Below are 144,179 nucleotides of genomic sequence, written 5' to 3' on the forward strand. Positions count from 1 at the left end.
TGCCCCTTTTCCCTTTCAGGAATTTGCTATCAGTTCAGGAATGGAGTAGAACAGGTATTCAAAAGGGAAGTGGAAGAGAAGATTCATTGAATTCTCTCCACCTCTTGCCGAACCATGCCAGACTAGACCAAAAAATATATATATAAAAAAAAATCTAGCCATATTTATTACTCACTAAGTGGAGACAGCACTTTTCACTTTCAAAGAGTTGTACAAATATCAAGCAATCCGCTTCTGACCCATGTGAGATATATGGATACTGTATTATCCTGATTTTACTGATAGAGATAAACCAGTGATAAAACTCACATTGACTTTAGTGTTGAATTTGCAAATGAATTTTAGTTCTGACTTTAGTGTAAGCAGGAACAGAGTTTAGGAGCTTCTCTCCCACTCACCCAGAGGTCAGACAGTTAAAAATAAGCTGACACTCCACTCATGATGATAAAATGAATTGACACTCACAGCAGACTGCATATTATCACAATATGATTATCCCTCTTCTTTCTCTATAGCTTTGGTTAACAATGATGACATTTGCATTCTCATGAGGCTCGGGAGTCAAACCACCTTCAAATGACTAGAGGATGTTCACACTATTCTTATTGCTATTGTATTAGCCTGCCTGCAGATCCAGGCAGATGTGGCTTCATCAGTTGACTTTTGAAGATTTTTTCTCAGCAACCAGAAGGGGTAGGCATTGAATATTGTTTTCCCTTCCCCACAACAAAAGCTTAGATTCTAGAGTACAAGATGGAAAAATGACCTAGATAAATAATTGGTAGATTATCTCATGGAAAATTTCAGCTTTTTGTCATAAAATTGTATATCTTTCTGTTCAGGAAGCCAAAACCACAACATTTTCAATTGAAAAATGTGTGTGTGTATATGTGGGATGGAGACGCTTTCTGTAAAATTTTAAAAAATGGAATTTTTTTGACCAGACCCACTGATTGAGCCTCCATTTGCCCAATGCCACAAAGTGAATCAATGGTGGAAATTGAGGTAGAACTCAGCAGTTTCTGGCATATTCTCAGGCCATTAGATCATGTTGACACTATGTAAAATTTATCTAGCCCATTTTATATTTAAACAAAGTGATTTAAAACCCTGGTCTCAGACCATGTAAAAGATCATCAGAATTTTGCAACCAAATTAGCAGATTGAGAGCTCAATTCTCCTGACATGCCAGTTTTTAAATGATTTTGTTTTACTGATTTACATCAGCATGAGACAAATTTAGCGCATAAGTTTCCCTATAGAGATAAACGGATCCTCTGTAAGTCACTCAGATTTCATACGTGTCCCCTGATTTCTTATATACTATCTTGTAGACATACCTAAGTGTTTCGATTTGCTAAATCGTTGGGGGAAGATTGTGAAGTAGTTGCTTACATGGACAGGCCCAATGGAGTCAATGGGATACTCAGGTGAGTAATGGGTTTGCAATCTGGCCCTTAGACTTCTACTCCTACACATCCGATATTTATGATAGATGTATAAAATGACATATTGAGCTGGCATGAGCAGACTCACATCAATTACAAAAGCTAGATTGTGTACTCTGCTAGACACCAAGAAGCCCTACATGCCAAGCAGCGTCACAGCTATTGCTCTCCAGATGTTGAATTCAATCATTACACTCGTTTGTATTTTACTAATTATTTTCAAATGATATTTAATGAAAATAATTTATTTGCATGTCTATTTGTGTCTCATTAGCAACATGTGTACAGTCAATTAGGTTAATTGACTGTTCTGCCAACCAAACAGCTTCTCACTCAATGATTTCATGCAGAATTTATTTCTTGCATTTTGACCACTTGAAGGTGTGACAGATATGGGAATTTCATGCAATATATTTTAAAGACTTTATTGTATTACATTTAGGTATCGTTGTGGGCCAGGATTGTATATAACCTCTCTATGGGGGAGATGTGACACTGGGAGTTCAAAAGATTATATTAAAAAATGTCCCAAAAGACCATACTTTTCTAATACAATCAGCATTACGGATTCCCCAGGAAATCCATTTAGGCAGAAGTTAATGCAAATCCCTCAACTTTGTGTCAAGATCCTGACCAGGGCAGTCAAGGACCGAGGGTCAGAGCAGGGTCAAACTTGAAGCTGAGAGTAGCAGAGCAGTTTGTAGTCAAGTTCCAGGCAGGGATCGATACCAAAGATCAGAGTCTAAGTCAGATTTCAGTGTCCGTTTCAGGAGACAAGGTCCAAAGCAAGCAGAGGTTGAAGCAGGAGTTCAATGACAGGGAACAACAATAGTCATGGTAGCTACAGGAGATCCATGCTGTTGCCTGAACACTTCCTGAAATGCCCCTTGAGTTTATTTAGGGCAGGGAGCCAATCAGAAGCAATCAGGCTGCTGCCTGGCAAACCTTTTGAGGTGGCACTTGCCGTGGCTTGTGAGTAGTGGAGTATGAGCCAGTTATAGCTGCGTTGGTAGTAGCTAGGCAGACTTGAATTTGAGATCCTCTGGGCATTACACTCTGGATATGCATAAATGCAGCCTTTTAAAGATCTGCCAAGAGGAGAGGGTTATCATCTTCCAATTATCTGTTACAGAAGCCCTAAATCAAAGACCCAAGCTATACAAAGAAACTGCCCAGCCTTTGTTCTGGAACTAAGACTTATGAACTTGTAACCATAGGGAAAACCCAGTTGTGGGTTTTTAAGAACTAAAACCTACCAGGGCCCTAGATTGGTAAGCTGTTTAGTATGAATGTAGGCACTTTTATTGTTTTGATGTCTTCTTTGTAATGCTTTTACCTTAAAAATAAATATGCTTACTTAGAAGGAGCTCTATGATAACTTATAACTGAGCAAAATACTGGTCATAGCCCGTGAAAGAAAGAAAGAAAGAAAGAAACAAAGAAACAAAGAGAAAAGCACAGACACTGGCCTTTTAGGTAGTCTGGCTTGCGATCACAATAGAGGCAGGAAGCTGTGCATCCTTAAAAATCTCCAGGCAGAAAGGAGCGAGATGTGGGTCTCTGCCCAAGAAAGTCAATGGGTGGGGAGCTGGAAACTTAAAAGTAGGTGCACTGGATGGACCATACTAGGGGGAATACAGGAGCAGTTGCCATGAAACTGTGACAGAAGTCCATGTGTGCGCGTATGTTAACATGGTGATTTGCTAAACCCTGATGTCAGCTCAGTCCGCCAGTTATCAGATTGTAAAAAAAGATGCCGTTGAGAGCAAGGAGAAGTGAAAAGTTGTCATGAAGTGTGAATAGAAAAACCACAGGGGAAGAAACAATAAAAAGAACTCACCAATAAGAGAAAATTTGATTGTGGTGGTCTCACTGTGTGAAGCCTGCTGTTTCCCAGATAAGCTGCAAAATAAAGTTTAGCGGAAATTTTTTTTAACAGGTAAATAGAGACGAGTGTGTAACTTTTAGAATAAACAATATTTTATCTTTGACTCCAAATCTTTTATTTGCTACTTTCTCTTTGCATAACAAACTGTTCCTGGCAGGTAGTGGGGTTTGGTTCCAGACTTTGCTAACCAAAGTACTACTTATTGTTGGTAAAAACAATTTAATATATCTGTGCAGACACCACAGATCAGAGGAAAAAACTTTGGTTATGTTGCTGTTTTATCAGCAAGTTTGTAATCTCAACTCAAAGATTCAACTGAAGTGTAAATATTTGTTTCTCCTTCTCATGCTGTTGTGTAGCCCAATGTTTCTTTATAGACATGTGTTAGTAATACATACACAAAAGTCAATAGTTTTCTCAAAACATCAGTAACACAGAACATATCTACAGTGCTGAGTTAGCAATTAGATACTGTGCAGATGCTTTTTTGAACCAAAACCTGGTGTTGATGGGATATAGGGTATATTTTCGCTGAACCAAAGTTCAGGCTGGGAAGGATCTGATGTTGGTTTCATTCTCTTCAGTAAAGTGGCAGACAGGGACAGTTTTTGTTTTGCAAAGCCTTGTCAATCACACTTTGGCAAAACTAATTTTTTCCAGGTTTGATTTTCATCAGAACCAACAAAAATTAGATAAAAAGTTCTGGTTTTGGTCCATCTCTAGCTACAATAGAATGTCTAACAGAAAATGACGTGTATATGAGCATCACAGGACTGACAAGCAATCATTATTATAGTCCTTGCTGTAATTAAAATTGATTGTACTAGCAATTTATATATTCCGTGGGCTTAGGGGTTTTTTTTTTTTTTTTTTTGTGGGGGGAGGGGGAAGGAGAGGATAGGTGAAAAGACAGAAAGGCAAAACCTAGTTCTATTGAAGTCAATGGGAGTTGAGTTTAGTGGGATCCAGATTTCACCCGAAGACTGCAGAAAGACCTGGCAATAGTGCATGAAGGTATCAAAATCTGTAACTCTTTGGCTATAACAACAGGAACATGGTCTCTCTCACACATTCAGGGGGTTGCAGGAGCAAACCCCTCTGTTGCGTCTGATGAAGTGGGTATTCACCCACGAAAACTTATGCTCCAATACATAAGTTAGTCTATAAGGTGCCACAGGACTCTTTGTTCCCCTCTGTTGCATACCTTTGGTAAAATGCATCCCTGTGCATTGGACCAGCAAAAGGACTACACAGAGGAGTAAATTTTAACATAAGTAACTGCTGAGCTCCTCTGACAAATCAGAGTACAGTTGCCTTCTATGAACCTTACAAAGCACTCAGCAGCCTTTCCAAATCTTTTCATATTTAAAGTCCAGAGGTGCCTGAGCCAAGGGGCAGTGCATTGTCCATTCACACCCTTGGTTCACTACACAGCTATATAGAGTTAAGGGACACCCTTCCTTAGCTATGTCTTTTCTTAGTTTAGCGAAAACAGTGGAAAATATTACTTCCTTGTATAGAAGGAAGGGTCAGATAACCAAATTTCATCTGAATTCTTAAAGACCACTCTTGGAGTGTGCTATTCCATGGCAAATTCATACTTGCTACTCCAGCTGACAGCTGTTCAAAAAAGGTCACGTGAATTGTTTTATAATTGGGAAACATGTATTTGTTTCATTCTCATTATACTCAAACACGGTGGAACAATTTTTGCTCAAAAAACCCAATTCATGTTTAGGCAGAGATCAAGCCTGGAATACATCAGCCCTGAGGGAGAAAACAACTGTCAGAAAGTGACATGAGTGTGAAAGCAGGGGGTTGGAATAGAAACTTTCATGAAAGCCTTAAACCACAGCAGTCATGCTCTACCCAGTTCTTTGTGAAAAGCAGTGTCAACATTTTTAAACTACACAAAAGTTCAGGACAGGAAGCTAAAAATAGCCTTATGGTACTATGGACCATAAAGGAACTCATTTTTTTCCCCAACAGAACAATGTTCATTTGATGTATGGACAGGTAAATCGCGCCCCATCTCCCCCTCGCCCCCAGAAAAAAAATGTATTGCGTTCATCAGCATCTTAGGACCACTGAAGTGGGTGCCACTTGCAATACAGCCATCTACATCTAGCCCTAAACAAGTTTCCTGACATACCTGAGTGTTTCTACACCAGAGATTGCTATACTGATAGACGAATGTTCATTTCATTAATCTCTATCACCTATTCTAAACATCCACTTATTCAGGATGTACAATTTTCCTTAGAAATTAATCAGCAGCAGCATTGGCATGTTGCTAAGAGGGCAGCTAATATCTGCTCTAAATACTTTCTGAAGATGTTAGCTTTATGCCTTCTTGAACGTTGTTAAATACTGCTTTTTGTACAGAAAATGACATGGGTCAAATTTCCATGCTAAGCAGGTAAATCTATGTAACCCCCCCAAACTGTACATGTTCTATACCTGAGTCCCACTGAAGCCAACAGAAAAACTCTCATTGACTGCACTAAGACCAGGGTTTGGCCCTTGTTCATTGCAGTTTTCACCGAGCTCTTACTGGACTCCCACTGAAGACAATGTTTATATGAGAAACTAGACCATTTGGTATGATCACAGTGAGCCATGTCCTATCCTTTCAGATCCCAAGGCACTTCTGAAATTAGTAATCAAAGATTCACATGATCCAGCATTGAAATGTCATAATAGGTACAATTATTGCATTAGCCAGGAGGTTAGCTTCATTATTGTAACTTTTTTAAATGGGAGATGGGGGAGGGGAGTGGTTGGTAATTCAAGTTAGAGAACTCCATTGGATGATTCAGACTTTCAGTGATGTGCCACTCAAAATTATGAAACAACAGAACATGTTAAGTTTCTTTTTGGTGTGGGGGATATTACTGCAGTCCCCCTCAAGCACTCCAATCACTCCCCGGGTGTTTAAAGAGGTGGATAGTAATACAGAATCCTTTGTTTGGGATCCATTCCAAATTCACAACATCATATCATTCAAATCAGTGCAAAGTTGTGCTTTCAGGATTACCTCGAGATATGATTGGAATTCTCCTTATAGCAGCCTTCTGAGTTGCAACAGTCTGACAGTTAAATACTGGTAGGCTCTATTTTATTTTAATTCATTTTACAAGGTTTTATGGTCAACGTCTTTCACCTTGGTTTCTTTCCATACATGTAATCACCTTGCATTAAGTAGTCTCTGCAGAGCAGCATCAGTAACCTTTTCCTATTATCTTTAATTTTGTGATGTCTTTGGCGTAGCTTTGAGGGCTGTATAATGCCCTTTTTGATGCCATTGTGCCTTCGTCAAGCTTTCCCTAGCACTATAATATAGTGTTCCAGCACATCTGTTAAAGCCATTGAGTGAGTTCCAGGGCTTTCCATTCCTTTTGTGCTGTTCACAATATTTTATTCCCCCCTTCCCCCATTCATTATTAGTGCATAAAATATTATTATACACGGAAATGGCTGTGATATGCTGCAATTAATTAACTAATTAACTGAGTTATGCTTTATCTCAGCAAATGCAGACCAGTAATTTTAAACAAACAAATTACATGCTACATCCCACTATAACACAATCTCATGTAGTTGTTATAAAATATGGTAACTACTATAAAATAATTTGAACAGAGTGAGTTTGGAGTCATTTTCTCTGAACATGCTGAAAGAACTGACAATGTCTCCCCTTAAAAGAATTAAGCAAAAATATAGGGGCCAGAAAGTGGCGAACCTCTGCACAGGTGAGCACTGCACATGAGGTTATCTAGCGGCTGTGGGAGACTTTAGGGGTGTGAATACTTCTGTCTCCCACCTCAGGACCCCCCTGCTATAGAGGATGTTCTAAAGCCCACTGAAGTTAATGGAAATGCACCCATTGTCTTCAGATCAGCCCCATAAGGGGTAACCATAATCTTCGCACTGGCCCAAACACAAATAACGTTAACAACAAGGAGTCTGGTGGCATCTTAAAGACTCACAGATTTATTTGGGTATAAGCTTTAATGGGTAAAAAAACCTAACTTCTTCAGAAGCATGGAATGAAAATTACAGATGCAGGCATTATATAATGACACATGAAGAGAAGGGAGTTACCTCACAAGTGGAGAACCAGTGCTGACAGGGCTAATTCAATCAGGGTGGATGTAGTCCACTCCCAATAATAGATGAGGAAGTGTCAATTCCAGGAGAGGCAAAGATGCTTTTGTACTGAGCCAGCCACTCAGACATCAGGAATGGTAACATACAAAAGCCAGTAGGTGAACACTTCAATCTCCCTGGACATTCTATAACAGATTTAAAAATAAACTATTCTTGAACAAAAAAACATCAAAAACAGACTTCAAAGAGAAACAGCAGAACTAAAATTCATTTGCAAATTTAACACCATTAATTTGGGCTTGAATAGGAACTGGGAGTGGCTGGCTCATTACAAAAGCAGCTTTGCCTCTCCTGGAATTGACACCTCCTCATCTATTATTGGGAGCAGACTACATCCACCCTGATTGAATTGGCCCTGTCAACACTGGTTCTCCACTTGTGAAGTAACTCTTTTCTCTTCATGCGTCATTATATAATGCCTGCATCTGTAATTTTCACTCCATGCATCTGAAGAAGTGAGGTTATTTTACCCATGAAAGCTTATGCCCAAATAAATCTGTTAGGCTTTAAAGTGCCACCAGACTCCTTGTTGTTTTTGTGGATACAGACTAACACGGCTCCCTCCTGATACTTGACACAAATAACATTAGTGACACTGGACACCCAAAATAGGTGAAAGAACAAAACATTGCCATGAAACCCTCCCTCCCCCAAAGCATGCACTAGCCACCCATGGAAAACATTACAGGTGTTCTAAAGGGCTCAATCTATTTAGCTTATTGAGGAGAAAGTTAAGAAGCAACTTGATCACTGGGTATAATTATTACCCACACAGGGAGAAGATCTTTGAACATAAGAGAGCTCTTTAAATCCAACATATAAAGGCATAACAAATAGAGCTGGTTGGGAATTTTTTGGCAAAATATCCAAAAATGCAACATGTCAAAAATGAAACTTTTTGTGGGCATGTACCAGTTTTGACAAAACTGTGGCTCTTTGATTACCTTTCCCAACCAGATAGCAGCCACTAGCCTGGTTATAATGCTCATGTGGGATGTGGAAGATCCAGGTTCAAAACCCTGGTCTGAATCAGGCAGAGCAGTCATTTTGAATCTGGGTGTCCTCCATCTTTGGTGAGTGCTCTAACCATTGCAATATTTGGGGGAGGGGGGGAGAGGGGAGAAGGGCTGTTGGTCTGCTTTGTGAAAAAAATTGTAAAGGTCTAGGTTTAGTGTCAATGCGGAACAGGAAAACTTCTGAAATCTCAAACACTTTCATGGGACAGGAAAACCTTTTCCCATCCAGCTCTAACAACAAGATCCAATGGCTGGAAGTAGAAGTCAGCAAAGTTGAAATTGGAAATAAAAATGCATATTTTTAACAGTGAGGTTAACTAAATATTGGAACGGATTATCAAGTGACATGGCCATCATTTTCCACATCACATGGAGTCTTTAAATAGAAATCCTATCTTTCTAAAATATATACTGTAGTTCAAGCACAAGTTGTTGGGCTACATGGAGGTATCACTGGATGGAATTCTATGCCCTGTGTTATACAGGAGGCTAGACTAGATCATCATAATGGCCCTTCCGGCCTTAAAAATCTATGGATCTATGCTACTCTTTAAGTGTAGTACAGCAGCTGCATTATGCCTCCTGAAAAAGTCTGAATCTGTAGCAACCCCCAATGCAGAGCAATAGCTTTCTCTCCCTTTAGTTTTTACCTGCATTTCCCTTTGCTTCTGGTTATTGTTATACATGAATGCAAAGTATATTAAAAACTATGCCCTACTCAGAATATTACAATATATTTTCTTAAAGTGATTTTTGAAAGCCTCTTTATCTTAAACTCAGCCTAGCTGAGTTGGGTCTAAACATTCACATTTGCCCAAATTTAATGGATTTTGATTTCCTGAAACCAACACTATGTATTCCAATGAAAGCCTAGTTTTAGTGGCTTTGAATTACCTTTCAAAAGAGGCAAAAAAACCTCTAACCTTGTTGGAAAGTAACCGACGTGCACATAGGTAAAAAGAGAAGGGGATGCAAGACAGAGAGAGCTTACCTCTATATCTTCAACTCAAGAATCCTCAGGACTTCCCCCACCCCCTTTTTTCTCCTCCTCATAAAATCCTCCACAGACTTGCACCTGCCCATGTGGCGGACCTTAACTTTCTACTGCCCTACCGCTACCTCCATTCATCTGTCTCTGGCCTTGTTATAACTATAAAGGGAAGGGTGTAACAGCTGTCCTGTGTACAGTACTATAAAATCCCTCCTGGCCAGAGACTCCAAAATTCTTTTCCCTGTAAAGGGTTAAGAAGCTCAGGTAACCTGGCTGGCATCTGACCCAAAGGACCAATAAGGGGACAAGATACTTTCAAATCTGGGGGGGGGGAGGCTTTTGTTTGTGCTCTTTGTTTGGGAGTTCGTTCGCTCTTGGGACTGAGAGGGACCAGACATCAATCCAGGTTCTCCACATCTTTCTAAACAAGTCTCTCCTATTTCAAACTTGTAAGTAAATAACCAGGCAAGGCATCTTAGTTTTACTTTGTTTTCTCAACTTGTAAATGTACCTTTTACTAGAGTGTTTATCTTTGTTTACTGTACTTTGAACCTGAGACTGGGGGGGTGGGGTCCTCTGAGGTCTTTAAGTTTGATTACCCTGTAAAGTTATTTTCCATACTGATTTTACAGAGATGATTTTTACCTTTTTCTTTAATTAAAAAAGTCTTCTTTTTAAGAACTTAATTAATTTTTCCTTGTTTTAAAATCCAAGGGGTTTGAATCTGTATTCACCAGGAAATTGGTGAAGGTTTCTCAAGGCTTCCCAGGGAAGGGAATTAGTTTTTAAAAATGGTGGCAGCGGACCAAAATCTAAGCTGGTAGTTAAGCTTAAAAGTTTTCATGCAGGCCCCCACATTTGTACCCTATAGTTCAGAGTGGGGATACAGCCTTAACAGGCCTCTTCACTGTTCCTCCACAAAACCTCATACCCGGTAGGTGCTAGTGCCAGTGTCATTTTTACAGCTCCTGATATATGAAATTATCTTCCTCTCTCTATCTTGTTGATTCCACATCACTTTTCAAGTCTACATCTAAAAAACTGACCCACCTTTGTTAAGTACTTTGAGATCTACAGGTGAAAATGTCTAAATAGTAAATATTTCCAAAGCAGTCATTCTAAGGACTAATAGATTGTTCCTTCAGTTTGAGCTTGGTTAATATCAAGACAAGAAATACATTTATCACAGTTCTCTTTTAAGCTGCCTTGAAGTGTTTTGATTAATTCAAGATTGCTTTCAGATAGAAATCATTTAGCAGGATTCTTCATATGATAAGAACTTTAATTATTGTAATTATAATTTTATTTTCAGTCAAACAGCATCCAAACTAAGCAGTTTTGAGTTTGCTATACGATTATGTCATCAAGATCCAAAACTTGCCCTTTAACTAGAGAGCCTATTCTAAACTTCTGAAAAAATGCTAAACGACTATAACATCTCTCTCACCAACCGAAATTGGTCCAGGAAAAGATATGACCTTACCTACCTTGTCTCGCTAATGGCAAATAAATGCATTTCACAAATATATACACAAAAGCAGTATTTTTCAGTCCTAACTTTGTGTGGTAGAAACACCATACTCCTCTCCAACATTTTAAGAGCTCATTGAAATAATAAAGTGGCTACAGTTATTTCCATTAGAAGGTTTATAAATAATATGTTTGGTACATTAGAGAGCTATTTTGTAGCTACTGGAATGTCAATACATCTTCCCTGCTAAGTTTTAAATTTAATGCAGAAGCATGTCTTACTGTAGGAAGTCTGTACAATGCCGCCCACTTCTTTAGTCTGAGTATTGGCAATTTCATTTGAACCAGGGGTCAAATCCTGCTTACTTTCCCCATACAATTAGTCCCAATAAATTCAACAGAACCTGCAATGCTGGCTCATGTTGATTTAGGTTTCATATGTAATATAAAAACCTGGAGATAAAGATAAAGTAATTCTTAATTTTATCTCTGTTGTGAGGCCAAATCCGTAGCTCAGCCCTTAGTAACAGTATTATGAGCTGGGGTTTTCTATGTGTGGGGTGAGGGTGAAAGGAAGAGTGTCCTTCCCTCAAAACTGACACCCTCCCACCCACAGCTACTTCAGTCACAGGGCTACAGATGCCCATGCATCCACCCTGAAAGGAAGAAGGCTAATGCACACTGTTAGTGCTGGACCTACCAACCCCATCCCAGCTCCTTTGCTACCCATCCTGAAAACCCTGCTGTGCAGGGGTGCAGTAGGCACCCACAGAGCACATAGGATGAAGGTCCCCTGTATCCTTCCCAACTTTTCCATAGCAAACCCAGTCCGAGAAGGTGAGGGAGAGATAGTAGGATTTGCCCCTATGCATGGCAAGTCTAGAGGAGACTCTGCTTTGCTCTCTCAGGCTCTATTGAATGATTAAATAATCAGGTCCATAAAATGGAAGTCAGAGAAATGTGGCTTATGCATATCAGCATGTTATATTTCTGTTTATCTGAGACTATCACAGTCAAGTGATCATGATCATCTCCCTAATTTATTGTCATGGGTTACTCATATTTGTGGTCTGTCACAGAGGTAAAGAAAGGAGGCGTGGCAACTGGTGGTTTTTTTTATTATTTATTTTGTTTTATTTTGTTTAGGGCAGGACCCACAATGGGGACTTAGGGTACATCTACACTACAGCGGGGAGTCGATTTAAGATACGCAAATTCAGCTACGTGAATAGCGTAGCTGAATTCGACGTATTGCAGCCAACTTACCCCGTTGTGAGGACGGCGGCAAAATCGACTTCTGCCGCTTTTTGTCGGCGGCGCTTACTACCACCTCCGCTGGTGGAGTTAGAGCGCCGATTCGGGGATCGATTGTCGCGTCCCGACGGGACGCGATAAATCGATCCCCGAGAGGTCGATTTCTACCCGCCGATTCAGGCGGGTAGTATAGACCAGACCCCATTAGACTCAGCATTGCAATACCTAAGGTTTGGGCACTCTGCCATTAAGCCGAATCCACAACCCTGAGTTAGAGGCTCAGCTCCCTATGCAATGCCTGGGGGAGTTAGATGCCTAAAAAGCCAGCATGCTAAGCAAGGAGCCACTTAAGCTAGCCAAAAGGAAATGCCAAGGAGAGGGATGTGGCCTAATCCTCACCCCTCAAAGAAATTTAGGGACCTAAACAAGGACCAGAGGAATGCACCGTCCTCTGCCTGGGATTCACAGCCATGAAGCCTCTCTTGGAATTAGATGCCAAATATTTCTTGAAAGGAAAAAGAACCACACACACACACACACACCCCGTCATAAATGAGGAGGAGGAGGAGGAGGAGAAGGCAAAGTGGTGGTGGCAGTATCCCTCTTATGATCTTTAGCCCAGAGGTTAGAGCACTCTCCCAGGATTTCCCAGGATTGCTGTGACTGGTGCTGTTCCACTAGCGGTAGGGAAGGTGTGAACACAAGCATAGACTGGTTGCTGATGCTTTAATCATTGTCTTGTGATCTTGGTCAGAACTGCTCTAGACAACGTAGTGTTTAAAATGCTGGGGATTGGTGGTATCTTGTTTACAATGGCCCTCCCACCAATGTGGAGCAAGCATGGAAAATATTGTGGACAAACAAGCAGACACATCAGAACCACATCAGTGGTATTGGGGGGTTGTTGTTGATTTGGTAACATATCGACCCTTCGTCTAATCAGAGTCCTGTTCGGAGAGTGTCATCCTTCTGCCAAGCAGTAGCAGATGTTCATGGCTTTGCAGGTGACTTGCCAGTGGAGGAGACATGAAGTCTGGATATATTCTAACTGTAACTTGATTTTATTTTATTTAATATACACCAGTCCTGGAACAGAGGTGGTCAACTAGCATGTTAGCAATTTCTTCTTTCTAGAATCTCAGCCCAAATCCAATGCCAGGTTCCCAGAGAGCAACTCTGCCTCAAGAATTGAATCCAATCCAATCAGAAACCAAGGCAAAAGTGAAAACTCTCTTGCTGTTTACATAGTTTATCTCTACCAAGGACCTCTGTCTCTACACAGAAACTTGGCTAACAAAACCTTATAATTACACAACATGTCTTCCTGAGACTGAAAACTTCCAGGTTGTATGCTCTTATTTTGCAAGCAAGTTTATGTGAAACAGTAACATCTGGGCATCCCTCCCACATCATATTTACAGAATGTTTGTTATGCACTTAGTCTGCTGGATAAAAATTAATACTAGTCATGAGGTCAGATATCTAGGGACCTTTCAGAGAAAGTAAAAGCATCAGTAGAAATGGGCAATGTTGGGACAGTGCCAAATTATTATGAATTACTATGACTGATATGAATGAATGTGGTAAGCATGAGTTTGGTGTGGCTTGGGATGTTAATTTGCTAGAGGATGCTGGGAGCAGGGTTCTCTTAGCATTAGATAGATGGAAATTTACTGGAAGTTCTAAAATGGTTCTATTTGTGTGTATGTTTCGACATCGAACTTTGGAATACATCCACTGGGGACCAGCTCACAAAATAAAGAAAACGTAAAAACATGCGATCAGTGAGCTTGGTACAGGCTGACCTGGGCTGGTACAGACTGACCCCTATGGATGGCATTACGCTAAGAGCTCAAGTGAATGATTGATGAGAGGGTAAATGTTGACTGAGCTTTGGTCTGTCTGTTTTGCAGCCCCCTTCTAAAATATTAATTTGAAAAACCAGTAATGAAACGCCCACATGGCATATTTCTGGGACATGTGACTCCTTGAGAACAAAAAGGTATGAATGCTAAGCAGAGTAATTTAGTTAGTAAGTTAGTTCCCCAATTAACATCTGAAGGGGTCCGTGACATCGTGAGACAGAAGGCCTCGGGTAACCAAGACCCAGCTTCAGAGGACATTTGACAGACCAAGTATCTGAGAGGGGGAAAGAAGAGAAGAAAACGAAGTCTCCATCTAGAATTGGTAGCTATACCTGCTTTGTTTGCTAATCAGGATATTGTGTAAGGCCAACATAATTACAGAGGGTTTATGCTTGGGGAATTGAGGTTTATTAGGGGGATGTGTATTATATAATGTTTACTGCCTGTGTGATTCTTTCTCAAATAAATTACTATGAATTAAGCATATTTGTTTTCCAAATTTTCACTGGTACCAATAACGATCTGCCCAGCTATGGGCCATTAAAGATCCGTTTCAACAAGGCACAGAAAAGGAAGGGACAGATTATCCAAGATGCAGAGAGAATGAGGAATATTATGCAAAAATGTGAAATGGTATGTGGTAGCAATAATATTGGTTTTGTTATGAAGTACTTCCACATTAACAGTATCTGTTAAATCAATAGGCTGGCAGGGGCCACCGCTGCCTGAAAAAGGAATTGATAATACCTATAACTATGATAGTTATAAAACAAATGTCAAATCACACAGCACCTTAAATAAAGGTGCATTTCAGAACTCCATTGGTGGCAAATCACCTATTTGCTGCTTTTTCCTTGCAGTCTTTCAAGAGAGACCACTTATTTTGTTGGCGCTGAGCCACGTTGTCATGTAGTTTCTTGGACTTTATTCTGTGCAAAATCTATTTCACAGTTTTATAAAATTGTACAGACAGGAGTCATGCATAAACTGAACAGAACCAAGGGGGATTCACAGACATTACCTAGGCTATTTTGAACTGCTGGTTAAATATGCCTGCCAGAATCAGGTCTCTTACCAGTGTGACATCTCCATTATGATCATCTCCAAACACATGGTTTAATAATACTAGCAGCAAGCTGCATTTAAAGAACTGAAAACTTACCAACTGGAAATTGCAGAAAGCGGTTCATGCTGATGCAGACAAGTAATAATTAGACAAGGTAGATGCTGCTCTGACCTCAGCTCACTGGAATCCTATTGCCAGTTAACTTTGCTCACACTTATTGTATGTAGAACTTTTATCTCTTACATCACAAATACTGCATATAGCATGCATGGACTCAAGTTTGAAACCAAAGGTGACACCATTGCTATGACACATGCAGGATATTTTTAGGAGTGCAGAATAAGTAATATGTTGCCAATATTGCTTGACCCATGATGCAAGGATGAAACTAATCCTCTTTATGCATACAGTACATGTACAGATTGATAGAAGTATGTTCTTGTACTGCAGCATATGCCATTAAAAAATAAGAACACCGCCCATGGCTTAAATCCATAATCCCTACTGTTCTGCTTCTGTCAGATCTTACCAACTTAGCAAATTGGGGCTACATCCATAATTGGATGGGAACCCTTGTCTGCAGATACTCATGCTACAAGAACTGGCATTGGAGAAGAAGTGGCACTCTTCTGAGTCATTATAGTGAGAAAGTCCCAGCCTGATTGTAGGGGGTTCTTTCAGAGCCATCTTTCATAAGAGATATAAAACCAAGGCCCTGGCCAATCATCATTAAAAATCCTTGGAACTTTTTATAAGAGTAAGCATGTTATGGACTTCAATTTCAGGTAATTAGATTCTGTTAACCTAAATTCCTCCTGCAATTTTATTGATAGCCTTCACTTCCTGCTGTAAACTATTGTGTAATTTACTGTGCAGTGTTCATCAGCTTCCAATTTACCCAGAGGTAGCTGCACTATAAATTATTAGTGTTGAAGCTCAGTTCAAAAAAGTGTTTGTAGTGGGTGTAACAGGTCGATAGGAATCTTCAGTAGATCTATCTTGTTAGCAGAGACTGGAACACTGCAGGAAGGGGTTGATGGATTCATGATGCACCAAAGTAGCAGATGGTATGTACTAACCCCATGCTGGCTCTCTGAGCGGGGACCGAATAAGATCTCAGTCCTCAGGAAGGAACCCTAGGAGCAGTCAAGTATGCATGAAAGACTTGGGCTAAAATTTGTGTACAATATGTTTATTTTATCAAGCCAAACCTTAGGAAAGGATAGTTGTTTCCCCTTTTCTGATCCACATAGTGAATGTAGAGTCTTTTTAGAGAAGATTGGGTCTGACACCTGTTCAGAATGAGTTTATGCATTTTAGATAAAGGTAACGGAGACATAATGTGGTCAATAGTTGCCAAAGGTGACATCCATGACCAAATCCTACTTATTGTACTCATGTCAGTATTCCCATTAAGTATATACTGAAATTATGTGAATAAGATGAGCAAGAATTTGCTTAGGGGGAGAGAAGTTCAATATTTTTCGAACCGCTAGACCATATGGCCTCCATAACCTATTCTTCTGTCACTTCCCTTCATCTTCTTAAGAATACTTCCTTTAGCATTATTTACACAGTTCCATCAGAATACACTTTACAAATATAGAAGACAGATCTCCCTAAAGAATCTTACAATTGCAAGTCTATAATCTCAGATAAAGGAAGGTTGATCTTACCTGGTGGTTAACACTTCAGACAGCATGAAACCAAAGTCAAGATAGAGAAAGTATTCACTTTTGACAAGTGTATAGTAGGTATAATCAGAGGAGAATATTTTGGTTCACTAAGAATTTTTTGCTACTTTGTTTGCTTCACAAGGAGTGTGGGAAAACTTTTTATTCAATATATATATAAAAAAGATATTGCCTACAATTTTCTGCATTGTTATTTACTGACAATATTTGATCACGCATGCCATTAACCTTGATAAAAGTTATGCAGAAAATTATATTCAAACAAATACCAATCCAACCTAAGTCTATGCACACACCTCCTCCTCCCACAATATTATTTTATCAAAACAATTGTTATTAATAGGAGTACTTTTAAAAGTGTCCATTCCTGTCTAGTCTATTATTGTACATTTCCCCCCCAAATAGGGAAGTAGGGTGGTCCTAGTTTTTGACAGAGATGTCTACAAAATGTGTTTCTAGTTTTGTTTGTTTTTAGTCTAAACCCTGCCCTGCATGTTCCATTTTTATCCCACATCTTTCTGCAATGACCAAATACTAGGATATTAAGTCATTGTGACAGATCCTCAGTTGCTGTAAATTGTCATATGAGAACTTATAGCAGCTGAAAATATGTCCCAAAAATCTCACTAAGGCCCCTACCCTGCATTGCTTCCCCCCAAGACCATTTGTAAAAGTTGATACGATCAAGATATAAGATAACAATTCATAAATTCATCAGGAAATCACAGAATACTGACTATCCAGGCATATGTTGCCTCTTTTATAGTTAATTTGTGTAGAGAACAAATATGAACTTTTGTGGTTAATTAATTGGTTAAGTTACTTAGAAGAAATAAACAGCATTTAAATAGCAAGTGTAGAAATGATGACTATTTCTAGTCTGGTATATCACTAGTTAATGTGCTACAGAGTACTTAACTATTGGGAGTGACATGAAGGAAGGTGAATCAATCAGATTTACCACCTAAGGCAGGCTGTGAGGCAGTGCCAGTTATCTGAACAGAAACAATGAAACTTTGTGACTAGAATATTACTGATTAAGCTCTGGTAGGTTTCTGTCTTTTCTTAATCCAACAGAAATTCTACTGTCTCATTCCTGCCAATTAGAAACAACTTCACTTTAAAAATGTATTGAATGCTGATGAAAAACAATGCCAATTCTCATTAAGTGCAGCATTAATTAGATGTCAGGGAGACAGAGTAAACTTAGATATACATAAATGAGAGCAAAATATTCAAGTTTCCCATAAACTTCATTATGGCATCACTCTAACAACACACTAATTAAAGTTGAGGAAGCACTTTCATTTTAATCCACTGTTACAGAACTCATCTTTCTGGGGGGAAAAAAAACTATTCTGTGATGAAATGGTGGATGTCTTATGGAACTGGTAATTGGATAAAAAGAAACCCTTCACTATTAAAAAGTAATCTCTAATGAAAACCAGATCAACAGTGACACTGTTAGAAATAGAGATGTGAGGAATTTTTTTAGCTTAAACTTTTTTGGTGACACATATTTTGCAAATTTGGTTTTCAGATAACCAAAATGGGATTTTTCTGGTTTGCACCTAGAAGACTCTGTCAACTTATCCTTCCACCCAGCTGCCAGAGAAGCAGAAATCCCAGCTGTCCAGTCTTCCATGACAACTCTGGGAGATGCAGAGCACCGAGGCTGTCTGCCTCTCCTTCTCCTTGAGCATAGGGATTGGAGCAGGAATGGGGAAGGGGAGTGGGAAGATCAATCTCCAGAGCCCAACATGAAAGTTTGTCAGTTTCACTGTTAAACTGTCAGCCATCCAGGCAGTCAGCTGTCATTTTTAATTTTTCCCAGGAGACGGTGAGTGTGGGGTGGGGAAAATCAATATTTTTAGTCAAAACCAAAATTTTATTGTAGAAAAAATTGGTTTTGTGAAAAGGGCATTTTTCATTTAAAAAAAAATCACTCAAATGAAAAAATTTCAACCATCTCTAGTCAATAGATGTTTTCTGTCCAGGTGCTAGTAACCCATTCCACAAAACCACCAATGCAGCTGGTACTAACCAGAACCCTCATTAACAGGAGCAATAATACAGAGGTCACAGACTGAACAGACCTGGAGAATAAACTTCCCTGTTGGCATCAGAAAGCTCTCACTCACCATTGTTTGTGCTGTACCTGCTCCATAGATAAAATAAAGGATATCTGTTGGACTCCAAAAGCATAAGCTTAAACAAGCATCAATTTATTATTTTAAAGATTTTTCTCTCTATTAGCTAAGATTTCTTATGCAGATGAATTTCTCATGCACAAAAAGGTGAATTTTTGTGGACAGTTTGATAAAATTATTCTTGGACATGACTGAGTGTGCTTTTAACACAGTTCATGCTTTCAGGAGGCTTGCTACCACTCATATTTCAAAACTAGCTTTAAAAAAAAAAAAAAAAAAAAAAAAGAGACCTTGAAATGGACTTAAGGACAAATTCTGCCCTCTATTCTATCCTTCCAACTGCACAGGTTTCACCATGATAATGTTTAATCGTTCAATGCTTTTATTCTATCCCTTAAAAAAGGAAACTCAGTAGAAAAGGTTATATTCTTATGACTGAGAATTCAAATATACAACCCCCCAAAAAATCAGTAACACAGATGACAGCCACTGCAAATCAGCCAAGTTGAACATGTAATAGAGACATTTAAAAAGTGTGTAGATTAATATAGACTACAACAAGAAGTCAGTTTTATTTACACAGGGAACCGTAATTTTCAATATCCTGACTTTAGTGTGTTAAAATTCTCAACCATAACATGCTTTTTAAACTGAACTACAGAAAATGCTCCCAGCAAATTATACTGGATTTGATTAGAGTCTGCATTGCCTTGTAACAGTCAAAGTTCACAGGATAATTGCTGGTCAACTGAATGACCCACAATTATTTTATTTCTCAATATTTTCAGTTTTAAGTTGTTCAACCAACATGTTTCAAAATATAAATGCTAATTCTTTGCTCTGGACTATGGCACAGCACCATGAAATGTCCTTGAGTTTATCTCCTCCTTCCTCTCCTCCTCTCACCCCCCCCCACACCTTCAGTACTCATGCTATATTAAGCTAAAATAATTATTGCTGGTAGAGCATTCTTTTAAAGAGAAATGCTTACTGAATAGAAATGCTTAATGGATGCAGATAACAGGACAGTGTGTATATCTTTATCTTTGGCCTATATGTAAAACAGTATTTTTTTCTTTTTCTATGGAAATATTGAGCAGTAAGTAAATTGCATTGTTTCTGCACTGCAGTAGGACTATTGCACTATTCTTGGAAATCTGGCTTACCATTTAACGGTGATGTGGGCTTTTATTCAAAAATAGAAGATGTGATTCTGCAAACCCTTATACAAGTAGTCTTTACTCACAAGAGTAATCCCAGTGAGGTTAATGAGCAGAGACTACTCATATGAGTAAGCATTTGCAGGATCAGAGCCATAGACTATTTTGTGGTAATAAACATCTTTCCTCTCTCACAAAGCCATGCTCTGAATATTAGTGACAAGCAATAAAAAAAAAAAGTTTTCTTGCTACTATGTTAAAGTGTTTTTTGGAGGCAGAGGAATTTATAACAACATTAAGCAGAGTTTTAGAGTAAATGGAGTGCAAATGCAAATGGTGATCTTTCTAAAAGTAGCATATTTCAGTTTGCAACATCCTCATGAATTTGCCACATAATGCAAATACTGTGTGTTGATAAAAATGAGATAGCCGAAGCTCATACGTCTCCTATTTGTATTATATTCTCAAGCTGAGTAGCCACATTTGTAAAGCAACATAACTATTAAGATGTATTTATTATGGAGTGATGCTAGCTGCTCCATAATTTGATGTTGAAACTAGTTTCCTGTGGTATGCCCAATTTTCAAGGGGCTTCCTCCCATCCCCAACTTCCCCCAAAATAAATCAATTGCCCTGAAGTTTAACATGGCATCACACCCCAGGACATAGTTTTGCTTGAAGTTTGTAGAAAAATCAGAAAAAAAGACCTTAAAATGAGGTTGTTTAGACATGCCCCTTATACCTCCTGCATATACAAGGCTGCAATCTTGCAAATGACTGAGCAGGGATCTGCCCTGGTGGAGGCATTTGTAAGAATGTAGCCTCAGAGTGGAGGAGGTCAAAAAAGGGACTCATTAGAGATGGGATATAAAGGGGAGGCAGTGGAAGTGGCCTAAGGGAAGCCCCATCTGGGGAGCTGGACAGGGTGGTAGTGAGCAATGAAGAATTATATGGCAATAGAGAACTGACTAGTTACCTTAAGGTTCATTTCAGATTCTTAAAAAAATTCTCCACTTAAAAATGCAAGTTAAGTGCAATTTCTCAGGTGTGTGATTTCTGAGGGGTAGGAGTACTCAGGACTCTTTTGAAAATGCACTTTCAATGCATAACCTTAACTTTTAAAAGGAAATAGGTTTTTGTTTGGGAACATTCCAGGTTGTAGGGTTTGCAGAAGCAGGCAGGCATTCACAGGTCTCTCACAGTGCTATAAAATCCAATTGTGCCTTCAGATACGCCTAAGGTACTTGCATTACCTTCAGGAGGATTGCACAGGGAGTAAAAGCGAGGGTAGAATTTTGCCCACACTAGCTAAATTTTAACTCTAGAATTTTTCATATATACTTAGCCAAATTCTGCCTCACTTTGCCCCATGCAAAACCAGTGAAGTCAGGGTTGTGCTATAGAGTCCAGTTGTGCAGTCTCCATGCAGGCAAGCCTCATGTGGGATTCAATAAGAATTTGTCTGTGTAACAAATTACAGGATCTAGCCCACAGTGAACATTTTTTTTCCCCAGCATTTGTGGCATCATAAATGTTTCCATGGAAGCAGACTATCAAACACAAGATTATGGCCTCTGTGGAGGATCAAGGATAAAGGAAAGCTTACTTATAAAGAAAACTCACACCCAGCCCCAAATATGTTCAACAAATATGGTACCACTAGCAAAGAGAGCAGACTTTTTTTGGGGGGGGAGGGGGAGTGTAGAGTAAATTATATTTTGTGCAGATGATTTTTTAAAGTCTCTCTTTTTTGTGTGAAAGTTCCTTTATTATGAAGGAGTTATTGTATTTGGCATGAAGACAAATGAGACAGCCTCATCACGAAGCTACATAAGCCCTATATAACTCCATTTTACCTAAATATCTGATAGTCTCTTGTCATATCACCCTCTTTGTACTGTCAGTGATTCCAACCTCTATATTCCTTTCATCTAGCTCTCCTACAATGTTGTCCATGCCTTTTGCCATGACAACCTCTACACATGGAAGGTGAAAGCCTGATCCCATTGAAGTCAATGGGAATTTTACCATTAACTTCAACAGGATTGTGATTTCACCTAGTATGCCCCTTGTGATGCTAATCCAGGGGTCGGCAACGTTTGGCACTCAGCTCGCCAGGGTAAGCACCCTGGCGGGCCGGGCCAGTTTATTTACCTGCTGATGTGGCAGGTTCAGCAAATCGCGGCTCCCACTCACTGTGGTTCACCGTCCTGGGCCAATGGGGACGGCGAGAAGCGGCGCGGGTGAGGGATGTGCTGGCCGCGGCTTCCCGCCACTCCCATTGGCCCGGGACGGCGAATCCCGGCCAGTGGGGGCCGCGATCGGCCGAACCTGCCACGTCAGCAGGTAAATAAACTGGCCTGGCCCGCCAGGGTGCTTATCCTGGCGAGCCGCGTGCCGAACGTTGCCAACCCCTGTGCTAATCAATCAAACCACTACACTTTCCTATTTCCATTTTTAAGATAATTTCCTCCACAGAGATTTCCTTCTCTAAGAAATGTACATGCCTTAAACTGAGTGCAGTCTCATTGGAAGGAGGAAGGACAAGGATTTCAGCAGTTTGGTAGCCCCATTTATGGCTTCATGTCTAAAAGTAGATTATAAGCAAGGACTAAGTCAAATTCTCTGTTGGTGAAAATTATTGCATTGCCATTGGTGTCAGTGGAGCTTCACCAGTTTACACCAAAGATTTGGCACCAGCTCATTCTACAAGTGGTGTCAAACACCTCACCTACTTTTGGATCTGTAAAAATATACTATCCTTACTCAGGGAAAAATTCAAAATATGGACTTCAGGATCAGATGTACAGTGCATGTCGTCCCAGACAGTATACAAAACATGGCACTAGTTAAATCATTTAAAATCAATAAAGCTTACTAGTCTCAAGAAACCTGTAGTTTACACACACACACACACACACACATACACACACAAAATATCCTGAACTAGCTACACAGTAATGTGTGTCTATATTTAAATCACCAGAAGCATTATAATTATAGACCTAAGATGGAAGTATGTGAGTATATGTAGCTAATTGGAAATATATGACTACAGTTGCCTTGGCTTAAGCTATTAATTTTGGATCTGGAAATTTGTACATGTTCAAAATTATAAGAAGTGTTTGGTTCTGCAGTTCTGGCCCCATCTAGATTTAAATGTAATGGGTCTGATCCTCCATTGCTCTACATCTTGTGTATATCAGTTACACCAGTGCAAAGTGAATGCAAAATGCTAATAAAATCAGCACAGTGGTGTTCTATATTCACTTGAGTGACTATGCAAGGTACCGGGTGATGAAAAAAATCAGACTCCAAGTGAAGATCTGATTCTCATCTCACTTATACCAGTTTAAATCAAGAGTAACTCCATCGAAGCCCGTCAGCTACATCAGTATAAGTGAGAGGAGAATGAAGTCCTGACTGCCAACTGATTGTTAAAGCATACTGTTAATTAAGGTGTTATCACAGATCATTTATACATTTTGTCTGGTATTCTGTTACTGCTATCCATGACATTTCACAAAGTTGTATCTGGTGCTGGTGAAAAATTCCTCTCTGATCCATAGACCGATCAGCTTGATATCTCCAGTGTGAGCTTTGATTACCCATCTCTTAACAGGGTAACCAATTTTAATTTTAGGGGAGTTATGCATATTTTCACAAAGATGTGACAATTTTAGAATGACTCATTGCCAGTCATGTTAATTTTATCTTGGGATTCTAAAAAGCAAGCCCTTCCCATTGTCAGGAAATTCTATTGCAGATTCCAATATTATATTTCTGTGAATCGATTCAATTAAGAGGACTTAAAAGGTTACTGTTCAAGTTACTGCAAATACTGGGCAAGAAATTCAACGTCTCTTTAGTAGCAAAATTAGGAACTCAAATTGGACTAACTGAAAGACTCCTGAAGCATAAAAGCCCTCTGTTCTCTTCCCAAAAGAAATCTGAATCCATCATAGTATTATGGTTGCATTTGATTACTCTACTGCTGACCTGGCCAACTTGGCAAAAAAAATTCATAATAAAAAAGAGTCATCCACAATAAAATGATGCTATATATGAAGGGTTTTAAGTATTGAGTGTAATTTAGAAGAATATATTAGGATTTTTTTCCCTCTTCATCTTCTCTTGTGGTGTAATTGAAGGATAAACAATTTAATGAAAATTTAATATATGCAAGCCAAGTTTTCCCCACCCCCACCCCTCTGGCTCTTTGAAGCGCCTACACATCTAGCTGTGTGTGTTTTCTGATATTTATCATTGGGAATTATAAGAGTGACCAAGATTTAGGCCAAATACATACATGGATTTCTGATCTTGTTCTAGAGTGCTATACTTATTCAATATGTAATGTAACATTCAATCTTAATGGTCAGTGAAACTGTATCTTACTTTTAAACAGCAGCTTTCTGCAAGAGTAATCAATATATATGACATTTCTGAAATACTGGGTACCATTTTTTTTCCTTCATGCATGTGCATTTGTTTAAAGTCCTGAACTGGCATATAAATGTATGATTTGGCTAAATTCAATACCTGCCTTTGTATCCAAACGTTATATAGTTTAAATATGTCTCTTTAAATACAGAGTTTACAGTACAATTAAAACGTACACATTAGAGGCACAATTCAGACCTGCTTCAAGTAGGGGCAGCTCCAGTTTAGGGTGAGATCAGTCAGGTTTCATCAAGAATGAAGATGGTTTTAATGCATTCATGACTCTTGAATTGAGACCAAGTCAGGGGATGTAAAATGTTTAGTTTATGGGCCTTTTTATAGCAAGTACAAATGTTAAGGACAAATACTTTTTTTAGCTGCCACACCCCATTTCCCCATTCTCCTGTAACTGAAAGGGAGAAAGTCTGTACTGTGCTTCTGAAGGTTGTTGGTTCAAACACTGCAGAGAGAAATTATTTCCATTCCTTCATGAGTTATTTTTTTTCTTTTCTCACTTATTTTGGGGAGTGGAGGGGAATAATCAATAACATACATACATGCACACAAAGTTAATATAGGACCTTGGACTGATTGTCAGTAACTTGTTTCCTTTTGCTGTTTACCACAGAGGGAACAAAAAAGACTGCACTGAATAGCTGACAAAAAATGTGGCATTTTTAATAGGCTATGAGTTAGTCTGGCTGGGGGAAGGGAAGTTATATTTATTCCTCAATGAGCTGTAGATTTTACAAATAGCTTTGTGTAGGCTCCATTCTCTAGTCCAGTCTGCTTCCTAGTGGCTGTGTGAAAAAAGTCTCACCAAATGCCTTGTGACAGACCCAGTCATTCTGTTTTAAAAAGCAGAAGAGAAGATGACCGTGATGCTCCCCAGATGATAAAGGTCTCCAGGCTTGCAGTTTAGTGCACCCTTCTGCTTCCTCATGAAGCTGTAATGTCCAATGAAGGGCCTGGCGAGATCTTTCACCAGCTCACTCCTCCACAGGAAGGAGAGTAGCCTAAAGAACATCAACAGGGAGCCATGAGAGCTGAGTCAGTTAGCAATACTGCCCTGCTCTAGACTGCACCAGGCCAAAGCAGCTCACAGCACTTCACTGAGGGTGCTGGGTCAGAATTATTTGTTTTCCTCATCTGTAAATGGGGCTAACAAGGAGGAAAAGGTATTTGTTCAAGACTGCACAGTGAACAGTAGCAGAAGCTGGAATAGAATCTGAGAGCATCAATTCCCAGGCCCCTTCTCTAACAATTAGACTACCCTCTCTACCACAATCAACAACATGTGATGAGAGCTGGGACACTAAAGGGAATAACTGAAACAAGCTGGAGCCCTTCATGTCCCACATAACCCCATAAAAGGAGACGATGCACCACTGCTGGTATGTAAGCATCTCTTGCTCAGCTGGTGCCTAGCAGTCCTGTAACTTTCTGGCCTCAGGAAGCAGACAATCTAGATGAGTGTTAAGGGCTCACTGTAGAGCAGAGAGGGATGAGACAGGATCAATGAGAGATCACCAAGGGAATTGTGATGGGGAGCAGTGAGGGAATTGTAGAGAAGAACAGCGACCTGGAGGATGAAAGCATTGTTGTGGGATGCTCAGAGGATTGATGAGGGAAGAGAGGAGCAGCAAAAGGGTTACTAAGGTGGCAATAAAGCTTGCTTGTGGTTATATGAGAGCTGTCTCCTGTGATCTGGGAGCTACATGGGTGAACTTCTTTGCTTAAACAGACTCCCAGCTTCAGCTCGGCTCTGTGTGCAACATGTTAGAGCTCAGTGGGAAGTCACCAGAGGGTCTCAGTATCTGACCTTTCCACCAAAATTTTGATTCAATTTTCTGCCAAAAGTTGGAAAACTTCTACTGGCTCCAGCATTCACATCAGAAGAGAAACTTCAGTTGTCTCTTTACCATCAATGTCTCTGTGTCCCTAGGCTAGGGTGACCAGACAGCAAGTGTGAAAAATCAGAACGGGGGTAGGGGGGTAATAGGCACCTATATAAGACAAAGCCCCAAATATCAGGACTGTCCCTATAAAATCGGGACATCTGGTCACTCTGCCCTAGGCCCTAGACTCCAGCATGCACAGAACTATTTGTATGATAGGGGCATTAGTCATCGATAGGACACCAAGGAATAAATATAAACCTCCCCTCCCCCAGCAACACTAATTTGTAGCCTTTTAAAAATGAGACATTTGATCAATTATTCAGTGCAGCATATAATATATTTGGGAAAGAACAGGTAAGAAGCAAAATTACTGACAATAACTTGAGGGCCCCATCACTAACTTCTACACCTATTTTTCCCCTACACTCACATGGGTCATTAACAGTGGGTGACCCCACAGCCTTTAGACCCCTTCCACATTAGCTGTAGGAGAAAATGGTAGGTGTCAATGGGGAAAGTTTGCTGCTATTCTCTATGTCCCATAGCGCATGTGGGGAGACAATACATACAAGGCTAGTGCGGTTATACAAGTATTTGTAAGACAGCAGTAGGAAAGTGGGCACTTTGTTTCTGTTCCTAGCTTTTGGAGCAGATTGTCATTTAACTATATGGGTGGAACTCATATTGAAGGCAATGGTTCACTACAACTGAGAGCCCAAGTGCTACCCTGTTTCATTCGTTACATGTAAAAAAAGAAAAATTAGACCACTGAGTCTTTTCAAAGGAAGATACTGCTGCTGAATTTTTATGAACAAATTGAGTTAATTCTCCATATAGCAGAACTCTCCCCACCCCGAGACACTGCACCTTTTATAAGAGAAGCTAATTGCTATCACTATCTTCTAAGACTTTAAATTATAAGAGAAACCTCTTTCCCTTCAAAGTTTTTAACAAATACATATTATACTCTGAACGAAACACTTTTTTTTTTTAAATAGCATCCCTTCACATTTATTGTCCAATGCACGATGGCATTAGGCTTAAAAGCTAGACAACAGTGCTGTTCCAAAGGCAGTGTACCAAACAAGAATAACAATTAAATTCTGTATGTTTACAAGTGAAAGTCTGCTGTAAATAACCATGTCAAGTAGACCTTGCTGTGGGAAGTTGGGATCAGAATATCGATAGCAACTGACTGCAAAGAGGAGGGAATAGAAGATCAGCAACAACAGACCCAGGGCCGGCTTCAGGGTTTTGGCCGCCCCAAGCAGCCAAAAAAAAAAAGCCGCGATCGCGATCTGCAGCGGCAATTCGGCGGGAGGTCCTTTGCTCCCAGCGGGAGTGAGAGATCGTCCGCCGAATTGCCGCCAAATACCTGGATGTGCCGCCCCTCTCTGGAGAGGCCGCCCCAAGCACCTGCTTGCCAGGCTGGTGCCTGGAGCCGGCCCTGAACACACCACAGAAGGCAGAGCTGAGACAACAAGAGAGAAACCTAGGTAAAGTTGAGGTTTGGAATAAAGATTGAGGGACAGGAGAAGAAGAATTCTAGTAGTCTGGGAGGAGAGAGATGATGGGGGTAAGGAATGGATCACGCAAATGACATTTACTTCTGTTATTCTAAATCTCCTCTAAGATTTTGGTTTCATCCTTTTTAAAGTGTGATGTTTCCCTTTATATTTCCTCATTCAAAGTGATTGCTTAGTTTTGCAAGGACCAAATCTGGAATACCCAAACAAAATGAAACAATTTGCAATGCAGGCAGGCCCTTCATCCTGAAAAGAGGGGGAAAAAAATAAGTTACCCTAAATGGTAACCTGCAGGGATATCTATGGTGCAATTAAACAGTCGCAGCTGGCCTATGTCAGTAACTTGGACTTGCAGGACTTGGGCTAAGAGGCTGTATAGTTGCGGTGTAGACATTCGGGCTCAGGCTGGAACCCAAACTGTAGGGCCCTCTCCCCTTCCATGGTTCCAGAGCCAGGCTCCAGCCGAGCCCAAACATCTACAGAGCAGCTAAACAGCCCCTTAGCCCAAGGCCTGCAAGCCTGAGGCAGCTGACACAGGCCAGCCTCAGCTGTTTAGCTGTGCTGTAGATATACCCTTGAAAGGCTTAAAAGAACCTCAAGGTCCTGTCTGCTCTTGTTGTATTCACCTTAAAGATAACATATCCTCTTTCTACTTTTTTTTTTTTCCTCTTGCTACTCTACCAGTGTTGTGAAGCATGCTGGGTGCTGGCTAGCTGCTATCCTCCGCCCAAGAAATAATGGTGGTATATATAGTGTGTGAAGCCCTGAGGTCTTTGGGGATGAAAAGTAATATTCCTGTAAAAATAGCATCCCCTTCCGTATCATCCCAAGCCTGTCATGCTCTTTTCTCTCTTTCAAGAGTCCTCCATCTGTTTTCCCTTCCACCAGTATCATTCTTTGGATAGTTAACGGAACAGCCCCTCAGTGATGGATGATAGCCTACAGTTAATAAACAAACTATGAAGTAAAAGAAGATAAATAGTGCCAAGAATTTCAGTTTCCCTTTTGTTAGACAAATCTGACATTTAGAAATATTATAATAAATAAAAAAAATAATATATATTACTATTAACTATTATATATTTGGTCAGTGGTGCCATTTATTATAATGAAATTATACTCTTATTTATGCTTGTAAAAGCTGCAATTCTATTCAGATTCTTATACAAGCAGATAAAAAGGTCTCATCATGTGAAAGAGCTGACCATAACTTATTCCCTTGTCAGGGGCCTGGCATTAGGAGTTGAGAGAAATCAATTATAGTCACCATCAAACAATCCTACAAGGTCTCTTATCCATTGTCCTGCTGCAACCTTGACATATTAGTGTGTTAAAACAGCAATCACTAACTATAATTTCATCGGTACATCTTTCTTTTGATCTGTATGAAGCGTGGAAGTTAGCTGAACCAGAAGAAATCACAACAAATCTTGCAACAGTACCAATACATCACTGAATGAAAGTTATTAGCTTTAGTTAGCAAATGACAGGACTGGAGTATTGAGGATATCCTCAGAAGAGAGCAAGGAAAAAAGATGGGACGCTAATTGATCATTCCCATAAATATTTGAGACAAGATTTAAGAGGAACTTGTGATTTTGGGTGCCCAACATGAGATACCAAATTAGGGACCAGCTTTCCAGTGTGGGTGCTCAGCACTTTCTGGATGTCAGGCCTCTTTAAGATGTTTCTCGTCATTTATGAAAATCTTGGCTTTCATGTGATAGTAACTAGGATTCCTGGCCAACAAGAGTAAATTTTTATTAAACATTTGGTTGCTTGGAACCAGATATTGCTAGCAAATGAGAGGACTGATTATGTATTAAATTAGAGTGGTGATGAAGAGACATACAATAGCAGGAATCAGTGTTATTCCTCTTCCTCTCCTCCTCCTCAATCTGTTTATTCTCTCTCATTTTTCTTGTTATTTTGATATTTTCATAGAAATTTGCACCAGGTTTACACCCTTTGCAACCCTGTGCACTGCAAGAATTCATCCCATTACACTTGCAAGTTCAGTTGCAGACTGTCCTCTTGTGTTGTTGCACATAATAATACTTCCATTCATCTGGTGCCTTTATGTGCAAATTAGAACCCTCTTGTCCTCATTTTAGTACACACTCATTATCAGGGACACTGCTTGCCATGAAGATTTATAATCTGATGAGTGTTCTGTATGTTCATAAAGAACATTCCAGTGTATGGGTATGGTATGAGCCAACAATGTCCTTATTAATAAAAATTGATTTTTGTTTTAGCACAAATAATTTAAGAAGCCAGTGGCATTTCAAACACCACATTCAACTATAAATATCAGCCCTTGTAAATAGTTTGAGGTCAATACCACAGAACACATCTTCCAAAGAAGACAAGATGCTGAAAGAACAAGGGACTCAGGAGAAAAGAGAGGTCATTCCTCCACTGTAAATATTTAATTTTTGTTCACACCGTTCTAAATGGGAATTCCTGGGTGCTGATAACTTTGGAAGATCTGGCCACAAGTCTAGCTGGAAAGCGAACATTCTCTTTTGGGAAAAAAATTGAGGTTCCAACATTCTTTTTCATGCCACATTGGAACAAAAACTAGATCTTTCCAATATACACATGCAAGCACACACACAACTAGCTAATTGCGCAGTACTTAGGCTCTCACTTGAGATGAGAGAGACCAAGGTTCAAATCCCTGCTCTTCTTGATTCGGAGCAGGAACTTAAATCAGACATCCCATGTGAGTAACCTAACTACTCAGCTGTGGGTCTACATCAATCTCTCTCTCACCAGACATTCCATCCTGGACTTGTTGAAAGTTTCACAGAAACCACAAAAAGTCTCAGTTTTGACCAATGGGGATTTTCCAATAAGGAAATATTTTGTCAGAAGTCTGGACTACCGCTATTGGCCACTTCAGTCAGGTGACTAAGGTGAAGCTGGCAATGTGCAAAATTGGCCCCCAATTGTGAGTGCTGAAGTCTTTTTCCCAAAAAAATATAAAATAAAATAAAATCTGGCCCAATATTGAATACTCATTTGGTCAATAGATAATGTTGGAAAAGCTAGATAACTATCAGATTCTTTCATAATTCCTTCTTCTGCTACAAGACCACTACATATGATATTGTCTTCATGATCAATGTGATCACTTACATTTACATAACACACATTATTTCATCCTATTAAATATTCATCCATCACTTCCCCTCAAAAATAGTTCTTTGCAACATACCACTCAGAGTTCATGGTAAGTTCATAAATTCATTATTCCCTCAGACTTGTAAATTATAAGTGCCTAGTGGGGGGAATGACCTCTGATGTGATGTTCCCCAGATCTCCCGTTTTTCCTTTATGTTGCCTTCTTGAAGAAGTGTGTTCTGTAGAAAAGACTTCAAACAAAAAACAAAAACCAAAACAAAAAACCGCCTATGTTATTGCAAACATGAGTACTTGTAGCATTGGACACCTTATAAAAGCGTCAGATGAGCCACTTGTTAAGACTCTGGCCCTTGAATTACTGCAATTCAGATGATTAAAGGTGTTTCTTTGTTTCACAAGTTACAGACAGTAACTCTGTGAGGCCACAACATTGGGCAAGAAGTGTTTCCTGGGGTGGGATGTCATTTCTGGATACACAGAGTTAGGAGGAAATAATGACAGCCAAGAAGGTGACTCCAACCTGTGCAGAGGTCAATCAAAACTCCCAGCCTATTGGTTCTGAATAACCCAAGCGGTATGTGTGTGTTGTGCAATATACAATTATCTTAACTAAGTCCATACTACACAATGAACTTAGTCTGGATAAGCCTTCCCAAAATATCCAGGACACCTATAAACTCATGTCACATTAATGGGCTGTTTCTGTGCTTCTTTGAATTCCAAACTAATGTGTGCATGTATATATTTAGTATGGTTTTATTCTGAAACTGTTATTAATATGTCTGTTAATGTTTGACTATCTTATTTTACATGGAAATTAGCAGTTCATATTCTGTGCAATGACATATACCCTGGACTCAAACTTTGGAGTGGAAGGATACAAAAAGAACAGCAGTAAGATGCAATGATAATAGGACCTCCAGCACTTTGTTTATTTGAACTTCCTTCCAGACATCTGTGTCTTGTCTTCTTGGAGTGGAAATTGTCTATAGCTCGTGAAGGGTGAAAAAAGACTATGTTCTCTTTTACAAATATTCCATAGATTCTCGATTCAGAGAGTCACTTTAGAACCAGTCCCCTGAATGAAATATTAGCACGCAGTGCATTTTAAGTACTCTTGAAATGACGTTTTGTATAACTTTAATAGCATGGCATAATGACGTGCACAATCGCTAGTGTCAACTGGCTTGTTTTTAAAACTTGAATCAGAATTTCCTTGATGCAAATATCTTTTCTTTGTGATATGTAATCTTGTCTCCCACTCCCCTAAAAAATAAACAGAAACCTGCAAACATTTTTCACCCCCATCAGAGATTCACCTCCCTTCTTCCACACATAAAACAGCACTGATTCAGTAACTAGACATACAAACTGTTTTCTCCCTAAATAAGCATACAAGGTTCAATTTCTAGTGTGCCTTGCAAAGGCTGCATTGCTTTTAGTTTGTCTAACAGAATGACAAACAGCAAAGTAAAAATGAAGCTTTTATGTAAATACTTTTTATTAAGATTAAGAGTCTTCTGTTTAGAAACCCATCAGGATGCCTGTTTAATGATAACAAATCATTATAGCATCTTTTTATTTCTATGTGCTTAGTTTGTGACCTTGAGATGTCTAATGTCTAACACAGTCTCATTGTTAGGACTTCAATTTTCATGAGCATGTAACCACGTGTGTAATTTAACTGAACCAGCATTGTGTTGACAATCTTTTTTTTTTTTCTTAAATGATATAGGGATTTTATGTTCTCGGTGCAAAACTGGTCTGTTAAAGTACTCCATTAATAGTCACAGCGTCACTATGGAAGAAGAGAGAATCACGCTCATATTTTTAGACCAAGCTCTTTTTCTTTGGAATGTCATGGAAAAACTCCTGCTGGCATGAGTTAAATCTCCGTTTCTACTGATATATGAACCCCGGTTAGAAGCAATTTTATTTTCGCATTTTGTAGAATTATAAGCTATAATTACTTAACAATCTTCAATAAATAGGCTTAATTTCAGAGAGTAAGAAGAAATCAAGAGCATATTATTTACCAAGCAGTTCAGCAATAAATGTAGATAACAGGGGATTCTGCTAATACTCATGATAATGAGTCTGCATTATAAAAGAGAATGCTCTTTTAAAGTTGGCACTTTCACTGTGTTGCTGTGCCTATTTTCCATAAGTAGTGGGCATGCTACAGAGAAAGTGGTGCTGAACAAAGAATATTTCTTGGTTTGGGTTTTATCCTATTTGACTGATTAAAAAGAACTCATACTTCTCAGAAGAGGTGAAGCTTTGGCTGGTAGGCATATGCATCAGGAGAGCACAGAAGCAGTTGCATCTAATCAGAGATAGGAGGTGGTATTTCTTATCAAATCAAGGTGACTGATATCTGAAAGTTTAATTTAGGGGGTCTTAGGCCTCACTCAACTGGACTAGAGAGAGATGGCTCAGGTATTGGAGAGAAAGGAGATTTTGTGTTTAAGGTACAAGACAGGAAGCAGATGATGTGTGCTAGCTTCCCAGCTGTGCCACAGAATGTATGTGTGCACTTGAACATGTTGGTCAAGACCTGGCATTTCATGGAATATTTAAATTTCAAAACAGGGTTAGCCCCAAACTTTCAGTCAGTAACAAAGCTGTGTTTCAAAACAGCCTTACAAGGTTCAGCTTGGAATCTCTATCAGACAAACATGTAAAGTAAATCTGTGGGACTACCCATGACCTCGATCCAAAGCTCACTCAAGTCAATGCAAAGACTCCCATTGACTCCAGTGGGAGCTGACTCAGCCCCCATGTAGACAGAATTGTTCATGTGTGATTTCAGGATCAGGCCCATACAACATAAATTATAAACAAAGATATATTTTGTGTTTTATGGTGTGGCTCTGTTCCTGTGGATCTGTTTGCACCCATTTTCAAAACACTGGTAATGGAGGCAAATTCAGTTTTACGTAATCTTGTTTCCCACTCCCCTTTTGTACTTGGGCTTAAAAGGAGACTTTAAAATATGGAGTTCCCTGACATAATATGCAGTTTTAGACATTATTAGTTTGCACCTTTTTAAACACTTCAGATAACAATATCAGGTTGGATTGTAAAGCTGCAGTAGTATATAAAGGTATTCAAAATTAAAATACAAATACACTGGCACCATGAAAAGTACAGAAAAAAAAGCATACAGTAGGTGGAAAACTTTATGCAGAACTTGATTCATGAACTTGGCCCACTTTGGAGAACATTATGAATAGTCAACCAAAGATATTTTACATGCAGGCCTATTTGGTCTTATCCTGGATGTTAGAATCTGTCTTCCCAGCCACCCCTTCAGATAAACGCTAAACACAAACCCATGCCTAGAATGCGTAAAAACAACATACTTTATACATGCCTGTGGGGAAATCAAATAGACCTTTCTTCTTTAATGCTACCATTCTCAATCCTACATGCTAGAGTCTGACAGTTATTCCACAGAAATTAAGCGGGGCATCATACACAGTGAAGGACCAGTTTTGTTTGCTACAGGTTTCAATGTGTAGTTCTTTGCTTTTTCTATTCTGTTTTTATTATTTTGCTGTGGCTAAAACTCAGTTTTCATCTTTGTAATTTGAGTCCAGATGGATTGCAGGCTCAGATAACATAAAACTGGTTAATCGACTTTCATACCATATTTATACTGCAACAGGGAAATTTTACTGTTGTCTGCAGTTTAGTAGTGCATGCTATGGAATACGGCCAGTGTTTTATGTACCCTTAAAATTGCAAACTGTAGCCCCTGTGTTGACAGTGACCCTAAATCTGTCTCACTAACAAAAATCTCTTGCCTGTTCTGAAACAGCAATATTCAGTAAAATTTAATTCAAAAACATAATACCGCTCCAGCAAGTGGCATTATATTTCACTCATGAAATTTAGATGTTTTTTCTCCCTCTTGCAGTATTTGATACACAGTATCACAGAGAAACGGTAAAAGTCAAGCATTAAACCAAATATTTGTAATTAATTTGCAATAGCATTACTATCACAGTTCTGAATACAAGTTGTTGGCTGTATAAGGTGCCACAAGATATTTCTGCTACAGAAAGTACAATATAACTGTTGCTCTAATTAGAATCCTTTGGTAGTAGTCCCGCTCTGATTTTTATGCCTTTCTTTCCCCCAGAGCATTGAAGAGATTGTATGGAAAAATCCTGCTGAAAGTGGTCTCAGTTGGTGTGGTTTATAAATCATTTATTGTCATTCATGGCAGCAACTGACTTAGTAATTAAAACCAAATTCAATGGCTTTTCAGAAATGCCCAGATTTTGAGATGGCATACAACAATAAGCAGATATTTGAGCCACACTAATTACATTTAGCTTGCAATCGACATGTTTGCTAGCTCATTATTATAGATAATAGATGTTTGGCCTAGCATAGGGCCAGGATGCAGGAGATTGGAGCTCTATCCTGGGCTATGCAACTGCCTTGGTGTGTCACTTTGGGAAAGTCACTCAAACCATTCGGTGCCTGGTTCTGCTCTAAGTTAAACTGGTGTAAAATCAAGAGTAATTGTGTCAAATTCAATGGAGTCACACCAGCACACATGAGGATAGAATTATATCCTCTGAGCCTCATTTCCCTTGTATGTGGAATATGGATAACACTGTCTCATAACAGTTTTGTATGACATTTTTTGCAAAGCATTTCAGGTCCTTTAAACTGTGTCATATGGTATAATTTACATGTGTATATTTTTTTTAAATAATAAGGAAAGGATTTGAAGGCTTGCTGCAAACAATCAACCATGCTTTGTTTTCCAAATAAAGTCATGCCACACCTCTTATGTAGGGTAGTTCAACAATTGGTTTCCTGCACTAAGAATTACCACTAGGAGACCTAAGTGATTTACCATGCAATCACAGTACTCCTCCCATAATTTATATCAGTTATAAATATGTTCATAGGCAAAGATATGCCACAGTTTAAAAAATTGGGTGCCTAAAATTACAGATTTAGGAGCCTAACTGAATGAAGCTAAATTTTAACATTTATCCACAGATACACATATTGCCTACTGAGAAGCAGTCAGACTATGAGTTATGCAGTTCCTCCTAAACAATTGCTTATATACACCTTTATACCACACTACCATGTGTTCTCCATATGCCCCATATGTAGCACATATAAACATTTGAGAGTTTTTAAACAAAACTTTTTGTATCCTTTTACCACCATGTGTTCAACTTGATTGAGGCCTCAGAGAGCCAGAAAAATTAAACAATGTCAAGTCCACAATATTTCTATATATTACAATTGTGACATTTTAAAGTCAGAGAACTTGGGTTTTTTCCAAGGACAGAAGTGCTGCATCTCTCATTAGAAAGGGGAGAATCTCCACTTCTCAGTGATGTAAAGGATTTCTTTGTGGCTGGGGATAGTCAGGGTAGGTCAAATCTGAAATTTATCACTAGTGCAGGATTTAGTATTGCCCCACTCCTGGGGCCCGGCCCAGTGTGATTTTAGGGAGGGGGGAAAAAAGCAACAACAACAATGAATACAAACCCCCTCTCTCCCGCACAGACACTTGTTGAGAAAGAAGAAACAGTATATCAGCTTTTTCAAAAATAGTGTTTGTTTGAATCTGCTCAGAGATTTGGAGTTTAGAGTAAATCCTCAGGGAGATGAATTAGCATGCAGAGTGCAAATGAGGTGATTATAAGTGCATAATATATGCTGTTTATCACATGGCTCTGCAACTCATCATAGGGATATCGCCACCACCAATTTATCTTGCTCCTTTCTCTTACTGTAAATGCTGTTCCTGCTATCCATCCTCTACTTCTTCTTCCTTGGCACATGCAGGTTGCACTCTGGCATACTGACTCAATGCCAGACTAGTGCAGGTTATCCTCTTTTACTAGATACATCCCAACTGCAATTTACAACACTTCATATCAGCTAAATTAGGCCTACCAGCCTCCCTGGGAGTTGCATCCACTTAAATCAGGGATGAATTTGATATTTTCCTAACCCCTGCCATTTTTTATTAGATCATGTTTCAGCTTAATTACATTGCATTTCTTTAAAATGCAAAAGTTCTCCTAAAAAAAAAAAAAAAAAAAAAAAAATCAATCTTATTGGAAAAAAATATTCACTCATGGGACAAGCTGCTCTCTAAGTGGCAGAAATAAAAAGCTACTTCAAAATTTAGTTTTATTTATTATCATAAGCCAAATAGCTAGAAACATATAATGTAATTCTCTAGAATGGTAACGCATTACTGACCTCTTAAAGCCTTTCCCTAATGTATTTTCATTCTCCATACAACAATGCCCTCAAATGCACAGTAGCAATGAATAAAAACCCATCTGGGACTTAGTAGCATGATCATCTCTCTCAGTTAAGGCTAAATCTTCTGACCTAACCCAGGGCTACAGAAAGCCTCAAGAGGAACAGAACCAGTGCCAAGCCTCTGGGCTGGAGTGGCCCATTTTGCAGATGGGTGAACTGGGGCACAGAAAGGTTAAGTGGTTTGTACAAAGCCACATGGCCAGCATAGGAATTTGCATAAGAAATCAGACCAGTGGCACACTGAGGAGTGTCCCATCTCTAGGTGACCCAATACTTTGGAGAAGGAGCAAGAAATGCTATATGAGTTTACATATAATAAATAGTTATGGAATAACCCTCCCATATGAAAAGTTTCTTGCATTTTGTTTATGGCCTGAAACATTAGGATTTGTACCCATGAAAGTCTTACTTAATACTTTAAATTTCAAATATTTCTTTCTCCCCCTGCCTTTTTCTGTATCTTTGATGGAAGAGAACAGTGGTTGTTACAATGGTAGTAAGCCAGTGATAACTTGACATAAAACTCCAGACTGCACTTGACTGTTTAACGTGGTAACAGTAGACAAGGGTTCAATCCACACCTTCTCTCTTGTTGGGGCCGAAACTCCCCATTTTCAACACAGCAGGCCAGTGGCAGGGAGCACAATGGAAAAACACAATAAAAAATGTAACCCTCAATAATAAGTTCAGACAGTGATTATCATTGATGAATTGACATCAATGAGCATTTTTAACTCTGAGTCATAGCTGAGTGTTTGTGGGGGGGGAGGGGGAGAGGGAGACACAGTAGAATATATCAATGGTGCCATGTAATTTAAGAGTTGGTGCCATGTAATTTGGTTCCATGGTTCCAAAGAATCAGTACCTGTAATATCTCCTTACCTCATACATCTTTCCTACAAGATTTAAAACTAGGGTCAGAAGATCTTACAATCTCACTTTTTTTAGACTACCGCCAACTTGGAAACTCATTATCCACTTAGCCCTACTTTGAGGGGGGAAAATGCCTTTGTTCTGTGCATCCAGGAACTTGTGACTGCCATCAGTACAGCATCTGAGTGCCTGAGTTTGAGTTAAGGTTTCTAATTTATTAGTGACTCTAGTTCATAGGTGATGTGGTTAAACATTGTAATGTTATAATATTCATTCTTCCTTTTACTAAATGAAGAGCTTTTCAGCAGCACACATGATATATAAAGCTCTGTACATCTTCCTTGCCATCCAGGTACATACAGTGTATTGTGCTATTCTGCCTTAATACACAGAAATCTCAGCATTGAGAGAAACTAAAAACAGAAGTCAATGGTGGGGATGCAGGAACGCTATCTGGAAGGAAAACAAATATGACAACATAAGTTATAAATGTGGTGTATTTATTCTAGAAGAATGCCTAAAAACCTCTTAAATCATTAGAGACGCAAGGTGGGTGAGATAATATCTTTTATTGGATCAACTTCTGTCAGCGAGAGAAACATTAATCTTAAGTCATTAGGCAGACAACGCCTCTCGATCTCACCCTGGTTTGCAGCGGTACCCTACTGAAACTGGCATGCCACTTTTTTGGTTAAGCACAGCGCCATGATAGCACATATGCATGAGTGTCAGCAGCAGCAGGAGCTGTGGTATGCCCAAAGGTCGAGATTTCCATCCACAACTTTAAATACAAGGTTCCATAATCTGCTTCAACATCTATAGTGAGGGGGATTTGCCATTCCTACTCAAGGATGGATGAAGTCTGGAAATTGAATAATATTTTCCATTACCAGTTAATGCGGGAGAAAAATTCACCAGGGAGTAGAGACCTCTTCAGTCCCTCTCTCTGTCGTCTTGTTGCAGGAGAATTTATATAGAACGTGGTGTGAAATGGTTCATTGAGATAATTACTTATACATAATGAAGCTGATAGGGTGTAAAGAAAACAAACGCAGTGTTCCTGCAGCGCAGGGGCCATAGTGATATGATTTTGGTTTTGTTTTTTTGTGAGCTTATAAACAGGTAGAAAATAATGACTGAAAAAAAGAGGTGCATATTAGTCATCCAGTTCAAGGTATTGTGTGTATTCCACACCACACACATTACTCCTGGCTTACAAACAGTGTTGGTCAGCCTTTGAAATGCGCTCAAAATATTCTTCAAATTGTAGAGCATTCTGAGGGGAAATTATTTTTTTCCATTTGGGATTGACTAACCTAGAAAGGCTGACCTTGTAGACTCTCTCAAATGAGGGGGAAATACTTCCAGTACTCGGGTTTAAAAGCTAATGGAGAAACCTTACTGAATCAAAATTGCATTATTTTATTATTCACTATGTTATAGTAGTATCTGGGGACCAACTCAGATTGGTGCCTCATTGTGCTAGGTACTGTACAAACACAAAGCAAGAGACAGTTCCTGTCCTGAGGAGCTTGCAATCTAAACTGACAAAACAGGGAAAGAGGTATAACACACAAGCAAAGTGATGGTTTGCAAATGCCATGCTATTTCCATGGGTTTCATTTTTTTGGTCAGGTTTTCTGGGAGGGGATTAATGGAGACTCAGGAAGGGAGAGGGGGAAAGGGGACAAGATGCAGGGGGAGGATGAAGAGGAGGGAGTGGCTGAAGGAGAAAGGTGTGGACTGAGACCAAAATGAAGAGAGCAAGAGAGGAACAAAAAGAGAATTTGACAGGCCTCTCCCTTTCAGGAATTGGCTAATGCTCTATGGTCAGGTACTGATTCTTCAAATGTCACTCGGGGGATTAAGTGTCAAATCCTGTTCCCAATGAAGCTCAGGGGAATTTTGCCACGGATTTCAATGGACTCAGATCTGATCTTTATGACTAACAATTTATTAATTATAAAGATATTTTCTAAAGTAGCCTCTAAATCTGGGCTACCCAATTGTCTAAAGTGGGACATCCCAACACAGAGGCACTCAAAATTAAAGGCTACTTTTAAAACACGGGGTTTAAATGAGCTAAGCACTTTGCAGGGTAATAAAGAGACAAAGTAAAACTCAAATAAAATTAAAGGAAGTTCAAATACTTTTTTCTCTACTGACTGAATAAAGAGCTATTGAAAATTGCTGTGAACATTTGCAGGCAACAGAAATAAAATTAAAGGAAGTCTCTCAAGGTGCTCATCAAGTTACTTTATATTCTCACTGCAAGATCTTTTCAGGCATCAGAGAAGATGAAAGAAGAACCAGATGGACAAGTGTCATTTACAAGGCCTAACCATCCTGAATGCAGTGGCTTTCTAATATGATAAACCCATTCACCTCTCAGAAGCGCTCCCACAGAAACAAGAAGTGAAAGCTAGCTTCTTTGACAATTTTGGCCCTTCCAACATGCCACTTTGTAGACTGTGCATGTATAGAAAACTGTGTCTCTTCATAAAGTCGAGACACAAGAATTGCAAAGACTACAACAGCTTGAAAATGCAGCTCGCCTAAAACCACAGCCTGGATGTCACACACGGACGCTCAGCACCCTATGGCCTGCCTTGACACACACACTTTGCAGAGTGCTCAGCTGGCCATGACGCATTTTCCTGCTTTCAGCTTACAGGACATTTTGCTATGCAAATTACTCATAAGAATGCTGCTAGCATAGCATCTCTCAGAGAACATGCACAGATGTTTTTGTGACTGTCATTCACACACGTTTTGGGAAAGTCACAGATATGCTCACAAAAAAGCCACTCTGCCCTTGGCCTTCACTTCTTCCTGCACTAGGTCACTGATCTCAAACGGTTTTTGATTTAATCAAACCTCCTTTTATGACTCTAATTACACAAACCCAAATTAAAGTTCTGATCACTTACTAAGCTTTTTCCCCCCACAAAAAAAACTTTGTCCCTATTTCTGCTTTTATCAGTTCTTCATCTTGACCAAATGGATTAAAAATTCATTATAAAGTCACTTTCAAATACTGTAACCACATAACCATTCACGATGATGCTGATTATGGTTCTACTGCTCTTCTAGCCCCTCCATTTTCTCCTTTCTAGTTTCATCCAAAGCCTACCTGGCTTTCTCCACTAAGTCCGTATCAACAGTTGTTGCATCACAATAATGAGCCTGTGTCGATTTATTCTACTGAAAATAACAGTGCCAATCATTATTCCCTACCCTAAAAAATAGAAAGGAGGTTCCCTCATTGCCCCTTGTGAGCAGGTAGAGTCACAAAGAACCCCACAGACATTGTCTTTCAAGCTAGCCACATTCCTTTTTATGTCCAGAGGACAATATTTACACGAGAGGCAACAAACCAAACTGATCGCAAATGGTTAGAAAATAAGAGCAAACACTCACCCTGGGCTTCTTACTTTCCCCCATAGCAACTCCTCCTTCAAAGCAAGCACCTTCACTTTCCCAAACAGCCACTATTGTTGAGTACTACTTTCTTCCTAAGAACCTGCTTGAGCAGCAGTCTCCAGCCCTGCCTCATTATCCTCTCCTGAGCACCTGTGCAAAAAAAGTGGGTTTGCGTTAACCATTTGCCTGCCAGTGAACAGAAACAGAGCTCCTGCATCCAATCAGATCCTCAAACCTACTGCACCCTTTACCCATATTTGAAATCCCTCACGGCACCAAAAACCTTTCAGACAATTTTCAGTGCACCGTCTCCCATTCTTTTCTGAACAATGGCATCTTCTCTTTTCTTTTTTGTTCACAGTAACCCAGTTCACATTTACCATTTTACACCTGTTCCCCCCACTCTCCTGCTTTTGGCATGGTCACCTTTCTAAACAACTCCTCTCCAAAGCTTTCATTTCCCAATACATTATGTAGTGCAACAAGCTGGTTCTTGCGATAAGCTATCTTATTCTTAAAGAGCTAAAGAATCCAACACTGTATGCACATGCTTTTCTCCTAAATATCTGAACACAGAAAGCATGAAACCCTGAATTGCTTACAGTTTATAGGGATCCTCTCCATGTTAGTGGCCTGATTCACTATTGCCTTGCACCTTGTGTACTCATTTATCTTTGCAAAGTGAGTAAAAAGTTTTCAATGCAATAGATTTGTGATATGGTACCATGTTGCACCTGCTTTGCATAGGTGTAAATAACTACCGAAGGTACAAGCCAAGGGAGGTCAGTGTCTGAACCTAGGAGCTGCTTGCAGTAGAGGACTGAAGGTGGGCGGGAAAGAGGCACTTTCAAGTTCAAAGACAAATATTTGTAGATTTTCAAATTTAGTTTCATTTCTTCATTCTAAAATGCAATATACATTTTCAAAGGAATCATTTTTTATGTTTCTCTATTATACATATATAAGCACATGTGCATTGAATCAAGAGAAGACTTTCTATTGACTCCAACAGGACCTTGATTATCACTAAGAACAGTATCTTGACTACACTCAAATGATGCATAGGAAAATGACAACTTTATAACTGTTGGTTTCAGTGGTCTATCACAAACAGAGAAAAGAAGCCAAAGAAAGTAGCAATTTAGGATCAATGTGTATAGTATATTAGCGTTTGCATTGTGGAAATATCCTATATCCTTATTTCTCCACACTGTATTAAATAAAGAAAACACTGTAGTTTTCATTTATTTTAATGATGTTCCTGCTAAACAAATGTTTGGATTCTTTTTACATCTGAAGCTCCAGCTTATTGGATTTATTTATATGTCCTACAGTTTTATTTAAAAAAAAAAAAAAAAAAAAAAAAAAAAAGGCCCTCCCTAGAAAGACAGGGTTGTGCCATCTGGAGTTTTACCAGATGAGTTTTCATTGGTCTTCAGTCAGTGTTTGTTTAGTTAACACCTGATATTCTGGACTCTTGTGAGGAATAGGGGTAGAGGTCTGAAAGTTGGTTTGTTTATAGAGCTCTCATAATGGAAAAGTCTCAGAGGATTCCAATGTAAGAGATTGTTTTCAGTGAGGAGAAGAAAACAGCTAGACTGTCTCCAGACATCTCTTCTACAGGACTGGAAGAAATTTTCACTTTTCATGTTGATTCTCCAAGCACATCTTTCTTCTGCAGATTATTTCCATTTAACTAACAGAACATAAGCAATCATAAGTATTTATTTTGTGATGTTACACCCCATATTCTTAATAGAAATATGGTTATGATATGAATATGGCATAACTAAGATATACTTTATGCAAGATGGCTCATGTAAGGTATCATTGGGAAGGTTATGATTTACTGAATGTGATTATCCTGTTTGTAGGCATGTATCATTTCTGTATCTAAAGTTAGGAATAATGACTATGTAACAATTACAACTGTGTGTGTATTTGCGAGACACCCACCAGACAACTGGCCATCACAGCTTGGATGGGCCATTCGGAAGAAACAATAAGACTGAAGATACTAATCTCTCTCCTTCCTGAGAGGCATCCCAGGATGTAGCTGTGACACTACCAGGTCAAGTGATAAGATCACCTGATACAAAATACCACCTTGGACACTGCTGGTACTTTTCCTCTATAGGGGGATGGTGATCAAACAAAGGTTTCATGCCTTAGGTAAATCCTTTTTAAGGCTGGGCAGGGGGTTAATCTGGACTCTCCTCCATTGCCTACCCAAGAAGAAAAACTGCTGAAAGTACTTGAGGGAAAAGGCAAGAGTGAGTCCAGACTGAGACAGGGGTCCAGTCTATAAGAAGAGATAACTGGATCCTACAGAAACTGCATCCTGCCTAATTCAATATTTAGGGTGAGAAATTACATTTTGTAACCTGTTTCTTTAGTGAATCAAGCTTAGTTTGCGTGTTTTGTTTTATTTGCTTAGTAATCTGCTTTGTTCTGTTTGCTTTCTCTTATAATCACTTAAAATCTGTCTTTTGTAGTTAAACTTATTTCTTGTTTACCGGTATAACATAACTCAGTTTGTGCAATCCATATCTGAGGGGACAAGAAGCTGTGCATATCTCTCTTCACATTCAGGGAGAGGGCGAATTTTTATGAGCTTGTGCTGTGCAGATTTTCTATACAGCACAAGACAATATACCTTTGGGTCTGCACTCCAAGGGAGGTGGGCACCTGAGTGCTGGAGCAAGTCCCTTAAACTGAGTCTTCCCAGAGCTGATCTCAGTGTCTCCATCTTTCTGCAGCTGGGTGTGGCCCTCCTTGTGTGTGTGCTAGAAGAGCCTCGCTCAACAAGACAGGGTAAAAGGGGCCCAGGATGGCAGAACAGGTGGGCTCAGTGATATCCCAGTACATCAGGGGATACCTTAAGGGGGGGGGGGGGCAATCCATCACAAACCTTTGATGAAAAAAAAAAAAAAAAAATTCTCAAATTCATTATGTTCATATTCACATGAGAAATCTTACAGTCAGAGTATCCCTGCTGCTATTAGATTAAGCCCAAATAGCAATGACATTTTGAATATCTCATTATGTTAGGATGCCCCAAAACATACAAATACAGCTGATACTTAGACTGTAAGCTCTGTGGGGTAGGGACCATCATTTTGTTCTGTTTGTACAGCACCTTTTGCACTGGGGTCCTGACACATGACTGGATCAATACACAATACAATACAAATACACCTCTACCTTGATAGAACGCTGTCCTCAGGAGCCAAAAAATCTTACCATGTAATCGGTGAAACCGCCTTATATCGAACTTGCTTTGATCCACCGGAGTGCGCAGCCTCCCCCCCCCCCCCCCCCCCCCCGAGCACTGCTTTACTGCGTTATATCCAAATTTGTGTTATATCGGGTCGCGTTACATCGGGGTACAGGTGTAATAATAATACCTATATTAAAAAGTCCATGAAGACTACTTTTAAATGGGACTTGTGCCATTTTTTTCCTTCCTTATAATTTTTAAAGAAGTCTTTAAAGCTTTTGTTCTCCCACATTTTTTTATTTCTAATTTTTTATATTATAAATATCAGGAATGCCACATCTTTTCTTCTCTGATTTTGCTAGAAGTCTTCTTGGGTGTCTCACGGCATGTGTCTGGTATTCTTGTGCACCGTAACTGAAGGAGTAAAGGAATTCAGTCTTTAACAAAGATGCCACTTATCAAATTGTTTATTAATCACTGAAGTTTTGAACAGCCTGACTAAAAATCTCTCCATCCCTCTCTCATCTGCTCAGCTTTCAATCTCTTGATTTGTGTAATACCATTATTTTATTCCTTCCGCTCGTTATAAAGCTTTTTAGCTTGAATTTCTAATGCCAAAAAAACGGCAGGGGATGGGGGGACACCTTTCTTTTAAAATGAACTTTCAGGCTACCTTTCTACAGGATAAAAAGGCATAAAGGGACAACTTTTTTTCTTTGTAGAACATCTTTTTTAAAATCAAACACAAATAAATGACATGAATGATCCCATTACATTAAATAGGGGAAATTAACATCATGCAAGGCACTTCTCAATGTTCTGGTGAAGATTATCACCATCATATAGGTATCACTTTACTGCTGCACATACAGCATAAACTCCTTTCAGATGAATTCCAGAATATCTAATCAAATGCAAATGCTTGTTAAAAATATTCTGTATGGGTTTAAATTACAAATCACTCTGTGCAAAGGGATACAGGACCATAAGAGAGAGCATGCTAACAAAAAGAGTATTGTAAGAGAGGTAAAGCCTCATGTTTCAAAGTTTAAGCCAATCTCTAAATATTAGGGATTAGGATGGGACTTTCATGGGGGATAGATTTTCCCACATCTGCCAACAGCAGGATTTCTTGTACTTTCATCTGAAGTATTTAGTGCTGGCCAGTGTCAGAGACCAAATACTCACTCAGATGGAATGTGGGTATGGTCCAATGAGACAAGTTCTACATTCCTATATGGCCTAAATTCTGTCAGAAGTAGCCAGTGATGTGGCATTCCCTTTCCCCCTTCAACCTCCAAACTCATGGAAGCCTGGCCAAGTGAACACTACACAGTAAGATTCTGTAGATTTAAGGTGCATGGTTTAGAGTGAGAAGGCAGAATTTCTGGGGTCCAGTGCTACTTCACAGCACTGTTATTGGGGAGCCCAGCAGGGAAATACCTTAAGGGGAAAGTGCTGACCTTACAAATATTAATCCTCATTAGTTCTTGTCTGGGGAGGAGGCACTGGCAGCATGGCTGTTGGGAAGAGGGCCTCAAGAAATAACATAGGTGGGATTTACATGTGGATGTACCAGCCCTTCCAGCTGTCACCAGAGATCTTGCAATACTTGTGGGGTTGGAAGACATGACCCTCTTTCCAGATAGGCCAACCCCATTCCCCATCAACCTGATTCCTTGCAAATTCCACAAGTGGAAAGTCATAAAACAAAATTCATGTGTTTTTAGACTCTTCATGGCAGGGACCCTGTATATTTTTTTTGTGTTCAGACAGTGCTGTACTTGTTTTGGGCCTCCGGGTACTACCACAGTACAAATAATAAACAATAATAAATGATACTAAGGGTGATGATCCTGGGATTAATCAGGTCTATGGAAATTCCCATGTCACTAGCTCTCCTGTGTGGGTTTTCTGCTGCAGGCTATTATGTAGCCTAATAAAAATACCTGTTCTCCTGTTTCAGCAATGGTGGGAAGAACCTTGCACTCCCTTTTCATCATTGATTCTCAGGGCTTGCGCTTCCTTTTAGGCAACCTAGGCGGTTGCCTAGGGCACCAGGATTTGGGGGAGGCGGCAATTCGGCGGCGGGGGGTCCTTCTGCGCTCCAGGCCTTCGGCGGCAATTCTGTGGCGGGTCCTTCACTCACTCCGGGACCCGCTGCCAAAGTGCCCCGAAGACCGGGTACACGGAAGGACCCCCCCGCTGCCGCAGAATTGCCAACAACGACTGGGAGCGCGGAAGGACCCCCGCCTAGGGCGCCAAAAACCCTGGCACCGCCCCTGTTGAGTCTACAGAGATTTTCTAACAGAAAGTGCTGCAAGAAACTCTGCTAAAAACTGATACCTATGACTATTGTAATACTCACTAATAGAATAATAAGGATTTATTGGAACGCTTAATTTCCTGCTAGTCCTACCTCCCAGGTCAGAACCACAACAATATAACAGCATAACAGTAAGATAAAGATTTAGCACCATCTGCTGGTGGAGGTGCTGTCTACACTAATCATTACAGTATCTTCCTTTCATGACCTCATTTGAGAACATTGAGACAAGTTTGTGACTGTGCATGGGGTGAATGAAATGAGATGCAGGCAGGGGCAGAGGCAGAGCCTTAATGTGTCTTCATACATCAACTTCAGAAAGCCAGGAAAGGGGCTTGAGAGGGGAACGAAAGGATATAATAAAACTAGAACAGAATGCAATTGCTTGCCAGGCAGTGCCACATTACACCAGTTTATCAATGACTGTAGTGGTTCACCACCTGCTTCTGGATACAGTTTGGGATGTTGACTTTGGTCTCCTAAACTGTGTGTGTGTCTGAGATTTTGCCTTTTCTTCCTGTGATCCACCATGACAAATGAATTTAATACAGCCCCATATGACAATCTCATAAGAGAACTAGGGAAGTTACTATAAAGTGGGTGCACAATTGATTGTGAGACTGTACTCTAAAAGTACTTGCATCTGAAGAAGTGAGGTTCTTACCCACGAAAGCTTATGCTCCCAATACTTCTGTTAGTCTCAAAGGTGCCACAGGACTCTCTATTACTTTTTACAGATTCAGACTAACACGGCTATCCGTCTGATACTCTAAAAGTAGTTATCAATGGTTTGCTGTTAAACTTGGAGGGCATTTCATGTAGTGTCCTCTAGGGGTCCATCTGGGGTCCAGTGCCATTCAATATTTTCATTAATGATTTGGATAATGGAGTGGAGAGTATGTTTATGAAATGTGTGGATGACACCAAGCTGGGAGGCAAGCATTTTGGAAGACAGGATTAGAATTCAAAAGGACCTTTGGAATTGGAAATTGATCTGAAATAAACAAGATGAAATTAAATACAAATTAAATGCAAAGTACTACACTTAGGAAGGAAAAATCAAATGCACAACTACAAATTGGGAATAATTCACTAGGTGATAGTACTGCTGAAACAGATTTGGGGGTTATAGTAGAGCACAAATTGAGTGAATCAACAGTGTGATGCAGTTGTGAAAAAGGCAAATATTCTAGGGTGTATTAATGGAAGTGTCACATGCAAGACACAGGAGGTAACTATCCCACTCTACATGGCACTGGTGAGGCCTCGGCTGGAGTACTGTGTCCACTGGGTGCCATACTTTAGGGAAGATGTAGACCTATTGGAGAGAGGCCAGAGGTGAACAATAAAAATAATAAAAAGTTTAGAAAACCTGACCTTTGAAAGAAAGGTAAAAAAACTTGAGCATGTTTAGTCTTGGGAGAAAAAGTCTTACAGAGGACCTGATAATCTTCAAACAGACTAAGGGGTTCTATAAAGAGGACAGGGATCAATTGTTTTCCATGTCCACTGAAGGTAAGACGAGAAGTAACCTGCAGCAAGGGAGATTTAGGTTACATATTTGGAAAAACTTTCTAACTATAAAAGATTGTTAAACACTGGCATAGGCTTCCAAGGGAGGTTGTGGAATCCCCATCATTGGAGATTTCTAAGAACAGGTTGGACAAACACCTGTCAGGGATGGTCTAGCTTTGCTTGGCTCTACCTCAGCAGAGGGGGCTAGGCCTGATGGCCTTTCAAGGCCCTCTCATTCCTACATTTCCATGGTTCTTTGAATTGATGTGGGGAATTTGTGCTAGTGGTCCTAAACTGATCTAAATGAGGCTGAGTTGCTTGACATTTAGTGCAAGACTCATCTCTTTTGTCAAGCATTAGCCTGGGATAGAACAGGGATTGTTTGTTTTGGTGGGGAAAAATTTGCCTCATATAACAGGCAGAAATGTGTCTAGATGATATGGCTATCATCATCATAGTAAATGAACACCTCACAAACATGTAGACTACTAATTAGAGCTGTATGTAGGATTTTTCCAATTCAGTGACCAACCTGGAAAAAAAATTGTTTCAGGTTTACCCAAAGCAGGTTTTTCAGTAAGGTATGCTTTCATTTGAAGTTTATTTAATTTTACATAAGTTTTAAAGTCATTTTGAATTGAAAAGTCAAAATGCTTCATTTCAAAGATGGCACAACAAAGATTCATTTGTTTTTAGCCAGAAATTTTGATGACTTTGTGAAATTATTTGGGCCTCCCCACCTAGGCAGTTTTCGAGAAAACATGTTCCATCTGAAAAATTTTACCCAGCTCTACTACTAATATACTTAACGTTCGGCTTGTGCTTAGATATCTTGTTGAACTAAAGACATAATCAGTCCTGAAGCATCTCAAATCGAGGTCTTGCTATTTTGCATGTTAGTTCATTTCTCTTTATCGTCTACTTCAAGTTACAAATTGACCCACGTTTAAAATACAATGACCTTGTGTTGACTTGAAATGTCGGCCATAGACCTAGCTTTGATCTGTTGTCACGCTTTCTGGGTGACAGCCAGTATCTGAGTATTTTTTTAAGCCAGGGAAAAGCAAAAAATATAGTTTGCTAGTTTTATAGGGAAAGTTTTTAAAAACTTCAGCTAATGTCATGTGAACTAATTGGTTAGAACAAATTTGCCAAGAACTTGCTGCCTTGGGTAAGTGACTTCAGAATTTGGAGGAAGATATTTTTAAAGTCCTACAGGGGCATAATTCATTCACTCCTGCCCCTCCCCCCCCCCAAAAAAAACAAGATTAAAGCTGTAAGTACAAGTGTTGGTGTTATTTTTCTGTTCAGATATTCATGGAGCTGTGAAAGAACTAGTGAGACAACATCTTTTGCTGACAATTCAGCCTACAGATGCTACCCAACTCCATATCTTGCTTACACCAAAGAAAAACAGCACCAACTACCAGCTTCCTTAATGCTTAGCACCCCTATGAAAAGCACCTGGCTAAAACGGAATTCAGGCAAGACTGACTGAGGTCTTCTTCCGAAGAAGTGGGCTGTAGCCCACGAAAGCTTATGCTCTAATAAATTTGTTAGTCTCTAAGGTGCCACAAGTACTCCTCTTCTTTTTGAGGTAGGTAAAAGAAGGGAAGCCTGATGACCTCCAGGGTTGATTACCTCACCAAATTGGATGAGATCCTCATGTCAGTACAGTCATTTTGTGCCACCCTGTGGGTGCCAGGGAACCATAAAACTTCCATGATCAGATGGGAGGCAGGGAGGGGGAATTCTCCAGACATGGGGGGCAACATGACTAAAGCAAGGCCAAAAATCTGACTGTAGGGGAATGTTTTCTGGGGATTGGCACAAGATGTTCTTCTCAATGGAAAGTGAACATTTTTGTATGTGGCACACTGTTAGAGGCATTGCTGTGCTTTACATTTTGTAAAAATCAACTTTTATATAAGAATTAAAATTGTATGTCTATGAAAAAAGAACCTTGCATAACCGTGATAATGCATCCTTTCTACAAGAAACTGAAATGTAAGATATCTGGAGTACACTGCAAAAATGTACACACACTCTCACTTCTGAATATCTTGTGCACTTCTGTGAATTAGTCTGAGACAAAAGGATACTGTGTACTTTCACAGTGCAGTGCCTCCCAGAAAGGAACCTAGTGGAACAGATACAAGGCCTAGATTTTTAAACAACATTCCATCACAAATTCTTTCCATACCCCACAGGAAGTTATTTCTAATCTGTTTTAAGCATAGGACTGGAGCTGCAGTCTCTCCAGTGCAGCGCATTCTCTCTATTATGTCTCCAGTGTGTTCAGACATAACTGATGGACTGATTTTTATTTTACCGAACTATTTAGGAAATGTGTAATGTGTAATTTACTTTCAAACCATCACTGGTTTCAGAGCATCCTTGAATAAAGCCATTTCTAGAGTAAGAGCTCCACACTTATACTGCACTTACACTTTCATGTGAATTTGTTCATCTAAACCCTTGAAACAATATGAAATATGTCGCTGATTCTCTCAGTTCCGTTAAAAAGGGAAATAGTGTTATCTATAGCTTCTAAACAGTGTTTTCTTTAACTTTCATTGTACCATGGGGACAGCCATCTGCATCTTTATAATGGACTAACAACATACTTTTCAGAACATGCAAAGCCCCACTTAATCATATTTTTCCCCTAGCTGAAGAGTTTTTAACAAGACATCTTAAACTAGGTACTTAGAGTATAAACATGTGGGTGAGGCTGATAGTTCTGTAACTGGCCACAATTTCCCCTTCTTCTGATTTGTAGGATGTTGGGGATACTAAACACACTTTACAAATAGGTGTGACATTTAATGGAGGTGTCCAGGGTGAATTACTACCACCTGCTTACAGTGGTAGAAAGCCTTGCCTATGCCGATGAGGGGAAACCCTCCCCAACAACGCACTCTCTCAATGCAGGCTAGCAATTTACACATCCCACTTTTTTACTCTTGAGCAGGGCCAGCTCCAGGGTTTTTGCCACCCCAAGCAGCTCAAAAAAAAAAAAAAAAAAAAAAAAAAAAAAACTGTGATAGAGATCTGCGGCACTTCGGGACCCTCCGCCGAATTGCCGCCGAATAGCTCGACGTGCTGCCCCACTCCAGAGTGGCCGCCCCAAGCACCCGCTTGCTAAGCTGGTGCCTGGAGCCGGCCCTGCTCTTGAGTGCACAGGTCCTTAACTTCTGGACATGTGCAATACACACCAATCCACTGCCTGCAGAAGCAGTGCACCCCAGTTCACTGGCTTCACCTCAGTTCAACACCCCCCTTAGCACGAGGCACTTAGATGTGTCTTTGGTAAAACCAAATTGAAGTTTATTTAAGAGCTTGAGATAGAGATTCAAATAAGCAAGTCTAAGGGTTTGGAAACAAAGCTACAGGTAAAAACAAAATGTGATCTATAGCTATACTTACTAACAAGTTACTTTCCTCATCCAATGGTTAGGTCTTATAGTGCTTGTTCAATCCAGAAAGCTGGGATCCGTCTTTTATAAGACAACCCCACTGGAAGAATGTATCCTCCATAATGGATAAAATCTTGTGTTCTTTCTTCATTTCTTATACAGACTATTGTCTTTTACCCCAGGTGGTCCCCAATTCAGAAATTTGTCTGGGGGTCCTTTTTCCTTTGTAAATCATCAAGCCTGTGCTGTCAAGACAGTAAACATACAGCTTGGCTCCACAGATGGTCCATCATTCTCAATGTTAATTGAGTTAGCCTGGAGACCCACCTTGCCTCAGGTGACAAGTTTCACTTGAACAGTTTTGAAACCCATATCCTACATATCACATACTCTAAAATGATTTCCCATACAAATATCACTCAATACAAAAATCCCATATAAACATCATGACAATGAGACAGTGGTAGAGACCACGCACTATCCCTTTTGTGAAATATTGAGAAGATCAGTATGTCTCTGTCATAGTAGGTTAGAAGTTGTGGACTCCGCTACAGAAAATCAAGTTTGGCCTTCAAAGGGCAGAACTCTATTAACTATTGTGTGTGCTCTACTCCCAGAGTGCATTGGGAATTTGATACCTTATGTTCCTGCCCTGATAGTTTAATAACTGGACTTGGTTTTCAGTGACCATATCATTAGCAGATATGCTTTTCTGGACTTAGATAACCTTTAAAAGAAGTTTCTGCCCTTTTTTTTTTTTTAAATATGGTGATCTACTGTATGTAAATGTTTCTTGAAATCTTAGGGACTCATCCTGACTGTGCTCTGCATGTGGACTCTGCTGCTGAGCTTACGGGGAACTTTTCCATTAAAAAATGATCACTAGATTTTAGATATGACAATGTGTGAAGTTGTTAGTGATGAAAAAAATAGTTGGCCCATTTGTTCAAAGTTGAAAAGAACAGTCCTAATTCCCTCTTTTCTGAAACCTATTGGAATTAGCATTCTGGAAACTTTGCAAAAAAAAGTCAGTAGAAAAGGCTGATCCTTTAAAGAACACAATTCTAGACAGAGCTTTTTTTCAGTAAAAGATTTTCACTATAATGCTGAAGGGAAGAATCTCTCTAGGAACCGATGTCAGATAAAAGGGTGAAGGGCTTCCAGCAAGTTCATATCTCAGCCACAAATATCCTGTAGTTCCTGTATTAAGCAGGTCTATGCATGTTGCTTTTCTGACACAAATTACGGTGATCTTTCTTGAGATGAGAATAATAATTCAGGCTGGCTTTCACACCACCATTTTAATGGACTGAGGACCCTCTACTCCCCCACTGACTTCAACAGGGGCAGCAAAGTACTTTGCAGGATCTGGTTTTATAATTGGAGCTATGTAAAGCCTATTTTTGCCATTTGCATAAGTTTACACCAAACCTTCCCAGCAGTTTTGATTCCAAGACTTTTCAGAATCCCTGGCCTGGCTTTAAGTTTCAGGTTCATCTGTAACTAAAACCTCAGATTCAAATTCACTGGAAATAAGACAGAAAATTTTCATAAATTTCATAAACCTGCTGGCCTAAGGTAATCTTTTTCTTGAATTTTTTCATTTTGCATTCATATCAATAAGGTTCATATGAACCAAACCCAAATTTTTGCCAGACCTGAAACCAGTTTAGTTTGGTTTTGAGTAATATTCTAAACACAATTGACAGAAATAGATCTTTTCAGTTGTGTACCTCCTCTGTTCTATTACACAAGCAATGAATTGTATTGGGGGGGGGGGGGGGGGGGAAGAGGAGGTAATATAACATAATAGCTATAAGAAATACCAGTCCTGCAACATTTACTTATGTGGCTAATTCACATTATCCCAGTGGGACTACTAGTGTGAGTAAGGGCTGCAATATCGGGCCCTTTATTTTTACAAACAAACTGAGGAGTTGCTGGACTTCAGCATGCTGCCCTCAAGATCTCGGCTCAGTAAATGATGTAATGCATGTAACTGAATCCTTGCTGAAGTAGAATGCATCATACATCTATAGAGCCTGATATCAAATTCCTTACTCACTAAAAATTCCCATTAACTGAAGAAAGGAGTTCAAGAATGGGCTCATTAAAACATCATTTATATATGGAAGCACCAGCATTTTCAAGAAGTGTTGGTCAAGACAATGTACAAAGATTGTTCTTATGAAATAAACTGGGCATGTATGAAGGAGTTTGATCACTAAAAATATTTTTTAAAAGTGCTGTTTCACGTAGCTCAGTAATAGAAGAATAATTGTTCAGTGCTTACCTATAAAGCAGAAAAATCTAGTGTCGTGTGTGTTCTAGAATAGAAAGTAGAGGCTTACATTTAAAAAATAAAATCTGGAAACAGATTCATTTGATTTCTTGATGTCATTCTACTTTGTAAAGTGTGTGCCTACTGTTTTTATGATGCACCTAATTTTCCAGATTTCTCCATTTGCTTTGTAACGGTAGTCACATTTATTACAGAAGTGCACCTGACAATACAATATTGTTCATCTTCTACTCATGAGAATTCTATAATAGTAATCAGATGCTGCTATTTCCTGGTAAAAAGCGCAGTTCAGTCTGGATCAAAACCAAGTTAAATACTTTCTGCTTCCAGTTATAGGTTAGAAATCCCTGGCACAAAATGTTAAATTTGATTAGTAGATTGTTTTACTGCACTTTTAACCCTTCTCCAGAGGCTAAAGAGCCTCAAAAATTGCAAGATGCTGTCTAAAAACTTGGTTGGCTCTAATAACAGATCAAAACTCTAGGCAATGGAATTTTAATAGCTCAGCTTAGATTTCATTTAAGGGCCCAATCCTACAAGCTCTGAACTCCCAGAGCAATCCCAGTAAATCTTGTTGAAGTCAAAGGGTGTTCCATGGGGGGAGGAGGACTTACTGCATCCAGCCTAAAGAATACAGACAAAATTATAGGAAAGTTGTCAAACGGATAATTGAATAAATTTTAATTGCATCTCAGAATACAAGGTATCATTCAGTTAACCTCCCCACCCCGCCCCTAATACACACACACACGGACTATCTACATACAATGGAAGTTTTCTAGATAAGACTTACGTTTTAGCATAAAATGTTTTATTATTCTAATTTAGTTAGACTATTGTGCCATATTTTCCATTCTGTTTCTGTATAATATATTTAAAATAAATACAGTAGCACTTTGTATTCAAGTTGAGTATCCCAGCTGAAGATCTCAAAGCATTTTAGCAACACTAATAGTTTCAAGTCAGTTTTTCAAAAGATCTCAGCACCCAGGAGCAACCACTGACAACAAGGTGCTGAGCACTTTTGACAATTTAGCCATGTCATGCCTAAAGAGGAGCAGAATTATTTTGTAAATCTGTCCCTTTAGCCACTGTGAGGCAGGTAAGTATCTCCACATTACAGAAGAAAGGAAGGCAAAGAGATGACTTGCTCAAGACCACACAAGAATTCTATGGCAAAGCTAGAAATAGTTAATAACAAGATCTCTTTCCCAACTATTTGCTTTGTTTACACTTTATACACACACACACACACACTCACTCTTCCCATTCATGGCTGCTATTATTTCCATTCATTAGCTACATGTGTGAATGTGAGTGTATATACGTGATCTGAATGTCTCAGATTTTCAGAAGCCTGTTAATGGATTTGTACTCTAAAATCAGGAAGTCAGCAACTACTCTTTGGTTTCGAAGAATTCTCTAATTTTTCATTTGGAAGACTTTTGATTTTGATAAGCTTTTAAGTACCTCTTGATTGCTTAAAGAATCATATTGTTTTATCCTTTTTAAACCTTTGTTACATATCAGTTTCAAAAAATGCTGAAAGACAAGGGATTTGTTGTAAAGGATTTTTGGTTTTATTAGCATCAGGATATCCGCAGGTTTCAGCTACATTCCTGCTGCTTTTATTTTTCACATTTGATTAAGAAATAAATATGAATCGCTGCTTTTTGTGATGAGCAAAGCTCTTTTGAAATTTGGAGTCATGCTGCTGCAAGAGAAAATGGAAGTACTGTAAATGAGGCCTGAATTTCTGAATCTCCCTTGACCGAGATGGTTCACAGGTATGAATGGGAGCAGCTTTTGACTGGAGGGACCAAAACTTACCCTGGGGTGTGAGTCCATTTCAGAGAAAATATATTTGGCCCTGTAGATCCGAAAACTCTTCATATTCCTCATTTCATTTTCTAAATTTTGTGTTTTGTTGCAACGAGTGCTCAGAATCATAAAACTAATCCATGTGTATGAATCAGTTATCTTTTGTACGGCAAGCTATATTTTTAAGCAACAATGTAAAGTGGGACAATGTTAAAGCACTCCTACTATTTTAGTAGTGTATATATATATCACAAACTGTTTTACTCTTTTTCAATGCCTGAAGTGGAAACAAAGAAATAACTTCCTCCTCTGCAAAAGAGATTCTGCCTCATTACACTGCCTCTCACCACCCATAGCACCCTCTTGTGTCAGGGTGCAATGCTGCAAGGGGTCCTTGCTTCCAGCATTTCCTGATGGTCTTTCCCCAGGTCTTGTGGGGCTCAGCCTTTTGGCAAAGTCATGTAAAGTTCAGTCCCATTCCAGGGTAACAAAATATCCAACTGAACATATAAGCCAGGGGTCAGCAACCTTTCAGAAGTGGTGTGCCGAGTCTTCATTTCTTCACTCTAATTTAAGGTTTCGCATGCCAGTAATACATTTTAACGTTTTTAGAAAGTCTCTTTCTATAAGTCCCGGGCCAATGGGGGTGGCGGGAAGCGGCAGCCAGCACATCCGTCGGCCCGCACTGCTTCCCGCCGCCCCCATTGGCCCGGGACGGTGAACCGCAGTGAGTGGGGGCCATGGATCGGCCGAACCTGCCGCGTCAGCAGGTAAATAAACTGGCCCGGCCCGCTAGGGTGCTTACCCTGACGAGCCGCGTGCCGAACATTGCCGACCCCTGTTCTATAAAGACAGAGAATGAGATATTAACAAGAGCACCCATATATAATCTATTTGAAAGCTTGACTTTGATTTCAGATGTGTGTGATGATTAGTACAGAACACATGGTAAGATCAGGTTTTCCCCATTTAAATCAGCATCAGACACAAATCGGAGGCATCGGTGGCTATTGTACACTTTTGCATTCCCCCTCAATCTTAGGGATTCTGGGATCTTGATCAGTCTCCAAAACAAATTAGATCAACCTCATGGCCTGACTGTGGTAATTTCCAGTTAAGCCCCTGGCCCTCCTTAGTATGCTCACTACACTGGGGAAGCCTGCAGCAAGGGTCGGCAAAGGCCAACTTTAGAGATTTCCCTATGCAAGGGGAAGCTCTCTGACATCCAGAAGAGGGGATCAAGCATCTGGCCTAAGGTCTCCAGAAACGATGGAGGAGCCATTATTGAACAGAATAAAGAAGCTCTCTATGCACATAGAATATGGGCTCAAAATCTCTAAGAAGATTTTGGCAGCCTTTTGTTTTAAATAACTCAAGGGCTGGTCTGATTTCCAGAAACAGATTTCCAGGATAATCATCAGGTTCCCTTCACCAGGGTGCAATAGTGAACTTGTATTCACACTCCCCTATATCGAAACTTTCTACATCTATACATGCTCGTCATCATCATGGTAGCTAAACGCTTGATTTTAGCAGTGCTTGTGTCATTGTGAGGTTTGCTAGTTTGTTGGTAATGGTGGTCAGACAATTCTCTGATAGAAAATGCGTAGGAACAGGGCCAAGAAATAGACTAAAAAAAACTCCTTTGCTTTTTTGGTAGCCAAGTAAGGTACTTACTTTGGAGCCTATTTGCATGCATCCCCACTAATTCCAAAGGGGTTTTGCATTGGTGCAGACGTTCACCCACACGGAACAAGTTACAGGACTGAAGCCCAAAATGGGGCTAGAGAGATGGGGAGCAGGGTGAGACACGAGTCACTAACTCATCATACTTACAAAATGAAATTATTAAAATCTAAAACTCTGAAATGTGAGTAAAGGTTACCCCATAGCCGCCAACAAATTATTTGAGTCCATGAGGGGTTTTGTTGTTTTGCTGAAAACGTATATGTTTATCTAGACTGTGTAGACCTATAAACAGTTTGCTCTGGTATTCTAATGTCTAGACAGTACAGGAAACTGTTGTACAGTAATTGGAGAAAAGTTTAATAGGTCTTTTTTTATTGAAAAGAACAAAGCACTCTGGTTTATGGTGCTAACGTTGTGATTATCTGTAAGTCATATTACTTGCACTATATACAACTTCTTTCCAGTCCAAATCTTTAAGTAAAAGAATATAAACTTATAGAAAAGATAGCGCTTCTGGAAGCTTTTAACACTTCACTGCATCATTTGTTATGCTTGGCTGGACCTCTGAGTTAAAATAAATTATCATGTTAAGGTAGGAGGTGTTCCTTCCTAGTGGATTAAAATCCATGCATCTTTTCAGCTGGTGATTGCTTCAGGCTTTTTCTTTAAGAGAACCTTAAAAAAAGGCAATTTTTTGTTTTTTATGTGGAGCTGCTTTTATAGGCTGGACAAAAATGAATTACAATGTGCTCTAACAGGAACAAAAAGGAGTACATTAAAAACCATCTCACTTGTATGAAGAAAATAGCCTCTGAAATGGACATTACTAAATTTCTTGGACAAATTTATTAACATTACAAACAGATTTTTTAGATAGCTATTAGGGAAGATTAACCACCTATGGAAAAAAATGACTGTTTTATGTTGTGTTTGAAAGTCATTTTGCTAAATATTTGATTTAGCTATCAGATTTTAATGAACTATGTATCCTGCGTACTTACTAATTTTATCAGAAACATTAACAGTGAAAAATTGTTTAATTCAATATTGTGGTGCAGAAGAATTACTACGACATCCCAGAGTTTGTGAAAATGTTCGGTTACAATCTTCCTCTTTCTGGACAGTCTCAAGGGTCTTATTCTACACTGAACTAGTCATTTATGCCAGTGTAAAATGAGCGTAAACCATATTTGGGCTGATTTTCATTTACCCTGGCAGCATAAAGGGGCCTTAAATGGACATCAACATAATTTATATGCACTTTAAGATTCCTTTACATTGCCAGAGTGGTGTAAAGGGGAGCTAGTGTAGCTAAGTTTTGGTTCACAGAGTTGTGGATTGATTTCACTATTTCAATTAGGGGTGATTTTTTAACCAGAATAATTATACTGGTTCAACCCCTAATGTGGATGCAGTTATAACAGAATCAACTATGCCAATATAATTTATTCCCCTAAATTTACAGGAATAAGCTATACCACCAAGAGAGACTTTTATACTAATATAACTGCATCCATACTAGATGGGTTGTACTGCTTTAGCTAGATTGGCAGAGTAAAAACCATACAAATTGTGTGTTTAGATGGACAGTAGGTCTGGATTCTCAGGTCTGATTGGATAGCATTTAACACTTACTTTGCACAGAGGTATAAATGACTAAACTATAAGGTAGTGGCAAATCCCAGCTTTAGTACACTCTAGAGCAGGGGTAGGCAACGTTTGGCACGCGGCTCGCCAGGGTAAGCACCCTGGCGGGCCGGGCCAGTTAATTTACCTGCTGGCGTGGCAGGTTTGGCCGATTGCGACCCCCACTGGCCGCGGTTCGCCATCCCGGGCCAATGGGGGTGGCGGGAAGCGGCGCGGGCGAGCCATGTGCTGGCCGTGGCTTCTCGCCGCCCCCATTGGCCTGGAACAGTGAACCGCGGCCAGTGGGGGCCGCGATCGGCCAAACCTGCCACGCCAGCAGGTAAATTAACTGGCCCGGCCCGCCAGGGTGCTTACCCTGGCGAGCCGCGTGCCAAATGTTGCCAACCCCTGCTCTAGAGTAGTCTCACTAAAACCCTGATCCTATAATGAGCTTCACACTAGGATAGCCACTCACGCATTCCCAGAATATCAGTTACTCTGGTACTTCCAGGAATGGCATGGACCCACCCCCACTGGCATAAACTTGCACATTTGGTGCATACAAGGTCACTGCACTGAGGATGCCATTTTGAAGAGCAAGCCACTCTGCCCCCACTGGAAGTCACGCCAGTGAGGTGGAATGGTGAGTTCTTCAAAATGGCATCCCCTGCCCCTTACCAGACAAAGCACATCTGGTTTTGTCTCAGCACTGGACAGGGGACAAACCATCCAAAAAGAGGACTGTTAACCTGATTACAGGTTCACAGGGCCACCCACAAGGATCTTACCATATCCAAACAAGATTTCATATGCAGGTTGCACAGGTGAAAAGTTATCTACTGGGAGAAGCAAAGCAAGAGGAGAGAAAAGGCCTTATAGTTTTAGCAATTCATACATTTAAAAAGAGCCTCATGGGAACAAAATTGTCATACTAGTTTATGAGAACAGGACCAAAAAAACCCCTCAAATTGAGACTTCTTCAAATGGTAAATAGAAAATAACATTTTGCACTGTTTACTCTGAGCACCAGACACCCACATTTAGTACTAAATTACTTTAAAGTACTTTTCAGAATCAGCTTCAAATGCATTATTTTATAGTAATCTGTCATTTTCATTTTATTCCATAAGGAAAAATTATTTCCTTCAGTCATCTAAAATTATTATTTATTCTTTATAAACAGTAATGCTAGAGACCAACTGAGACTGGGGTGGGATCTCTCTGACCTAGGCACAGAGTGAGAGACAGTCCCTTCCCCCAAATAATTTATAAAGAAGACAGATAAGGGGCAGGGGAAGAAGGGATATCACACACATGGTGAGTGAACACTGATGGGCTGCAAAGGTCATGTTTGTTTATTTGATATATCGTTTGTTTGGTGGTTGGTTTGGCAGTTTTTGCCTTTTATGTATTTATTTTCTTTTGAGGGGTTTGGAGTTAATGAGGGAACACTTTATAACTCATCTATTAACCATCACATCTCATGTTTTCAATGCAAATGAAATAGAGGTGCAAAGAGACTTGCATGTCTATCAGAAGCACTTCAGTAAATGTGTAGCCTTTTAAAATAAAGCTAGGGGTAACAGGGTTGCCATTTATTGAGCAGCCAATAATGGCCAGAGGTGCTTCTGTAGCACCCTCATTCTGTTGCTCCTCTTGAGGACTGATAAGGAACTTCCCACGGTCGTTCTTGGGACTACCAACAGCCATCGTGTTGGTCTGGGTTAATAGCCAAAAGCAGTTCAAAATAGCCCTCAATGTCCCAAAAACAAATTGCATTACAGCAAAACAAAATTTCATACTCCTTTTTGGCTCTTCTCTCACATATGGAGCTCTCATTCTGCTCCAGACTGTTCTTCCCAGAGCTGCCAGTCCTATTCTTCCTTGCAGGAGCTCAGCCTTCTGGCTCTAACTTCCTTTGCCCTGTCAGTTTGCTCCCTGTTCTCAGGGAGAAGACAGCATATATACTGCCCTCCTTCAGGACTTCCTCTCAACTGGTTGTGAGACAGGGGAGCCCTGCCCCATGCTACGCTACAGGGCTCCTGGTCCAGGCCCTTAAAGGGACAGTGTCCTAGTTTTTCCCATCCAATGGCAAACTCTCCAGGACCACTTTCTCTCTTCCTGCCACGAAGACATTTCCAGGATCTTTGTTTATTCCAGCCTACCCTGGAACAGGTTCTTCTATCCCCCACCAGCCTTAAAGGACCAGTCTACCTTGTTACCAGAGGCCACATTCTTAGTCACGGTGTTTCTGATGATGGTTTTGAACTGCATTACTTGCAAGACAATCAGGGCCGGCGCTTCCACTAGACGACCCTAGGCGGTTGCCTAGGGCAGCAGGATTTGGGGGGCGGCATTTTGCCACCCTCGGCGGAAATTCAGCGGCAGGGGGTCCTTCCGCTCCGGGTCTTCGGCGGAAATTCAGCGGCGGGTCCTTCACTCGCTCCGGAACCCACCGCCGAAGCACCCTGAAAACGTGGAGTGGAAGGACCCCCACCGTCAAATGCTCTGAGGAGCATTTTTTTTGCCTAGGGTGGCAAAAACCCTGGCACCGCTCCTGAAGACAATTATTAAAATTGAGACAATTTTTCCTGGTCAAGATACCTGACCCTTTCATATCTCTGTTGTCAATATCACACCATCAGTATATAATTAATCTACAACCAATTTCTTGATCTAATTGGAAATCTGCATATAGTATTCTCTAAGTGCCTTTAAGGATTAAGGATGACAGTTTTACTGTTTGCTTAATAATAATTTATAGATATGTAAACATTTACAACAACAGCTACAGGTCTGCCCTAATGAAATTCCTGATGTTGCAGTCATGAAAGATATGAGTGTGCATCATAAATTTGGAATCAATTCTGTATGCAGGGATGTGCATACAAGATCAGAACAATTACAAAAGCCTCTGAAAACGAGAAATTCAGAGGTAAATGGCTTTTGGATAACACTACAGCAGGTTAATGCTCTAATTTTATAAATGTTGAATACCAAAGCAGAGGGAGACCTTGCCCCTGCTCACACATTATCCTAGGGGTAATGAAACAGAATTGGGTGAAGTGAAAAAGAAAATCAGTCTTATATTTTCAAAAGGAATAATGTGCTTCTCTTGATATCGCTTGAAAAAAAAAAAAAAAAAACATTTTGCTCTCCTGGGAGAAGACAGTTACATATGGTCACATTTGAACAAGGTTCACACACACTACAAAATATTGGTAACACAAAGAATAAGTCGAAGATCTGATAAACCATGCATCTGAATTGTGCAAATGAGCTTAACTAGGCATAGAGGGTCTGGCTCTCTTGACTGCTTTAGACTCCAGGCAATCATCATTAGGGTCTGTTCCACTCAAGTCAGTTAAAAGACTCCCATTGGCCTCAGCAGGCTTTGGAGCAGGCACTCACACTTCTACACAGGAGTGCAAAATGCTACCATTCCAATGAGATAGCGTTTCACACCAACTTCGCCCATGTGTAAATGACAACACCGTGTGCCAGATAGTTGGGTTTCAGACCCACATTTAGCATTTCATAGTATGAGCAAAAATTGAGAAGGCGAGCCTAATATCACCATGTTTAAATGCAACCTTGTCCTCTTCCCTGAGCTGTTGAAGGTGAAGAATATTGTAGATGTGACAGGCCTTCTCTCCCAGTGCTGGAGGGACCAGTGGTGTCAACTAGATTAGAGGGGCAAACTTCATTTCACTGGCTCACAAAACACCTGAATTATTCTTCCTTAGTAAACCAACTTGAAAATGGCATCTCAGCAACACCCTTGTCATTTCAATTTTTCATAAATTCTGTGTGTATGTAGAATAGGGTGACCAGATGTCCTGATTTTATAGGGACAGTCCCAATTTTTGGGTCTTTTTCTTATATAGGCTCCTATTACCCCCCACCCCCGTCCCGATTTTTCACATTTGCTGTCTGGTCACCCAAATGTAGAACTGAGTTAACTCCTCTTCTATGCCAGCTGCAAGAGTCAGTCAAAGTTCTGTTGGAAAAAAATATCAACCATATGGCAATGAGAGTCATAAAACTGAGTCAGTTCTGTCACCCTCACCCATGTAGTGTAGTAGCCTATACCAGGGGTCAGCAACGTTTGGCACGCGGCTCGCATGGTTAGGCACCCTAGCGGGCAGGGCCAGTTTATTTACCTGCTGATGCGGCAAGTTCGGCCGATCACGGCTCCCACTGGCCGCGGTTTGCCGTCCCGGGCCAATGGGGGTGGTGGGAAGCAGCACGGGTGAGGGATGTGCTGGCCACGGCTTCCTGCCGCCCCCATTGGCCCGGGACGGCGAACCGCGGCCAGTGGGGGCCATGATCGGCCGAACCTGCTGCGTCAGCAAGTAAATAAACTGGCCCGGCCCGCTAGGGTGCTTACCCTGGCTAACCGCGTGCCAAATGTTCCCGACTCCTGGCCTATACCATTAGTAAGAATGAAATAATTGAATAAGGAGTCCTAGCATAAGATTCCACTCAACACAAAGGTTAGGTTGTGGTTTTGCCACAAGTCCTGACTAAGAGGCAGTGAGTATACAGTTGTGCTGGTCCAGGAGCAGACCAGGAATCAGATCGGTGTCTCAGCAAGTCATGGTTTGATGCCTGGTCACCTGCCCCACACCAGACCCATTGCTTCAAGGGGGCGTAATCTGTGCCAGTCCTATATCTGGTGCAGATTACTTCCCACCACCCTGGTGCCAGCTGAGCAATACTGGTCAGGAGGCTAAATTAAGACACTGCTCACCACACACCCGTCAACCCAACCCTGTCCACCAGTGCAAGGGGGAGAGTAGTAGTCCCAGGGTGGCTGCTCATTACGGGTAAGCCATGTATAGGATTAAGCACCTGATGCCCCTTGCTCCCTGTGCAGTAATACAATCTGGCTGTGTGAGATGTTCACAGCTATCATTTTCATTCATTCTTTTACAAGATTTGCTAGTTCTTGTAGTTAATCATCCAAAACTGAATTTGAGCAATGCAGTACTCAGTTGAAAACTACTGAGATTCCACTGATTTTCACATCAAAGCTATTAGAAAAATGTGAATTTTACAAAACGTAAATGCAAAACCAAAAATCTAATTAGGTTTACTCAGACCTTCACCTTACTCAGACCTTCACCTTGAAAATCTATGCACAAACTTAGCCTGAATTGATTAAACCTGAAATGGTTTAACAAGAAACATTTTGCATAACTCCACTGCATTTACCACCAAGCTAGCTACAGCAATGGTCTCTCTCAGCTCAGAATCTTTCAAAGCTTTGGGCACTGTTGTTTGGAACATACAATCTATTGCTGAGTCCCTCCTTTGGCATCAAGTAGGTTCGGGTGAACCCACTTCAGAAACGAGTCTTGCCTGAGTTCCCAAAAATCTCTGGCCTCTAAGAAAGAGAAAAAGGGCAATGGCTTCCATTAAGTGCACTCAGAGCATTTTAGCCCATTTGATATTTAAACCTGCTTAAGCCTATGATTTTTTGCTCTGTTTTATTGCTTTCACAAATGTTTCCGATTTGTCTTCATTAGTAGGTTACTTCAACTGAAGGGCAATTTGACTACATGCCTTCTTGCCATTAGTATTGCTCCATCACTGCTGCTGCTTCCTTTGCCCTTGTACATAGGAGAGTAGGCATGCAGAAAGGTACAGTACAAGAGACCTTGAACATACTCATGCACCTCCTCCCACTTCATTCTTTTTGTGCAGTACTGAAGCTCTTCTGCACACTAAGCATATTTTTCTCCCACGGTATTAAGCTTATTTCTGAAGCTATTCCTCAGAGATGATCCGTATGTGCACTGTCCTTCTTCCTGCTGACACCTTTTCTCGTCAACAACAAATTGGCTGGCTGGCTACTACCATCCTTTAATATCTAGAGAAACATCACTTGGCCAGCATTGTTCTGGGTTTCCTTTCAGGCTGCTTCGTTGTAGTCTATGTAGTTGGTATCATACAACTACCTTTCCCTTTCCCAGACCTGCAAGTGAATGCTGATTTTTCTCTCTCTTGGTCACTGCTTTAGTCTCCACTTTCCTTCTGTGATCCTTAGCCCTGCTCAGCACAAACAGCTTGCTTTGAACACCGATATTTGCCTTCTCTGTATATACCATCACTGTAACTTATTTCACTTTCCCATTCACTGATTCAGCAGCTCAGGGTTTCCTGGCAGCAGCACCCTATATTCAGCTTCCACAGAGCAGTTCTGCCACTACTTCTCCTTGTCCTTCTGCTTGTCCCTGCAGCACTGTTATTCATTGCAGGGGGTGTTATGACACATGCTGGCTCACGGGAGCTATAGGGAGATGGCTCTACCCCCCCAGGAATGAGTTGCTGGAAGAGCATATTCCAGAGGAAAATTAATACAGTGCATTTATATTTTACTTTGACATTCATTACCTACCTCTGCAGCAGCTAGACGTGGCCACATGCTGATCAAGACACTGATAGCCTGTTCCAAGTACCCTTTCATCTGCCTGTCCCTCCAACTTACACATACCCAAGGTATCCCATTTCAGTGCAGGCGGGGGAAGAAAATATGTTTTTGACAACAACAATTCGGGAAAATACAGTAAATACTAGTGAAAATACTATCATTTGCAATTGTAAGCAGGCAAAATACGAATTTTCACTTGCACGCAAATTGTTTTGGAAAGCATAAACAAGAGGCTGCAAACAGGGACCGGTCCCGGCACCAGCAGAGGAATCACGTGCCTGGGGTGGCACATGCTAAGGGGCGGTATTCTGTTATTCTGTCCATTCTTGGGGCAGCACAGTCCAGGCAACTTTTTTTTTTTTTTTTTTTTGCGCTTCAACAGTTCAGGTGGTAGTCCTAGTGGCTTTTTTTTTTTTTTTTTTTTGGCGCGCTTGGGGCGGCAAAAATGGTAGAGCCAGTCCTGGCTGTAAACGACATAATTCTCCTCTTTCTGTTCAGCTCAAGTAAGAAACATGTTTCTCTTATCTATTCATGTTACTAATACTTTTTCCTCCTTCATGCTTAGACAGTAGCACAATGCTCAGGAGACAAAACATGATGCAACTCAACCACTCATTTTTTCATATAATTTCTTGAGCTATTAGTCACCCAACTTACACTATTTTAGGTAACAAGTAGGCCAGGTTACCAAATTACAGTCAGCTTTGTTTTGGTTAACCAGGTAGATCTGGCCATACTTTAGGTCTTTTCTCATCTGCAATAGCCAGGTAAGCATCTTTCCAAGGCATTAGAAAGTTTTACATTCCAAAAATTTGTATTGGCTATCCCTGTCTTCTGAAATGTATGTCCGAAAATTAAAGGCACTGCCTGGAAATGACCAGTATAACACATTGCTTTTGCATACAATGAGCTATTTGGCTCGGATTTGCAAAGGAACCTGATGGAGTTTGGCACCCTAATTAGAGTCCCATTAATATTCCCATCCTATGAGATGCCTATATCTTGCCTTGAGAAAGACAGCCATTATTTCAGCCACCCTAAAAGCTACAGCAAATACTGCAGAAATCATTGTGTGATCATTAAGTGCCCTGCTGCCAATCCATCAGCTTCTCTACAGGCTCGACAGGCCAGACTGTTGAAAGGCCTGCCACCCCCTGAGAGAGTAAATCACTTTGTGAACCATGGATATAAATTCTGATAGGTGAGAAGTCTCGGCACTTAGGGTCTGATCTGGCAGCTCTCACTGCAGTCAGTGGAAAGGTTCCTGTTGAGTTCTGTGGGGAGACATGTAAAGTTGTCCCAATGGCTTACTACCCTCTGTTAAACATTTATGCCTTATTTCCAGCCTTTGTTAAGCTAAATACATTGAGCTGCTTGAGTCCATCTCTATAAGGCATGTTTTCTGCTCCTTTAGTTACTCTTGTGGCTTTTCTCTGAACCCTCCCAGCTTATCCACTTCCCTCTTGAATTGTGGAAATCAGACCTGGACACAATATTCCAGTAGCTGTTGCACCAGTGCCAAATACAGAGATAACGTGACCTCCCTACTCATATTTGAGTTTCCCCTTTTCACACCTCCAGGGATTTCATTAGCCCTTTTGGCTACAGCACTGCAATGGAAGCTCATATTCAGCTGATTATCCATCATGTCCCCAAGTCTTTTTTAGAGTCATAGTTTCCCAGGATAGAGTCCCCCATTATGTCAGTATGGCCTGCAGTCTTTGTTCCTAGATGTATAACCTTACATTTAACTTACATTTTTTGCCTGCATAAGTAATCCAGATGGTTCTGTATCAGTGACCTGTCTGCCTCATTATATACCACTTCCCCAATCTTTGGGTCAGCTGCAAACTTTATCAGTGATGATTCTATGTTTTCTTCTAGATCATTGATAAAAACGTTAAATAGCATGGCACCTAGAATGATTCCCTATGGGCCCCTATTAGAAACACACTCAGTGATGATTCCCCATTTATGATTACATTTGGAGACCTATCAGTTAGCCAGTTTTCATCCATTTAATGTGTGCCTTGTTCATTTTGTATCGTTTTAGTTTTTTAATCAAAATATCCAATAGTACCATGTCAAATGAAGTGGCTACCTTATGAGAGGAGACTAAAATAGTTGGGTTGTTTAGCCTAGAAAAAATGAAGGCCGAGAGGGGGCATGACTGCTCCATATAAATACATCAGGGCTAAACACCAAGGAGGGTGCAGAGCTACACTAAAGGACAATGTTGACACAAGAACAAATGGATATAAACTAGCCATGAATAAGTTTAGGGTAGAAATTAGGAGGAGTTTCTAACCATCAGAATGATTCTGAATCAGCCTCCCAATAAGGGCAATAGTGTTGAGCTAATGTACTTAGACTTCTGTAAGGCATTTTGAGTCATAATCAAACAACTTAATTAGGTTTAAAAAGAGAGCTTGACAAATTTATGATTGGGATTGTATGATGGGATTGTTTATAGTGGGCAGGGTTCAGCAGCCCTGGGGGTCCCTTCCAGTTAATGTCTGATGTTCCTAAAATTCATGCTTCAGCACTTCAGTCAGTAACCTGCAGAGGTTAGTAAGGGATTTCCTCACTCCCCACCCCAATGCATTCTGGTGGTGGTGGGTATTTTGTCTCCTTCCTCTGAAGCATCAGAAATGACCACAGCTGGAGATAGGTGGATACTAAGAATACTACCTCTTGGGGGCTCTGGGTATAACTGATATGGGGTCAGGAAGGGATTTTTCCCCATGTCAGACTTTTGTACCTTCTGAAGCGTGGGGTGCAGGTTACTTGTAGGGATCATTTGACTATATCTCACAAACAATTTCCTGCCATTGCAGGGGCCTCAGGCATTGGTGCACCTCAGTCCCACCTATTCTCTGCCTGTGGCACACAATAGTTTAGTGTCCTGAGGGTTTTAACACTTTGGTCTAATACTGGTTGTTGGGGGTAATGTGCAAGTGCTGGATGGTGGTGGTGGCCTGTGATTTACAGGAAGTCTGACTAGATGATCTGGTGGCCCCTTCTGGCCTTAAAAACTCTGACTCAAAATGCCTTACAGAAGTCTAAGTACATTAGCTCAACACTATTGCCCTTATCAACCAAACTTTTATCTCATTTAAAAAAAAAAAAAAAAAAGGCGAGATCTCAAGTTAGTTTGACAGGATTTATTTTCCAGAAAGAGAGAGGAACAGAATTCCACAGGCAGACTCAACATTTTGGAGCTGTTCCCCTGATGATTTTTTACATTGTCGAGGAGGAAGGGGGACATTTACTGCACCTCTCCTGAATCCTGTTCTGCAGCCACAGCTTCCTCTGAAAGCAGCTTTTGCTCATAGAGAAATAAGAGAGTTTAATCTCAGTATCAACCTGGGCACTTAGTTTGAAGCTGTTTCTCTCTGAAACAATCCAGTCTCCTTGCCTACTTCAGTGCTCTTTACAATTACAACCTTCTACTTCTGCAGTGCCACATATACTTTCTTTTAAAGAGCTATATAATTTGAAAAAAAAAAAAAAAAAAAAAACATTAAAAAAGGATCTTTTCCCCCTGCAGCTTATAAACATAACCTTTTCTTTCAGCTACAAATTTAGGTAATCTCTAAAGGAATCAAAGTTCTCTGAAGAGAAAGTAGTGCTCAGTTAAATACAGATGTTCAAAGCATAAAAGGGAAAGGGAAAAAAAAAGAGAGGCCAGGTGCTGTTCACATGGTCTGTCTCTGCAGCAAATGCCCCATGAATTTGTCAAAACTCCCCTGGAGGGCAATAATTTTGTATTACCATACCAACAACCCTGTCACATAGACACTTCCAGTTTAAACACGTACAACAAGCAGAGAAATAAGGCTTTTTATTTAAAAATTACCATTAATTTCAATAAGTGGGATGGAAACTGGCAATGGGGCATGAGGAGTTCTGTCTTTTAGCCAGCAGTACAAAGGTCTTTTCACATTGGTATAATGGAAAGCAAAGAATATTTGACAAAGAACGGCAACCACTTTGTACTCGAAACTGGGGGCACACACTTACACGCACATTAATGACTACTTAACAGCTCTGAGAAATCTAACCTTGAAGATATTTAATTTGTCAGATAACATTGGATTCTGTTTACACTATACACACACTTTTCCTTCAGTCCCTTTTGAGGAAACTGCCAGGAACTCTACAATGATTCAAGTGCCTATTGAAACAATTTAAAAGGGGAAAAAATGTAAAAGAAAAAAAAAAAAAACCTTTTACCTGGGTAGGGTATTTTGATGTGTAGTGAAACACTGACCAAGAACTCCCTTTAATAGAGCTTATAGCTTTAGTTGTACCCTATATAGTGCTTCCTTTGTTCAAGGAACTATCTGGTTTTAGTAGCTGTGAAACTTCCTTTCTTCAGTGTAATTCTCAAGAGTGGTTAATCAAGAGTTAGAGAAAGAATTATGGAGGATACTGACAATGCTCTGATCCTAACCCTAATGGGTGCCAACGATCATTAACCCCTTGAGCATGGTTCAGAAGACAGTTCAATACTTTGCTCCTATTTTTCAGACTCAGCATGGGGTTGCAAGCAACATCTCTCAAAAGGACCTCTTATTGTCTTGCAGCTTGCATATTAGCAGGTAACATTAATGGACACTTGAAAATATATTTTAATTAACACCGATTAAAATTTTAAGATGTGAAGTAAGAACATGAAGATGAACTACAATTATTATGCACAAAAAAATGGTCCCTTGCCAAGTACAGCATAACATATACAAAAAATTATCATTATGTGAGAAATACATACCACAACCTCACGATTATGCAAAGTTAAGGACATGAAAGTAACCTTTTTGGTTTGTTATGCCTTCCTAATTCAATTAAATGAGAACAAAACTAAAATGGGGATTACATTTGCAAAGGCATTTAGCATTGTTAACAGTGTCTGCCAGAAAGCATTTCTTTAGGAAGAAACAAGGGCATGGCCTTTCAAACTTTCAGTCTTTGTAATAGAAAGCGTAGAACTGACTAATGAAGAGCTATGAAGCAACATTTCAAACCACAAACAGTTTATGAATTCCATTACTGAAGAATTTAACCACAAAGATACCTGGCTCTACCTTAATAGCAACAACACACACATTGCTGAAAGAAAAATGAAACACTAGGAATGCAAGGATCTTTAATTCAGTCTCCCTGCAATGCACTGATTATCTTTCCCTCTCCCACCCACCCTTTTTCCCCCCATAGCAATGGAAATTTAACACACTGCTAATCAAATAATAAATACGCATGAAGATTACAGAAATTAACTCTGGGTTATGTTAATTTAAGGTGAAATTCACTCTGTGCAGAAACCTCATGCAAGGCTCCCTCCAACATTAAAAGACAAATCTTGCTCCTGTTTTAGTTCATTGTAGTTTTCCCCATCAACTTCAATGGGAGAGGGATTTGTTGCTTTGGGTTAAAGTTAGAATTCAATGATACGGAGGTTCTCTCTTGTTAAGGTGACAGATGTTTCCTCATTAGTTGTATTTTATATATATGATGATTTGCCAGAATTATAGGATCAGATTATAAACAATAAAAAATAAAATAAAAAATGCCTTATTTAAGGTCCTAGGCCTACACTGAGCTCTGTGTGGATGGCCCCATGTGTCCATATGGATTCTCATTTACCTCCAGGTGGCTCCATACAAGTGCAGGAATACAACCATACAGAGCTCATTGCAGGAGGAGCTTTTAAATTACCACTAGCATGGGTCAATTAGTATTTCTTACACAATAAAATGTGATGACTTTTGACTTTATTAGGTTTGTGAATCGTTGGCTAATCACACCCATGAACTGTAAATTTATACAGGATTTGTTAAGTATTCACCAAATATTTTGGTCTAATAATGTTTAGACTCTGGATGGAGAGCCTTCCTTGAGCACGGTCTGCTTCAGCCTCGGAATCAGGGCACTGCTCACTCCAATACTCACTGTTAGTTATTTGTTATTCAGTACGTGATTGGTCATATTTTAATGTTTCTGATCCTTGATTGGATGACAAATTTTTAACAGGAGAATAGAATTTAGTGAGTGAGAGTGAGTGAAAAATGAATGAATGAAACTTTCTTTTCACCCAAAGTTATTCGTATTCAAAGGAAAATCCACAGTATTTCACAGGATTTTTACAAATTTGGGCTATTTTTCTTTCCAGTTACAGCACTCTAGCACAATGCTGCAATGTTTAAGTCACAAATTCTGCAGGAAAACATTTATTATATTTATAGAAAATATGGGACCAGATAGTCAACTTTTGTATATTTGCCTAGTTACATTGACTTCACTGGAACTAGGCCAATTTATAAGAATTGAGAGTCTGTCCCTATGTTTCCACTAGAATTAGAGTGAATTTGATGAAAATATTCAGATTGGATATAGGTTTTTAAAGCAATTATAAAAATAACATGATTGAGTCATTGATCTCCCATCCATGGCTGTTGCTTTTGGCAATCTCAAAATTAGCTTGATCCAAAAATAGCCCAACAAATGTTGTAAACTTTCATTACTAAAATTATCAGAAAAGTAGTGAATGGGGCCTACATTTTGAATTTGGGGCTCGGAGTATAATTTATACAGCTGTAATGAGCTTGGTGCCATAGTTTCAGACACTGAACAAGCTCCAAGGCTTACAAGATTATTACTTCCTCTGCATTTTGTAACTGAGACTTCCATTTGATTCCAGGGTTAGAAAAGAAAAAAAAAAAGGGGGGGGTGGTTGTTGAAGAAGAAGGAAAAAGAGGAAAAAAGGAACTCTATGAAAACAAAAGTTCTCCCAGCCATTTGGTTTGTTCCCAGAACTCAGTCACCAGCACAGCTAAGAAATAGCTGTAAGCTGGAGGAGCACTTTGGGTATTTACATGCAAATGAGCTCACAAAGCACACTCAGAAGAAAGCCTGAGATCGCAGAGCAATGATTTCAGATACAGAAGCATGTGTCTGAATTTGTGCTATTTGCAAGAGATTGAAAGTTTACACTGGTGCCAATTTCAGAGAAACAGCTCGTGTACGTATGCAAAGGCAGCTGCAGAGACAGCAAAAACAGCTGTAAAATAGATGACCCTGTCAGAATTTTCCAGTTACTGTATATACCAAATTAAAAAAAAAAAAAAAAAGACACCTGTGTGCATAAGTTTTACAACTACTAGGCACTGAAGTGAATAATGTGCTTTTTACAAAGGGAAACCAGGGGTTGAAAAAGCCTGGTCAATAGAAAAAACAACTATCCTGTTTTCCGTCCTTAATAAAAATGAACCCAGTTACAAATCTGAAATGAGAAGCACGATAGCCTCATTCAAGCCATTTTCTTCTGAACAGCTTACCATACCTTCAATAAATGGTTATTTATGCATACAGTCCTCTTTACAGCTACACCGTAACACACTTTGATTTTAATAACTTCCCTGAGTCAAACGCGGCCTGGGGCATGCAAGGAACACACCACAGGAGTCGAGCTCTCCTTTTCATTTTATTACTGCCCTGTTTAATCTTTATAGTGTATATCCTATTCCTAGGGGATTGCTGTGGAAACCACAATTACAACCCAGATTCAGTACCTCAAATTAAGTGACATCGAAGTTTAAATTCCTGAAAACCAGAGGCTGAACTTCTTTTTAAAAACACTTTTTTTTTAAATAAAAAAAGTAGCAGCTACAAGGACTTCCATCTTTTCATTATTTGGTGTTTTCTGTCTCAATTCCTGTATTGATATTCAATTACTACCCAGCAGGTTGCATTATGTAGTAGTGACAAACCATATATATTTGACAATGCTGTAAACAAACAGGAAAGACATCTTGTAAAACACTTGCAAGCAAATTCATTGTTAAGGAGGTTTATTTTCAGATCTAGCAAGCTGGTATTGTCTCTTCTCACTGCTGATTTAAAGCTTACAGATATGTAATGATTCCCTTATGCTACCTTGCAGCATTTACTTTACCAATGGATAGGGGGTCATTTTTGTTATTTTTAATATAAAAACAGGAACGAGACACAGCAAAAAACAAACTGCCTTTTGATTCCTTCTGGAAATGTCTACAAATTAAAATATTTTTCAGATACTCCAAGTATCCCTCATTCCAGCATAAGCTGCTTCTATATCATCCTGCTGATAATGAAAAATTGTTACTGACATCTCATTCTATTTAGTATTGTTTACAGTACTTGTACAGAAAAGCTGGGGCTAAATGTAATTTATGCAACCTAGCCTCTAACAAGATGATGCTTTTGGTTGCCTGAAAAACACTATATTGTTTTCTCTCCCCCCGCACCTCTCCAAATCTCTGTCCTTTGCTACTCATTCACTGTAGGCATTTGTCTGCTGAGAAAATAGAGGCTGACAGGGAAGGTCATTGTGACCAATTGTAAGTCCCAGCATACAAATGTGCCTTTTAGCTGTTGGCTCCACAAACAGTGACCGTGTCCTATTATTGATAAAACTGTAATGTATCTTCATTCCAGAAAACAACTGCTTCCAAGGTTGCTCCGTGAAAATAAGCAGCCAGAATGTTGAAGAATTCTAAAAGTTGGCATTCTCCTGAAGATTAAAAGATAATAACACTTCTATTAGAATCACTCTGCTACGCTGTATTGATCTCATCAGGGAGGCCACTGCAGGTCTAATATGAACAGAGCAGTTTTAGAATTAATCACAGGGGGTTTTATTACGGTTCATAGGGCTCCTCATTCAAATTGCATCGTTTGCAATATTTATGGCCTAGATTGGTTGCCATTATTAAGTGCAAGTGTGCCACATGGCGCCTGGCCTGCTGTGTTAAAGCACAAAGTCATTCTTCAAAAGTAAATCTTATCTAAACTATGCACAAAAAAGCCAATTACTTTTTGATTTACATTTTAATTTCACATTCTATTTTCCCCTTATATACAGAACCCTTATTCAATCTTTGTTTTGGGTTAACCAGCATAGGCATACAAGCTACACATCCCAGTTTTAAGCAGCCCATTAGAGCATATTAATGCTCTCTGCTCTGAAAGATATATATTTGGTCAGCTCTGAGCTACAATTTCTCTATGGGAGAAGCAAAGGAAGAAAAGGAAGAAACACAATATCCTGGAAAGGCTATCGACTGACCACTGAGCCTGAAGATAAAATTGCATCATTAAGGTTCACGTCTTTGCTTCTACACTGGAAAGTGAAATAGGCATTTGGCCACGACATTGCAATCCCTCACCGCTCACCTGCGGAAATAATTTAAGGTATTGCTGTTTAATTTCTGCTTGAATATTTTTAGCCACTTTGTTTATGCGCAAATCAGCTTCCCTCGGAACACCTCTAAAAACGATTTCCTTGCATGACAGCAACACAAGCTCTGGTCAAAGAAGAGGTGAGCAATTACATGCACCCCTGCTGTTGAGTTCAGTTAATAAACTGTTTACAGTCCTGGCAAAAGTTTGTTTTCTAAACCACTAAGAGCTTTATAAAGCATTCTTCTTTCCCAGACCATAAATGCCAGCACAGTCAAAAGAGTTCCAGGAACCTTCAAATAGGAATAAAGGTTGAGCCCTGCCAGAACTAAATTGGGGTAGATGGATGGATGTTTTCGGTCATGCCACTATCTAGCTATGTTATTGTCAAATTATATAGAAAACAGCCCCCAAAACATCACATACAGGAACAAGAGCAAGCACAGCAGTACAATTCACTGGACTGGGAGCCAGGGAACCTGGGTTCTCTTCCTGATTTTGGACTGATACACTGTAAGGCCTTGGGCAAGTCACTTACCATCCGTGACTCAGTTTCCTCATATATCAAATGTGGATAATGACACTTATTCTCCCTTTCTAAAGAGCTATGTAAGTATTACTAAGCTGGTATAACTGCATATTCTCCCCCCACTGACTATGTGAAACACATGAGTTAATGAGGGATGTATGTGCAAAGATATAATTATAATTAAAGACACCCGAATTGCAGCAATCTTTCAGATCACCATGTCTTCTCTAGGATGAATACTTTTGTCATTTGATCAATTTACCAGGTTCTTTTATGCTACAAAGGGCATCCACCAGAGGTTATTGCTCTTCCTTCTTGCGGGGAAGCCCTAGAGATAGGTGAAAGCCATGAACATCCAGCTCTTTACTTCTCCAGAGTTCAGAGATGTTCTTATCAGGTCTCAGGCTTTGGTTTAGGCACAATCTGAAAACTCTAAGCACTATTTGTTTCCAATTTTGATTGCATTAAAATATATCCATAATATCCTCTGGTTTTCTGCAACTTAATACAGTATCTGTTTCTGTGTTTATCTCACCGGTAGAAATTTGGCCATAAGCATTTGTTGTTTTGAATAGTTCTGGGTTTGATTTGGAGATACATAATAAAACATCACCCCCATGCAGGGGATCTTCTGTCATTATCCCCAGTATTTTTCATTCTTTAGGCTTCTGGCCACCAGTGGTCCTGGAGAAAGGATGAAGGGAAGGGGAGAAATCTGGTGTGTTTTCTCTTTTCAGAGCACAACAGTTGAGCTACAACTTTTAAACACGGATTTAAGTTTCAGGATTGCAATATGAGGTTTTAATTCATTCTACTGGGAAATACACTTTTCCTAAAATTGAAAATAGGAAGGATCAATTTACCCAGTCAACAGTAATTTCTGCATTAAGTTATAAACTATTTTGCTCTCCCCCTCCCCTTTTGTTTTACCAGTAATGTGCTACAGCCTTTTCCAAAGGCCATCAAAGTCAATGGGAGTCTTTTGGATGACTTCATTGGGCTTTGGACCAGGCACCTATGTTGAAATTTTCAAAAGCATAAGAATCTGTGCACCTAATTTCCATAAAAAATTAATCATTAAACCATATTAAAATGAATGGGAATTGTTGGCCAAAATCCCCCAAATGGCTTTGAAAAAATCTCAACCCTATCATTGTCCGAACCCATTCTATTTGTGAGAAAGACTATGATGAATATCATTGACTTTAAGGGCTTAATCATGTGCATAAAGCTACACACATGCTTAAGTACTTTGCTGGGCAGGGGTCTCAGTAAGAAAATTATAAATAATCAGATGTACAATACAAAAAAACCCAAATGTATTGTATTCACATTTTTTTTTTTCAACAGGAAACCAGTACAGGGCAATGCATTCTGAAACTTGTTTGGGAAAAAAAGATGAATCAGCAAATCTCCCCAGAGGATTGGCAGGATATAATGGTAGGCACAAGTTCCCTCTCCTGAAGTGAATGCAAGAGGAGAGTTATGATTAGATATTTTCACACATTGGTCTTACAAAGTAAAATAGTTGCAAAATTTACAGCAAACTGCTGGAGGGAATGCAATGGGATAAGGAATCCGTGTCATGTCTTCTGGGATTGTCCCATACTGAAAAGTTTCTTATCAGAGGTTAGAAGGGTGAAGCAAGAGTTATTTCAGACAGATATTCACCAATTTTCTATTACCCTAATTTTAGGGAAATATCCTGATTTTCTGAAATTAAATAAAGACAATACCTGTTTAGAATCCTGTGTGACTGCAGTTGTAAAAATAAAAATAAATCCTTGCTGTAGAAATAAGTTTAACAAGAATAAAAGAATTATGAGAAATGGAACAACTCACTGGTTGTCTTGATCAATAACTGATCTGTGTGAGGAAAAATGGACCAACTGAGATGAAGTGAAAATCAAAACAATATACATGATTTTTATAATAATAATAATAATAATAATAATACAAACACACACACACACACACACACTTTAACTCCATAACCTATAATTGCTGTAATGTCTTATCCACCAAATCTGAGGCCTTCTCATCTAATAAGAAAACATGTTCTGGAAATAAAAATAAATAATTGATTAGAAATAAATTAGTAATTAAAACCCAAGCAACCTAACCTGCAGCCCGCCCCTCCCCCACCCCCTTTGCCCTACCATAGAGAGGGGTAACACACAACAGCAAGCAATAACAGCTACACATAATACAGGGCAAGAAGACACGAATACAGAAGGAACAAAAAAAGAGTAAATGGTCCATTCATACCACTGTATTGTTGAGGGCTGAGAACAAAACCACATGTTCAGCTTTGCACAGCTGATACCACAGAGGCCCTATTCACACCCAATGGAAGTGTACTGAGGGGGGTAGAGTCCCCTGAAATGTGTTGGCCCACATCTCTTTTCAATCATCTCTGTAACAGATACCTCCGTTTGGTTCATGCCATGCATGGTCCCATGCAATAGTGGCTGACACAGACATGGATTGTCCCTCCTGCTCCTCTGTGTCAGCCTCTTACGCTAGCTACTGGTAGCGACACCCACCTCTCAAGAGAGCACCACTTGTGCACTTAAGTCTTCTTTTCTTTCCTTTGCCATGGCTACAAACAGAAAGAAACAAAGCCAAGCCAAGCCGGCAATGGCAGTAACGCCCATCACACAGTCTTCAGATGCCAGGAGTAAATGTACTTCTCACGTTTTCACATTCAGTTATTTAATTAATAGGGGACATGGCACTGGATCTAACTGCTACCTTTCTCAATACTGGAGGATACGGTCTTTAGATGCCTGATTGATTTATTTTTTTAATAATCTAAATAGGAGAGTGAAAAAGTGTTCTCTTTTATTGAACAGTGTTCTGGTCAGAATAGGACTCCAAGGAGTCTGTTGGGTGGATCTTTTGCTGCACCGCTCATTTGTGGCTCAGTCAAATTTCATGGATCCTTTGAAAACCCACTGAAGTATTTTAAGTATTTCCCCACACATGTTACTTTCACTTGTGCACTCACTGCCTCTTCTTTCTACTACAATGGTGCTGTTACTATAGTTCTCTGCCCAGTGCCATCACAAAGATTCGATATGGTTATGGACCAAAACTTTAGATCCAAATGAGAGTAAAACTTCCAAACTTTGAGATTTGAACCTATGTTTAACCAAAAGCCATGCATCAATCTCAACCGGGGGGAAGAGGGAGAGGAGGGTATCCCTTTGAAATCAGTACACATGACCAGAGTGACATTCTTAGGGATGATTTGGCTCAATTTTACAACCCTGTTACAGATACTGCATGTGACATCTCCAGTCTCCTTTCTTTTCTATTGCACTTTTCTGACCTAGCCAAACATTTTCCAAATAAGAGGACTTCTGAACACAGGTATCGTCTGGATCACATCACAGCATCCTCTTGTTTGTCCATTCCTACAAGTTGGCCTACTAATATATCATATTGACTGCCATTGTCGCTTGTGACAGGTTTGAACTTACATATCCAGAGGAAAGATTAGGTTATTAATCCATTTTGAAACCTTGCTCCACGATATTCAGACTTTTAAAAAGTGATGGATGAATATCATTCAGAATAAAGAAAATTGTATTAGTGCTGAGAAGCCAAAAAAATTTCAGTTCCAAATAACAGACTATAAGCAAAATCTTAAAAATATGGCCATCAAGTTTGCATTAAAATTTAAGTTCAAATTCAGTCGCATATTACTAACTAGTGTCTGATTTAAGAATATATTTTAGTACTTAAGAATGAAAAGTCAGCCTATCACATGGCTTACAGCAACGTATTGCCTAATAGAATATGATATTTGAGAGACAGCTGAGGACAAGAGCAAAATTTTCAACAGGTTTCTCTGGTGGTGCCTACAATATTTGCAGGTCTATCTACGTATGTGCAGAAAACCTCACACTTGTCTACACAAACCAAGTACCTGCATTCCTTATTAACCATCTTCCATGCATAAATGTGGGGTTTTCTGTATGTAGATATAGGCATCTGAAAATACAGACAGAGCAATTTAGAAGGTCCATTCAAAATTTGAACCCGTGTCCAAAGCCATGTATCCAACCTATATTGGTTGTATGTATTTCACTAGTGATGTCACAACCATGCATTTCCAACTTTGCACAGCAAGGGCCTCATCACTGAAAATTTTTTAAATCAAACTGGAAATCCTTAGTGTAACTTCAACCCCTGCTATACTTTTCAGTCACTTTTGGTAGAGTTTGCACTGCAAGGAGAAGTTAAAAAACCACCAGTTACCTACGTTTTCTTTAGTGGAACACACCACACACACTCACTCACTCTCATTGCATTGCACAGAACTACTTTCTTATAAGAGCTCATTTATTTTCTTTCCTAGGAAATAATACTCTTTGGCTCCATGATGTTAGGTACGCACCGAACACAGTCATAGCAAATAACTGTTCAGACAGAAGTAATTTCTTTTTTTATTTGTGTGTCACAGGGACAATGGTTCCTTTAAGGGGTTTGGGTACATAGCAAGGGACAGAATGTGACCAGAAACCTGGCCTGCTGGGAAATATAAGGGCAGAGACTTAATGGAGAACAAACCTAGAAGGAGATGCTCCATTAAAGAGTAGGAGAACAGTCAGGAAAGGATAAGTGAGGAAGCCAGGCTGAACACAGAGAAAGAGCCATTAGAAGAAAAGACAAGGCAATTTGCATTATGGTGGCAGATAGTCCAATTGTTTAGAGGTTCAAGGCTGGGAGGCCATAGTAAAGGGTGGGTGTGGGTTCCCCCTGTGCTGCCACACACATTTATAGGATGTCCATCACAACAGTATCTGGGAGCTATTTACATGGCTTGTATTGGAAACTATTAAAATTTACAGATATGCCTGTCTTGTAGCCTCCCAAAGATATTAAGAAAAATCAAACAGCCAATAGTGGACAAAAACGCTGAACCCAGATCCCATTCTAGATGTGGCCACCCTGGGGCTTAGATATATCTTGAAAGGATGAATTTTTAAAGGGATTGGGTCTGTTGCCAGGAGTGTCCAGGCTCCAACTCACAGGAGTTGGGACAGATAGCTCAAGTATATCCAGTGAACAACTCAGATGGTATGCTAGGGTTGCAGACTGTATTTCTGCAAAGGAAATCCTTAATAGTCCAAGTTACTTAAAAGACTTTCTAGACTATTTAGAGCTTTGCAAATAGTGACCAGCACCATTAATTTTACCATTTAGCTCTCAACACATCAAAGCATGCCCCAGTGGCTCAGTAATGCACAACAGTTGAAACATACTGCTTGAGTGTGAATTGTAATCCCTTGCTATTAAGGAGAACTAATCTACTTGAATGTGTTATATGTTTGAGATCCTCATTAGTGCCAAAACCATTAAACATGAACTGCAGGGGTGTTTTAATAAAATTGTGTTATGGAAAATAGCTATCTTTGCTATAAAAAAGCATGGCAATTTTGCATTTGCTTGGTAGCAGAGCCCTGTACTGTAACAATATGGAACCGATGAACATTCCATTTTGCAGTACCAGTCAGTATAAATTTGACTCATGGCGATCGGGGGAGGTCCCAGATGACTGGAAAAAGGCTAATGTAGTGCCCATCTTTAAAAAAGGGAAGAAGGAGGATCCGGGGAACTACAGGCCAGTCAGCCTCACCTCAGTCCCTGGAAAAATCATGGAGCAGGTCCTCAAGGAATCAATTATGAAACATTTAGAGGAGAGGAAAGTGATCAGGAACAGTCAGCATGGATTCACGAAGGGGAAGTCGTGCCTGACTAACCTAATTGCCTTCTATGATGAGATAACTGGCTCTGTGGATGAGGGGAAAGCAGTGGATGTGTTATTTCTTGACTTTAGCAAAGCTTTTGATACTGTCTCCCACAGTATTCTTGCCACCAAGTTAAAGAAGTATGGGCTGGATGAATGGACAGTAAGGTGGATAGAAAGCTGGCTAGATCGTCGGGCTCAACGGGTAGTGATCAATGGCTCCATGTCTAGTTGGCAGCCGGTTTCAAGTGGAGTGCCCCAAGGGTCGGTCCTGGGGCCGGTTTTGTTTAATATCTTTATTAATGATCTGGAGGATGGTGTGGACTGCACTCTCAGCAAGTTTGCAGATGACACTAAACTAGGAGGCGTGGTAGATACACTAGAGGGTAGGGATCGGCTACAGAGGGACCTAGACAAATTAGAGGATTGGGCAGAAAAAAACCTGATGAGGTTCAACAAGGACAAGTGCAGAGTCCTGCACTTAGGACGGAAGAATCCCATGCACTGCTACAGACTAGGGACCGAATGGCTAGGTAGCAGTTCTGCTGAAAAGGACCTAGGGGTCACAGTGGACGAGAAGCTGGATATGAGTCAACAGTGTGCTCTTGTTGCCAAGAAGGCTAACGGCATTTTGGGCTGTATAAGTAGGGGCATTGCCAGCAGATCGAGGAACGTGATCGTTCCCCTTTATTCGACATTGGTGAGGCCTCATCTGGAATACTGTGTCCAGTTTTGGTCCCCACACTACAAGAAGGATGTGGAAAAATTGGAAAGAGTCCAGCGGAGGGCAACAAAAATGATTAGGGGTCTGGAGCACATGACTTATGAGGAGAGGCTGAGAGAACTGGGATTGTTTAGTCTCCAGAAGAGAAGAATGAGGGGGGATTTGATAGCAGCCTTCAACTACCTGAAGGGGGGTTCCAAAGAGGATGGAGCTCGGCTGTTCTCAGTGGTGGCAGATGACAGAACAAGGAGCAATGGTCTCAAGCTGCAGTGGGGGAGGTCCAGGTTGGATATCAGGAAAAACTATTTCACTCGGAGGGTGGTGAAACACTGGAATGCGTTACCTAGGGAGGTGGTGGAGTCTCCTTCCTTGGAGGTTTTTAAGGCCCGGCTTGACAAAGCCCTGGCTGGGATGATTTAGCTGGGAATTGGTCCTGCTTTGAGCAGGGGGTTGGACTAGATGACCTCTTGAGGTCCCTTCCAACTCTGATATTCTATGATTCTATGATTCTATGATTCTATGTTCTTTCAAAGTGTTTATTTAATAGATGTTAAGAGTGGATTTTACAAAGGAATTCAGATTAGCCAGGTCTGACTGCACTGCGTGTGTTTTTCTTTCAAATATTAAGACAGTGGCTGAACAAGAGAATATTTAGGATTCTGCATGTGGGAGGAGAGAAACAGTGAGTTATATTTTAACACTGAAAATCCATTTTTCTTTTCAGAAAACAGATAAATAATAAAAATTACAGATAACTATTTTAATAAAGATTAAAGTATGGTAAAATGAGCGGTTCCTTTGGCGAAAACGTATATGGTACCACTTTCTTTTTATCATGCTTGGTAATTTTACATAAAACAATGACTTCATAATAATTATAGATGTACCACCCCCCACCCCCCTCCCCACACAAGATATTCTCTTGATCTTGCAGCCATACAGTCTTCACCTAAACATTTTGAGCCACATTCTCAGCTGGTATAAATCCATATAGCTCCACTGCTTTTAAAGGTTTACAAGTCATCGAAAATTACTGTTTGTCAGAACTTGGCAAAGTCAACAATACATATAGATTTGTTACTTTACTGTCATCAAAAATAAAAAGTGATTTAACTATTTTAATGTTCAGAGGAAAGAAAAATATTCAATTTCTCTGGTTTCCGATGCCTATTTATGTTCTGATGCCATCCAAGACAGATTATTATTTGTTTGAATTATGGTAACACCAGAAAGTTCCAAACAGGGATTGGGCCCCCCTTTGTGCTAGGCACTATAGAAACATATAATGAAGAGACAGTTTCTGCCCCAAAGGGCTTTAGTCTATGTATATGATGAGGGATAAGAACTTAATCATTTGTGTAAATTTAACCACCTAAGTAGTCCTGTTGCATCAGTTGAACTACTCACATGCTTAAAGTTATGCACGTACTTAAGTGTTTTGCTGGATCAGGTAATAAATGACTTGTTCAGGATCACATAGTGAGTCTATGCTAGGGCCAGGTATTGAATGCAGATCTCCTGAGCCCAAACCAAGACCTTAGCCAAAAGACTTCCTTCCTCTCAGAATACTCTCGTGTGGGATACATCAATATCCCTTTATTTCTTCATTCCCATTCAATGTTTACATGAAGGGAAAATGGATAGTTTATTTAGGAAAATTTATGAGGGACGTGGGGCTACTGTGCCACCAGTACATGAATCAAAAAGTCAAACACGCCCGTAATGACATGACACCATCACACTATAAACAGCTCTAATTACAATATGAGAATCAAATCTATGTAGTCCAGTCCCAAATCATAGCCCCAGGATTCCAGTGATGAAGCACGGGGATGGTCTAAGGACCTCACCTGGGGATAATCCAGCCCCAGAGAGGCCAGGGTAATGCTGGCTCAGAGCAGTCTTTACAAGCCCAAGTTAGATGTACTTTAGTGCACTAGTCCAAAGTACGGGATACAATCCTCTATATGGTTACTTCCCAGTCTCTTTCTGCTTTTTTAACCTTGTATCAGGTAAAGGTGGAACTATAAAACGTCCATTAAAAAGAGTCACATGCATATACCACCATTCACGCACTATTTAATTTGGGATAAGTTTTAGCATCATTTTTGACCAGGCCCTACCGAACGAATGCTGCGCATTGGCAGCTACACAATCTGCATAGATTATTTATCGTGCCCTTATTTATTTCAGCACATCCTGGTGACCTGGAGACTTGATTACTGTCATTCCCTGCATGCTGGTTTATCAGTGAGGCTGATCCGCAGCTGGTTCAGAATGGAGCTGCATGATTGCTTATGGGACTGAGCTATCGTGATCATATTCAGAGGCTTTGTGTTCTTTACATATCCATCTGCTTTGGGTTGTTTTTTTTTTTTTTTTTTTTTTTTTTACACTGGGTTCTTCACTTTTACATATTCACCCTCTTTGTGCTCTTTACACTGGTTGCCTACGAAGTGGCAGATTCACTTTCAATTAGCTTTCATCATTTATAAAGCTGTAAATTGGACTGGCCCTGAGATCTTTGAGATCTCTTCCAAGAGTCTCCCACCTGACAGGTGTTTGTGCTCACATGCCACCCCTGTTGTGCTGGAAGCCAGTAGGCGATGGAGCTTTGCCCTGACAGTGTGGAACTCACTCCTCCTTTAAATCTGGCTCATTGTTTTATTCTTATCGTTTTGTCAAACCCCCTTGTTTGTAATTGTCTCAAGCCTGGGGTTCTTTTTATGCCATGAGAAATTGTTTTTGCTATTGTTGTTCAGCACCCTGAGCTCTTGGGGGATGTGTGGGGGAGGTGCTTTACCAATAAAATTACTACTATGTGAAAAGTAACACTAACATTTTTATTAGATATGGGTGTTAAACCCGAGGGCGGCTTTAAACACTGGCAAGATGGAAGAAATCCAGAATGAGCTGTCCCCAATCAACAATCTGACAATACATCATTTAAAGAAAAAAAAAGTTTTAAACTGTTAGCTCTACTTATTATATGCTTGACTAATTCCTTGAACAGAAAAAAGCCATGCATGACTATATAGGAGATATAGAAAGCAGATGATATACTGACTTTCCCTTGGTGGAATCGGATTGCTAGTTTCTATAAAAATGAAAACTTATTTGACTGATAAAGGCAAAGATGAAAAGCCAGTTAACCTCCTACTTTATTAGAAAATGAAAAGATGTATGCAACGAGAAAGGGCCTGAACTGGACTTTGGATGGAATTATAAGCTAATGCCTCCATTCCCTACAAAGTGAATCAGAAAGGTGGGCGTGATTATACATTTCCTTGTTTTAAGTTCAGTGCAGGTGTTGAGGTTGGCAGAAGTTGATTGGGAATACATGGACTGAGATTGATTTTCATCTCTCCACTGGGAGATGTTCACACAAGGTGTACTACTTTGGGGTGTTGTACTCTGTCATTGTCCTTATTTCTGACTCCCTCTGCCCCATTAACCTGTGATCTTCATGTAGGGACTACATCTAAAAAGCCAGTCTTCTTTATCTTTTAGAACAAAGTGTGGACTGAATGCATTCAAAAATCTCCTCAGCAGTATTACTGCAAAAGGATTTATTTTTTAAAAATGTCAACAACAAATAATGCTGTTGTACTAGAACACATCCATTCATGAGATGATCTGAAAGCCCTTTAGATCCAATGCTACCCCAGGGGAACTGAAGCACAGGGAGGTCAAGTGATTTGACCTATATCATATAAGTCACCAATAGAATATAGGTCTTCACTGCAGAGTTAACTCATGCCCTTACTATGGTAACTCATGTCCCCCTCCCATCTACACACAAAACCCCCTCACCTGAGTTTGGTAGTGCTTTAAACCCTGGCCCAGATGGAGGTCTAGACAAACTCTTGAATGCTGCTTTCACTTGGGCTGGTAACCCATCCAGTTTGCAGTGAGGATGCAAGCTAAATCACTTGAGTGCAGATAGTCTTCCAATGCCTTCCAACAAAACCCCCTTGTGATCACAAGAGCAAACAAGTTCTCTTACAATTCACTGGGAAAGAAAGAGAGCAACTCAGCTTACCGAAGCACAAAGAACCATAGGATATACCCCCAGAAGTCCTAGAAACAGACAGGTGAGTGCAGCACCAGTGAGGACACAGTTACTTGGGTAGGGCTATTCAGTGTGGCTGATCTCACTGGAGCTAAACTAACTCAGGTGCCAATAACCCAACTTTACTGCTCTGTGAAGAAACGAGGGTGGGAAATAGGATCCCAGAGTCAAATGGTGTAAACTTATGTAGCTTCCAATGACTTCTATGGAGCTACACTATGGATACCAACTGAGAATTTAGGCCCCAGCCATCCAGCTGTAATCATAGACAGCACTTTTTTGTTAGCCCCTTGATTCATGTTCGATCTACTGTCAACTGAGACACTAATCCTTGAAATGGACCATACTTTTTCTACAGAGTTTGATAAGTTAATTATTTGAGGTAGACAAGTCGTTATTCTAAATCCATTCTTTTGTGATAACAGTACAATTACCAAGTTATTTACACTTACTCTTATTTATCTGGTATCATGCAAAAAAGTCACACTCTACATATGTATTGCCCGTCTGCATATGTCAAATTATCAACTGCCAATTTACATTGGTAGTACTCCTTTCATCAATGGTAATGAATCATTACTGCTAGCATATGGGCACACATCATGTGTGTGATTATACTTTTGCCCTCTGATAAATATCTGAAGATTTATTTACTAAAATTTTCAATAAAGAGATTCATCATCAAAAATGATGTATGCCTACCATTATTTGTTTGTATATACAATCTGCATCCTGGGCATGGAAGGTTCAGATGGCCGAGGGGATTATATTTTTAAAAAATATTTTTTATTATTAATTCAACCAGTTGAAGCTGCTGGAAGCAGAGCTCCTGTCATAAGTGCTAATGCAAAAAGCGTTAGGAAAAATTCCCACAGTGAAGGTGTGCAAAAATGTTCACACATAAAATGACGACATTTCACTTTTCGTCAGTTTTATGGGTAGCTTAAAAGTCCCATTTAGGCTCAGGTCAGCTAGATAAACATGAGAGGGGAAAAAGGCAGCCTTCTATTTTTTGCTCATTTGATCTCCATTTAAATTCTATCTAATGACCAGGTTCTGCTACCTTCACTCACTCTGAGTAGCACCTGATTCCACAAGTTGTCCCAGTGAAGTGACTAGGGCTGCTTGTAGAGTAAGAGGCCATTCAATGAGAGTAAGGGTATCAATCTGGCTATGTGTGATCAGCAAACCCACTACTACAAGAATGAAGGAAGGAGCCCAGTCAAAGAAGGGAATGGGGGGGTGGGGAAGTGAGGGGAAGATTCCACACACTGTTACCCCAGAATAAATCTAGAGCAACTAAACTAAGACCTAGAATTAAGCCCAAATCTTTTAAAGTGTAGCAACGTTATCCTAATTTTTTTGTCTAGCTCCTCAGCTTTATTTTTGTAGAAGTTCTAAAGGGTGAGCAATAAAACCATAGACCATGCAAGTGGACAGAAGAATTAGAAAGCTAAAAAAGTGAATAAAATTAAAATGAGAAATATTAATGACCCTTGGTCTCTAACTTCCTACTCAACCTGTATAAAAGGAACAGGAAGAATTGATACTAGTCACCCTTTTGTACCCTGCTGTCATTAATGGGTGTTATATGTATTCTACAATGGGTAAAAAGGGTAACTTTAAGGCACTCATGTAATTCATCCAGGGAAAAGGAAAGGATGCATTTCAGGAAGTCATACTTCAGAAAAGCTAAAGGATAATCACATACACAACTAGGAGTAGTAGAATTATCGCGAGCTTTGCAATAGCTAAGTATGGTGTTTGGCACAGTAGGGCTTGGACTACACAGTTTTTGTCCTGGCATAAATATGGGGTATGATTTTTTAACTGATATAGTTAATATCAAAATAACCTTCTAGTGTGGATGCAGCTGTACTGGTACAAGTGGGCTTAGGCCATGTCTACACTACAAACTTTGGTTAACAAGTTACATCCATATAAGGCCGCTGCATTTAGTATATTGCTTGTGTGCATACATAGTTGGCTCCTTGGGTCGACACAGTGTATACACACCAGGAATGCTTGTGTCAATGTACAGTGTGGTGCTAATGCACAGTGGGACAGAAATGAGTCACACAGGGTGACTGAAGAAAAAGTCATCTTCCCAACATGCAACTGTCTCCATCCCATGATGTCATCTACATCCCACAATTTTCCCTTCTTTTTAAAAAAAATCCCACAAACCCACCTGCCCCTCCTTGCTTGTAACTCTCTCTGTCAAAAAGATAGAGCCTGCACAGCTCTGTGCTGTTGTTATAAGTGTTGCAAACACAGGACGCACAATCCTCCAGTATTTGCAGAGTTGTAAGAGGAACCCAATCAGTGGGGAACACAATGATTTCTTGGAGGACATATTGGTGTGGGACATAGTGAAAAACAATTCAAGGTATTCAAGGAACAACTGCAGATAGTGGAGTGCTGCTTCTGGGCCCAAGATAAAAAACAATGACTGATGGGATTGCATTGTAACACAGGCTTGGTATGAGCAGTGGCTGAAGAACTTTTGGATGTGCAAGGCCACATTTCTGGATCTGTGTACCAAGCTCACCCCAGTCCTTCAGTGCATGGACACCAAAATGAGAGCTGCTCCGACAATGTAGAAACTGGCAATGCTGTTAGTGGGAAATCATTTTGAAGTTGTAAAATCCACTGTGGTGGCTGCTGACATTTAAGTGTTCAGGTCCATTAATTGTCTCCTGCTATGCAGGACTGTATCTAAGCAATGGATGGATTTGCAGTAATGAGGTTCCCGAACTGTGGTGGAACAATAGATGTCTCACATATCGCTATTTTAGCACCAGACCACTTTGGCACAGTATCTCAACAGAAAGGGCTACTTTTCTATGGTTCTGCAAGCATTGGTGGATCACCAGGGCCACTTCACCAACATTAGTGCTGTCTGGTCAAGGAAGATACATGGTGCTCACATCTTTAAGAACACAGGACTGTTCAGAAAGCTGGGACTTACCATAGGCAATATTGATATACTAATTGTGATCCTGGGGGACCCTTGGATCATGAAACTGTACACCAGCCACTTCAGAAGCACAAAGGAAAGATTCAACTACCGGCTCAGCAGATGTAGAATGATAGCTGAATGTGCTTTTGGTAGATTGAAAGGAGACTGGCATTGTTTACTCCCAAGATTGGATCTCAATGGAAAAAACAAACAAACATCACAATGCCTGCTGTGTCCTGCATAATATCTGTGAAGTTAAGGGGAAAAGCTGCCGCCAGGGTGGAGGGCAAAAGGTAGAGTGGCTGTCTGCTGAGTTTGAAGAGTCAGATGCATAGGCTATTAGAGGAGCTTAACTCAGAGCTACCTAGCTCAGGGAGACTTTGAAAGAGCACTTTAACAGTGAGCCACAGTAATGCATTGTGGTGTTCTCTTCACTACCTGGCCCTGCTGTGTTGGGTCTGTTAGGAATTTTGTGGTGCTTGGTGTAAAACTATGAATATGACACTGTCCAAGTGTGTAATTTTGTGGTGCCTGCTGTACATTTATGATTATTACATTGTGTGTCACTGATCCTAGGAGTTGTGTCACACTGTACAGTAACAAGTCAGTCAGTGCTTTCAGAACTTAATAAATTAAGAACTTCAAGTGAAAGAACAATCACATCCATTTTACCTACACATACAGCAACTGTGGCTTTCACAGGTCAGTGTATGGTATGAAGCTGTGCTTGTCCTTAGTGTTCCCTGGGGTGGAGTGGTAGGGGTAGGAATGCAGCCCCTGATGCCACGTGGAATGTTGAAGGAAGGTGCAGGGCGCTGATGTAATGGAGTTCTCCATAGACTGAAAAGGGGATTGAGCCCAGGCCTGTTGAGCTTGTATGTCCACAAGAGTCTACAGTATCTTTTTTTTCTGCTGGAGAAGCCCCATTATGTCCTGGTGCATCTCCCTCTTCTTTTCCTGCTGGGACTAATGGGCCTTTCTCCTGTCTTCTCTTTCCTTCTCCAGGCTGTCTACAGTGTCCACCCTCCAGATTGTTCACGATCTGATGCAGCACGGGCTTGCAGGATCGCATTGAACATAGCTCAGGCACATTACTTAGGTGTGGAGGGGGAACCCCTTAAGGCTGCTACTGTCAGCACCTGCAGATAAAACACAGACTTACCCCTGTCAGTACAGTCACAACTGCAAGTGGGAGGTAAGATTCATAACTCCTGTCACTTGCTCCCCTAAAGTTTTAAGCAAGACATGCTTAGTGACACTTCTGCTTTGGAGTGCTTGTGCATGGCACCTCTCCCAGTGCCAGCCATGGTCGGGGGAGGGGGGGAGGAAAATGACGAGGGAATTGCTTGGTTGCATGACACTATGAGTATAGGGCAATGCCACTCAATACCGGCACGATTTTCCACCGGCGGTGGCTATGTTAGCTGGTATCTCACTCCTGAGGTTAACCAGGGCACCGCTGCTGCTGGCATCCTGAAGCTGCCCAGGCCCATATGTTGCTAGCCTGTGTACTGCAGTGGTGCCTGCTGAAGTTTTTGTCAACTGGCGTGGAGCAATGTCGTACTGTGGAGGGAGAAATAAGGCTGCGATCCCTAGATGCCAGGAGGATTCAAGGGACATCACTCTGTACATGAACAAACTGCTCTGCATGGCCCTCCCCCCACTTAACTGTACCTCTTTGTTGTACTTCCTGCTCTTCTAGTAAGAGTAAATAAATGAAAAGTCAATAGCTGTGTCCTGTTAAGCTGGGGACATCATCAATACATCATGGTAATGGGAATGCATTTACATACTCACCCAAGGTTTCTTCTCCTGCATTGGGCTCACCCATGCTTGGTTGCCAGAACTGACTGGACTGCGGTGGAGTCTCATACAGGCCCTGGTTTGTGGCACAGCTGGACCCCCTCACATGTCTCCCATCCTCCTCATCCACTTTCTCCTCCTTCTCCTCCCCCCTTCAAACCAGGGGCTTGTGACTTGATCTGAGATATATCCACGGTCTCCAGGAAGCATGGCATGCAGCTCTTTGTAAAAGCAGCAGGTCTGCGGCTTGGCACCAGATGGACTATTCGCCTCCTGGGCCTTCTGATACGCCTGATGCATGCAGTTCCTTCATCTTCACTGCTGCTGGTCCCTGTCATGCCCCTTCTCCTGCAGCCCCCAATCCAATCTGCTTGTAGATGGCTATGTTTCTACGGCTGGTCCATGACTGTGCCTACAGAGCCTCTTATCCCCACAGGCCCGGGGAATCCAATATCTCCTGACTACTCTAAGCCAGAGCATGTCTGGAGTGTGTAGCTGGCATGCCTAGCTGGGCACAAAAATGACAAATCTGTAGGTGTGCTCAGTAAGTTGGACAATTCAGGAAATGGCATTTTTTAATTGTGCAGGGCTTTAAAAGGGAGTGGTGCCTTCCAGTCTCCCTGAAACCTGAACAGCTTTGTTCACAAGTGTGACCAGAGTGGTCCATGTCAGTCCTCCAGCAACTGTCCTGCGATGCCTGTTAGGGTCTGTGTCTACACTCTCACTTCATCAACCTCAATACATCAATCATGGCTCAACGCTCTGACGGTCAGAAACCTTTGTCCAATTTCAAGCCTAAACATAATGGTCCCTTCTGACCTTCAAGTCTATGAGTAACGCTGCTGCTTGGGGGGGTTGTGTTACTATGTCAGTGTAACAGGGCATTTACATCAGTGGGAGACAAATTTAAGTGTAGACACATGCACAGCCAGGTCGATGCAAGGTGACTTATGTCAATCTAACTACACCAGGCCTTAGTCCCCTTCTCCTGCAGGACTAAGCTATACTAGTACAAGGCACCTTGATACTGGTATATTTGCATCCACTCTAGGGGGATTGTTGCACTTCAACTAAATCAATTATAGCAGCAACCTCTACCAGGTAGTCATTGCTTTACCAGACCCGATACTGTAGCCAAAATTGTCAAAAACTCAAAAACATACAGCTGCCAGTTAGGCCCCTAAAAATAAAGCTAGATTTTCAAAAATATTAGCTCCCATTTACGAGCCTAAATGAAATGCTCAGCACCTAACACTTCCTACTGAGAACAGTGGGAGCTGCTGACTGCTGAACACTTTTGAAGATGTGGCCACTTTCCTAAACAAGACCTGAGTTTGAAAATCTGGTTCTTGGACTATAGACCATAGGACTGGGCTCACAAGCTTACAGATTTCCTATGAAATGCAAAAAACTATAATGCCTATGTTTGGGGAAAGAGCAATGCTAGTGATTTCTTTTTTTTTTTAAATTCTCACTATTTCAACTCTCAGTCCTTATAAATGGCTAATGAATTATTTTCTGAATTAAGTGACTTTAGAATGAATGAACAACCAACAACAAACTATAGTTTTGTGAACTAGATAATAGGATTTGGGGAGGAAAAGGGATTCCTTTCAGACTTGTCTACACATCAAACTTAATTTGAATTGAGGTAGGGTATGAATTTAAAGCACAATGGCTATTCCTGAATAACTCCATGGGTGGACACAATAAGAGTGTCTTGTTCATCTTTAACTTAATCCATGCAATATTATACACACCCCCATGTACATATATATGCAATAACTCCATGCGTAGACAAGCCCTTAGCAAAGTTCAGGCAAGAAAATATTGCCAATCTGTAGTCTGACTGATGAATCGGTGTATTGCAGGGGTCGGCAATGTTTGGCATGCGGCTCGCCAGGGTAAGCACCCTAGCAGGCCGGGCAAGTTTATTTACCTGCTGACACGGCAGGTTCAGCCGATCGCGGCCCCCACTGGCCACGGTTCACCGTCCAGGGCCAATGGGGGCAGTGGGAAGCCGTGGCTAGCACATCCCTAGCCCGCGACGCTTCCCGCCTCCCCCATTGGCCCGGGACGGGATGACTGTCATTATCATCATCCATGGTTGTCATCCTGGCATGTCCTCATGCATTCTCCCCAGCACACAGGCTGGCCAACACCTTTTATCCTGTATTACACTTATTCCTACTAAGACTCACATATACGCATAGGGGTGTTAGCCCCTTTTTCCTTAATTGCACTTGCACGCCCCATGAATTTTAGGGTGCCCCATTTCTCATAGGCTGCCCTAGTTTCCCATATTCTCAGTAACATCTATGTTAATGAGTTACCATAGCAACTTGAGGTTATTACAGAATCCCCCAGAATATTACTATCAGACATTTTGTGGTATGAACTGGTACATTGCAGCATATTTTCCAGTCTATTGTTGCACGGTTTCCCGAACACCAGCACTTAACATATCTTTTACTGTAATTTTACACTTTATTGGTACAGGATTATCTCTCGGTCAACTAATCATGCCAACCTTGTTCAGGCCAGAGGCCTTCTATGGCCAAACTACATACCGTACACACCTAAAACCTGTACACCTTGCATTACAGCCTTATTTTACTTATATATCTAACACATACTCATCAGTGATATCTAATTATTAGCCCTATTTCCTTGTGGTGTAATCCTACTTACAATTTACCACAAACCTACAACTCAAATCTAATCTATTGCCCATGCATTAATTATAATTAATTAGTTAAAAATTGCAGCAAATGTAAAAGGTCTTTGAATGCATCGATTTTATGTTGTGACTAACTTCTCATATCAACTGAGCTAGATTCCCAATGATTCTTCCACTGTGTAGACAAAATATTAACACCTTGCTTCCATGAATCATCTTAATTCACTGCACAGACAAAGCTGAGTTCTTGACTCTGTTATAACTGATGACTCAGAAGTACAAAACACTTGACAATTCTGAAAACAAAGTTCCAGAAATTTGAGCAAACTACTAAAAAAAAGCTGACAGTAAAAGCAGACATTCCACCTGTACACATTCAGAGAGCAAAGTCATTTTTGACATGTAAATATAAAAAAAAAAAAAATGAAGACCTGGCCTATAATTATGATTAAATAGGTTTGTTTTGTTCTTACAAGTAATTCTGTACATTGTGGTTAAAGCACTGATACACCATTTCAACTAGTTCACCATTGCCTAAATATTATGGCATTGTTGATTCCAACATTATTAAGCTAGTTGAAACCAGAAGCGTTTCATTATCTTATAGATTCTTGTGATAATGCTATGAAAATCAGAAAGGGAAGCACTGAAACAGGCTGTCTTTTTATTAAAGCCTGACTTTCTATTCTGGTCACATCTACTGAATTCCTCTGACAAATTATCTGGTCATCTAATGAACCACTGATGTGGTTTTTGGTTTTGGTTTTTGCTACCCAGTTGGACTCTCTATGGTTCCTATTCATATTGATATATAAGATGTGTCCATTGCTGCTTTCAAATGTGTCTGGGAGAGCAGTGAATTTGAGCAGAATGATTTTTTTATTCAAATGAGACATGGATGAATGGCAAGAAAAAATAAAATTAGCTGAAGAGTAATTGAGATAATTGAATAAATTTGGCTACCAACCAGAGAATTTATTAACTATTATACTGAACATTGGCCTTTACAGATCTGAAATTTTAGAGGTACAGCACCAAACAAACACAAAATTATCTATTTATATGGAATACTTCAATGTTGCTGATTGGAAAATACTGCTCCTGAAAGGCATTTTGCCCTAGATTTATTGCAAAGGATGGTGGTCATAACAGAATACCCACTGAACCCATGGCTCTATTTGACAGTCTTATTGTTGATTATACTAATTTTCAACTCCAACCAGCAGCTAATTTTTATGGGATCCACCCCCTTAGATGTTCTCTGACACAATCTGATCCTCAAAAACAACAAGGAGTCTGGTGGCACCTTAAAGACTAACAGATTTATTTGGGCATAAGCTTTTGTGGGTAAAAACCTCACTTCTTCAGATGCAGATCCTCAGTTACTAAAGTTGCTAAATATGACTATAGCAAGAGGCGCAACAGAAATATGATAATTAAACATGCTAATCCAAGGTGAACTTTGCCTTTTTCCAATAACAGTGCCAAGATGAGGTACTAGCATTCAAAAGTACAAGACCTTTAACTAAAAAAAGAAAAAGCGAATTAAGAAATCAGTTAATGAGTGGAAAAGGCTTTCTATTTATTTACTTATACCTTAAGATACAATTTACTAACCATTAGCATACAGAAGATGTTCTGTTATGCCCTTCCTCAAAGACAATGCTTTCTTTTTAAAAATTCATGTGGGCTATCGGTATTTAACAACTCAAATTTTGAGATCAAATTGGTTGCATTGGCATAAGGAAGGACAGAACTCTTGTAGGGACCAAATGCTGATTTATTAATTTTATGCACTCAATATTTTTAGTGGAATCCCTCCATTCAACATTTACCATGTATGCAGTTGATGAAGAATTTGTTCCAATCATGTAAACATAATTATTCCCTTCCTTTTCTGCTTCATCCTCCAAGGGGTAATTCAATCAGAAGTATAGTGCTGCCTTTTCCCCCATAGATTATTTTTCATAAAATCAGAGGCATTTACTGTCTTTCATAGAGCAGGTCTATTAGTCAGTGATAATTCTACTAACAGCACTAACTGGCATTCTTTAATTAGCAAATGTTACCAAACCTAGCAACACTCAGACAAGTTCTCATTTTCAAGCATATTAAAGGGTTACATTTTAGACCAATTTTACCATTATAGATTTAGACTGAATCTGCCTTGATAGAGTTGTCCCATTCTGGGCTGACGACAAAAGCTAAGCTATCCATATGTTTAATTGCTCTCATAAATGGTGCACTAACAGTTTGTGGTAGTGATGGTGTTTCAGTTGCTGTTTATGGAATCATTCCCTTATTCCTCTTTTGTAAACGGAAATATTTTTTCCTAGTATTTGCACATATTCTGATTGAGAATAGTATTTTTCATGAAATGTACTTGGCCTGCAAACAGTAGCAGAAGGGAAATGGAAGGCAAAGTAGGAGTAATGGAATGAAATAAAGAAAAGGTAACTTTATGCAACATATTGGAGAAAGACACCAAACTGCGGGCTCAGTTGTGGCTTTGCCAAAGTTCCATGTAAGGAAGTGTTTGCCACAAGTGTTCCATGCACTATGACATGCCAAGAGCAGTCCAGGAAGCAGGATGTGCCCTAGAATCACAGTTTGACTCTTGGTATCCCTCTGCTCCAGGAAGAGGCATCCTATGCAATCCCTACACCTGACACAACATACATACACCAATGTGCCAGCACAGCTGCTCTACTCAGAGTGCTGTGGGGACAGAGTGAAGACTGTACCCAATCCCCAACTCCACCTCACAGGAGCACCTTACTCTCCTGGGTGAGCATGGAGGATGGGCCACCAACTGAAAACTAAATGGAACCTAGCTCTTGAGAAGATACCATAGAAAGCAATCTCACAATCGTAAGGGGAGGACCAAGTGACCTGATATAAAATCAGAGAGATTAGACCCAAGTAAAGGGAAAGAAGTAGACGACATAATGAACTTTGTTTACACCACCGTTCTTCTAGGGGTTAATATAGCCAAACCTTGGACGGTCACATGTGGAACTATATGACACCAATGTTTTTATATTATATATTTAGTACCTTTCCCAGAACTCAGTTTAATGTTAATCTCTCCTGATGTATAGCCTACTCTTGAACACTCCTCCCCATATCAATGCATGAATTCATCCTTAATATCCCCCCCCCCCCCACACACACACACAGAGTTTTTGGAATAAGAGGTATCTGGAACCTGTTTTACACTATTCTGACCCTTCAAAGTTTTCTGCTGAAGTACTCTGAAGACGACAAATGTGGTCATGAAATTACTATAAAGTGGGTGCACAACTGTTTGAAAACAAACAAAAACAAAAACAAACAAAAATACTCAGAGTAGTGATTAATAGTTCATTGACAAACTGGGAGGATATATATAATAGGAATCCCCAGGAGGTGTTATCCTGGATCTGGTATTAAATATTTTCATTAACACTTGGTTAATGGAGTGGAGGGTACACTAATAAGATGTGGGACAGCATGACGCTGGGTGCAGTTGCATGTACTTTGGAAGAAAAGATTGGCATTAAAAAGAACCTTGGTAAATAGGAAATTTGGTCTGAAATCAACATGATGAAATTCAAGCAAGATAAGTGTAAAATACTACAATCAGGAAGGAAAAAATCAAACTGGCTAAGTAGTGGTACTACTGAAAAGGATCTGGAGGTTACAGAGGAGCACAGTTTGAACATGAGCCTACAAGGGTGTCCTACGTAACACATTACTGGAGGTAATTAATCCACTCTACTTGGCCCAGGTGAGGCCTCCATTGAAGTACTTGTCCAATTTTGGGTGCCACACTTTAAGGAAGATGTGGACAAATTGGGGAGAATTCAGAGGAGAGCAACAATGATACAAGGTTTAGAAAACCTGATTTATGAGGGAAAAAACTGGGTGTGTTTAGTCTTGAGAAAATAAGATTGAAGGGAGACCTCATACTAGTCTTCAGACCAAATATGTTAAGGGTTATTATGGAAAATGACAGTGATCAACTGTTGCCCAGGTCCACTGAGGGTGGGGAAAAATACTAATGGGCTTAATTTTCAGCAAGGGAGATTTAGGTTAAATATTAGGAAAACCTTTATAACTAACGTTTCTGACAGGTGCTGGCAGCAAAAAGGGACGGGTTCAATTTTCTAGGGGTCTTTCTAAAGACACTGTCTCAAGCTCCCACCCAGAAACCTGGGAAACCCTATATGCTGTCCTGGGTACCCTTGATGGGCAATACTTCCCCACTTGGGGTTAAAACAGAGGGAATGTTATTGGGGAGGCAGAAAGGGGGGGGGGAGACAAAAGAATGAATTTGGGGGGGAAAACAGTGATTAATCAATTAAATTTGATACAAGACTCCCCCCACCCACACACACGGGGACTTAACAATAGTCCCAGCCTCAGTACTCCTGGAAATTGAGAGTGGCTGGTACATTCTAGTCACTTCCCTCATCCCTACTCACAATTAGCTGTCCTGCATTGGAGAAGGCCAAGGATGCTGACTGGCCAGTGCTGACTAGGATGCTGTGGGCACTCTATCACTTGGGCCAGCCAGGGTAATTTCAGATTTAATTGCTGGGTAGGGTGGCCTACAGCAGAGTCCCTTAGGTAAGCTGCTGCTCTCTGTGGCTTCAGCCTAGGCTGCCTAGCTCTGCATCAGCCACTGCCACTCTGCGCCATCTGTCACTGCTCCTCTATGCTGTCCATCGCCTCAAAGATGCCACCATTCTGCGCTATTTGCTGCTTTGCAGTAGTCTCAGCTCTTTAGAGCAGTGGTTCCCAAACTTGTTCCACCACTTGTGCAGAGAAAGCTCCTGGCGGGCCGGGCCGGTTTGTTTACCTGCCGCGTCCGCAGGTTCAGCCGATCTCTGCTCCCACTGGCCACGGTTCACTGCTCCAGGGCAATGGGAGCTGCTGGAAGCGGCGGCCAGTACGTCCCTCAGCCGGCGCCGCTTCCATTGGCCTGGAACAGCGAACTGCGGTCACTGGGAGCCGCGATCAGCCGAACCTGCAGACGCAGCAGGAAAACAAACCGGCCCGGACCGCCAGGGGCTTTCCCTGCACAAGCGGCAGAACAAGTTTGGGAACCACTGCTTTAGAGTGAACTCAGTGGTAGCAAAGACCCTTAACTGAGACTTCACCTCCAGAGAGGCCCTAGAAGATATGCACCTCTTTCCCTTCTTAGCTCTGTCCAGGCTCCTTTACCCAACTGTGCTGACAGCAGTCTCTGTCAGGGCAACCCCGGGTATATTCGATATCAGTGTCTTGCCTTTGTATTTCCCAACAATGGTCAACACCATTTTATTGCCCCCAAACTCAAAAATTCAACTGTCTTTTAACAAAAGTGCTCCAAATTGTCAATTGCCTGAGCCATTCCATCAATTCCCTTTGCACTCCAACAGATGCTGGCAGAGTTCCCTCCGCACTGAAGCCCCTTCCATCTGCGGTTCTCAAGCAGCTCTGGCCAGTCTTCTCATTTCACCAACAGGGGACAATAGAAGATTTCAGGCCACAATGCTTACGTCACTCTAAGGATAGGAATAGGTTACCAAGGGAGGTAACCCCCATCCTTGGAGATTTTTAAGAAAAGATTAGACAGACACCCATCAGGGATGGTATACTTGTTGCCACCTCCTTATGGGGAGAGGGACTGGGTGCCCTCCTGAGGTCCCTTCCAGCCATACATTTCTGTGATTCTAGGATATTCATGGTTTAACAGAAATTCTGAACTGGACACAATATGATGATTCTTCTTTCAGACAATTATTTTATTTTTCCTCATTGTAAAATGGCATAGCGAGCAAGGATTACAGCTATCAGCCTATAATTATATTTATTTCAGGTGATGAATCCAAGCCAGTGTTAATGTTAATTATGAATGGTCCGAAAGTAATATCTAGGATATTTTATGTCCTATGACGCATTTGATTCAGTATCACATCTCACAGTAAGCAAGCCAATTAGTGGTGATTGGCCAAGGTTATCTTACATATATAAACAAAGTTATATTAACAAAGTTTCATTTTTCCATTATATAGCAGCACAACTGATGGGAGGCCATTTGATATTTACCCTTCTCAAAATATTCCACCCTGTCAATACAACTGTGAACTGTCAAATGGATATCATGGTAAATACCTTGTGGCATACCTGAGGTCTAAGTGTTTTAATTATTTATAAACTGGTCAGTGGGGTTTTAAAGCACTCAGACATGAATTAAACTATGTCTGAGACAGAGCTTGAAGTCAATTTTTAATTGATTCTGTCTAGCATGTGCTGCTTAAGTAAAAAATTTATAGTGTCTTTTTTCCCTTATCCAGAATGCAGCAATTTAACAAATTGGCTAATATATAGCCAATACACAAACGCTATATTATATTACCCAAAATATTTATACTATTCCCATAATCAATTTTTCACACTTACCACATTACTAAAGTAACCTACATGTAAAAATTAGCTTACTAAAAAGAGCTACCATATATGCACCAACCAGTTTAACTCCTTATCAGCATTTCACTTAAGTATATTTTTCATTTCTCAGATTTAATGCATACCTGCTAATGAGGCTTAGGTTGGTGCGAATCAAACAGATTGTTATATGTAAAGAAAAATCTGTCTATATTCTGAAAGATTGAAGTCTTTTATTGATTTGACTGTTTTTCACATGTGTAATATCAATTCCCTCTAATTATTTTACTTTACTAATGAACTCATTGCAAACCAGTAAGACAAAGTTAGTTTATGGTATGACACATTTGTGGTTCATTTATCAATACTAATAAAACATCATATGTATTAAGATAATTTATTTCATTTAGATATGATTGTAGTCCATATGCATATTACTCTATTGATACAACTGATATAGCTGCTGTAGATGGTAGAATCGTACTTTACATGTAAGAAATATATTTTTCCACAAAATAAGAAATACATATTTCCGTAACTAACCATTATAAAACCAATAAGGCAAGCTATATTAAACATACCTGTGAATTCAACAGAACTAGGAAAGGTACTGTGCCTAACGGCTAAATTCCAGTCTATTTACCAAAATACAGTACTGTCCAACCTAATATAGGGCCCATAATGTTCAAAACCAAACCCAAAGCTTTTAGAGCAGTCACCTTGATTGCCAACTCTTGTGGCAGGAATCCCAAGATTGTTATCAGCACATACATTCATAGGACTTCAGAAGATGCACATGAAGAAATCCTATAACAACCACATATCTGTCATATCGATAAAAATGACAACACTTCATATAATGTTTTCTTAAGGAAAGTTGGACAAATTGAACATGACTGTTCTGCCACATCATAATCTGAATAAATAGGCTTGATGCGCTTCACTTTTGAAAGTTTGGGCACATACAGCTTCCATTTCACTTGCATGTCACAAATCTTACAGAAGACAAACCCATACTGCTACTCCACAATGTACTGTCATTCAAAATACCAAACAGAAGGGATTTGTTTCTTGTCATATTGGACTCAAAATGAATTCCAAGGTTTTTTTGGACTACAAATAACTGTCAAATAAGTAATACTTTTAAAGAATATCGGACATTTGTTCTATATGCTATTTATGATTTATTGAATTAAATTCAATTCTGTGGCCCTGATCCTGCAACAAGATATGTTCACATGGATCCCTGCACAGATCTTATTACCAGATAATGGCCCATATTGCGATGATCTATTCTAACTAGCTATCCTTTACGAATGATGTATATATAAAAGCAAAGCATAGGATATGTATTAAGACTGATTCAACCAGTACAGATAGAACAACTGACTTGAAATTCCTCCAACTGTTGAAGAGTTTTTTTAAAATATATGGATTACCATTTCCTCTCCTTCCCCCTCCCTTTTTATTATTTCATGTGAACTCACTTTTCCTATTTCCGTCCTGAGTGAAGAAAAAACAACAAAAAAAAGTCAATTTTTTTAAATTCAATTTTGCATTGTCATGGAGGTTCAAATAGTTCCGCTAAGGTTCAGACAACCATTGTGACTCTGGAAATAAGTCTAAATAACACTAGTAATAAGTCAGCAAATGTAAAAGCTAAAGAGTAATTGCTAGGTCACTGGACCATTTTTTTGATAAATTCTTAATAGATACCTGCCCATACTAAGAAATACCATAGTAGCATATTTTAAGGATCTGAAACATTACATGTCACAATAAATTGATAGCGATATTCGACCATTACAGTAGAGTAGTGTATTTTTTAAAGTTTGACTTTCCTTATTGAGATTACAATCAGGTCATGTTACTAGATAGCACATATGCAACTTGCCTCAATGAGTGGGGGAACTTGATGAAGCCAGTAGTGACCGGAAACAGTCCCAGCAGCAAGGGAGGGAGACACTCGCTAAAGGGACAGTAGTTAGCTCCTTCCCCCAGGAGTCTCTGGCTCCCAGGGGCCAGCTGAGGGAGGAGTGTGCTGATTGGCAAGCATTCCCCAGCTCCCAGCATTTAACTCATGTGGAGTCTCTTATGGCTCCATTCCAGAAGCACAGCCCTACCCACCCCAAACTAGGAATGGGAATCCAGCATGACAGATACTTCAGGTCTAGCTGTTCGCACGTCAGGAAGGAACTTCTTCTCCCATTAGCCAATTGGCAGAAGACCAGGGAGTTTTTTGACTTCAGGACACATCACCTTCAAGCCACAGTGGGTTAAGTAGGAATGCATTTAGTACCTGACTGAGGTACTTGGGTTGAGCTGTTTATTCATTGCAGGTTGTGGCTGGTTTCCAGTGTGTTTAAGAGAATAAAATAAATGGGACCCAGAGGTAAAAGACCTGGGATTTTGGTGATGAGCCTTGGGGTCATGGGATAGGATGAGACCTTGTGGCCCTCATAGGCTGAGGTTCCCACCCTTCTGCACCCTCTGTCCCCCTCACGGGAGGAAGATGCTAAAACTGAAGAGAGCCTACCCCAAGTTAGGGGTTACATGACAACGAGCCCTATAACCCCAGTACTGGAACCAGTTAAATGCCTGGTATAGGAGTATGGGAGATGGGCAGGTAGCACCCCTCACAAGCGTTTAATAAGAGTTGTGGCCACCACTTAATTTCATGCATGTTTCTGTCCTCATTTTGCTGTCCTGTCCACATCAGTGGGTATTTGTATACTCAAATGTTTCATCTGCTTTATTACTCTCCCATCTTTAGTGCCCATACATTACAAAAATGTGAGGGTAACTGATGAAAACTCACACAGTTGTAATTCTGTTGGGGAGCAGACATGCCAACCATTTCAGACTTTCTAATATTTGTGTCTGTGTGAAGGGTGATTTGCCCTAAAATGAAATGCTTATCCTGGATAGTCTACGTCACAGCAGTATCTCTTCACTACACTCCTCAAAAATACTTTCATATGCAATTTCATACTTATTCCTTCCTATTCCTTCTTTCCCTCCCCTACTAGATTCTAGTCAGCAAGATTTGTTCTCTCTTTTTTGTGTTTGGTATGGATAGACTGCTGATGTGAAAAATTCCTGTTCTGCACATTATACAGTGCAAGAGGCTCCCTGATGACTCCTAACATCGAATTCCATTCAGCACAGCAGCACCTGACAGGCTAGCTACAATACTGCTGCTTAACCAAAAAAAGAAAGTAGGTAATAGTTAGCCTTAAACTCATTTGTAGACTATATTATATGGCATAGGCATGCAGCAACCCAGCTAACAAAGCCTAATATATTATTTCGCCTTACCTACCTTAATAAAAATTGCACTTTTATCCTTTCACATAACTTAAACATAAGTCAATGCATAAAAATGTACTTCAAATGTTATTCATATTGTTTCAGACACCTCTACCTATGAAGGGTAGAGATATAAAATTCACCATGTAAACACAGTGCTATTCACCAAGTAGCCATCCCAGTGAGTTTAAAAAAAAAAAAAAGGGGGGGGGGGGGGCACATTATGACCTCACTTACCTACAGTGCAAAACAACATTGGTTTTCCTCTAGCACAGGTTCCTGGCTCCCAAGTGTGTGGTTTTCTATATTTTAACTAAATGTTAAAATATAGAAAACCTCTCCCTCTTTCTTCCCCACCCCTACTTTCACTTTTAGCCTTTTAAGCACATATCTATCTTGGGGGATATTAATTATGGCCCCATTGATCTTGCAATCTGCCACTTGAGACCATATTTGTATTATCTAGCTTAGGCTTCTTGTATGGCACCCATCACTGCCACACCATATTATGTATCCAGAAATGATGGAACATATGATCAATACATATAGGGACCAGATAAAGATCCCTATCTCCGGCCTCTGTTTAATTGAAATTGTATACTCCTTGAAGCAGGGTCTATTTACTCTCTACACTGTCAATAAAGTGTACAAGGAAGAAGAAAAGAAAGGAGGTGTTTTGTGTTGAGATGATTTATTTACTGATACAAATGTAATCAAAGAGTTATATTACAGCAATTGTGAGTAAACAATCATGAACAAGCATGAAAGTGATCAGTACAGTGTGACAAATGTATAAGTGTAAATGTAAAAGTGACTTGCCCAAGGTGATACAGAAAGTCAGTGGTGGAGCTGAGAACAGAACACAGGCTTCTTGACTCCCAGTCCAGTTTTCTATCTATTGGACCATACTCCATCCTCATGGAGTAGTAGTATGTTCTAAATCAAGGAAGCCACTGTAAATGATTAAACATGCCATCATGTCCCAAAGTCTTATACACAATTCACATATGCAAGTGGTTAGTGTGGGTAGTACTATCCACTTCCTCCCAATATAAATAAAAAGGGAGGTCTAAGATAGAAGACCAAAGTATTTCTGAATCATTAGGCATCTCTCTTATTTTTGTGATACCTTTCTTTATTTGAAAAGAATGCATAAACTGGTGTACAGAGATTAAAGATGAAAAGGCCACTACATGACCCTCTTATTAAGTCCCTTGATGGAATTAAGTATTTCTCTTTCCCTTTGTTTATGTGCCATTGTAAGAATGTAGATGGACACTTAAACGGTGAAAAAAATCCCGTTTAATGCGCTAAAGAAAAATCTACTGAAAGTGAAATGCTAGACATCAAATGGTGGTGCAAGTTACTGAAGATTACAATGACAACAATGGTCCAAATTGTGCCTTCATTTAATCAGTGCACTTTGAGGCATCAATACAATTTCACCTCTGGATTCAGTGAAGAATTTGGCACAGTCTCTTTGCCTTAAGTGTTACCCAGAACTTTTATTTTTTTTTTGGGGGGGGGGGGGTGTCCACAGTCTACTCAGTGGCAAATATAAACCATATTTGCACCCCATATTTAATATTAAATACATTTTCAGTGGTACACAGGTGACATTTATATAGGACAAGACTGAACATATTCATTATGAATGTTCATTAAACAAAAGGATACTTACAGTATGATAACTGGTCAGATGGCATTGATTGAAATTCTTGACAAAATGAAGCATGAGTTGTTTGAAAAAATATTGAATGTATTCATGAAATCCAAGAATCATCCCTAGAATGCACATTTATTAAATCAGAATTCATAGCTAAAGTATTTTGTCTAGCAGGTTTTTTGTACACTTTGGAGCCTCTACTGGTGGACAAAAAAAAAAAAAAAAAAGCCAGATGTTCCTTCAGTTAAACTGAAAAGAACAGACATCAAATAAATATAACTTGTAGCAACATAATATGATAGAAAGTCTTAATATATTAACTTATTTTGAAATAAACAAACTCAAAGGAACATTTATAACAAGGAGAGTTCTGAAATTGGAGCAAATTTGGATAGTTTTCTGAATGAAGAGAAAACACTGACTCTTGGGATTATTTAGGAAAGTAGAAGATATCATTTCTTGCACTAGGTTAATTGGCATTACAAAGGCCTGAAAGAGGTAAAACCAAAATAAATATGGAGTTAGGATTTTCATTCTGCTAGAACAGAAAGTATTAGAACTGAGTTAATATCTATTTAGCTCTCGCCTCTTAGTGGGTGTTCCTATATTTTCTTCTGGAACGCCACATCAGTGTCACAATTCTAAATCATTGTCATAAGTATTCCTTTGTACAGTGAGAACTGATTTAGACCTGTAGGAAGTTATTTAGTTCCTTCATCTATCAATGACTGTAAATTGATGGAGCCAAGAGGACTAAGCCTCCCAGTATTCAAAATTGCTGTAGCTCTTATGAAATATTTATAAAAAAGTTAGACTGTATACATTAGAGACAACCTCATTTTATGAAGATAATACAGATAGTTCTTTTAAGCTATTTAGATTTTTAGCTGGTAGAACACAATGCAGTAATTCTGTGAATTTCTCTAAGTTCTTTTTAAAAGTCCTAAACAGTATTTAGTACAGCCATTAGTTTGCATTTTATTGTTAATGTCCCACCACTTATGTCATACTGATCAATAGTCAACTTACTACCAATTTTGTCCTGATATAACCAACAGGTCCCATTACTTGTATTACTGGAAATATTGTGACAATCAGTAACAATCCCAAGTGCTAAATTAGACACTATCACGTACTTGGGAAAAATAATTGGATCTTAAATAAGCTGTCTACTTTAATGGTTTAAGGGCATTTCACCAACAATTGTATGCTCCTCTTCTTATTTAAGAATAAAATATTTATGACCCTAAGTATTTAGTTGAAATAAAAGTGTGTGATAATATCTGAATGACGCAAATAAATGTGTATTATAAGGTGCTGCTCGACTTGTTACTTCACAGCCCATCATAAATCAGCACATACAAAGTGCACAAATATTTCAGTGGCAATGGAGCATGAATATCAGCAAATCTTATTTATATATTTGCTCAGATTTAATATTTCCATGTCTGCATCTAGCAGATTAGTTTAACAAATCACAGGAACAATTCTCTTTTCAAACACCACACAGTCACAATGTGAAACTAGATTAGGATTACAGATAGACAGTGATTGGAGGACTACTTCAATTTTTCTTGGGAGTGTCACTGTTTTATTGCAACACCAACTCATTTATTCACTACAACTAGTGCTTTCATTCACTAAGTCATTCTCACTTATCTGTGGCCTATCTGTAGGGCCCTACCAAATTCACGGTCCATTTTGACCAATTTCACAGCCATGGAGTTTTTAAATCAGTCAATTTCACGTTTACATCTGAAATTTCATGGTGTTGTAACTATGGGGGTCCCAAACCAAGAAGTACCCAGAAGTGAGTCTGATCTCTCCTCTCCCCACCCCCTCAATGCCATGCAAGGGAAGGACAAGTCCTGTCCCTCCCCAGCCCAACAGGGACTTGCAGCTAGGAGCTCCCTGGCTGGGGCACTCCCAGCAACAACAGGGAAGATCAGATTTTGTGGGGGAGGGCTTATTTCATGGTCCATGGCACATTTTTCATGGCCGTGAAATTGGTAGGGCCTATCTGATCAGAAAGGCTGAAATATGCAGTGCGGTTGTTGTTTTTAATACCTACAAGTTTATTCCAGCACCCACTGCACTTAAGATTGAAAGCAATACAGTGCACTGTAAAATCCCAGTGCTTAATTCTGCTTTATCTACACTGCACCTTGTCTTGCAGAAGCCACTGTGTTAAGTGTTAAAAGGGTATGACTGCCATTCTTGGTGCAGAGACCAAAATGGTGTGCTAAAGTTACTCGACAGGGATTCAGCCACTCTACTCACATCACCAAGTGGGTGTGGGGCAGAGTAGAAAGGAGAAAAGGAGATTTTGCAAAGTGTTTACAGCAGCTGATGATTCAACCCTCTTCTTCTTTCCTTGTTATAGAATATCATCTATATTGGGGGATCAGCATTGTTCTAAAGACATTCATCAAGGATCTATTGGATAATGTGACCAAAGGCACAATGCAGCTGGTGTTATTGTTCTACTTTCAGCCTCCTTTTCTTTGTAGAACTTTGTTCTCTGACAGTAGCACTTATAGCAGGAAGTGCTGAGCTTAGTTGGTATACATGAAAACAAGAGGGACAGTTGCCAGTGATTATATTAAATATAAAAGGATTACATCACAATACGTTCACTTTAAAACATCTGAAACCCCACGAGGGTGTAAAAAAAATCAAAACCAAGCAAGAATTACAATAATGCCTAACCAACTAGCAAAAAGGCAACGGGGTAGATTTTCTACCCTGCTTTTATGTTGCTCAGGCGGTGCAAAGACTGGGTGCATTCTCCCTTTCATAGGCTACATCTACACTGTAACTGAGAGTGTCATTTGCAGCTCTTATAGATGTAACCTTATTCTAGCTTGCTCACTAAATAGCCATGAGGACACATACCCTGTGTCAGGAGCAGGCAGAAGAACGTCAGGATGTGGAGCATATGTAGTCAGAGCAAGGGGTGCCCTGAGTTAAATCAACTGGCTGATGGCACATTATTAGAGCAGCTCTTGGGGGCAGGAAGAGAATTAGAGAGCCATGAGAAGTTACCTGGCACACCTCTCAGCCCTGTACTATGCCATGTGTGTGTCTGATTGTCAAGGTCTTTTTGGCCCACACCTCTCTCGTTACAGGAGAAGAATAGAAGGTGAGAAGGAGTAAATCTATTTTAGGTATAGCTAATTAACATTTGTACTGATCTCTTGGCTATTCTAAACTTCTTTGGGAAATTCCCACTCTTGCCCCATCAGCATAGTGTCAGCAATGGCAGGTGGGCTAGCGTAATGCTACCACAGTATGTCTAGACCTGCTCAGAGCAGGGTTACCCGACTATTAAAGACACTAGTAGTCTGTTTACACTAGCACTCCTACCGTTGCTATGATCGGTGGATCCATGTCAAGGATAATGAAATGGTGCAAGATTTCCTCCTAAAGGCCAGTGTAGACCCGACTCATGATTTCCAAATGAAATGCAGCACTGCATAAGCACCAAGTAATATTATTTTGTGGAAGTTCATCAAATAGATGACATTTCTGTGCATTTTCTAGGCCTGCATTTCAGCAAAAGGGTCTAATCATAATTAGAGCTTTTGTACTGTATATTTGTAGATCATTGTATATGCACTGTTTTGAAATAGCTTTATATGGTAAGTTCCAGCTTTGTATAGACAGAGATATTCAATAATTATAACTAGGACTATTTATGCAGATAATAGCAAATAGAGACTCTAGTCACTTGCTTAAATCTTACAAATAACACACAATTTCTTTCATTAATCTGGCTCTGAGTAATGAATGTCGATCTTTCTTTTGATTCGGTCTGTTATTGTTTCTAGTTTATTCTATTGACGTTAGAGATGGAGTCTTATGTAGCATTAGAGAACAATGAAATAGTTCAGGAATTAAAAATTAACTTTTGAGGGTGCTTCTGTATTCAGAAATCATGGGGATTTAATGAAAAGTCCTCACAAAAAGACTTTTGAAATAATGCGATAATGCCAATTATCCCTTTACCTACTCATTGATAATCTCTCCTGTCCTTCAATTGTCACTTCATTCTTATGTTTGTATGGTGCAAGTTTGAGCCCAATCCTGTAAATGCACATGGCCCTCATCCAGCACAGCACTTAAATACATGTTGAAAGTACTCCTGTGCTTGAAGTTAATCATGAGCTTAAAAGCTTTGCTGGATCAGGGCCAGAGTGCTCAGCATCTTGCAATGTCAAGTCCTTACACATCTGAGCTGTCCTTCAGCCAACAGCAGCGCTGCTCAGGTGAGTAAGGGATTACAAAATCCAGTTCACAGGGCCCATCTGTTATACAGGGCAACTCCCACCTAATGTCAATAGTGATCGAGTCCATGTAACTGAGGAAAGAATCGGCCCCTAAATCTTAGTGCTGTGAGGAATGACAAGTTAAAATGAGGGTCAGTGGCATGGTTGTCTTCTTACTGCATCTAATGACAAGGTTTAGAATTAGCCTCTGCACTTTTGAGGAGATGAGTGGACTTTGGTGCCATGGACTACAGGAATTATTTTCAGGATTTGGAGCTCTATGATAACCAATTCTTGATCTTGGTTCGGTGTGGCACACGCAAACTTTTCCCTAAAAAATACAAAGTCTTGAGATGACCCTTCAGAGAGCAGGACAAATATTCCTTTGCTATAGCTCTGTTTATACTAATGTTTACACAGTATGGGTCAGATCCTCAGTTTAATGGTCCTTGCTCCCATCTCCAGAGCAGGGAACAGAGAGGAAATGTACCAGGGCAGAGCTTCTCAATTCTTAGCTTGTATGGAACCACATCAGTCAGTGTAACTTGGAGCAGTCCTTAGCACCTACTCTAAATAATGCTAGGGGCTGTATGGATTCCCAATGGCTACAGGAAGTGAAAAGGTGGCCTAGAGCACCTCTCTCCCCCCTATATTCAGCCACACCAAGTTTGAACTTGACTATTAGACAATGTCTGGGCCTCTGCCTATTACTGGGCCAGACAAAGAACCAAGTTGAACTCAAAGGAAAAAACCCAAGATTAAGGCAATGGGAATTTAACTGGTGAAAAATAAAGGAGGGGGGGGGGGGAGTTGTGTTATAGTGTAGTTCATGTTATAGCATAATCCATTGCATTGTGTAGCAATTTAGCCCTCATGTAATGTATTATGCTACCCAACAGTCAAAATATTTTCAAAATGGGAATTTAAATAAAGTTACCACCATACATTTTTCTTGATTTGTTTTTCCTTTCCTATCCTTATCTCATATCTTTCCTAATATGAGAATCAGCAGAAGGAGTTTGATGGTCCATATGTAGACTATAAATGACCATAAGGAAAATTTAGTGCAGGATTCTAAACATTGGTGTCTGTTTTCATAGAACAACATCCTCCTACATTGTCCTTTAAATTGCAGTCAGCATAAAATAACATGTCTAGTAAGGTCATATCAAATGGGGCCAAATCTGTGCTGAATTACACCTCATTAAATCAAATCAAGAAAACACAACAATTCATATACCACTAGATTTTTCAGATTCCTTTCAAACATATTGGGCTAAAAATCATGCTAATTTACACCCCATGCATCGCAACTGATTTCATGTAGTACCCACTTTATGTAGGACAACTAAGTATCACTTAGGCAAGTGAGTAGCCTCCTCTTTATTAAAACTGGGAAGAGGCTGTTGGAGATGCTGCTTTAAAATAATTGTGTACAGGGAGCAGACACAAAGGCAGAGTTCAATTGTTCTGTCAGGGATGGCACTTCCCTGAAAGTTGAAACTAGATGATAGGGGACAATGGAGAGAGAAGATGAAATGGGGAAAAGGGGGATATGAGATCAGCTTAGCAAAGTGAAGAGAAATATGAGCCCAGGAGTGAGAGGAAGGAAGAGAAGAATGGGTAATTCTACGTAGGATATGCAGTGCATGCACATAGAGCTCAAGATATTTCAAAAAGAACCTGTAAGACAAGCATTATTGGAATTATTCTGTGTGCTTTTTCTTCTAAGAGCTTTGACAAAATTATTAAAAGTAAATGGGGTTCTGAGGCTTTAGAAATAAAAAAAACAACAACAGCCATTTCCAGGAGACAGCTGTTTGTTTTTGTCTTGTAATATTCAAATGACAAAAGATCCATTGAACCTTTAGAATGCCTGAGAATGGACATCTACTACCTATCCCGAGTGTCCCCTTTTGGATTTCAAGGGGTTCCACTTAGTAACCTTCTCTCCTTCCCTACGCATATAATCTGTCCCCTACATCATGGGCATTTCAGTTCTCATTGTCACTCTGACAGTACCCTCAGGTTGATCAAAAGGCAAGAAGTGCAGTTTCCATAACCAATGCATTATTCTCTGCTACTTTGGGGTGCAGGGGGGAGAGATGGGATGCTGTGCTAAACGGAGCTACCGTAATGTCATATATAAAGTAGGAACTTGACACGAGTAAAACAGGAAAGGGAAAACCCTGTGTATTTGGCACTTAACTCCAAGATTGGCTCTCCCTTAGGCTAGATTCCCCTCCCGCCTACTTGAGGAGCCCTGGCCCTCTCTGCTTTTGGGTTAACCCAGACTGTATCATAATACTACATCAGCCATACAAAGCAACAAGGAAACATGACCTACAATACAGCTCTAATATTTATATTTAGATTAGTGACAAATGTTACAATAAGTATAGATACCATGCATCTCAAAAGAGACTATTGTGGCAAGTACAGAATGTGCAGTTTATATTTAAAATGTGGTCTATAAACAGCTGGGGATCACACAGCAGGAAATTATAACCTTTTTCTCTGCTAAAGATAAATGTTCTCCACTTGAGAACTTCAGGGGGGAATGACATTTTGTCAGTTTCATATGCCAGATTGTTATGCGTAATGTACTCTAACTACAAGTACATAACACTCCTAAATGAAGGATATGGGGGCTAAGCTAAAATTGTAAAACAAAAACGACTTACCATATAGTAAAATGCATGTACCTTACAAATACAAAACAACCCCTAAAACTCTCCAAGAAATATCCTAAACCACAACTTGCGGGGGGAGGGGAGAGAAAAACCTTCAAGATCAAATCTTCCTAGGTCTAAGTATGTTCTCTAGGGCTAATCCTGCTAGGTGAACTCAGGCACAACTCTCAATCACTTAAAGAAAATTGTGCATTGGTAAGAAATGTAGGATTGTGGCATTTATAGTTATTGCTTTAGTCTTCGTGAGTTTCTTCTCATATTTCATTTTCCCCATAGATGACTGGTTGTGAAATCATTCAAGGTTGTGTGGGAAGTCCTCCTGACTACCTGCCAGTAAAGTGCTCACAAAATTGCTACCTCAGCTGTCTTCGGTTGGCCCTGAACTTTCACCAACAGAACACATAGAAAATCCCTCCTGTTGCTGAATCTGTTTAATACAGGTCTAAATCAGTTCTCACTGTACAAAGAAGTTTAAGCCTCTATTGTGGTGTTTTTAAAAGTTTACATGCAGTGTGCAGATATTTCACTCTTAACTGTTCCTTTTAATTTCAGTTTAACTAGCCTCACTTTGTGTAGTTCCTCATTTTGAAGTTACATACCGCTGTCATGAGTTTCTTTGGAATTTTATCCCTACAAGGATGTTAACTTTATTACATTATGGTCCCTATTACCAAGCAGTTCAGCTATATTCATTTCTTGGACCAGATCCTGTGCGCCACGTAGGACTAAAATCAACAATTGCCTCTCCCTTTGTGGGTTCCAGGACTAGCTGCTCCAAGAAGCAGTCATTAATGTGGTCTAGAAATTTTATCTCCGCATCCCCTCCTGAGATGACATGTACTCAGTCTAAACGGGGATAGAAAATCCAATAGTAAGGGATTTCAGCTCTTTTTTTGGTAGCCTCTCTAATCTCCGTGAGCCTTTTCCATTCACCATCCATGTTAAGGTGATAACTCCACACCCAAACACTTTATGAACCTCATACCCTCATATCTCAATGCCTGTACTTTGACCCATCAACCTTTTACCCCCAATTGGGGATATTGCAGATTATATATTCCTTATGCCACCCTTAAACCAAACTTTGCACTGTCGATAAGCTGTACGTTATTCCCTGATAACCAAAAACTTCTATACTCAAACTCTGTACTGTTTTTTTTTTTTTTTTTTTTTTTTTTTAACATCTTAACATTCCTACTGCTATACTCATATGCATGCATGCATGGAATTTCTATCCAGAGACACTATATAGTACTATTTGGTTCATTTAAGATTTTTACTTTATTTAACTTTGCTTTCTTTCATATGCAGTGCCACTCCCCCATCAGCATGATCTGTCATATATATTTTGTACCCAGGTATTACCATGTCCTATTGGTTGTCATCATTCCACCAAGTTTCTGTGATACCTCTTATATTATCTTCATTTAATACTAGGCACTCAATTTCACCCATTTTAGCATTTAGACATCTTGCATTTGTATTGACAAATTTATAAAATTGGTCAATTTTTAGTTGTCTGCCTTCATGAGATGTAATTGAACTCTTTCATCTGACTGTTTCTTTTCAGTACCTGTCTGTACTTTATCATCCTCTCCTCTTTACTAGGATATAGCATAACTCCTTTAATAAAACCTCCCCTAAGGGACATCTATCCAAACCATTTGTTCCTAACCCCACTGGCTTTCTCCAAGCCTTAATTTAAACCTCTACCACCTTCTTAATTTTACATGCTAGCAATCTGGTTGGGTTTTTATTTAGGTGGAGCCAGAGATGGCGCAACCCATTAGGCAACCTAGGTGGTCGCCTAGGGTGCTAACATTTGGGGGGCGGCGACCGTGGCAGCTGGATATTCGGCCGCCCCAGTCATCTGCGGTATTTGAGGGGCGGGACCTTCTGCCGCCTCTGTTGGGGGCGGCATTTCAGGGGCGGGACCTTCCGCTGCCTAGGGTGGCAAAAAAGCTGGTGGCGCTCCTGGGTGGAGCACATCCTTCCTGTATAGGCTCCTCCTTTCCAAAAAGGTTCCCTAGTTCCTCAAACTCAATGAGCAATGTAGCTATTAAGTATATTATTTTGGTTTATAATTTATTTTGAACAGTTTGTTAATATGTATTGGAGGGCAACACTAAATTCCAATGAAAAGGTGGTGGGAATCTTACATGCACAATGGCTGTATAGTGGGAGAGGTCCAACATTTGTTCTTCCCTTCCATTTTGATTTCCTCCTTCTCCCGGTGTGTGCATATTTAGATCTCAGCCTCCTGGGAAGGTAGGTGTTTAGGGAGTACTTGTGGTGAACATTTCATGAATCCAAAAATTACATTTCACTCCCACTAAGTTTTCTCCCCTTTTCATTTGCTTTACTGTAAATATTAGCGTAGGCAGGTTTTGCTGGAATTAATATTTTGGGTGCTTCTATTCTTGCAAATATGTAAGTGTATACTTGTTTTTGCCTGGGAATCTTGTGTGTTTTGGTTTTAACAGCTAATAAATAAAGGTCTGCTGTTAACAGCTAATAAATCTTGCTTTCAGGGGTTTGTGTCTTTGTAGCCCTGAGCCAGGAAGAAACCCAAGTAATTTACAATCTGGGGTCCATGTACTTGGCCACAATATAGTGCTATGGAAAAGGAGAGTTTCAAATATCCTGCAAAATTGCCTAGGCCTGCTTGTCTGCTACCTCTCTATTTTAGAAGTGCAAATCCCTCCTTTCCCCACCGAGAGAGTCATAGCCCCCTGAGTTATTTAGACATGCCTGCTTATAAAAAGTTAGAACCTCCATTCAGGGAGCAAAAACTCACGTAACCATTCACCAAACTTGAACAATTTTGAATACTCACAAATACTCATAGGGAAATTTCCTAGCAGTCCATAGGCTGAAATGTATTTCTCCAATATATTCAAACAATGCAAAATAACTTGCCAAACATGTACAAATAGTGATGATTGTAGGAAACTAGGTTAAAAAAAAGATTAGAATATCAAGTGCCTTTCTGCACATAAATTCCACTTCACTGGGGACACCCCATTTTAGTAGTTCTCAACTATTACCACAGTGACTCATGTTATCTTCCCCAGTGTTACAATACAGGAGCTTATTCTCATAACAGTGTAGGAGTTAACTCTCCCCACTTCTCAGTTTTCTGTGGGTTAACATCTGGAACCAAGCACCGTGACTGCTGAATGTTTTTTTTTTTTTGCCACCATTAACTGCAGTGTTTTAAACTCATCTCCATTCAGCTCCACTGCAGTGACAGACACAGTATATAATAAAACCTTTAGATTCTCTTAGTACCATATAGATATTGCACTTGTAAATATTGCTAGCAAAGGACTTCAGCTTACCTCAAAATTGTCATTGTGTATTCTGCTATGCAAGACTATATATACATACATATTGGCAGACATGCAACATCAATTCTAAATAAATATGAGGTCACAAAGCTCACATTCGCAAAGCTATTATAGAAAATTGCAGGGTTCATCCAATTCTGAATCCCAAAGCTCACTTTAAAAGCTCTAACCATATGATTAAATGTGGGTCATCTTAAAAATGGACAATTTTTGTCAGGCTTTATACAACACTCCTTATCAAAGCCTTCAAACAACGGTGTCCTTTTAACTTGGCTGGCTGACAGAATGTGGTCAGATTCAGGGTCTTCCTAGTAAGGAGTCCTAACATGCAGAAAAGGTACAACAATGTAGGAATGGATTCTTGAAAGTGGATAAATCTCTGGATTTCTTTCATCAAAGCTGGAGTTTTTTCCCTGGTTGGGTTAAACTCATCCCTGGTACAATACCACAAGAGTCAGGGGATTTACACAAAAAGGTTTTCATCCAAAGTATGAGGTATCTTTGGGGGAAAAAAATCTCTGTTCTCCCCACACACACGCACACACCATGCTATACAGAGGGAAATCTTGTGTCACTCTTTTTGGCTCTCACTTCTCAAGTTTTGTCTAGAAACTGACTTTCTTCACCCCTGAGTCTCATTTTTCAGGGGGCCTAATTATCTTCTTATTCACTCCAGTTTTGCATCAGTAACTCCACCAACTTGAATACTTTTTACTCAGACACTAGTGCAAAATATATCACATTGGGCCCTAGTTTTAAGTCATTATGATTTTTTAAATGACATTTGAGGGAGGTTGTGATAATTCAGTAGTCTCACTTGGAACAGCAGTAGCTAGAGAAGTTTTCTGCTTTTACAATGAAACTTTTCAAGCTGGATAGTGTAAACACATTACATTTCTAAACATAATTAATATCTATTTAAATTAAAAAAAAGAAAAAAAAAATAAAGCCGATCTACACTGCTAGAAGTACATAGGTGGACTACTTGAGGAACTGGCCTGATATCTTAAATGATGTTCTATCCTGTCTCCATTGACTCCAATGGAGCTAGACTGATTATTTCCCAGACAGATTTTCAACTGGAGTAAACTAGATGCCTTACTAGAAACTAGACTGTTTTTCTAGTGCAATGTTTTAATCCACTAGAAATTTAAAACAAAAAACAAAACATGCAACACCTAATTCATGTCTTTGAGAGAGCTTGTGGGTTGGTAAAGACTTGTACAATCTGTGACCATTCTGAGGTGATACAGAAGCTTTTAATATCTTTGTGTTTGTACTCTGTTGGTCTAAATGGGAAGCTAAACTAGAAGGTTAACAAATGGGATGTGCAAAATTGTTAGTATAAAGACAGTAGTATAAAATAATGTAAGAATGAGGGCATGGGTGTCAGGCACATACACAACCCAATGAACTGAAATATGAAAAATGATCTATATATAATTTAACAATTTTATATATATATTTATTTATTTAACAAAGACATTCTTGGTTGAGTCTATCTGCAGGCAAGGGTGGGTAGTTGTTCTTGTGATATTGCCAGCACAAGGAGAAAGTTTTTTCATGAATTATTGGTATTACAGTAGTAACTAGGAGCACTAATCATGGACCAGGATCCCATACTGCTAAATCCTGTACAAACACAGAACAAAGAGATGGTCCCTGCTCCAAAGAAATCCTTCTATTAAGATTTCCAGCCTAGTTTTGAATACCCAAGAAGTACAGATGGTTCAATTAATTTCCAAGGCTCATCTTTCTTAACCGTTTATATGTTCCAAGATGAAGAAAAAAAAATATCACTTTGTGAAGCTAAGATTTGCTATTGGCTTGTTGATCTGAAAATGTATAAAATGGAAAGCAGCCTCATATCCAGTCTATACAACGTGTGCACACAAAGTTGTCACAGGTAAGAACTGTAACTGAAGACAATGGGAGTTTTACCTACAAGGAGATAAAAATAATAGATTTCCACATCATGTATTTTAAATTAAAATAACTGTAAGATACAGCACTGTCACTGAGCCTCACTAATTAAACTAACCATCATGATTTGATCATAGATCAAAAACCTCATCAGATATCTCTAGAAGAATCTAACCTAACATTGCAACGACCTGGACTGGGCAAGTCACTGAACTCTATGCACATAGGATGCCCAACCCAATTGTTGTAGGCAGTTTTGATTGATTATTATTTTTAATATAACCACAACTCAGCAATGATGTTTATATAGTTATCTACGACAAAACAATGCATCACAATGCTTTGTTGTCAGACCTTACTTATTATTTGGTACTAGTTTTTAGTGCTAAATGATGCTGCATTTAAGAAATACAGTATCACATTGTTTTACTTACAGTATAAAATATATTTCATACATATGCATGTATGTGATATATACATAAATATACAATTGGAAAGAAAATATAGTTTAAAACATACATGCTATTGGAAACCTGATCATATTGGAAAGTTCTGAAGTTATAGGTATAATTCATTTAAAATTCAGGTTTTTTGATGACATGCTTCAGAAGGTTAAACCAGTTATTTGATCTCAGTATTAAGAAGTGCCTTTGATGAGAAAAACAATGGCTAGCAAAAAGTAAATCTTCACTTGTCTTTCCCGTATATACCCACATAAATTAATGGAAATCCAAGTTTCTGAATCTGGAAATTAAAGTTAATTTGAATTATATCCTTAGCCGGAAGTTAATTATTTAAATTGGGTTTTTGTCTGCTTGGCTTTTTTATTTGCATTTGAACAGGAATCTGTGTCTTCTCTTTGGGCCTAATTCTACATGAGATACTACATTAGGAAACCTAAGCTTTTTCTAAACAGAAATGGAGACATTCCTCATTTTTGCCAAATTGCATACTAGCTTTCGTTAATGCACGAATGTCCACAAAGACCTAGAGGCCAGATTTTTAGACATACAAGCTCGTATTTTTGAGCACAAAACTGTCTGAGCTAATTTTCCATGTACAGCTACTGCAGTTGCACATACAATTTCAACGAAGACATGCACAAAGAAATGGACATCTAAGTAGCCACCTGTATGTGTAATTAGTATAGCCACACAATCAGGGCTATAATCAATTCATGTGTTTGAACCCAGCTGTGCAATCATGGAAAGTTCATGTATTAATCCACTGCCCCAGTTCTGATGTTAAATGAAGTAAGTGAAATAGCTAACAGACAAAAGAATGGTATTCATCCCCCCCCCCCCGGCTCAGTAGTGTTTCTATATGTGAATTTAAAGTAGCCTGTATGGTTAGCCCTTAAGCTACTCTGATTTCATGTTACACTCCTTTTGTGTGGAATGTGTTTAAATTTCTCTTATTAGCCCGTACTTTTATTGACCATTTTAGGATAACAATATACATTACTAAATCTGTTTATTCATCCATATTCATTATCAATTTATTTTTTTTAGGAATTCACAGTTTCAGTCTTTCCTTATGCAAACATTTCACATTTAAGATTACTGAAAATTAAAGACTGTCTAGTCTAACTGCAGCATAAAGCATGAAGATTGGTAAATAATTGGTTTGTCTTATGTGTAACTACCAAACCACTGGTTTATTATATTCTAGGAAAATCCAAAGTTGAGACAATGACTCAGCTACGTACTTCAAATCAAAACAACTGAAGCCCATATAAGTCAGGACCCTTAATAAGCTCTCTTTAGAAATTCAGTTTCAGAAGTGTTATATCACTGTACAGTACATAATGGTATCTCTTGCCCAGCTCAGCAGGTAGACAATTATTTTCCCTAGCACAAAACAAGATAATTTGTACTGGAGAGCTTCCATTTCCATATATAATTCCACTGTAATGGAATCTTACAAGACTTTTGAAGTTTGCAGTGTAGTTATAACAATGTTAGTCCTAGGATATTATCATCAGAAACCATCCTCAAAACCACTCACCACATAAAGAGCCAGCTTCCTCCAGGGGACAGCCTATTTTCTCCAGAAACTACACAACATTAAAACCTCCCTCAGAACACCATCCTTTCCACCATGGGATATAGGGAGGTGACATCCAACATCCCTCACAATGATGACATCACTGTCTGCCTCAAATATCTACAAGACAGGGACAATACTCAAGATATCCACCCCAAAACCACTGCCAAACACAGACATTCGATTCTTAGCTAGAACAATTTTACATTTTACAAACACTTTGTCCAAACCATGGGAACAGCCATGGGTACTAGGATGGCGCCTCAATATGCCAACCTCTTCATGGGCCCCCTTGAGGAAGAATTTCTGGACAAATGTATCACAAAAGCAATTGATGATATTGTCATCCTCTGGACCAGGGATAGGCAACCGGTGGTACACGTGCCAAAGGTGGCATGCAAGCTGATTTTCAGTGGCACTCACACTGCCCAGGTCCTGGCCACCGGTCCGGGGGGGCTCTGCATTTTAATTTTAAATGAAGTTTCTTAAACATTTTAAAAACCTTATTTACTTTACATACAACAATAGTTTAGTTATATATTATAGACTTCTAGAAAGAGACCTTCTAAAAACATTAACATGTATTACTGGCACGCAAAACCTTAAATTAGAGTGAATAAATGAAGACTCGGCACACTCCTTCTGAAAGGTTGCCGATCCCTGTACTGGACAGATGACCTCAATGCCATCATAGATTTCCACCACCACCCATCAATCAAATTCACTCCAGAATACTCCAGCACCAGCATCAGAGTCCTGGACACTATGATCAGCTTTGACAATGGAACCCTACAGACAATGATATACAAGAAATCCAGAGATCATCACACCTACCTTCCCAGAGCCAGCAACCACTCCACACACATCAAGAAATCTGTTATCTACAGGCAGGCCCTCATATACCACAGAATATGCTTTAACAAGAAAGTCCAGGATACAAACCTTAACACACTTTCAACTGCCTTCATCAAATAAAGGACACTCCACCAAAGAAGTAGATCCTGTAATAAAATTGGCTCCCCAAATATCCTGAGAAAACCTGCTTCAATACAGTAAAATTCCCTTTGGGTGCACATCCCTAGTTGTCACATACCACCCCAGCCTGGAACCTATGAGGTATCATTCACTAGTTAAAACTCAAGCTCAATGGGGTCCACATGCTGACTAATCTTGCCCAAAAGCTCTCTTCTGGCTTTCAAACATTCCCCCAACCCTGTGAAGCTCATCATCAGAAGCAAGCTTCCCACTGGCCAGAACCCAGTAACTCAAAGCACCATCAGACCCCGCCAGAACAGATTCAAAACCTGCAGACTTATTTCCACTGCTACAGTGATCAACCCCCCCCACCTGTAAAACACATCTTTCAAGATCCATGGGTCCTGCATGTGCCTATCATAACATGTGGTATACCTCATCCAGTGCACTGAATACCCCAACAACTATGTCTGGTTTCACCCACAAACACCACTCTTTCAAATGAGCTCATATGGAAAAGTGTTTAAAGACAAAAGCCATCATTTCACCTATGAGCAAGCTTCCCTCCCCCCCCGCCCCCCACAAAGTGATCACTCCATATCTGACCTCTCAGTCCTCATCCTCAAAGGAAATCTGCACAACTACTTCAAAATGAGAACCTGGGAACTTAAATTCATAACTTTGCTAGACACCAAAAATCATGGTTTTAAGACACTGGATTTATGGCTTATTACAACAATCTGTAACCCACTAATGCCACCTCCCATCCTCTGACCACAGGGGTGTTAACAGGCCACATCACCTTGGATGGTCTCTTATTTTTAACTAAGTAGATAGAATACGTGTTATCTGTTTCACCTAGTAATTTTCCCAGACTTGGAGAAGAGCTCTGTGTAGCTCAAAAGCTTGTCTCTCTCACCAACAGAAGTTGGGCAGTAAAAGTTATTACCTCACCCACAGGTGCCAACTTTGTGATTTCCCCAAAGGGTGCTGGATCCCTGTTCTACCCCAGGCCCCACCCCCACTCCACCCTTTCCCCCAAACCCTCTCCCCTTCTCTTCCTGCCCCCACTCTACCCCTCTTCCTGCTCCTACTCCTACTCCCCCCCCCCGTTGCCTCCTGCTTGCCACTGGACAGTTGATTGAAGCAGGCATGAGGCACCGGAAGGAAGAGGGAGGAGCTGATTGGTTGGGCCCACCAGCAGGTGGGAGGTGCTGGGAAAAAGTGGGAGGTTCTGATCTGCTGAGCACCTTTCCCCCCCCCCCCGGGAGTGTTCTAGCTCCAGAGCACCCACAGAGGCAACACCTATGGCCTCACCCATCTTGTCTCTCAGACTTTTAAAAAGAATGGAGTTATTTTGAATTTACAACCAAAAAGAGAATTTGATCTGGTGTTGCTCTCTCTCAAATATTCCAACTCATACATATCAGAATACCCTAATTTAGCTAATCCTGGTCTGACTCAGACTACTTAATGAGTGGAAGTTTTTTTCATTCAATACAATAGGCATTGAGTCAAAGTCCAAGTTATCTGTACTGGAGTGACTATGCAAATAATATTAGGTTAATAGACATGCTAATAATTTTGTTAAGCCTCTCAGCATGCCAACTAATTGGTTCTTAATGTCTTGTGCATGTGCTTTCTTGAGTGAGGCGAATGCAGTCCCTAGTTGATGTGAAAAATTGGATTACTAGAAGGACAGAAAGAACCTCATCATTTTCAATATTAGTTTTAACTGACCAGTAGAAAATAATAAGTTTATGTACATTGCTGGTCCTGGGATTTGTTCATTGGAGAGTCTTTTCCTTTCACTTCATTGGCTGCTTCTGTTTCTTAATCCTTCGCTGCTTCTCAAAACCATTCAAATAAGGATGTCTCCTTGGTTTATATTCTGCCTCCATATAAAAATCTCTACTCCAGCCCCAGGGTGGAAAGAACATTACTGGTGAGATAGGGAAAAGGCAGCATAGATTGACAGAACTAATGGGTTGTAAAAAGAGGGGATGAGAGGAGAACGAGATGGAGAATGCATCAGATGTAGTCTCTCTTGCTACCATATACTGAATAATATCAGTCTCCTCACACAGCCATGAATGTGGTTCTCCTGGATCACACAATGTCTGACAATGAAGTTGCCTTAAAGTATTTTGATTTGTAAAAAAAAAAAAAAAAACAAACAAACCACACACAGAAATAAGTTACATCTGTGTGCATAGTGGCAGCCCAGCAAAGTGAAAACTTCTGAAGTTTTTGCTTCAAGAATGTCCTTGCAATGCAGGGTAGCTATGGTAATGGAAATTAGTAATTGAGTTTTAGTAACTGAAACTTGTTACAAGAAGAATTATTTTTTTATTCTTGTGGCTCTTTGAGACTCCATTCATTCAAAGACACAGCGGCTCTGACTATAAAAACGTTGAATACCACAGGACTGCACCTAAGTCCCTAGCTTTGCTAATGGTATTATGGTTGATTAAATACAGAATTCTCTCCATCTGCTGCTGTATCTCACTTTCCTGGAATTTTCTTGTGACCACCAGGAATTTGAGGACATTAGATATTTGGCTTAACATTAAGTCTTCCCTCCCCCCAGAAAAAAAAAAACCCAAAAAACAAAAAACCAAGATGTGAGTTTCTGTCTCTTTCTGTGTTAACATTGAAATTGGTTGCAATGTTGTCTCTTCGTGCCTTTTGCAATGAAGACACCACACATTCTGTAGTCTGTATGTCTTAGTCTGCTGGATTGATTACAAGTTATATCACACATTGTTCAAAGAGGGGGAGAAGTATTTGGCCTCCTGTTGGGGGAAGTTTCCCACTTTTATTAGAGGATGATTCACTAACTAGAGAGTCCATTGTCGGTATTAATAAATTCTGTGAAGTCCAGTAATCTCCACAATTTTATAACAGAGACTGGAGAAAGCTTTACTAAATGGCCAAAGATGGGCTATTTCGGTACAATAGCTGACCCAATTTAAAATTAGATTTTGGGGGTAGAATTCTTTATTGATACATTTTAAAAAACCCTCTAGAATACGCAGTAAGGGCCATATTCTGCAGACCTCATTGGCAGTTTTGCTTGACTAATGAGTAAGCTAGAAGTGCTAACAAAGCTTGATGAGATGAAAGAGGTGCAATTCTGCTCCCACTGATCTCAAACAATGGCCTAGGTGGACTCTGTTCTGAAACGTGACTTTATTCCAGATTTACACATCTGAAATTGAGAGGAGAATTTGACCTATTTAATTCGTTTATACCAATTTTATTCATATGAGACAAACCTTTTGTAACTATTACTAGCCAATTACTCTTCCAACCACAAAATAAATGCAGTAAACCTTTACAGGAACAGGATTCCAGGACAAAATTAGTACCTCTGATTGGAGTACTCCAGAACCATTGCATGCAGCACTACCAAAATAAAATAAAATAAATAAACCAGTCACCTCACTTTATCTCTACAGACCCTACAACACACAATAAAAACAAAGAAAAATTCCTTGTTATTCTATTTTCCTAGAAAATATGTAGTGTAAATTTCCTTCAGTGGATTTTAACCCTTAACTTTCAACATAGGCACCATATCTACTTCTATAAATATTCAGGATACAATGATTATGGGCTAACAATGTAACTGCAAATCAAATTTGGCCTAAGGTATTGAGTCTAACTTTTCATTACTCCTTTTCCTGGTTTCAACATTTGATACAAGAATGACTGACATTTTCCATTTCTGTGGCATCAAGTCTATAACACAACTTAAAAATTCAAAGTGAAGAATATTACATTGTCACAGAATATTATTAATATGAAGGGTGGATGCAATGTTTGGGTCACTGCTGGCTTTGCATTTCTCAACGTGTCATTCAGTACTATGAAATCTGGAGTTCCACCTGGTCAGAACCACCTGTTTGAATAGATACAAAGTGTAAATATTGAAGTTCAGATTTTCAAAAGAGCTCAGCACCCATTTAGCCATCTGTAAAAGTGACCAGATTTTCCAAGCGTTTTGCACCCAGCAACTGCCATTGTACTCAGTGAGAACTGCTGGGTGCTGAGGACTTCTAAAAATCTGGTTTTAGAGACACCTATAAAGGTGCAATTACTCAGGCTGGTAATGTACAAGGAGTCCCTTTGAAGTCAATGGAATTACTTGCACGAGTAAGTGCAAATTTGAACAAGTGCTCCAATACTCAAGCTCTGAGTGGCCATGGGCTTTGTGTGATGTGGCCAGTAGTTTCTAGATTAGGAAATCATAAATAACCACTTGCAAACCCAGTACGAAGTAGAAATGAGCAAGTATTGCAATACACTGTTTTTGCAACTGAGTTTTTAATTGAGTTCTTTTGGTTTCCATGATCATGGGGAAACGAGTTTTATTGGTGAAAGTGTTCACAGAAAACAAGTTTTAAACTATAATAGAGAATTTTAAACGCTTGCATACAAGTATCCAATTCAGAAGTGCTTGCACTTCCTCTCCTCATGTGCATTATATTCTCTCATCAACTCCCCTATCGAGGTATGTTAGTACTAGAGCTGGTCGGAAAAATTTAAATTAGACATTTTCCTGTAAAAATAGGTCAAAGTCAAAACTGCGGAGAACAAAGTAATTTCAAAATAATTTCTTTCCCCAAAGCGAAAACAAAAGTATTGAAAAAATTCTGAAGTTGCCAAAACATCTTGTTTTGACATTTTTGAAACCAAAAATTTTAGTTTTTCTATTTCTAAACAAGTTTTCAGAATTTAAGATAATCACAGTAAAAAAAAAATTAAAAAAGGTCAGAAATGAAACAAAGTGTTTGAAAATTATCAAGATGAAATATTTTTGATTAACCAGAACTGAAATTTTCTTAATTTTGTCAGTTGCAAAACATTTTGCAATTGATTTATAATCCTAATTTTGGACAAGGAAAAGTTGATACCTCAAATATTTTTCTGGGATGGGAAAATAGTTACCTTCCTTGCTCTAGTACACACTACTTGCTTTGCTATTGCTTACACTTGTGATGAATTTTGGCCCAATACGTGTAGTTAAAAGAGGCTCCAAATATGTATTTGGAGCAGAATTTGACCCAGTAACTTTAACATACTTTTCTGTGGGATGCCTATGCCCTCACTCTTGATCATGGCTCTCTGCGCTTTCCTCTTATTGCATGAGTGTTGATATTCTGAGTTATAAGTTATGCAGAAGGATCTCCCATTCTGTTTACATAGTTACATATCAAGTGTTTCCTACGACAGATGTTCCCTCAAAATCTCATATGTTTACACTCCTTTTCCCTAGGGAGCCTCTCCTTATAGTTTTCCTGCTGTTTTCCTTTAGAAACAGAGGAAACACTGTTACTTACTGTACCTGTTGTTTTGATATGTTAATTCCATGTAGGTGTGCACGCACCCTGTGCGCCAGAGCCAGAGAATTTTGCCTAGAAGTACCCATAGAGACAGCACTCACATCTCACAATCTTTGCTCCCACCCATACAAGTATGGTGTTGCCTAACTGCCCCCCTCTCCTCAGCTCCTTTGCACCCAACATCAGAAGTAGACATGCCAATGCAGAGGGGCTGGAGGATGGGTTGTGGAATACATGTCTGCATCACATCTCGAAGAACAGTTACAGTAAGTAATTGTGTTTCCTTCAAGTTCATGCAGCTGTGCCTTCCAGGAAGGTGACAGGAGGTGGGGCTCCAAGTCTACGTAAACAAGGACTGCAAGATTGCCTTCCCAAAGTTTGCATCTGAGCGAGTAGTAGTAATAATAATGACATAGTTGTTCATAAACGTACATATGACGGACCAAGGGGCAGCCTTGCAAAATGTCCAAAGTGTGAACGTCACTTAGGAACACAATTAACATTGCTTAGGCTTTTGTAGAATGAGCTTGTGCCCTGGGGGTGGGGTGTAGTTTAAACTACTATACATGCTGTCATGATGCAGGAAATTATCCACCTGGAGATCTGGGATGAAACTGCTTGACACTTCATTCTATCTGGCTATGACACAAAACAGATGAGGTGAGGAACAAAACAATTTAGTCTTATCCACATAGAAACCTAGACACTGCCAGACATGCAACATGTCAAGACACTGCTCCTCCAGTTTTAAAGGTGGCTTACAAAAACCAGAAAAACCCACCTCATATATCAGAGGGGTAGCCGTGTTAGTCTGAATCTGTAAAAAGCAACAGAGGGTCCTGTGGCACCTTTGAGACTAACAGAAGTACTGGGAGCATAAGCTTTCGTGGGTAAGAACCTCACTTCTTCAGATGCGAGTAATGGAAATCTCCAGAGGCAGGTATATATCAGTGTGGAGATAACGAGGTTAGTTCAATCAGGGAGGGTGAGGTGCTCTGCTAGCAGTTGAGGTGTGAACCTCATATAGATACAGTACTTAGATCAAGTGAAATTGAGAACTCACTTTTGGCAAAAATTTAGGGTGTCTTTGGAAAACTGCATTTAAGAAGAGTCTCCCATCAAGGCCTGCAATTCACATACTCTTGCAGAGGTTATTGCTACCAAGTTTCTGACACAGAAGGCAGGTTTATGACATAGAAGAGAGGGAAGAAGTTGCCAGAGCTTAAATGGAGGCCCCATTGGCATTGCCAGGACAAGATTAAGGTCCCACAAAAGGAACAAGTTATTTCATTGGCAGTTAGAGATGAGTGACTACTTTCAAGAATCTCACTACCATGTCATTTGAGAACTCTGACTTCCCCTGGATGGATGAAATGCTGCAATTGCTGCCAGGTGCACTCTCAACTACCTTAGTATGAGTCCAGAAGACTGAAAATGTAACAGGTACTCCTAGATGTCCTGGATATAAGCCTAGGCCAATGATCACATCAAAATCTGCTTTCACTTGGCCAAATAGATCACTCTGGTGGAGGATTTCCAACTAATGAGCTGGACTTGTCAGACTGCCTACGAACATTGTTCCTCCTCTTCATCTAGCCATGCATCTAGCCATCTGTGCTAAGAGATGCATGGAGCTGGATGCAAAACCTGACCATGATGCAGAGTCAGGAGGTTGGGATGAAGAGGAAGGAATATGGGAGGTCAGAAAGAACCAACATTGGATTATGTCAAGTTCATTCTTAATGCCCTAGCTTGACTGAGACAACGTCCACTTGAGAATGACTCGGGGAAGATGGGGAGAAACAGGGATGATTGTGAATGGAGGCAATGCATACTGAAGTGCTGTCATAAACATACAGCTAAGGGTAGCATAAAATCCCTCTTTTACCTGTAAGGGGTTAAGAAGCTCAAATAACCTGGTTGGCACCTAACCAAAAGGACCAATAAGGGAAGAAGATACTTTCAAATCTCTGGGGGGAAGTTTGTGCTCTCTTTGTTGTTCTCTCCAGGACAGAGAGGGACCAGGACAGGAAAAACCATCTCCTAAAACCCTACCTGAAATAAGCATCCAAGATTACAAAAATTGTAAGTAATAGCAAGGAAATGCGTTAGCTTAATTTTTTTTAGCATGTGAATTTTCCCTGTGCTAAGAGGGAGGTTTATTCCTGTTTTTTGTAACTCTGAAGTTTTGCCTAGAGGGGAATCCTATGTGTTTTAAATCTTATTACCCTGTAAAGTTACCTTCCATCCTGATTTTACAGAGGTGCTTCTTTTACTTTTTTCCCCTTTATAATAAAGTTCTGCTTTTAAAAACCCAATTGGTTTTTAGCATCCTAAAAACCCAAGGGTCTGGTCTGTGCTCACCTTGTTTACCTATTTGGTTGGTATATTATTCTCAAGCCTCCCCAGGAAAGGGGGTGAAGAGGCTTGGGGGGGATATTTTGGGGAAAACAGGAACTCCAAGTGGTCCTTTTCCTGAATCTTTGTCTAACTCACTTGGTGGTGGCAGCGATACTGTCCAAGGACAAGAAAGAATTTGTGCCTTGGGGAAGTTTTTAACCTAAGCTGGTAGAAATAAGCCTGGGGGTCTTTCATGCAGGTCCCCACATCTGTACCCCAGAGTTCAGAGTGGGGAAGGAATCCTGACAAGTATGGATTCCAAGCTTAGGTGAAAAGCACCAATCAGGGAACCCAGATTCAGACCCTCATAGGAGCAAAACAGAGGGCACTTGTGGTTCAGGGTGGGGGTGGGGGTGGGGGGAAGAGACAAAAAAAAACCAAAACAAAAAAACTTTCCACTGAGGTCATCCCAGGAAGAGATTAGCTATGGGGGGGGCAATGTTCTCCCCAATGTAAAACTTCCAGAGCCTGATCACTTTCTGACACAACACATTGGAGTGTGATCTCCTCATCGGTCAGTGAGTATGAGAACTGCTGAGTTCCTGATGTGATCTTGGAAGGTCTGACAGGCATTGTAGATGATACAAAGCTCTAAGATATTGATATGCAGAGAAGCTTCCTGTTCAGACTACAGGCCTTGAACTTTCAGTGACCCCAGGTACTCTCCCCAACCCATTAAGGAGGAATCAGTGACAATAGTCCTGGTTGGTGGAGAGGAGTGAAAGGAATGCCCTGGCACACATTGTCCTGTGTCATCCACCATCATAAGGAGTTCAGGATCAGTAGGATATATCGGACTGGTAGATTTATATGATAGACTGAGTTCAGCCATATCTGAGGAGGACATACATGCAGCCTGGCAAATTGGACTACCAGCATCCAGGCAGCCATATGACCTAGCCTAAGTATGCCTGAGGTTGAGGGAAAAGACTCCAGTTTCAGTAGCCAAGAATTGGTCAGTCAGCAGAAATGCTGCCTGTCTATCAGGGCCCCAGTGGACTCCGTTCTTTAAGTTGGCAGCAGTGTTGACCTTCTGCTGCTCAGGATGAGGCACAGATGATTGAGTAAGCATAGCATAAATTGAACACAAGAGAGGATTTCTTCTGTGGACTTGCCTCTCATCATCCAGGTATGGGAAGATATGAATTCCCTTCTTCCTGAAGTACATTGTTAGGGGTCATTCTGAAACAGGTCAAGGAACAGGACTACAGGGACTAAGGAGCATCCCAAGGAGGCAACTGGGTTTATGGTAAGGTACTAATGGCCAGTAGGCACCAGGGCAAGAGCCCCTGCCCTGGCGGTGAGGAAGGTGCTAATCTCAGTAACCATACTGATCCAGCTATGGCCTCCGGACAATTATGAGGGAAAGTGGCCCTGGCCTGGATCTTGAAGAGTCTTAGAGATTCCCCAGTGATAACAGGGGAGCCAGCCCCAAATTTTTGATCAGCTCTACTCTCAACCTTCAAACCTGCAATGTGCAAGAGAAACCATTGGAATATGTGATGTGACAAATTGCCAAAGCATGTGGATCACCCAAGTTTTGTTGCACATCAAGATACAGCTAGTTTCTTCACTATAGAACCTGTTTTTTTAAGACTGGTTCCCCACTGTGTGAGTTAAACAAATTATTTAATCCATTACATGCCCCCAGCCGCTCTTAGTCTTTACCCAGGCTGCTCCTGCCCGCATTACGATTAATTCCCTCATATTCTCTCTCTTTCTCTGGCTCTCTCTCTCTCTCTCTCTCACACACACACACACCCCTACCTCTCTCCCACCCTTCTTCAGCAAGGTCTCCACAGTGGCTTCCCTGGCTGCTGCTCTTTCCCCCTCCCCTCTATGGAGCAGAGAGGGGGGTACCAGAGCTGCTACTGCAATTGCCTGACCCTCTGCCGAAACTTGCAGAGGAGCACAGTGGGGGAAACTTAATTATTGTCACTGACCCTCTGCCCAAGCCCACCATTCCCTGGGCAGGACGCTTCTCCCAGCATATGTATGTAGAGCTCTGTAATGAACCCCATACTGAACACAGGCAGAAAGGAGAGTAGAATTCCCCTGCTTACAGGCAACCAGGCTGAACACACTCCTGCTCAGCTAGCAGAACTGCCAGTCGTGGAGGCACATACCCGCAGCTGTGACCAATAAAGAAAACAAGCCCAACTAGAATAGAGACGGGACAGAGAGAGAAGAGGAGACAGAATGTCATGGGATAGCAGAGGGACAACTGCCCCATGCCAGGCTGCCCTAAGAAACTGACCAGGAGACAAGAAGACTGCAACCCCTGGAATGGAAGGGTTGATAGACCAGTCCACAAATTCTTAACTTAAATTGAAACTATTTTTTGGCACATTGAAGGGGACTAATTGGAGAAAACTGGGACCCCTAGAGAGATTGCCCCCAAGAGCAGCTGACAGGCTCAAAGGCAGTACTCTGATGTGCAATACATGAAATTTATGAACAACAACAATTCCCATTTACTTAAAAGGGAAACTGTGTACACCAACTCACTGTGCATTGAAAGGAGCCTACAATGGTATTTCATTCTATACAAAAGACTCCTTTGGGGGAAAAATATTTTTTCATTGTATACCTTTGTCTGTGTGCATTAGCTTTGGCTCTATTCCCCTCCCCACCTCACCCACACACTCAGTGGTTTCCTTCTCATATTACAAAAGCACTGTTGACATTTACTAAATGTACATAGATATCCTTGTTAAGAAAAGTATGGGAAGAGATTTTTCCATTCCTTGGTGTTTAAGCCATATTAATAAACAGAATTTAGGTGCACTTTTAATGTTGATGGATATGAGCTGTAAAAGCTGATGCAGGAGATGGCAATAATTTTCTGTACAGAGTTAGAGATGAATGTGTTATATTTTTACAAGGTTCATTGTTTCCATATATGTAGCAACACTTATACATGCATTATGGACTCGTTAGTATTTGTCCTTTCTCCTGTATAGTTTTGAATCTTATACCTGCATGTGTCAAATGCTTTTATTTGATATAATCTATTAATATGTTCTAACAATATGGCAATCTAGGAAGCATTTGGAACTTAAGACCTGATTTTCAAAAGTTTAGGTATGCAAATACATGCATATTTGTGTGCCTACTATTGTGCACATAAGAGACATTTGTGTCCCTAGCTAATCATAGCCAGTCATAGTAGCTGCACACACTCGTTAGGTGCATGTTTTTTGTGTTTGTATCTAAATGTTTGAAAACCAGGCACTGGATGTAATTATTTACTACAGCCTATGAAGTTTCCCCATCTATTCAAGTGTTTCTTGCTCGAACGATAGTTCCAGCAAGCAACGTTCTCAAACATTGTATGGAAGCTCTTATCTTTATGGCCATCAGCAATCCATTGATATGAGGATGATGTCTGCCAGGGGAAAAGTCATTGATGAGTCTTAAGATGGCTGATGAGTCCAATCCATGCTCTACAGGTTTTTCCACATAAGAGACAGGTAGTTGCTTGGGGACAGCACAACTGCTGGCCGGGATGCTGTATGCTTTCCTTCCTCCTCTGCCGTTCCTCAGGTTTCAGAGTAGCAGCCGTGTTAGTCTGTACCCGCAAAAAGAAGAACAGGAGTACTTGTGGCACCTTAGAGACTAACAAATTTATTAGAGCATAAGCTTTCGTGGACTACAGCCCACTTCTTAAGCTTATGCTCTAATAAATTTGTTAGTCTCTAAGGTGCCACAAGTACTCCTGTTCTTTTTGCCGATTCTCCTCAAAATGGGCTGATGGTTGATGTATGAAGCAATGCCATTGCAGTTTGCCAGCCAGCTCTTCCCAATTTGCAGGGCTAATGCCTCCCTTAGTAAGATATATTTTCAGAGTATCCTTGTAGCATTTCCTGGGTCCTCTTACCATGATTAAGTTGAGAAAAGAGGATTTGCTTTGGAAGAGGATCCATCCACACACACAACCAGCCCAGCAAAGTTGATGTTTCATAATCTTTGCCTCAACACTGGTGATATTAGCTACAGAGAGAATGATGGCATTGGTGCATTGGACTTGCCATCTGACATGGAGAATCTTTCTAAAGGCAGCATTGTTGGTACCACTCCAGACTGTTAAGATGGCTTCAATAGGTCACCAATGTCTCACACCCATAAAGAAGAGTGGGAATGACTCTTGCATTGTAAACTAGGGTCTTTGTTTCCATCTGCAGATCTCTGTAAATAAAGACATGAAGCAGCAACTTTCTGAAGGATGCGCTGGCACAACGGATCCTAGGTTCGATCACCACATCAAGGTTGGCTGTTCGGGAGAGGTGGCTACCCAAGGTAAGGGAAATGCTTAACGTTTTCCAGGAGTTCATCACCGATAACGCATCTTATGGTTGCCAACCCTCCAGGATTGTCCTGAAGTCTCCAGGAATTAAAGATTATGTCATGTGATGAAACCTCCAGGAATTTGTCCAACCAAAATTGGCAAGCCTAATGACAATTTGTTGGAGAAGGGGGGCAACTTGTGTTGGGACAGGCTGGTGGAGCACCTTAGTCTTCCTGATGTTGAGGGAAAGCCCCAGGCTATGATAGGTGCCTGAGAAAAGATCTAAGGTCAGCCCCAGTGTGCATGAAGATAGCACAATTGTCAGCATACTGAAGGTCAGGAATAACAGTCCTGGTGACTTTAGTTTTAGAATGAAGACACTGCAGGTTCAAGAGCTGGCCATCCAAACAATACTCCATCCCAATTCCAGAAGAAATGTTGTCACAAATAAGAATCGAGATCACATCAAGATAGATGGAAAAAAAGGGTTGGGATGATAATGCAGCCATGCTTGACACCAGTACAGATGGTGAACAGGTCCATCTCCATCCCATTACAGAGGACGGTGGCGGTCATCCCATCATGAAATAGAACACGATTGAACTTCAATGGACAACAGAACCTAGACAGCATCTTCCATAATGCTCCATGATTGATGGAATGAAAGGCCTTATTTAAATCAATAAATGCCATAAACAATGGCAAGTGTTGTTCTCTATACTTCTCTTGGATCTGTTGTACTACAAAAATCATGTTGACTTGTCCTCTTTCTTAAAAATGGTCACAATATTAGCATCTATTAGCATACTATCTTTATGGTATTACAATGGAGTGTCTCAACCCTTTACAGTTGAGGAGTGAACCCTCCTGAGCTACCCCGTTCCAGGAACAATACTCTGGAGATAGAGCACAACAAGACCACACCTCCCCGCAGAACAAGGCAGGCAGGCAGATGTAGTTCCCAGGGCAACTGGAAGTCTAGGACTCTGGCAAGACCTTCTGGGAAAGGGAGTTGGGTATATAAAAAGCTCCCTTCCCTCATTACAGGAGCCCCGGAGGTGCTGAAAGATTCCTCAGTATTTTTTTCCTACATAAACTCAGTTGCATATGGATGAGAATCTGAGATCGATCCCTCGAAGATGTAGATCAGGACTTAAATAGGGACAAGCTTTTTCAAGTGGGAATGAAACAGAGGTGGGGAAAAGACAAGGGTGGCAGGAAGAAGTAGGAAGTTGATTTTTTTGTACACAGTCAGAAAAATTATCTTATTAAAAAATTAAGCTAACAAGATATATGAATGCATCATTAACAAGCCACCTGCTGTTTCATAACACCAAAGTAACCTGTCAGGTGATAGACAATGCCTTCTGAATAAAGAAAACATACAAAGCCTGTAATGCACTTGAAGGAAATACCTACTAAGTGATGCAAAACTGGCTTCTTGTTTTTATACATTTGAATTTTGCATATTTTTTTTTAAATGGACAGTTTTTCAGGTGTCAGTTCCATTCAAATGCCTCTCATTTATTCAGAACACAGAAGGGACTGGATAGGAGAGGGCTGACTGTAACAATCTCTTTCCCAAGACTGTTCAAACAACTATACTGTAGGGCAGGAGTAAGACTGTATCCTTTTAAAAGTTAGCCTCCTTTACACATACAAAAGGGGTCTGATCATGCCTGGTGCCTAGCACCCTCAAATACCACATTGTAAATACACACAAAAGAGCCTTTTTCAAAATACCTTGAAGGTATTGCTCTCCTGCTTACATATATTTTCATTCTCACTATCTTCATCTGCAATACTGCTTGTCATTCAACATCAAATAAGCTGTCTCAACCATCTGATAGCGGCAAGGGGCTCTAAAACATATGTTTCCTCCTTAGAACATTAAGAGAAAACTTTAAAATATTAGTTTACTTACTGCTTGCAAAGTGACTGAAGGGACATCATGAGCACAACTTACAAAAGTAACTTATAAAAGCTTTAAGTCAACAAAACCGAAGGTGTTTGCAAGCTATGAAAACAGACAATCCTGTTTGATGACTTCATTCCAGAGAAAAATTAGAGGTTGCCTCAGAAGTCTGGGTGACTTTATACCAATCTGATCCTGTTTGGTAATGTAATGTGAAGTAATGCAGTTTCTTCTAGTTCCAAGGAGAACAGCTTGCATCCCCATAGTACTTGTCATCTAAGGATCTCAAAGCATTTTGGAAATATTAAGATTTATAGCATTTATGGAGTTACTCAGGGATTATACTTAGAGCTGGCTGGACAATCTCTTTGCATGAAAAAATTAACATCTTTGGGGAAAAAATCCTAAATCAGGATGAAAAGTCAAATGCAAAAATTTGTGTGGGAAAGAATTTCCAGAAAGATGGTGTTTGAGGAAAACCAAAATGGAATTTTTCAGTTTGCCAGCTGCCTGCCAGGAAGGGTCTTGTAAAGTTCACTGTCTGCCTCCCTCCAGCATCTCTTCAACTCTCCACCTACTCCCAGCCCAGCTGCCATAGACACAATCAGGCTTTCAAAGCAGGTGGCCAGAGAACAGTCATTTAAACTTTGTCAGGCAAGTTCTTTGGCCAAATTGAAATTTTCCTTTGCAAAATTATGGTTTTGTGAAGAGGACATTTTCCACTGGAAAGTCATTCTGTCAGAAGATTCTCAACCAGCTCTAATTATAATTACCCAACTACAAAAAGGGGTAAGTTAAGCATTATGGTTAAGGCTCAGATTTTTAAAGGTATTTAAGCATTGCTGCGTTCAGCATAGCACAGCACAAGTCTCATTTTCAAATGGGATTTTAGGGATTTTTAGGCAGTCACAGTCAATGGGATTCTGGCTTTGAAATGCCTAAATCACTTTTTGAAAATGAAGCTTAAGCTTTGCTATGCTGAATGCAGCAATGCTTAAATACCTTTAAAATTCTGGGCCTAAGTGAGTTGCTCAAAGCCACAGGGAAATGGGGAACAATCTCACTAACTTCCTACAGGCAAATCAGGCAACAGAACATAGGAAGCTGACACAAAGTCCCTTTCATAACTACTAGACAGTCCCTACATAGCTATTTGCCTACCTCCTAGTTTCCTGCCTACATAACCCCACTCTTACCACTGTAGTATCTGAGTTCCTTGGTTCTGTAATTTTCATCCCCCAATGTATGTACATTGTCAAATACATAATTCTGTGAGTTTCCACAATTAACAACTATACAAAATGCTTCAACAGAGTGCCAACTTCAACAATTTAAATGGGCTGTCCATGTCAGGCCTCTTTTTCCTTTTAGTGGTTTAGGGTTCTGTAGTGATTAGTGACTAACATATGAAAGATCATAATAGAAACTTATGCATTGAATATTTCTCCACAGTTCTTCTGGCAGGCAGCCAGATTTTTAGCCACCAAGATGCCCAGTAATGTCTTTCTGTATTTTCTTAATTCCACAGTCACCCATGGACCTCTGCATCTAAGGCTATGTCTACATTTACCATTTAATGTGCAAAAAGTCCCTTTTTTTGCGCTAAAATTGCAGGAGCATCTACACTTGTTAATGACTTTTTGCAGTGAAACTCAGAAGTTTCACTGCAAAAAGAAAGCCACCTTCACGAGAGGCATATAGCTCTTACCGCTGTTCTTTTTCCATTGTTGTGAAAGTGAAGACACGTTCTACCGGCGTAAACACCTTTTGGCCTCCAAAGGATATCCCACAGTTCCAAAAGTGACCACTCTGGCCAGCATCTCCACTGCTCTGACGCCAGGTAAACGGACGTCCGCCCCTCCCCCTGTAGGCCCTGGGAAGTTTGAAACTCCCTTTCCCTTTGCTTGTAGATATGGCAGGGAAAGCAGCCAAACAGCCGGGGGGGGGGGGGGGGGTGTAAAAAATGCCACAAAAGAAACAAGGAAGTAATGGAGCTGCTGGAACATGAAGCAGGGCAACACAGGGCACTGAGCAGGGATCCAGAATGCCTTCCACTCACCCCTCCACCTTCCCACAAGACCTATCAAGAGAACTGCACTGTGGGATAGCTACCCTACAGCGCTCTCATCGGTGATGGAAGTGCTGCTAGTGTAAACACTCTCTGATACCTGAGGAATTAAGTGAGTACACAAACCAGCGCTTTTCCTTCACCAGTTCCCTATCACCGGTGAAACTTACAGTGCAAAAACTCTGCAAGTGTAGATGTACCCTTAGTCACCCGTACCACCTTCACTCCTCATCTATATACAAAGCTTCTGAGTTGTTACAGAGAGAAAATAAATTGTAGGAGAGACGCTTCATGCAGCTTAAAATGTGACATGCAATTCCTACCCTGCCACTCCTATTTAAATTGTGAAAATAACTTTGCTAAGTGGGTCTTCAATCTCCAAATGTATCTGGAAAAAAGAATTAGCTAATGTTGTTCACTTATGAGGAGTACAACTATTCTCACAGCTGAGTTTTCTTTCTTTCTGCCAAAGGAACTTGAACAAACACCCCTAGCAAGAACACTTCTGCAAAGCCAGGCTTTGAATATCTGAATACTGTAGTATTGTATAGTGATATTTCATTACTATCAACAGCTCATTACAGTTCAAAGACTATATTCAAACATTTTTCTTTTCAACATGTGGAAAAATGCATTGTAGGAAGTGGGAGATGGGGGGGAGAAAGGTGCCTCTGAACACTTCATCATACTCCAAGTGAAGTGTTCATTTTCCTGGCAGCATTAGGTGTACAGAGTTGAACACTACATATCAGTGGGACAGCTTAAAAGGAATGTCAACAACACTAAAGAAGTTATTTTGACAGGACCCATGTTGGTGATGCTTCACTGCATCCCATGGGGCACTACTCACCCTGTCACAAGGTCTCCACTGGTCGGTTGCCACTTCTCACAGGTCCAGTGTAATGATGCTTTGGCCCTCTGAACAAGGCACACTTAAGTTCCACCTCTTCCAGGGTTTTAAAATCCAAAAATAAAGGAATACTGAACTAAAAACTGGGGTTGTCTGGAGAGTCTTTGGCAGAACCCTGCCCTACTACTCAGAGCATGGCTCCACGAAGCCATGCCTTTCAGCCAGTCTTCCTGGTCCAGGCCGTCCCGCACATCAGGAGGCTCGTCATGGCAGCAGTCTTTTGATTTGTGACCCAGCCCTCTAGGTAGGTCATTATGTATTGCTCCCCTTCCAGAGTATCAGAGGAGTTTGACATCTCCTGCAGTTCTATGCCACTTCCCAGGGGCTGATAGGAGAATCTGGGGCCCACATACTATCCTGGATTCCACCCACTATCCTATAATCAGCAGCCAAGTTCTGCACAATCTCTAACCTCAGTGCTCTTTCCCTGACCTACTTCTGTCAAGGTTCCTTCCCCACTCTGAACTCTGGGGTAAAGATGTGGGGACCCGCATTAAAGACCCCCTAAGCTTATTTTGACCAGCTTGGGTTAAAAACTTTCCCAAGGCACAGATTCCACCTTGAACAGTATGTTGCCACCACCAAGTGATTTAGACAAAGAATCAGGGAAAGGACCACTTGGATTCCTATTCCCCAAAAATATTCCCCCCAAGCCCTGCACCCCCTTTCCTGGGGAATGCTTGAGAATAATATCCTCACCAATTGGTACAGGTGAACACAGACCCAAACCCTTGGATCTTAAGAACAATGAAAAATCAATTGGGTTCTTAAAAGAAGAATTTTAATTAAAGAAAAGGTAAAAGAATCACCTTTGTAAAATCAGGATGGTAAGTACTTTACAGAATAACAAAAGACTTAAAAACACAGAGGATTTCCTCTCTAGGCAAAACTTTAAAGTTACAAAAACAGGGATAAACCTCCCTCTTAGCACAGGGAAAATTCACAAGCTAAAACAAAAGATAACCTAATGCATTTCTTTGCTTTTACTTACTATTTCTGCAATACTAGATGCTTAGTTCAGATATGGCTTAGGGAGATATATTTTCCCTGCCCCTGGTTTCTTGTTGATTCCAGGAGACACAGACACAAAACCTTCCCCCACAGATTTGAAAGTATCTTCTCCCCTGATTGGTCCTTTTGGTCAGGTGCCACCCAGATTATCTGAGCTTCTTAACCCTTTACAGGTAAAAGAGGAATTAACCCTTTACAGGGTAAAGAGGGATTTTATGCTACCCTTAGCTGTATGGTTATGGCAGCTTCCTACTCTACCTCCCACAGACTTTCTTTTCCATGCTTGTGGGTTAACCCATCCCTCCTGGCCAGAGAATAACTTCCACACCAGGGTCCCTTTTTACTTCAAACTTAATGGCTTTATATTTTAGCCAGTTTCTCCCACAGCTGAGCTTTATCAGCTATTTCCATACAGCCAGACTCTCCACCAGGTGTGGCCTATAAGGTTAATGGGCTCTATCTGCACCTTAAACACTTCAGGGCTGGGCTGGACTGAGCACCTCATTACAAGAGGTATGATGATTGTCTGTTTCAAAGGGCCACATCTTCTGCTGCAGTAAATCAGTCAAGTTCAAGTTGATTTATGTCAGCTTAGGATCTGGCCCTAAATGGTTATGTATATTTATAACTAAATGGGGAGGATTTTTGCAATATACAAAAGGGCCAGTTCAATGCTCATTTACCACACCATATAATCTTGTTTACATGAATGGGTTTGGGATGTATGTGTATCAGCACAAATTTGGCCTGATTTGTGTGTAACCATTTAAATATGAAATCAGTTAAAGCTTTAGAAATGCAGAGTAAATCCTTAGTAAGTAAAAATAAATTATCTGCATTTGGAAAAAAGTTGTTCCCCAAGTCCTCCAACTTCTAAGCTAAAGGTCACTACTAAAGGGTGACACTGTCTTTCACCATTCATGGCACATAGCTGCCCATAATAGCATTCTTTTATGAATTGTAGCTATGACTTAAGGAGGATTCAACTTTTGACATGGAAAGGATTCAATGATATCAGGAGTTTTCTAAAGAGAGAGATACCTGAGGTAGAGGAAAGTCTCAGACTCAAATGGGTACATGCTCCAGAGAACAAGTGCAAATTGGAGCTGTGCATGTGACCATGGGATCCAAATACCCCAAACAAAGTCATATGGTAAGAAACAGAGACCCAGAAAAAAGCTCTTTCATGAGAAAACTTGTCCCTGTGCACTCAAGGGAGTAGCAGCTGTTTTAGGAAATTTACTAGGAAAGAAGGTTTAAAAAGCCTCTCTGTTCAAGGTTCAAAAAGATGATATCCTCAGCATTTCAAATGAACTCCTAGTTTAAACAAGTATCGACAAATTCCTATTACCTCAGGCCTGCACAACATGCGGCCCAGGGGCCGCATGCGGCCCGTGTGGGCTCACTGTGCGGCCCGCGGGGGGTGAGTAGGTGGGCTCACTGTGCGGCCCGCGGGGGGTGAGTAGGCAAGCGGCGGGTGAAGGAGGGGAGCCAAGGAGGCGAGTGGGCAGTTGTGGGGGGTGAGTAGGCAAGCCGAGGGAGTGGGGACTGAGGAGGCGAGCGGGCAGGCAGTGGCGGGGGTGCAGGTGAGCCGGTGGTGGGGGAGTGGGGATGGAGGAGGCAAGCAGTGACTTGATGGCTGTCCTGGTCTACTGATCTGGTCTGGCTCCCATTCCCTCTCCAACAGTTGAGGCTGTCTGGAGATGCTGCCTTCCGTGCCTTCCTCATTCACACCTCATTCATTCAACAGGGCAATTGATTACAAAGTGGGGGGAAGATCTTATTCTACTTCTAGCAAAAAGACATTTTTCTTTTACCTTAATTATACTACCTTAGGAGCCTGCTATAACATATTACAAAGGTTCAGTACTGCTATTTTTTAAATTAATGGAGATATCCTATCTCCTAGAACTGGAAGGGACCTTGAAAGGTCATTGAGTCCAGCCCCCTGTCTTCACTAGCAGGACCAAGGACTGATTTTTGTCCCAGATCCCTAAGTGGCCCCCTCAAAGATTGAGCTCACAACCCTGGGTTTAGCAGGCCAATGCTCAAACTACTGAGCTATCCCTCCCCCGCTTCCCCAGTGGTGCTGGGGAAGGAAGGTTTGTTTCCGCGGGGCGGGCGGCGCTGAGGGGAGGAGTTTCGGGGGGCTGGACAGCGCTGGGGGTTGTTTCCGCGGGGCAGGCGGCACTGTGGGGGGGTGTTGTGTTTCGGGGGGGCTGGGTAGCGCTGGGAGCGGGAGCGGTAAGGCCGGGGGGGGGGGGGGGGGGAGGGTTCAGCCCTCAGCTGTTTTCTTTGGAGTAATATGGCCCTCACTGCTTTACGAGTTGTGCAGGCCTGTATTACCTAATAGGTAAATAAGCTCAGCACATCAGATACCTGAACATTCTAAACCCTATAACTGACAGATATGTCAATGAACTAGACTAACATGATAAACTCTTTAATTATAGCTAGTTCTGTGCTGCACACACAATGAGTTACATAATAATCAGTTATACTAATTATCATAACTGTTCATCTGAACTGGCAGAGTTCAGTTCACAACAGTTCAGATGTTTTTCTTCATCTTTTTAGTCACATAGGGTCTTGTCTCCTGATTGTCAGTTAGCCCAAGTTTGCTCAAGTTCATTTGGAAGCACACAAACCATGGGTGAACCTTTCACTAAATCTGGACAGAGTTTAAAATTTGTAATCAAACCTAAAACCAAATAAGTTACAGATGGTTTTGGGTTTCACAGAAAAAGCTTCACACAACTCTAGGATTCAATGTGATTCCATTTGACTGTTGTATAGAGTTCAGTTTTAATGTTTCATTGGCAAGGAAAAAATATGAGTAATTCCAATAGACTAATTTTATTTCATTACTTTTCTTATTCCATTATTCTGTATTGCACACCTATATCTTGCATATACAATCATCTGATGCCCTGGGACATCCCTCTGTATCTATAATTGAAAAATGCTCAGTTGCTAACCTGAATAAAGCAAAAGGAATGTAATTCTGTAGACAAATATTTGGGCTAAATGATTTTAAGTTTCTTCACTCTTTCATACCTTTAATATTCTAAACTTCCTCATTCACATTTTAGTTCGGTGAGGATTATGTGGCTTTACTACTGACACAAATTGTATGTACTTTTGGCTTCCCAGAGAACCAGGATCCATTACATGATATATATATTATATACCAGGGGTTGGCAACATTTGGCATGCGGCTCACCAGGGTAAGCACCATAGCGGGCCGGGCCAGTTTATTTACCTGCTTACGCGACAGGTTCGGCCGATCGCAGCCCCCACTCACTGCGGTTCGCCGTCCCGGGCCAATGGGGGCGGCGGGAAGCGGTGCAGGCGAGGGATGTGCTGTCCGCGGCTTCCCGCCCCCCCCAATTGGCCTGGGACGGCAAACCACAGCCAGTGGGGGCCGCGATCGGCCGAACCTGTCATGTCAACAGGTAAATAAACTGGCCCGGCCCACTAGGGTGCTTACCCTGGTGAGCCGCGTGCCAAACGTTGCCGACCCCTGTTATATATAAACACACACCCACACACACAAGCACACATATATCATTCTGCTTGATAACATCTTACATTACCAAAATCTGAGATTTTTCCAAAGGCCTAAGTGAGAGTTAGGCACCCAGCTCCTACTGAAAGTGAAAAATGAAAGTCAACGGAAGTGGGGTATTGCTTTGGAAATCTCAGAACTTGGCTAGATGTGAAGCCATCGAATAGAATGGTAGAGCTACCACAACAGCAATCTCGCCTATAGCAAAAGTTGCCGATCTTCACACAATTCCTATTCAATATAAGTTTTTAAACACCCACCTTCCATATGGCTGTGCAGTAAATTTCATACACTTCAGAACTGCTCCAGCCTTATGCCACAATGACTAAATACCTGTAATTGTTAAAGAAGGCAGAATATATGGCAATCAGGGTGCACAGATTAGCACTCCACTCCAATGAGTGTGGCAGAATAAAATCTCTAATGTAGAGTTCTGCAGCCCCTGAGGACTGGGAAAATGAGCAGAACCATGAATGGCCTGCACTGCTGCAGAGCCCCCAAAAGCTCATGAAAGCTTCTGTGGCCTAGCAGCTGTGGAGGATATTTCTCTTATTGAAATGAGCCCCATGCGAGCATGTTTAAGTCCCTAAAGTTAACACCATTAGAAGACACATTTCCTTGATGATTAAACATTAAATGCATAAGTATTTCAAAGCATTTGAAATAATTCAGAACTAATTACAAATTAATTGATTCTCTACATTTCTTCCAATAATGATGTATAAAAATAGTGTGTCAACTCTGTCTTGTGTCAACTATTGCATCAATTACACATTTCCCAACAGCTATCTATAGTTGTGTTTAAAACATGAAACATCATAATTAGTTTTCAGTTTCAAATAAATAGACAATTGAAGCCAAGAAATAAGTTTGAAAATTTATAGAATTTTTTTTATTAAAGTCTGTACAATAATTACAGTGTCATTGGAAATTACGTCCCTGGCTAGTTGGATAATAGTTACACTCTGGGGACTTGATTTATAACTACATTACTCCAGTTTTATACTGATGTAACTCCTCTGATTTCAATTAGGTCTTTGTTATTTTTTAAATCCCACGTGCAGCATCAATCATGCGATGTATGCTGCCATTGTAGTGCTAAATAGTGTAGTATTCTTATCAGCTGATTAGGGGTTCTGGACTTGAAATTGCTAAGCTTCCGTCACTCACATTGGTCCCATAGGAGTTAAGGATGGTCAAAACTACACAAAAAGTTCAAAACCCCTTCTCTTTCAGGGAAAAAGTGCATCCTCAGGCAGGGGAAAGGAGCACTCCCAGGCACACCAGGGGATTGGCTGGGTTGGAGCGTGCTGCGTGCGGTGGACATGAAGATGCAATGTAATAATAATATTAATATTGTATGTGACCTTGTCAGTGAAAAAGTCACTGTATAGCTGTATTAGATTATTAGAATTTCTTGTATGAATTTATTGGTTTACCTTAATAGGGGCTATTGAAAAAGAAGCAGGAAGGCAAGACAATAGGTAAGCAGGCTCCTAAACAAACTGTAGAGAGCTATTACAAGACAGTGGCCAAGTTATGAGCAGTGAAGATGCTACTGCTAAATTCCAGCCAAACGTTACACAGCTGTTTTGCCAAGGCTGGGATCCCAGAGTTCAGATTTAAAAATTTTATTAAGATGTTGTTTAAAAAAAGTGAACGGTACAGAGTTTAAGCATAGAAGTTTCTGGTTATCAGGGAATAACGTACAAATACTAAACTGTTATAAAGACTCTGGAGAAAGGACGGGGAAGTTGTCAGTGAGCTGTTTGCAGGGGAACAGACTACCACAGAGACAGGCCCTGTGGGACTGTGAAGCAGTTGAGGCTTCCCAAACTTCCAGGAGATGGTAAGTCATAGGGACGGCAGGCATAGCGCAGGCTATTAATTATTTTAAACATCTTTTTATCTGAAATGCTTTAGTTTTAAATAAACTATGTTTGGCTCGAAGAAGGCTGTTTGGTCCCTGGATGCCACTGGTGATAGTGCCTGGAGGAGCAGAACTGTAAGTACAGGTTCTAACTCAGGCATGCTGAGGTAATACCAATTAGAGACTACAGCCCAAAGCCCAGGCAGAGAGTGGGAGACTTGCAGGATTCCGCTCTGAGGGAGGTGACAGC

The 144,179-nt window shown here is 40.3% G+C and overlaps 1 long non-coding RNA gene across 1 annotated transcript; it reads left to right on the forward strand.

Moving 5' to 3' along the window:
* Positions 1-14,230: 14,230 nt before the first annotated feature.
* LOC128848720 (uncharacterized) lies at positions 14,231-87,099 on the forward strand. The gene is made up of 4 exons (XR_008447102.1): positions 14,231-14,424; positions 74,636-75,391; positions 77,259-77,348; positions 84,584-87,099. It is a non-coding gene; the product is annotated as an uncharacterized LOC128848720 (long non-coding RNA).
* The last annotated feature ends 57,080 nt before the right edge of the window (positions 87,100-144,179 follow it).

The sequence above is a fragment of the Malaclemys terrapin genome, chromosome 14 (assembly GCF_027887155.1).
Source record: "Malaclemys terrapin pileata isolate rMalTer1 chromosome 14, rMalTer1.hap1, whole genome shotgun sequence".
Lineage (NCBI taxonomy): Eukaryota > Metazoa > Chordata > Testudines > Emydidae > Malaclemys > Malaclemys terrapin.